At 36.4% G+C, this 144179-nt stretch overlaps 4 protein-coding genes and 1 long non-coding RNA gene across 6 annotated transcripts; 3 read left to right on the forward strand and 2 right to left on the reverse strand.

The window, feature by feature from the left end:
• Positions 1-460: 460 nt before the first annotated feature.
• LOC134795512 (glycoprotein 3-alpha-L-fucosyltransferase A-like) lies at positions 461-42030 on the reverse strand. Of its 2 annotated transcripts, XM_063767386.1 has the most exons (9): positions 41713-42030; positions 24000-24078; positions 13702-13894; positions 13116-13282; positions 8271-8511; positions 6124-6321; positions 3076-3308; positions 2615-2786; positions 461-1728 (listed from the first exon to the last, which is right to left on the reverse strand). In XM_063767386.1, the coding sequence occupies exons 3-9, from the start codon at positions 13867-13869 to the stop codon at positions 1528-1530; spliced, it is 1380 nt and encodes a 459-aa protein (XP_063623456.1). In that variant the 5' UTR covers positions 13870-13894; positions 24000-24078; positions 41713-42030; the 3' UTR covers positions 461-1527. The 2 variants fall into 2 exon arrangements, with proteins under 2 accessions (XP_063623456.1, XP_063623466.1); XM_063767396.1 differs by lacking the exons at positions 24000-24078; positions 41713-42030 and adding an exon at positions 15641-15780.
• Positions 42031-49659: 7629 nt separating this feature from the next.
• LOC134790479 (peroxisomal biogenesis factor 3) lies at positions 49660-51881 on the reverse strand. Its single transcript, XM_063761287.1, has 2 exons — positions 51674-51881; positions 49660-51493 (listed from the first exon to the last, which is right to left on the reverse strand). Exon 2 carries the CDS (start codon positions 51255-51257, stop codon positions 50133-50135), a length of 1125 nt encoding a protein of 374 aa, XP_063617357.1. The 5' UTR covers positions 51258-51493; positions 51674-51881; the 3' UTR covers positions 49660-50132.
• An 865-nt stretch (positions 51882-52746) lies between these two features.
• LOC134790487 (proteasome assembly chaperone 2) lies at positions 52747-53616 on the forward strand. Its single transcript, XM_063761300.1, has one exon. The coding sequence runs from the start codon at positions 52847-52849 to the stop codon at positions 53588-53590; it is 744 nt and encodes a 247-aa protein (XP_063617370.1). The 5' UTR covers positions 52747-52846; the 3' UTR covers positions 53591-53616.
• Positions 53617-61707: 8091 nt separating this feature from the next.
• Positions 61708-63074, forward strand: LOC134796522 (uncharacterized). Its single transcript, XR_010144941.1, has 2 exons — positions 61708-61950; positions 62360-63074. It is a non-coding gene; the product is annotated as an uncharacterized LOC134796522 (long non-coding RNA).
• A 44436-nt stretch (positions 63075-107510) lies between these two features.
• LOC134790493 (uncharacterized) lies at positions 107511-117019 on the forward strand. Its single transcript, XM_063761312.1, has 3 exons — positions 107511-107630; positions 116070-116192; positions 116331-117019. Exons 1-3 carry the CDS (start codon positions 107552-107554, stop codon positions 116924-116926), a joined length of 798 nt encoding a protein of 265 aa, XP_063617382.1. The 5' UTR covers positions 107511-107551; the 3' UTR covers positions 116927-117019.
• Positions 117020-144179: the final 27160 nt, after the last annotated feature.

Genomic DNA, 144179 nt, shown 5'->3' on the forward strand with positions numbered 1-144179 from the left:
TCACGATATAATTTACAAGCGGAAGTCTCTTTCTATCAAGGAGTTAGAAAGAGACTTCCGCAAAAAGTTCTAATTACAATACTTATCGATATAGCATGTAACCTTTTATAATTTTATTAATCTTAAGTGGCAAATGATACACTTTCCTGACACTACAAACAACGTAGTACAGTTATTGCAATTCACGATGGAGAGTGGATTTATCAAAATTAGACCTTGTCATCATACCAATAAGAGTCTCGCCACTCGCCATCGTGAATTGCAAGAGCTATAATTCAAATTATTAGATACAGCGACGTGTATATTTTTAATAGTATAATGGAAACAATGACGGTAGCTTGCTTCCCTTGACAGGCATAGTGCATAAATTGACCACATACTATAAATTAATTAATTACACTAAAATTAATTACTGACCGAAAAAGTATGAATGAGGAAAGAAAGCCTGATATACTCGCTATATAATACCATTATAGTTAAATAAAAAAGAGGATGTTCTTCTCCGTAAATGTTTATTAACTAAGTGGTTTCCAAATCGTCTCTGCCTTATAAAGGGTTAAAGAAGTGAAATTAATTGCGGCTCAATTTATGTTGCTTAGAGTGCATATTATATTGTGCTGTTGTAATTTTCTATTAGGTACTTAGGTACTTTGTGCTATCTTAGTAGCTTCACCATAGATTATGGTAGGTATACTTATAATACAAAAATATAACAACAGTATAATAAAAATATTTAGGTAAAAATAAACAATAAACAAGCAATTTAATGGTAATTTGTGCAATATTGTACTGTACTTATTGCGGTAATTTAGTTTTGTGTTATATTGGACAGGCTATCGTTGGATATATTGTAAAGTGAGATTAACATGTTTATTTTCACTGTTAATATTTTCTTGATTTATTGTCTGTGTCGTCAGAAAAAAATGACTTTGGCCACACAGTGGGCGCCAATTTGCTGCGTGACCAATTATGACATTTGCGTGTCCACCTACATATGGTCTACATACTTATTTATGAGTAACAGTGAGGTCATACATATATAACTTAGCATAACTATTACTAGTAATGGACGTGTGAGCACAAATATGTCTTTATGATATTAGTAAGCGATGCATACTTTAACTCGATGCCTGCATCCGCGCCCTAGAAACATTAATACCATCAAAACTAAATTGACGAATCTGGTGAAAAACTATAACCAAATACATTGCACAAAGCGAGGCCTGCGGATAGACGTTTGAATCGATCAAAACCTAACATGCGCGTTACCCTTGAATTCATACGAGCGACTTTTCAATGCGCGTACAAAGAGAGCTAGGAGCGCGGAAATCTGCCATATCACAGAACAGTATGTGACATTCCGAAATACCGCCGGAACTCTCTCTTCGTACAAATGTAGATAAAGCGCTCGAGTAAAGACATCGGAGCGTCTTCTCAGACGACCTGATGTTTAACGGCCACTGGTCCATCGAAACAATCGCACGCCTCTTGAAACGTAGTCGCCCTAAACCCGGGTGGGGTGGCGGCCTAGCCCTTGTCCTGGGTGTCGGAGTACTCAGCCAGGGCGGCGGCGGCGGCGGCGGCGCGCCACTCGCCGCGCGTGCAGGCGCCGTCGCGCCACCACGCCTGCACGTCGCCGCGCTGCGCCGCGCGCTGCCGCCGCTCGCTCGCGTGCAGCATGGCGCACACGCGGCAGAAGAAGAACGTGTTGATGAACTCGCCCGTGCCCTGCAACGTACCGATCGACGCCGGTTAGTAAGACCAAACGGTTCCAGTACGGTTACCATCAGTTTGTCACTGACATAAACGCCGTCGAGAACGTAATTTACTTTCTATACATCTCGCTCGCACTCGCATATTAGTGCAAACGGGATGTATAGAAAGTAAATTACGTTCTCGACGGCGTTTATGTCAGTGACAAACTGATGGTAACCGTACTGATTGTGATAAAGAGGTAAAGTATAACGGGCCGATTCGAAACGATGGCATTTCGCTCGTACTTTTCCGTACATGTATTGGCGCGAGCGAAACGCACATTAACTAAATGACATCATTCTGATGTCAGTGTACGTTCGAATTGGCGTCTAAAGGCGGGATTCCACCAATGTGCGGCACAAGCATTTTTGTACTGAATATGCTTGTGCCGCACACGGTTAGATCAGGGCTCTCCAAACCCCGGCCCACGGGAGCCAGGCTCCAGGTGTTCACAGCCCTAACAGCAGCAACCAGATCCCCCCCCCGGCGCCGAAATGTTGTGTGCCGTGGCCCGCGCGAAAATTCTGAGGCGCAATATGGCCCTCAGGTAAAAAAGTTTGGAGACCCCTGGTTTAGCAGTCAAATTCAAAGCACGAAATTGTTTTAGACTGCACATCTTACTCAGTCACAGTACAGGTATCTTTGGTACTAAACTAAACTAACACGAATACCTACACCTACTGGAAATAATCAGAATTCCATACATATGGGTTCGCATGTTAATAGGTATTTTGAGGATGTACATACTTACTTATTTTTAAATATAATATAATAAACCTACGCACATTTTTGGCTACCTGTGTTATGCCGCGAGTTTGCCACGGTAACCCCGGGGGCAATCGGTATGTGACTGACTCACCTTCCACTTGAAGTAGGAGTTGTAGAGGGCATCATCTTTGTCGAGTCTGTCGAGATAGGCAGCGAGTTCCTGCGGCGACGCGAACTCTTCGACGTGCACGTACGAGTTGTGCGGCGCTGCTGCCGCGTACTCCGCCGGTCGGGCGCCCATCACAATCGGCAACACGTCGTGCCTGACAAGCAAAAGTAAACATGTTATAAACTGAGATACAGCGTTGGTGTCGTGAAAATTTATGTGTTTCACTCGGTGGCAAAATTTGTTTAACCCTCGTGCCTTGAAACCCTCTCAACGCTCAAGATTAAATTTTAGAATCTTTCGCTTGCTCGGGTATGAAATTATGAATATTAGCACGAGATGTTAAACAACTACTTTGCCCCCTTGTAAAACAAATAACTATGTTGTTTCCAATGCTGAGACAACACAAGTCTGTAAGACCCTGTTCTTTCGCTGACGAAACTTACTGCAATCCATTGACAAAGAACTTTTCAGTGATGTAATCGCGGCAGTTGGAGTTCTCGAAGGCGAGGTAGAACTTGTAGTCTCGGTCCAGCATCTCGAGGCAGTAGGGGTCGGCGCGCGGGCAGTGGTGCGAGCCGCACGCGCCGTAGATGTCCACGGCGATGTGCTTGGCCAGCTGCCGCGCGTACTGCAGCCGCCGGTTGCGCGCGTGGCAGTTCGACACGAACCAAGCAACCTGGGGCCAGATCGTACATACAACTATAACTCACTTCATTTAAGCTGCTGGGATAGTTCTAGCGGCTCTTATTATTCTTTAAGAACTTATCGAAAGAGATGCAAAAGTTACTCGCGAGCGGTTGTTTTGCCGACTCCTGCAATCGCTTAAGTACCTAATACATTTTAAAACCAAGCGCACCTAAATAAACAAACGATCATGCTTTGAAAAGTTATTAGTATCTCTACTCGTATCTATTGATAAAATAAACCCAATTTTAATTCAACAGACTATCTGAGCAATAAAGTGTATTAGGTACCTAGGCAATTATTGATGTCGTCGCTACCGTATCAAGCCATAGGTAGGTACATATCGCTGTCGTTATAGTAGTTTCGATGGCACAGCAATAGCTGGCCGGGCGAATAAGTGCTCACGACAAGCGATAAGGATTCGCTATGCTATGGCAAAATAGGTCTTTCTAAATCTACTTATGACCTGAATTTATTTCCCTATCTTACAACTTATCGTTCAAGAGTTACAGTTGTAGGTAAATGAAAATTGTTACGTAGTCTGTTCGAGAAACGGAAAACGGTGAAAAATAGAGATAAAATACTCCTAAAAATACGTGTGATACCTTATTAGATTCGTAATGATGTCTAGAAAAATGTATTCGAAGCGTGTATTAGCACACAAAAAATATCAAAGGTTATGAACAAAAAAAGGGGGGAAAAGTAGGTATTTTTTATTTCCCCAATATCTCAAAAAGTATTCATATTTAAGAAACGAAAATTAATATTATTAAAGAGGAGGATATTTCCAATAAAACATTCCATACTTGCAGAGCTGTATCTCCATTATTTATACTTTTTATTAAACGATGAACACAGCCCTCCGCGCCTCTTTTTCGGGAAACGCGCGCGGCGTGAAAAAGCGATTACGTAACATTAAATATGATTTTAAAGGTATTAAATATTAATTAAAAAAATTGAAAAAAATATGGTGTATTTAAAACATGTCAACAAATGTACTACTTATAGAAATTTATCTTAAAGTTATGTTTTCAACAAGTTAGGCAATTGTTAATTATCAAAATTATCTCGAACTTCCTTCTTTATTAAAAACGAAAACAAATGTATAAATAACTATCGTAAAATGTTGTCGCTTTCTAAAGCTCTTCTCATATACATGCTTAATAAGATCACGTTATAAAAGTTCTAAAAAAGTTAATAGTTTGCTTATAATGTTGTTTTAAGATTTTCAATTTTACCTTGATTTTTCGTTTTTTGACAAATTTCTATGTTATTCTAAAACTTATTTTAAGCAAAGTATTAACTTTATTAAAACTTTTATAATGTGATCTTATTAAGCATTTATATGAGAAGGGCTCTAGAAAGCGACAAAATTTTACGATAGTTATTTCTACATTTTTTCTTCGTTTTAAATAAAGAAGGAAGTTTGAGAAAATTTTGTTAATTAACAATTTCCTAACTTGTTGAAAAAATAATTACAAGATAAATTTCTACAAGTAGTACATTTGTTGACTTGTTTTAAATACACCATAATTTTTTTAAATTTTTCAATGTGTATTTAATACCTTTAAAATTATATTTCATGTTACGTACCCCCTATTTCACGCCGCGCGCGTTTCCCGATAATGAGGCGCGGAGGGCTGTGTTCAGCGTTTAATAAAAAGTATAAATAATGGAGATACAGCTCTGCAAGTATGGAATGTTTTATTGGAAATATCCTCCTCTTTAATAATATTAATTTTCGTTTCTTAAATATGAATACTTTTTTGAGATATTGGGGAAATAAAAAATATCTACTTTTTCCCCCTTTTTTTTGTTCATAACTTTTGATATTTTTTGTGTGCTAATACACGCTTCGAATACATTTTTCTAGACATCATTACGAATCTAATGAGGTATCACACGTATTTTTAGGGTTATTATCTCTATTTTTCACCGTTTTCCGTTTCTCGAACAGACTAACGGACTAAACCTAAGCGGGCAGGCGGACTTTTCTTTGGTCGACTTTTTTGAGAAACGACAAAAGGCATTCAATAATAACGCGCTGACTGGGTAGATAACTAAATTTTTTAGGGTTCCGTACCCAAAGGATAAAACGGGACCCTATTACTAAGACTCCGCTGTCCGTCCGTCCGTCCGTCTGTCACCAGGCTGTATCTCACGATCCGTGATAGCTTAGACAGTTGAAATTTTCACAGATGATGTATTTCTGTTGCCGCTATAACAACAAATACTAAAAACAGAATAAAATAAAGATTTAAGTGGGGCTCCCATACAACAAACGTGATTTTTGACCGAAGTTAAGCAACGTCGGGCGCGGGGTCAGTAGGTACTTGGATGGGTGACCGTTTTTTTTTTTTGCCGTTTTTTGCATTATGGTACGGAACCCTTCGTGCTCGAGTCTGACTCGCACTTGCCCGGTTTTTTAATATACATTAATACCTACTGTTTTCCTTTAAGTCGTGAAACATGATCTAGAATCGGGGTAATAAAGTTGACTATTTCAGGAGCCATTAAAATGTTACCTATCTCGACAGATCATCATTTTTTATACGTTACGATTCCTATTTGTTTTTTAGGTAAGCATTAACATGCCGAAGAGAGCGGTTGGAATAAATTATCATTAGCATAATCATACTTGTAACTAAGCATAGGAATAATGTAGGTTAATATCGGCCTACATTTCCATAAATAAACAGTATTCAAATGATATCTTTAGAAGAGAATGCCCCTCTCGTTTAAAGGAATCATTTGAATACAGACTCCCAGTATTCCTCATTGTCTGGGGGCAGTGCGTTTCAGTTTACCTTTTTAGTCTTATTAGCGGCATAGTTCCTCTCCATCTGGTTCTCGGTGATGCGCGGGTCGTGGTAGACCCAGCGCTCGTAGGGCGTGACGATGTCGGAGTCGCGACGGTACGTGGCCGTCCAGTTGAACACGCCCGTGGAGGCCGGCCGCAGCGACGCCGTGTGGTACGGGCACTCCAGGTAATACAGGATCCAGATCTGACAAGTAACACGAGGTAAATGTATAGATACATTTATAAATATATATATCACTCTAATAGGTCAATAGGTACCACAGAAATCTGTGATACTACCTACACATTTTCCCGAACATACAAGGAAACATTGACGTTTCGAGTTTAGTGCGTGGTGAATCGAGAAGTACCTACCTAATTATATTTCGTACAACATTATTCTTATTCGCGCACTTTTTTTTAGAAAAGTACTTACATAAAAAAAAAGTAAAAATTATTTATTTAAAAAAATATGGGTTACATATTATATCAGCTTAGGGGTCTCCGCACTAGGCTTTGCCTGTACCGCGGGGAACCAGGAACATTTTTTTAACAGAACTAGGTTACTTAATAGCTAATACAAAAAACTTACTTAAAAGTTTAAAACTAGTTGCACATATATATTGCAGAATATTATAACTAAACATTATCTAAAATATCTTCAGTCTCGGCATAATTTAGAGAGGTCAAGAATTTGAATAGGAGTTTCTTAGCTTCTATAGGGGAACTAGATTTAAGGTTACAGTATTTAAGTATGGTGTTATAGGTTGTTACTCTAATACGATCTCCGAACCGTTTTCCAAAAGCAGTGCGCACTTCGGGAATAGGTAAATTGAAGATGCGTTTTTTAATCAAGGAATTATAGGAAGGAATTGATTTAGACATTTTATGTGTTTGTAGACATATTTTGTGTAGGAATAGCTGTCGGACGGATAAAACTTGAGCTTGGGCATACAGATCTGAAGTTGGAAATCGAAAGGGTCTTTTGAGCATCACTTTTAAAACAGAGCGTTGAGACCTTTCGATTTCCAGCATACTAGTTTTAGATGCACTGCCCCAAACCGTAATACAATAATTGATCACTGATTGACAAAGTGCGATATAAATCGTTTTTAGTAAAGGAACGTCTGCAGAATTACGGAGTTTTTTAAAAATATATATCGACTTTCTGATTCCTTTAGAGAGATTGTGAATATGTTGTTTAAAGTTCAAATTGTCATCAACTAAAAGCCCAAGATATTTTATAACGTTGGTGTTCTGAATAGCATTACAGTTGCAGGGGATGTCAGTACATGAGTGAATTTTTATTATAGGATTGAAAGATGGTTTTGAAGAGGCAGTTTTGTGAAAGCAAAGGAATTTAGTTTTATTGCAGTTCAAGGTCAGAAGGTTGGCCTGAATGAAACCAATCTGATGCAATTTTCATGCCCTTTTCTGTAGTACTACAACATCCTTCCAAGAACTATCTTTAAAAAGTATCACTGTGTCGTCTGCATAACAAAGAATTTCTGAATTGGGAATTTTGAGATTAAGTAGGTAAGTCATTTATGTATATTGTGAAAAGAGTGGGTCCAAGTATACTTCCTTGCGGAACGCCGAATTTAATCTGTTCCGTAGAACTTTTAAAGGAGCCTATTTTGACAAGTTGCCTTCTGTCTGATAGGTAACTCTCAAACCACGATAGTGGGACTCCATGTATGCCGAGGTTTTGCAGTTTACGAATTAAAATTGGTTTCGAGACAGTATCAAAGGCTTAAGCCAGATCTATTATGTAGGTAGGTAGATATGCCTTTTCCTATTATGTAGGTTGATGTAGGTAAGCATAACTAGTTATTTCACTGGCGATCCTAACTCTTCCGGTATCTCTATTTAGTAATGTATTAACCTAATAAGTACTTTAAAATGCATCATGCATCGGGTGTTCAATGTGTTCTTAAGTAATTAGATCCGACGTGGGACATGCAACACCGTTTAGCAGATTTTGCTTCAAATTTTAGAAGCTGTTGACTCCATTGTTATTGGTAGGTATATGAAAACCCATGTCCAAAACAACATATTTTTTTCTCAATCTTTCAAAGTAAAGAAAGGATAAATAAGCACCCTGTGACGTACCACCCATGCACGCAAATCACAAACAAAAGAATGAGTGATCACCTGGTTAGGCGGGCGTTTGACGTTAAAAGGTGTGTGATGATCCTTGAAGAGGATGGCATCAGCGGAGCCCGCGTCGCGAGCGTCAGCCGACAGCGTGCAGCGGTCCACCGGGCACTTGTTGCGCAGGAACTCCGTGCGGCCGCTCGACACGCCCCACGCGCCCAGCCCGTTCGCGAGCAAGATCTTCTTTATCGGCACCTCCTCGTCTTTTGGTAACGTGTACATTAGCTGTTCGACCATCCTGAAAAGTATATGCTGAGCCGTGACTAAAAAGGGACAAGTGTGTTTAGTACTTTACCATGGGTAATGAACATTATAAGTAGTATAGTAAGATTACAACGAGGATTTTAATTGATATTTTAAGTCAGGGGTTCTTAAAGTGTGGTAGGTACGTGAACTTCCAGGGTTTCGCCAGTAATTGTATAGGGGTTCGCGACACGTATCTATAACCAGATGTTTTTTTAGTCATGTGGTAGCAGTAATCTGAAAAACTTTTTAGGGGTAGATACACCGGGTAAAAAGTTTGGGAAACCCCGACATAATTAATTCTTAATGATAAGAGAGCGAAATTTTAAACAAATAGATTTGTTACGAAATCAGTTGATGTTACAAATATTAACAGCTGCCTGCAGAAGCGAATTTAGGTTAACCGGCATGGTTTGAGGAAAGAACTTAATTAATTGAGGAACACGGCAACGGTATCGATTACCTACATGAGCCACGTGTAACGAGTTAACGACCCATACTTAAATGTTAAAAATGGCTCTGAACGCTGACCGCACTTGCTGGGCTGACACTTTTATAAACTTGCTACACCCTGTCAGCAGGGTTCATGTTTCACAATATGTTAGTTTGTAGTACTTATGTTGTACATTAACGCAATAAAGAAATAAAGAAGATAGGTCAGCTTACAACTACCCTTTCCTAGTGTGTGCTAGTGTTCAGCAGTAACTTATATACTGCCGATCGTGCTTTAACTAGGCACTCACTGCTAGTAAGTAGCTATCTAGTTATAGTACCGTCGGGGTGTGTTTTTGACAGATACTTTTACTTCTCGCACTGACATAAATGAGTTTGTGGTTGCTTCTCGTGCCTATGAATACATTCCTACTAATCACAACCAGTCTATACTCGTAATTTAGTTACGTAGATAAACTCCCTTTTGTAATTAGGCGCCGATAACGAATTAATGAGAAAAACTGATTAATTATTAAAACGGTGTGTGTATGTAGCGGAAATACATAATGCATTAATGCATTCACTGCTAATCTACGGTCGTAGCGCTATGTCGTACCTAATCGATAATTTAGGATGATATTACATGACATATAGATTTCTTCATCCTTTTCTACAGTAAGATAAGCGTCGTGTCATAAAAAAGTAGAGGTAGATATGTACTTACATTAAAGTAGAGGTTGGTCTATATTAATTCGCATAACGTAATACTCCTAATTCAAATTGGCATAACGTATGTTACGCATAATTTCTAAATCGCATAACATTTTTCCGCATAACTGAGTACGCATAATTGTAATGCGCATAACGTAAATTGTCATAACGATGACTTGGGATAAATATAATAAGCATAAAGTTACTTTGCATAATTATTAAATGGTATAAATATAAAAGGCAAATTAATAAAAATGTAGACAGAGCGGCTCGAATTAAGGTTCAGTAGGTTCAGAGAACGAAGTTTTAAGTTAATGTAGCGTTAGATCACAAATATCACAATACGGTTGCCAAAAAAATTATTAGCATACTTGCGGCCTTTCTCTAGGGACTTCAGCGATTCTAATCCTGAGTTTTTACCTTTTGCTCGATAAAAAAATCACTATAATAGGTCTAAAATGCACTTTAAAAAAATATGCACAAAAAAATCAAATTTATAAAAACTTTTTTTAATTATTTCTAAATACTAAAAAAACCTAAAATTATTTAAATAAAAGAAGAACACGAACTTACTACGCCTTAATAATGTACTACAGCAAAAAGATTATTATTTGTTACAAAAGTTTCGCTTCGTTTCGCTCGATCCTGCAACCTAACCGAGTTGGTTTTGCCTTGATCCATCTAATTCTCTTGCTTTATTAAATTATGCTAATTCATTTTATGCAAAATAAAGTTATAGTTAATAATGTTATGCATATTTAAATTATGCGGATTCATTATTATGCGCAATAAGTGATATGCTTTTTTAATATTATGCCTGTTTAATGTTATGCACAATTATGTTATGCCAAAACTGTTATGCGAATTCATATTATGACAATTAATATTAGGCGTATTAAGGGGCACCCAGTAGAGGCAGATACATTAATTTAAACTGTTGGGTTATTCCCACTAGTTACCACCAAGTTCTTACCAGTGGTAACTACTGGGATTTTTTTTCCCACCTTTTACCACTGGTAACTACTGGGAAAAAAAATCCCACTAGTTACCACCAACTCGGCTTGGTGGTAACTACTGGGAATTTTTTTTCCCAGTAGTTACCACCAAAATATTGTTAGAATTCTATTCAATGCTGTAATAAATAATTATGTGTCAGTTAGTGATTCAGTAATCTGCTTTAAAAGTGATCAAAAATATTAAAACAGTTCTACCGGTATAAGTGTGAAAAATAGAATAGTATCATTCTAGTTAAGTAGAAATTAACTTATTATCCGGATTATATTTATCTTATTAACTGTAAATTGAATTACATATTTATACAAACGAACAAACAAATCTGTCAAACACCGACAGAACTGATTTCGTTTTATTATTTACAGCTGCTTATTTGGTTCTTTTATAACACGACGCAGAGCTGGAATATGTAGTTATTCATTTATAATTTGTAGTCAGGCTAAATAAGTACCTACAGGGCATGGTTGTTATTAAAACCGCTTAGGGCGCGCTTCGGATGGGCTGACTGCTCGGACTAACCAGCATAAGCTCGCATTCCAATTACGCTCGGGTAGTACATCGCTCGGTCATGTTACGCTGGTTGGCTCGATTGCTTAAACACCCACGCTAGCGGGATGGTAATGGTAATAACACTCTACCAGAGGGGCATCAGGTAAGTACTATTTGTACACTTCTTTTTATGTATTTAACTTTTATTCTTTTGGAAAATATGTTTATAGGAAGAACTAGTGGTGGCAAATATGTAATAATAATATCCAAGCTATTTAATTAAGGTTCCCTCTGCACCGCAACTCTCATCACATCTTGGTTAATCCTAATGTTGGCATAAGACAATGACAAAAACTACCACGATCCGTGATAGGTAAACATAATTATCAAATTATGTCAACCAATACCATTCTTATCGGTCATCGGGGCTGGCAGTTATGCCGAACAAAGAATATTTCGGAAGTGTCGGACACGGCGGTTAAGAACAAAAGGGTGCGCGGTGTGCGCCACACTCGGTTCGGCCTTTTTGCACTCGTGGTATTTATTAAAAACAACACAAAATATATTTAGGAACTAAACGATTGTTTTGCAATTACAAGTCATAGGTACCGATATTAAGAAAACTTAAAAATATCTATACCATAAGTAATTGCAAAATCACATTCACATTCCCAACTCTACCAGGTTTTATAGCCGTTCGCATTCGTACGCCATCGCCATCAGAATCAGATAAAGTACAGTATAATTATTATTTTACTCTTTTTCTGATTTTAGCCTGGCGCCTTCTTGCCCCTTCGTCGTACTCAATTTAAGGTTGTTTTATGTCAATTTAATTACACTTTTGTTTGCTTACACGTTCATCCAATAAACACATTTTCCAAAAGAATAAAAGATAATACATAAAAAGAAGTGTACAAATAGTACTTACCTGATGCCCCTCTGTAGAGGTTTATTACCATCCTGCTAGCGTGGGTGTTTAAGCAATCGAGCCAACCAGCGTAACATGACCGAGCGATGTACTACCCGAGCGTAATTGGAATGCGAGCTTATGCTGGTTAGCCCGAGCAGTCAGCCCATCCGAAGCGCGCCCTAAGCGGTTTTAATAACAACCATGCCCTGTAGGTACTTATTTAGCCCGACTACAAATTATAAATGAATAACTACATATTCCAGCTCTGCGTCGTGTTATAAAAGAACCAAATAAGCAGCTGTAAATAATAAAACGAAATCAGTTCTGTCGGTGTTTGACAGATTTGTTTGTTCGTTTGTATAAATATGTAATTCAATTTACAGTTAATAAGATAAATATAATCCGGATAATAAGTTAATTTCTACTTAACTAGAATGATACTCTTCTATTTTAGTTTTCACACTTATACCGGTAAAACTGTTTTAATATTTTTGATCACTTTTAAAGCAGATTACTGAATCACTAACTGACACATAATTATTTATTACAGCACGCTACATTTATACTATACTATTTATACTGTTTTTATTAGTATTGAATTCTAACAATATTTTGGTGGTAAGTACTGGGAAAAAAAATTCCCACCTTTTACCAGTGGTAACTACTGGGAATAAAAATTCCCAAGCGGAGTTGGTGGTAACTAGTGGGATTTTTTTTTCCCAGTAGTTACCAGTGGTAAAAGGTGGGAAAAAAATTCCCAGTAGTTACCACTGGTAAGAACTTGGTGGTAACTAGTGGGAATAACCCAAACTGTTAAGTGACTTTACTAGTTTTTATATCGTCGATTAGCCAAGTCGAAATTCAAATTAAGTTGTTTTCGAGTGTAGGTATGCAGGTAAGTACCTATGTTTAATACTTTGGCATGCGTTTCAGGCTATAGGTAAGTACATTTCAACGTATGAGACGTTGAGCGGGTCGGTCTACCACGGTCGCCGCACCGCTCGCCCCCTCCCTATAATGAACCACGGCGCTGCGCTACTTGCCTGTCTTCGCCCGGCGCATCCTCGGGGAACAGCTTAGTGTTGTGCGCGTCGGTCTGCCACGGCCGCTGCTCGCCACCCTTCATGAACCACGGCCGGTGCGCCACGTCTGAGACGTCGTCCGCATCCGCGCTATTTTCCTCACTTTCCGCGATGTCATTCAACGCGTTCTGAAATGAACAGGAATGAATGTACATATTAGTACAAGCAGGCGTGGCTCACTCCGCGATTTCGTCGCTTTGCTACAGGTAGCTAAAAGTACATCCGTTCCACACCAATTTTGGTGGCTAGCCATAAGCCGCGCGACGCGCGTGGCGCTGTCGCCACCTAGCGGCCATATCTCTGATCGTAACGCGTTTCGTTAGAGAGTACGCGTTTTGTTTTGTTGTGAGTCTTCTGTACCTAGTATTATTTATTCTGTGGTACAAGTAAGGAAGCTATAGCTAGATTTATTTTATGCTCATCGAAAATATATGCCAGTGAGTTGAGTATGAACGAGAGCGATTTTAACGGTGAGAGCCTCATATCGGAGGCCTAAACGTTGTTCAATCAAACACTTGCGTCGCGCCCTTATTCAGCAAATGTTTACCTGGAGATGTGTTTCCTCGCGCAACGGCGACGACTGAGCGGGAGCGGAGTGCAGGCGAGTAGGTGTGATGGGCGGCGGTCGCGGCAAAAGCATCAGCGCCAGCGCCGTCAACGCCAGCGGCAGCAGGAGCGCCACACGCCGCAGCGCCCGCGACACTCGCGCCCACATTGTGCCCGCTGCTTTAACCGCCACTCTACGAAACGTAACAAAAAACATAATGAAAAAAAAAATATGAAAAAAATATTTATTCAGTTTAAGAATTACTTATACAGTTGTAAGTGTTGGCGCCTCTTTTTAAGTAACAAATACCTGTGTTAAGAGGCACCGCTCTTCCTTAGTTGGTAATTGAACAACAATATATGTATATTTTTAAATTAACATAGAAATTAAATTAAATAAAATTAACGCACCGAGAATAACAAAAATAATTACTTAGAAGTAAGTTTAATTTAACCTAATGAGAATATGGACTTGCAAGTCCAAATGAGTGTGCGGTGTGTGTGTGTGTGTGTGTGTGTGTGTGTGTGTGTGTGTGTGTGTGTGTGTGTGTGTGTGTGTGTGTTTGTGTGTGTTTACAGTCCTAAAACATTTTGGATTAAGTTTTCTGTATCATAATAACTCTTACATTTAAGCCATATAATAGGTTCATATATAGGCGGCGTAGAAAGTATGTAAGTAGGTAATAGGCACGGCACCTAAGTGTTTATGTGTAGGCGAAAAATACTATTTTTTTCGACTTGTCAACTGTAATGGTTAAATTAAAACTTCGTATACCAAACTGAAATCGCATACTTTTCACTATGGGCTCCTGACTTAACTATATAATGTCCATAAGTAATAAACGCTGTAGTCATCTATAATGAAATTGACCAATCACGTGCCGCTGCGGTCAAGAGGACGAAACATAAAGAATAATTACTCAAATTAACTCGGCAAGCTTCGTGGCCTTAACACGGTAGGTACTAGACTAAAAAGCTCTCCATTATATCACGATCGTATACAATACTATTGCCATAGGCTTGCGTTTAACGTTTGATCGTGATCACCAAATCCGCCTAAAGCAGTAGATTACTGCTGCGGTTTATGGACTATAATAGAGAGCATTTACCTAGTGGCTAGGTAGGTACCCAGACACTAGGTAAATGCTCTTACATATCTATGTAGGTACATAGATATGGTCAAAAGGCTTAAGTTCGCCAATCAAGGAGTTGGAGGAGGAGGGGGAGGAGGCATTTTGTACATCTATAGTTTGTCAAAGGACTGTCTCATTTCAATCATAAACAAAGAGAATCATACTACATATGTTTGTCTTACACTAGTACTAGCACCCAAAATAAAGGGATGGGTATAGTTTTCCTGGTTCTTACTGACTGACAAATTGGTTTGACCAACTATACGCTCAGCTTCGCATACGTAGTACTTAGTTAAGTTAAAATGCAATAATAAATGGGAGCATGGTGACAGGTCCTACGCTAGGTCCATGGGACTAGTAAGGTTAGACAGTCAGACTTAATTAGGTACCTAAGTAGCTACTTATTATTAGATATCTGGTAAGCCCCCATTCGCACGTGAGCTTTTTCAACGCGCGTTAAAAAAGCGCTTGAATCCGTCCACACGCTTAATTCGATTTACCTAGCGACCAACGCTTAAAGTCGAAAATCCAACAACGCTTGATAAAAAGCGCCACCGCCATCGTGTGAACAAATACACATGTTTCCATTTGTGTCATTCAAACGCTTTTTTAACGCGCGTCGAAAAAGCTCCCGTGCGTATGGGGGCTACGAGCACGCGGGGATGTCTTTTAATAGGTACTTTACTAGTACTACTGTCTTGCTATTAGGAAAAAGGCTACTGTAAGAAACTTTTAGGCACTAAAAGAAAACCACAATTAACAGGGTTTAAGTATCTTTAAATATCTACCTGAAGACAGAATAATTACCTATGTAACAAATTTGGTTCCAGTGACGTTGAAACAATGTTAGTAGTTTTTTCATAATTAGATATCGTAAACTCGTAATCGCGATGCTAAAATAATATTAAAAACAATATGTAAAATTAATTATAAAACATAACTGATAAATTATTATCAAAAATCACAATTGACAGGCCATTATTGTCAACGTCAAAGTTGTTCGTACCAGCATGTTTCGTAACAACCTATGTCAATTCGTAAACGTACCTATAAGGACACCAAAAAATCTTGTGTATAAAAGACAAGGCAAGTTTTAGATATAACTAGAGAGGCGGAGTGGGCGGGCGGAGCTAATAGACCTGGAAAAAGATAGGTATACTTGTCCAATTTATAAAGTCAATTAAGCGGGTGCCCCTTAATACGCCTAACATTAATTGTCATAATATGAATTCGCATAATAGATTTGGCATAACATTGAACAGGCATAATATTAATAAAGCATAACACTTATTGCGCATAATAATGAATCCGCATATTTTAAATATGCATAACATTATTAACTATAACTTTATTTTGCATAAAATGAATTAGCATAATTTAATAAAGCAAGAGAATTAGATGGATCAAGGCAAAACCAACTCGGTTAGGTTGCAGGATCGAGCGAAACGAAGCGAAGCTTTTGTAACAAATAATTATCTTTATGCTGTAAAACATTATTAGGGCGTAGTAAATTTGTGTTCTTCTTTTTATTTAATAATTTTAGGTTTTTTTTTTAGGTTTTAGAAATTAAAAAATTAATAAATTTTGTGCATTTTTTTTAAAGTGCATTTTAGTGATTTTTTTTTATCGACCAAAAGTCAAAAACTCAGGATTTGAATCGCTGAAGTCCCTAGAGAAAGGCCGCAAGATTGCTAATTAAATTCCCTCCGGTCGACTTTGGCCACTTCCTAATTTGTCTCTTTCCAAACTTGTCCACTTCCTAACCTGTCTCTTTCTTAACATGTCAACTTCCAAACTTGACTTTTTCCTAACTTGTCCACTTCCTAACTAGTCTCTTTCCTAACTTGTCCACTGTATAATCGTTCCTAACTTGTCCACTGCCTAACTTGTCCACTTCCTATCAGATTTTATATTTTCCGAGTGCAATGACTGTCACTTACAGAAAGACAGACAGACGGTTATGACGATAAGGATATATATGTCGTAGTCAGATCGTATAATCCGCCGTATTACATTACGGCTAGCCGTTTTCAAAAACAGGGGCGTTTTGAAATGCGGCGGTTCGACGATTAGCCGGCTTGTCATTGCGACACGTTCTTCAATAAGGCGGCCTACGTTTAGCCGCATCGTACTACTATTTTAGATTGTAGAGTGACCAGTTCTTTCGGTCGCCTACGTAACCGGAGTTTGACAAATGTTTGCAATTTAATTTATTTTTACCATGGTCCCACCGCACTACATGTGTTTCTTTTCCAAAACATTTCCTTCACAACTTAAATAGACGGAGCCCCGCAAGCGGGGCTCCTATTTCTGGGCCGTTTGCCCCTCGGGCATCTGAAGCTACCTAACGAACCTAACCTACTTACCTACCTACGCTTTTTTCCCCAAAGTGTAATGTTTTCACAGACGTCTCACTAAATCAATAGGTAGGTAGGTTAGGTTCGTTAGGTAGCTTCAGATGCCCGAAGGGCAAACCGCTCAGAAATAGGAGCCCCGCGAAGCGGGGCTCCGTCTAGTTAAGTTGCGAAGGAAATGTTTTTTGTAAAGAAACAGTCCGACGAACTTCAGATTTGATGGACACCCCAGCGTTTGTCAGGCAGCGCCACGAGTGTTAAAAATGGGAACTAAAAACTGTCAAAGCGGCGGCTAATGACTCGCTGTATTACATTACGGCTAGCCGTGTTGAAGAACGTATGGCGTCGAATACATTCCGGCGGATTCTCATTCAGCCGCATTCAATCCGGCTAATCGTTAAACCGCCGCATTTCAAAACGCCCCTGTTTTTGAAAACGGCTAGCCGTAATGTAATACGGCGGATTATACGATCCGACTGCGACATATATATAAGGTTCTACGAGTATTTTAACCATTTCGGCTCCTAAAAATCGTGTAACTTACATTGGGACTTGAAACTAAGTCCTGCATGGATGTCAGTGTGTTGTCAGAAACATATTTATGAATTAGAAAAGTATAATTTTGCCTTTTATCAAATCACATAATTTTTTTCAGATATTTTGCGTATTAAGTTATCCAAATAACGGGTACAAATAAGAAATCCCTATCACCGTTATGAACCCTGGCAGGGTTGACACACTCTTTATTTCATTTACGCGAGCGGAGCTGCGGGCCCGTCTAGTTACTAATATTTCTTTTGACAAAAATATTTTGATATAATATTAAATAAATATTTGCCGATTTCGTTGAAGAAATGTGACGTCACACCAGGGGGGAGGGGTTTGCCAAATGTGACCAAGTGTGACAAGGAGGGGGGGAGGGGTAAAAAAACCTAGAAATTCGTGTGACGTAATTAATGGATGACCCCTAAGTAAGAAGTTAAACAGTCCCCGTACCCTCAGGGCGGTGACAAATAAGCATACAGTCCTTCTGTTGGCAAGCAGTCACTGTACACTATAGGGAGCTGACTATCAAGGAAAAGGATGTTGTAGGAATGAACAAATTGGGAAGTTTGCGATTCTGGAAATGGACATGTTAGGAAATTACGAATAGGAAAGTGATAATTTAGGAAGTAGTCAACTTCGGAATCTATAAAGTGACAACTTAGGAAAAGGACGATGTTGGAGTGGACGAATTAGGAAGTGGACAAGTTTGGAAAGAGACAAATTTGGAAGTGGCCAAAGTCGACCGGAGGGATTAAATTTACGGCAACCGTATTGTGATATTTGTGATCTAAAATAGCGCTACTTTTACTTAAAACTTCGTTCTCTGAACCTTCATTCGTGCTGCTCTGTCTACATTTTTATTAATTTGCCTTTTATATTTATACCATTTAATAATTATGCAAAGTAACTTTATGCTTATTATATTTATCCCAAGTTATCGTTATGACAATTTATGTTATGCGCATTAACATTATGCGGAATAATGTTATGCGATTTAAAAATTGTGCGTAACATACGTTATGCCAATTTGAATTAGGAGTATTACGTTATGCGAATTAATATAGACCCCAATTAAGCCCATACTTCCGTTATAGTCGTATGTCTTTAAAATGTCGGGAACCACTTGAGAGATTACCTGCCGATGAATGGCATTGTTATCTTTTGTTAGACCAAACCTGTGCAAAATGTAATGCAATAACAACAATAAGATTCTAAACAGATAACATCTTTACCGCTTGAGGAATAGAGTTAAATTACAATAGTAGGTGCTCGATATAGCACCTTTTGGAAATTAAACATAAAAACATAAACAAACACCCTGGGCGACCACGGCTACGAATTCCAAAAGGGCCTATATCGAGTACGAGCTATTGTAATTTTAACTCTATTCTTCAAACGGTAAAGTTGTTATCTGTATGGAATCTGTTGTAAAAATTAGGTATTTGTAAAATAAAGTAAGAAAGAGATGTTCATGACAAGAGTGTTTTATTCGAAGTAAGGTAACTAGGCAAATTTAAAATACATATATATCAAAAATAGAAAATAGAAGACTTAACAGTTGTCTGCACAAAAGAGGTCAACTACAACATCCGCCCTTAATCGAAGTTGTGCCAGACAAACACAAAACAAAAACTTAAGTCTCTATTCCTAAGTTAAGTATACACCGTTTATGTACTATAGGTCCTAGTGGCTTCGTTAGTACATCGGCAGGCATATCACTACTTTTGATGTATTCTAATTTAACAACATTATTTGAGACCTTTTCCCTAATAAAGTGAAATCTGGTATCTATATGTTTCGTCCTGTTGTGGTGTACAGGATTTCGAACGAGGCTGATGGCACTCTGACTGTCAGAAGCTAAATGAACTATATGCAATTTACCTGTTATCTCATAGATAAACCGTTGTAAGTAGCATGCTTCCTTCATGGCAGACGCTAGTGCCATATATTCCGATTCGGCTGAAGATAAAGCCACTGTAGGCTGCTTCTTGGACTCCCAGGATACTGGACCTCCACTTAACTTGAAGGTGTATCCAGTGTACGACCTTCTGTCAATCGGACAATTTGCCCAGTTCGCGTCACTAAAGCCTTTTAAAGGTTTCCCACTCTTCCTGTAAACCAAGGAGTAATTTAAAGTACCCTTCAGGTACTGCCGAACCCTTTTCGCAACATTCCAGTGTTCCTTAGTAAAACACGTATTAAACTGGCTTAAATAGCTCGTAGCGTAATAAGCGATATCGGGTCGTGAGTTTACCGTAAGATACATGAGGCATCCTATTAAGTTCTGCTACGGCTAAGACTCACCTTCTTGACCATCAGTTCTTCTTTCCATATTCTTTTTAACTAGAGGAGTATCCACAGTCTTACAATCCTTCATGTTAAATTTTTCCAATATAGAAAGAATATAACTTCGCTGATTTAATTTAATACACTCGGAATCGCAATCAATTTGTAAACCTAAATAACATTTTAATATTCCGAGATCTTTCAAAGAAAAATCTTTCGACAAATTCCTTTTGACAGTGTCAAACGTCGAATCAGATTTAAAGAAGACTATTATGTCATCGACAAAAATACCCAATATCACGAGTTCCTTAGCAAAAAGTTTTGTATATACGCAAGGCTCGGAAGGAGATCCTGTAAAACCTATTTTTAAAAGCGTTTCATTTAACTTTTTGTTCCATGCTCGCGGTGCCTGTTTAAGGCCGTAAAGGGATTTCTTCAGCAAACAAACTTTGTTTTCTTTGCCCTTTTCGATGAAACCAAGAGGTTGCTCCATGAAAACTTCTTCTTCTAAATCTCCGTTTAGGAACGCGGTATCAACGTCCAAGTGCTTCATTCTTAACCCCATCTCTGCAGCTAATGCAAATAAAGTGCGGAGGGAAGAATGGCGAATCACAGGTGCAAACGTCTCATCGTAGTCTACTCCCTCGACTTGATGAAAGCCTTTCACGACGAGTACTTACTTACTTTATACTTGGTTATATTACCGTACGCGTCCTTTTTAATTTTGTATACCCATTTACATGGTATGACCTTTTTATTAGGCTTATCTACTAGGTCCCATGTGTGGAGTTTTTTCAGTGAACTATACTCATCAGCCATAGCATGCTTCCACTTATCTGCATCATCGGCATGAGTAGCTTCATGATATGTCGTAGGTTCTCTAGAATCAACCGTAGACACGTTGTAAGTTAGGAAATCTGGTGGTTTCCTATCTCTTGAGGGGTATCTCGGCTCAGGATGAGATTCCTCTTCCACACTTGCTGGCTCTTCATCCGCACTAGGTAGCCGTGGTTCACTGAAGGGCTCTCGCTCTTCCATAGACACTAAATCTTCGGCACTTTCTAGATTTATCGGCGAAGGCGGCGGTGCAGGGTCATTGCTCTCGTCACAGTCATAAAATTGACAATCTTGACAGTTTTCAGACTCGGTCTCTCTCTTATCATCGAACAATAAAATAGAGTCTGACTGTACCTCAGGTTCTGGTGACCTCTGCTTCAGCTCTGTAAAACAATTCTCAAAAAAGGTTGCATCTCTGGACATATACATTTTTCGTGGGTTAGCAGGATCCCTAAAAATATAAGTACCTGGATTTTCTGAATAACCGACGAAAATCGCTTCCTGTGCCTTGACATCTAATTTCCTTCTGTGACTCGAGGGTATATGGACAAGTGCTCTACATCCGAACACTTTCAGGTGACTAAGATCACCTCTACGACCATACCACCTGTCACACGGAATTTGTCCACCTAAGGCTCGATGAGGAGACCTATTCTTTAAGTATACGGCAACTTGAAATGCGTCTTCCCAGAATGCTTTTGACAGTGAGCTTTCAGCTAGCAACGTCCGCGCCTTCTCTGTAACCGAACGATGTGTGCGCTCCGCGACTCCAACCTGTTGAGGGCTGTAAGGCGTCGTCGTTTGATGCTCGATACCTTTCGAAGCAAGATAATCAACAAACTCTTTATTTACAAACTCTTTACCTCCGTCAGTCCTAACCGCTTTTATTTTCTTGTCTAATTGATTTTCAACAAAAGTTTGAAACAGACAGAATTTATTTTTTACTTCTGTTTTGGAAGAAATGAAATAAGCAAACACCTTTCGTGTATAATCGTCTACTATCGTTAACATATACCTATTTCCTTGAAAAGAGGTTGTAGACACCGGTGACACCGGTCCCATGAGATCCATATGGACAGCTCTAACGGGGAAGTAGCCCTATTAAACGCTACCTTCTTGAAAGGTTTCCTCGCTTGTTTACCTTCCACGCAAGCGATGCAACTATTTTGATCTACCACTGAATACTTTACGCCTACCTCGTGATTCTTCAGTTGGTTCATGCCTATGCGACACAAATGTCCTAGCCTCTTATACCAAAGTTGATAACTATCCTGACAGTCAGAGTGCACATCCTGTGTCATATAATTATCTGCCACATTCTCGGGAACATTGACAGTACCGTCTAAAACGTACAGTCCACCACAGGGCGAGGCATGAGCAACAGATTCACCTGTAAAACGAAAATTATCAGATTTATAAAAATTACATCCATTAATATCAAAAACACATATAAAACCCTTTTCAACAGTTTTGTATACAGACAACAAATTAGCCTTTAAATCTGGTACAAAATCAACATCACTGATCTTGTTGACCACGTTTTCGGGTGTGTTTATTGATATGTTTCCAATTCCGCAGCACTTAATCTGTTCTCCGTTTGCGACAGTAACGGTACCTTGATTCTGTATCGTAAGACTTTGAAACCAATCTCGTCTAGAAGTCATGTGTCTAGTACAGCCCGAATCTACATAAATGATATCCTTACTTGAGCTGCCAGAAGTATTAAGAGCTGTATGTGTAAATGTCGTATTGTTGACAGTTACCTCATTGGCTTTCTCCTTCTTGCCTCTCATCGGACAGTCTGGTCGCTTATGTCCAGGCATCTAGCAGTCGTAACAAACCAGATCCTTCTTCTTTGACTTTGGCTTCCTTTTCGCATGAAAAACCGATTCTAATGGTGTAGCCGCATCCTTGGACATTTCATTCAGCAGTTTTGTCTTAACTAACTAAGTTTTGTCTTAACTAAGTCACATCGACATTACAGTTTTCTAAAGCCATAATGAGAGGTTCGTATTTTGGAGTGAGACCTCCCAAAAGTATCGCAGCAATAGACTTATCCTCTAAGACTACATCTATATCCGCCAGATCCTGTGCGGTTGACATAACTGCGTTAATGTACAGTTCCATATTCGAAAAGTCTGACAGACTTAACCTGTACAATTTTTGCTCTAAAGAAAGTCTTCGTCCCATTTCCTTATCCTCAAAAGCTTTCTGCAAAGATTTCCATGCGTCGGCTGTGGTTTTCGCACATCTAACATGAATGATTGCCGCACCATCTATTTTCAAACATATCTTTGCCAGGGCTTTCGAATCTTTTCGTACCTTTGTAGAGGCAGGGGTCGTGTCTCCTTCAGGGTAGCCACCGATTGTCTCCCACAGATCCTCGTGCAATAGGTAATTGCGCATCTTAAATTTCCACGCAGGGTATCCATCTTTGCTCCTCAGGCAAAACGATGGAATAGATGAGCTTGAATGGGAATTCGAAACACTCGAAACGTCTCCCGATTCGTGTGACATTTTTACGATTTTTATTATTTTCATCAATCACAGAATCACTACAACTCAATATTTTACGAAATACAAATTACACTAAACTTTGCATTATAAATTATAGCATTCGTGCTGATAACGTTTTGTAAAAATTAGGTATTTGTAAAATAAAGTAAGAAAGAGATGTTCATGACAAGAGTGTTTTATTCGAAGTAAGGTAACTAGGCAAATTTAACAAAAGAGGTCAACTACAACAGAATCTTTTGTTGTTATTGCCTTTCACTTTGCACAGGCAATAAGCAGTTTGGTTTACAAAAGGTAACAAATGCCATTCATCGGCAGGTAATCTCTCAAGTGGATTCCGACATTTTAAAACCATACGACTATACATATGCTAATACATTGCACACCGCGCACCGTAAATTAATTTTAAAACCGCCACGCACCTACGCAGGCATTTCTGTTCCTCTCTGAAGTCTCTGACCGTCACCGATGAACAGCTGCAAGGCTCCCGGATTAGATATAAAGGATATAAAGGACATATTAAAGATAGTCTGGCAGAATCCCTAATAGAAGTAATAGAGGGGTTTCGTTGCTCTATAAATGATTTAACCTTTTTTCGGAGCTAATCTCTTGGTTATTTTATAACTAACCTCTACACTGCAGTCTGCCATGCCTATAGATGTGGTATCCGCCCCCTTGCGTCCATTATCGCCATGACCCTTGTGACATCTGGAAGCAAATTATTAGATAGTAGGTAATAATAGCCTTTATTAAAAAATAAATATTATATTCCCTAATAAGGACACATTAGCTAATTTACCAGCTATCCACTTCTGCAATAAAGCTAAAAATATTTTTTAATACACACGTATGTATTTCACGGTTTCAATTCGCGTCTGGATGTAGGGGTTTCTTTAAAATCTGTGAATGCACTTTTTCTAGTCCCTAAAATAGATCTTGTGGTACATCTGATCTATGTCTTGTTTGTAATTAACTGGTTTGGTTTGACGTAAAGAAATGTATTTTCATTCTTTCTTTCTTAAGACCAAAATATACTTAGCACTGTTTTTGTTAAGCGCAACCTTGATTATGATTACCTAAAGTATTTGGATAAAAGTGTCTACAACTGAAACCACATGCGATATATATTTAAGTATAATGAATTTGCATGACAATGATAGTTATGATTATGATGATAATGACTGAAGTAGGTCGGCCCATAAAAGGCAGGTATTATCGGAGGGTGTATGAACTTGACTCGCCTGGTTAAGACTCAGATGCTAAATGACGGTACCGCTTGTCGTCTGCGCACATATGTTAAAAACCCAGATACAAGTACCTAAGTAATTGCATGACAATACTCTCGTTACAATAAAATATACGTCGTCACTCGTCGTGTCTATATGTATTCATTAGTAACAAGTGCTGTTAATTTCCGATACAATGGAATATATATTTTATGTATGTAGGGTTACTAGGGAAATCAAATTGTAAGTACCAAGCTACCAAGTAAGTACCTACCTAAAAGTTATAGTACTACGTAGTACCTACTTTGATGACGTGGACCGTGGGTCAAACAGATCACTGTGTTATGTCTTTCCTGTAGACATACACAAGAGTTAAGGGCTATAAAGGTTAATTTTCTTATTTAACCCTTATCCACGTGAAAAGGTCCTCCTTTTATTTAGAGAACTATGATAAAATCATTACTTACATGCCCACAAGCTGTTAACTATTGCCCACAGGAGAGAAAAATGTACTGTTCGCGATAACACACTAGTTTTCTCTCCTGTGGGCAATAGCAAGTAATGATATTATCATAGTTCTCTAAATAAAAGGAGGACCTTTTCACGTGGATAAGGGTTAAATAAGAAAATTAACCTTTATAGCCCTTAACTCTTGTGTATGTCTACAGGAAAGACATAACACAGTGATCTGTTTGACCCGGGTAAGTCTAGTGTAATATTGGTCAACGGTCGTATTTATTTAAGACAAACCTAGTAGCAATATATTATACCTAACTTCACTCAATCGTCATTGTTTTTTTGGTAGAACGTGCGGCTCTCGTGATTCATTCTCGTGAACCTTTTGCTCGGCTCTTAATATAATACAAACAGTTGCGCCAAACAACAACAATCTTGCACTACAAAACTGCAAACAAACAACTATTAATCCTCAAGAAATTTATATAGCGAGTGATCTATTTAATTGCCCTTTATAGAGATAGAGGTTTTTCAATGAAAGCATGACCAGTAATATGTGATCATTGTCAAGGGGGCGCTGTTATTCTCATTGTATAGGGTGACAGTTCAGTATAGTATGAAAAAAATAGTTCCAGTGAAATTACGCAACATGGCGCGTGATCATATATGCCTGGTCAGGCTTTATCTATATATGTAATGGCTCCTCTACACGATGGGCCAACGCCGGCCACTCCAAGGGACGCATTTATGCGTTAGAGCACAGTATAATAAAGAGTACAGTCGCCATCAGATATATCGGAGCGGCCAAGTAGCTCAAAAATATCTGAACACGCACTCTAACGCCTTGACAATAGAGGCGTGTTCAGATATTTGTGAGCACCTTGGCCGCTCCGATATATCTGATGGTGACTGTACTAACGTACAGTATGGACACTCCCTGCCTCCCGTTGAAACTGCCGCCCACCCGCTCTCGGTTACCTCACAGTTACCGGCTGGCAAGGATGCGACGACGCGGTGCGCAAAGCGGAGGCCATGTAAGATATTCAAATATTAAACAAATATTTACAAAACCAATCAGATCACACTGAAAACAACACAATATCTATATGAACAAAAAAATCATGTTTTCAACTTACGTAATATTTTGGTGGCCTGAATTTCCTTACAAAATTTTTGTTACTTCTTCGTTTATATTTTCATATCTTCGTTCATATTCAAAATAGGAAACTATTGTATAAATCCAGCTTAGATACCCACCTTACAGCATAATGAGATTCTTATTTCTTCCTAATTCGCGCAATGAGTTTTGAGTCATCGAACTTGACAACAAAATGGCGGGAACCCTAGCACGTCTTATCTCACTCACACAAGCATGGTACGCGTTCACCTACACGAGCTTAGACTGTGTGCGTAGGAACGCGTTTGTTTCATACATTTGATCGCCAGTGTCCGAGGTGTGGTTAGAGGGAGCAAGTGATATTGCTATCTGTTTCTACCGCATGGCTGCGTCCCTTGGAGTGGCCAGCGCTGGCCCATCGTGTAGAGGAGCCATAACATATAGTATAGGTTGGTGTAGGTAGGTAAGCTAATTGTATAGTATACGTATATGTATGTAGGTAGTTTAGTATCACTGCTATATCTAGCAACTATCAAACGGTAGAGATATCATTTTAAAGACAAGCGGATGTTTATGTTTCACGAATTGGTAATCATTTTTTAGGGTTCCGTAGTCCCGTGTTTCGCTATGTCCGTCTGTCTGTCTGCCGGTCCGAGGCTTTGATCCGTGATCATTAATGCTAGAGTGGCTAGAAAGCTGCAATTTAGCATGGCCATATGAATCAATCAATCCGACAAAGTGGTAATATATTAATCTGCCAAAAAAAAAATTTAGGGTTCTTCCCCGACACGTAAAGTGGGGATGTAATATTTTTTCGCTTCAACCCTATGATGTGGGATATGGGGTGTCGTTGGATAGGTGATAGGTCTATCAAAACGAAAATGGGTCTTTAACATTTTTTTGGTAAAGTGAACATATATTTACTAAAAAAAACCGGTCAAGTGCGAGTCGGACTCGCATTCCAAAGGGGTCCGTACATTAATCAATTTTTAACAATGTATTTTTTATGTGGAATGTGAATCAAATGTCTAAAAAATCCGTAGGGGTCGGATCAACAACTTAGTCATTAAGTCCGACTCACGCTTGACTGCACATTTCTAATAAGTTTTCTTGTCATCTTTAGGTAAAGAACTATTTTGTGTATTTTTTTTCAAAATTTTAGATCCAGTAATTTCGGAGATAAAGAGGGGACAGACAGTGGTTTTTTTACTTTTGAGGGCCCCTTTAAATTTAATACCCATGTCAGAACAACGCTACATTCAGCATAAAACTACTTTGTATGTAAAAAAAAAAATTGAAAAAATCAAATGCAATTTTTTAAAAATATTTACCTTTAAAAATATTTGATGTGACGTAGCGGAGACCTATGTCCTGCGTTGAATAAAAAGTAAATAATGGAGATACAGTTCAGTAAGTACTTTTTTAGGGTTTCTACCCAAAGGGTAAAAACGAGACCTTATTACTAAGACTCCATTGTCCGTCTGTCTGTCTAGCTGTCACCAGGCTGTATCTCATGAACCGTGATGGCTAGACAATTGAAATTTTCACAGATGATGTATTTTTGTTGCCGTTATAACTACAAATACGTACTAAAAACAGAATAAAATAAATACTGAAGTGGGCCTCTCATACAACAAACGTGATATTTTTTCGTAATAATGGTACGGAGTGCGAGTCCAACTCGCACTTGGCCGGTTTTTATTGAAAATTTCCTCCTCTTTAATAATATTATTTTTAGATTTCTTAAATATTAATAGTTTTTGAGCTATTAGCGAAATATCTTCTTTTTTTTGCGCCTTTTTTTGGCTATAACATTTTTTAATTTTTTTGTATGTTAATAAATGCTTCGAAAACCTACATTTTTCCATACATCATTCCGAACCAAATGAGCTGTTACACATATTTTTAGGAGTAGTATCTTTATTTTTCACCATTTTGAACCTGTCGACTAGACTACCTAAACATACTCACTCATAAAACGACCCATTTTGTGGCGTACATGCTTAGGTTATATAATAATACTCAATAACTTATTAGTACCTACATATATAAAGTTATTTTCCTGTTGTGAACTGTGGTTCTAAATGTTCTTTTGTCGTGGTAACGGTACCTAAATGATTTTAATCTTGTCTGAGCCGATTATAACTGGTATTTCTTTTGAGGTACGGAACCCTGTGTGTGTAACAACACTACACTCCAGTGTGAAGTGTTGTTATTTTTTACTTAAAAAAAACGGAATTTTTACAACATCCGAAACTTTAAAAAACGCGATTACTCAAAATTTTACTAAAGTGACTAGACATGTTTTTACCGTGTATCCTTCATAGGCCACCAAACGAAGGAATTACAAGGGAAATAATTCGTGTACAAGCAAATTTTGGCATGGTTGTAGGGAATGGTGTATTAAACAAGATACTAAAAGTACCGGGGGATGGGGGTGAAGATAACGGGTAGGGGGGGTTTTAAGGTCCCTTTTTGTAGTTTTTCGTAAATAACTCTTAAACGGTGCGGTGGTCCGTAGCAAAAAATGTTCCATTACATAAGTAATCTACATAAAATGTTGTACAAAAAAGATTCAGTAGGTAATACCTACTCTTTTTCGCTAGGATCAATATTTCAAAATATTTTTGGTAGCACGGAGATAATAAGACCTAATTTAAAAAAACCGGGCAAGTGCGAGTCGGACTCGCGCACGAAGGGTTCCGTACCATAATGCAAAAAAAAAACAAAAAAAAAGCAAAAAAAAAAACGGTCACCCATCCAAATACTGACCACTCCCGACGTTGCTTAACTTTGGTCAAAAATCACGTTTGTTGTATGGGAGCCCCATTTAAATCTTTATTTTATTCTGTTTTTAGTATTTGTTGTTATAGCGGCAACAGAAATACATCATCTGTGAAAATTTCAACTGTCTAGCTATCACGGTTCGTGAGATACAGCCTGGTGACAGACGGACGGACGGACGGACGGACGGACAGCGAAGTCTTAGTAATAGGGTCCCGTTTTACCCTTTGGGTACGGAACCCTAAAAAGGTTAAAAAAATATATTTTCAATTAGGTACCTACTAAGAATTAAGAAATGACGGTTATTATCATCGTGTAGCTGTAGGATAACAATTTTTAATATCAGTCAATAAACGATAAAAGCACTAATCTGGAGTCAGGTAATAGGTAAATATGCAATGTATGTCATACTTTACAGTGTTGTAAATTTTATTGACCTATCATTTCACACCATCACACCACTATTCAGGTAATGTCGTAATACCTCTTTATTAACTAATCATAACAGATTTGCACATGTCGAATAAGGCCCCAGTTCCACATTAATGCTTGTCGATATTTTCAAAACGTTATTGTATTCTACTGTTCTGTTAGACGCCTGATACCTAGTATATTTTGTTTAATTAATATAGATAGGTATATACCTACATATCCGTAATATGCATTTCCAGATATAGGTATTAAATATGGTTCGCCTGTATTATAATATATATATGGAGTTTGTAAATTACCGCCCTGCGGGCTCAGCACGGTTCCATTTTTATCGACTATCACTATGCGCGTCCCTTTCGCACTTACATACTTGTTAGAACGTGACAGGCATGGTGACAAGGGATAAAAACGCGACCGTGCTAAGCCGCCTGAAATTAAGTATGAAGTAGCGACAAACCAATTTGTAATAATTCAACAACCGTAGGTAACAACTTAATAAATTATTACACACCTGGATATACATTTTATGAATCATGGTCATTCAACAATAGGTAAACCGTTTGTGTTGTAAGCAATTTAGTAAAATTCCATATTTAATTTTCAAAATAATACATTAAGAGTAATTTTAACCTAGTATTATGTCATGTATTTAGGACATATTTAGGTGATCGAGCAGATAGGGCGGGGCGTAGGTATAGGTACTTATTGAAAATGTCTCTGCCCTTTTGCAATAAGCCCCTTCTCTTTACAAAGTATAGGTAGGTAAGAAGCCCACGATGCTGAAAGTAGGTGTAAGTAGGTACTCGATGTTTTACGCGCCGTGCTTGGGACCTTTAAAACTTTGAAAGGAAACAAGTTTAAAAAGTACGTACATCACATATGATGTACATATAAGCTCATTTTTCCTAGTTGAAACTAGGTACCTAGTTTTTAGGGTTCCGTACCCAAAGGGTAAAACGGGACCCTATTATTAGGGTTCCGTACCCAAAGGGTAAAACGGGACCCTATTACTAAGACTTTTAGGGTTCCGTACCCAAAGGGTAAAACGGGACCCTATTACTAAGACTTCGCTGTCCGTCCGTCCGTCCGTCCGTCCGTCCGTCCGTCCGTCCGTCTATCTGTCACCAGGCTGTATCTCACGAACCGTGATAGCTAGACAGTTGAAATTTTCACAGATGATGTATTTCTGTTGCCGCTATAACAACAAATACTAAAAACAGAATAAAATAAAGATTTAAGTGGGGCTCCCATACAGCAAACGTAATTTTTGACCAAAGTTAAGCAACGTCGGGCGTGGCCAGTACTTGGATGGGTGACCGTTTTCTTTTTGCATTTTTTTCCGTTTTTTTTTTTTGCATTATGGTACGGAACCCTTCGTGCGCGAGTCCGACTCGCACTTGCCCGGTTTTTATTCGTAACGTTTTGGTGAGAAGTTGAGAACGCGTTGTCCCTTATAACCTTTAAATCCGTTAGTCTTTAAACGGCTTTTCGCAGTTCCTCAATCAAATATAATAAAGTAGCATTATCGCCATATCAAAAATTGCAATTGCACAATAATTACGAACGAAGTTTTATAGAAGAAGTTTTCTGTGAGACCTATGTAGCTATCGTTAAAGTTGTTTACGATTATGTACAAATGCCATAAACCTTTTAGAAACAATGTCTCGCGTTTGGAAGTTTATTCGCAAACGTATCATCTGTTTTACAAAACATCAGTGTAGATCCGTTGAAAAAAATGCAAACAAAGTAGGAGTTTAAGAACTAAGATCTATTACCACATAGGTATCTTAGTTAATTTTGTACTAAATCGGCAACTTTGCTGTTGAAATAATCGAGATTTTTAATTATTTGTTATGTAAATGAAAGGAACGAAAAATCCGCCGCTTCGAGCAAGATTCGAACTCGTGACCTTTTGAACCACCAGCCCAGTCGCTCTAACCCTTCTGACCTCTGACCTACGTTACGTGCATACATATTCTAGGTAAATACACAAAATTGATGGAAAAATTCACCGGGGTCGATTAGGCTCAGTTGGTTACAGCTTCCGAATTAAAAATAAATTATCAGTCTCGGCACGGCACTTGTACGGGTCAGTCGCTTTTTTGCCTATTGTCTGTTATCAAGTGCATCGTCGAGCGATAAGGAAATCATAGTGTGCAGGTGCCGGTTCTATGTACCGGCCGGCCGGCGGGCTAGTGTTTGTTGTTTACGACTAACTACAAAGTAAGAAAAGATGGGCGATGGAAATGCGAATGAAATGCCTTTACCGATGTCACGTAACAATTCTTTAGATGAGGCGGAAATGTTAGAACCAGAACAATACCAAAATAATGAGTTAAGAGAATTAGAGGTAAACGGGGAAGTAGATACTACCTCTTGGCCACCGAAACGGGGTTATGATGAGAATCAGTGGGAGATAGTTGGCGATAAGAAAGGAAAAAAAGTTAAGACATGTAGGTACCGAAACAATAGAAGTAAAATTTATCTCTTCTTCGGAAAAACTGCCAAAGCAGTTTGCTCTTGCAAAATTATTTAAAGAAAATAACATGACGGATTTTCAAAAGATTGAATAATTGAACCCATACAGGGTGTCCCATAAGATAAGTGACACGTCACAGTGACACTGGAGGTAGACCAGGCCAAGAGGACCCAAACCAACTTAATATGACCCCAGTAAAAGTGGCACGGTTTTCGAGTTATTGCCAAATTAAGGTTTTCCATGAATTTTCACAGTTTTTAACATTGTTAGTGCCAGTGTGCACTCGGAAAGGTCTCGAAGTTATTTTTTTTATGAGTACCGGCATCATGAATAGTTAATTAAGATAACCGAATAGGTATTTTATCGATAAACAATGTAAAATGCAAAAAAGTACTGGTTTAATCTTGAGTTAAATTCATAGCGAAACATTAATTTTGACTTTGACCACTTGTCGTGAAAAAAAAATACTAGAAAAGTAATGAGCAAATAACGTCAAGCTATTGAGCATGTTATGCAGATTCAAAAATGGTATGACACATGTACCTTCGTGCAATAAAATAGGAATTAGTATCATCTTTCGAAAGCCTCATAAAAAATAAGTTAAAACTAGGAAAATGCAATCCGTTTCTACTTAGTAAAAATAATGATTTGTTAAGATATCTAATTCTGGATACAGAAATAAAAAAACGCCTATTCAGTATTTGCCAAATGCCTAAAAGAAAGAGATGGAAAATGGTTATCTCCCTTTTTAAGGATATCATTGATTTGATAAAGGTTCAAAGAAAATAAAATACTGCAGGTTGAAGTATAATCAATTTATTAAAATAATTTTATTTTACAATAGGTGCTCGAATTGTTTTACCCCGGCTCGTACGCACACTTGGCACCGTCTTGTAAAACTTCAAGTTAATTTTCTTAAATAAATTTCGGATATGTGCTGCCTAACATGCCGCCGTAGTTCCTCTTGGGACGTTATTGGCTTGGAGTAAAATTTATCTTTTAAGTATCCCCAATAAAAAAAATCTAATAGGTTTAGGTCCGGGAAACGTTAGGCCATGCCACTGATCGGCCGATCCATTTTCTTGGAGCTGGAATTACAGCAAGATGGCTGCCCAGAACACTACGCTCGCGATGTCCGCGACCACCTCACACAATTCCCATTAGATTTTTTTCATTGGGGATGCTTAAAAGATAAACTTTACTCCAAGCCAATAAGGTCCCAAGAGGAACTACGGCGGCGTATGTTTGAGGCAGCACGAAACATATCCGTAATTTATTTAAGGAAATTAACTTGAAGTTTTACAAGACGTGGCCAAGCGCATACAAGCCGGGGTAATACAATTCGAGCACATACTTATTGTAAAATAAAATTATTTTAATAAATTGATTAAACTTCAACCTGCAGTATTTTATTTTCTTTGAACCTTTATCAACTCAATGATATTCTTAAAAAGGGAAATAACCATTTTCCATCTCTTTCTTTTAGGCATTCGGCAAATACTGAATAGGCGTTTTTTTTTATTTCTGTATCCAGAATTAGATATCTTAACATAAATCGTTATTTTTACTAAGTAGTAACGGATTGCAGATTTCCTAGTTTTAACTTATTTTTTTATGAGGCTTTCGAAAGATGATAATAATTCCTATTTTATTGCAGGAAGGTACATGTGTCATACCATTTTTGAATCTGCATAACATGCTCAATAGCTTGACGTTATTAGCTCATTACTTACCTAGTAATTTTTTTTCACGACAGGTGGTCAAAGTCGAAATTAATGTTTCGCTGTAAATTTAATTCAAGATTAAACCAGTACTTTTTTGCATTTTACATAGTTTATCGATAAAATATCTATTCTGTTATCTTAGTTAGCTATTCATGATACCGTACACATAAAAAAAAAATAACTTCGAGACCTTTCCGAGTGCACACAGGCACTAACAATGTTAAAAACGGTCAAAATTCATGAAAAACCTTCATTTGGCAATAACTCAAAAACCGTGCCACTTTTACTGGGGTCACGTTAAGTTGGTTTTGGTCCTCTTTGCCTGGTCTACCTCCTGTGTCACTGTGCCGTGTTACTTATGGGACACCCTGTATAAAATCCGTGTAGAAATGTCAATCGAAATAAATATTGACAAACTGGAAAACTGCAAATTAGCAAAAGAGAAGGCCTGGCGTATTCAGAGACCGATGGAGAAGTCTCTTTCCCACGGAGTTATACGGGACGTGGACATGGAGTTGACCGATGAAGAAGTGTGCAAGACTTCATAATTATAGCCAACGTTGAAGAAATTGAAATAGAATGATTGAGATTCACTGATTTACATGACATTTAATGAAGTATACAATAAATTTCGAAAAATAACATCTGATCTCTAAGGGTTCTACTGTAAAAGTAGATAAGTGTATAGATATAATTAATTATGTAATAATACTAACCGACGACTGCTTCACAGTGTGTTATATAAAATCCCTCATTTTGTCTCATTCAGTTTTTATTTGAAAAATGCATAGTTCTAATTGTTAATAAGTCTCACAAGAACTCAATTTCAAATTTCAAACACAATCTTGTATTGTTGATGAATAAATATGATATGAATATGATATGACTCCGGCTTGCCAAAACTTTCTAGTTGACTCGGGTATAGGGCGAGAAAATTTAAAAATAATTAATTGTCATAAAACTAAGCGGCCCATTTTATTTTTGGTAATAATACACAAGTATTGTAAATATATGATACGCCCTTGGTGGTCGAGTACGACTCGCACTTGACTGGTTTTTTAACCGACTTCCAAATCTCAAAGAAGGAGGTTATCAATTCGGTTGTGTTTTTTTTTTATTTTTTTTTTTTATGTTTGTTACTCCATATCTCCGTCACTACTGGACCGATTTTGAAAATTCTTTTTTTGATTGTATGTATATGCATACAGATTGGTCACGTTTTTGTCAAAACCCAGTTCTGATGATGGGATCCATGAGGAATTGAGGGAACTCCTCAAATCTTAAAGGCATACCTATAGTGATTTTTGGGTTTTTATCAACAAATCAAGCATATACATTCAGAAAAGTGACATTTGATGAAGTGGAACTGCTGATGATGATCAGAACGGAACTCTTCAACGACGCATAGTTCACGTTTGGCGATTTGTCCTCTTAGTTATGTTTGTTAAGCAAGTTAAGTTTTTAAGCCACATTTTTGTCAAGCTCGGGTTCTGATGAAGGGATCCATGAGGAATCGAGGGAACTCCTCAAATCTTAAAGGCATGCGTATAGAGATTTTTGTATTTACATCAGAAAATCAAGCATTTTCATTAAAAACTGTCGCATTTGATGAAGTGGAACTGCTGATGATGATCAGAACAGAACTCTTCAACGACGCATAGTTCACGTTTGGCGATTTTTCCTCTTCGTTATGTTTGTTAAGCAAATTAAGTTTTTAAGCCACATTTTTGTCAAGCTCGAGTTCTGATGATGGGATCCATAAGGAATCGAGGGAACTCCTCAAATATTAAAGGCATACGTATAGATTTTTTTGTATTTTCATCATAAAATCAAGCATTTACATTAAAAACTGTGGCATTTGATGAAGTGGAACTGCTGATGATGATCAGAACAGAACTCTTCAACGATGCATAGTACACGTTTGGTGGTTTGGAATTTCGATTTTGACTTGCACTGGGACCCGGACTCGGACCCAGAACCGGACTCATACCCGGACCCGGACCTGGACTCGGACCCGGATTCGGACCCAGACTCGGACCCGGACTCGGTCCCGGACTCGGACTCGGACCCGGACTCGGACCCGGACTCGGACCTGGACTCGGACCCGGACTCGGATCCGGATTCGGTTCGGACCCGGACTGGACCCGGACTCGGACCCAGACTCGGACCCGGACCTAGACCCAGAAAACCACTATGATACCTTAACTATAAATAAACCACTATGATTACCTACCATAAAATGTAGGTATAAAGTATGATGATGCCAATCTTTCTAGCCCCTCCCGCTCAAACCCCCGTACACGGCACCGCATGCGCCATTAAGTGGGTTAGGTTAGGTTTTAACTGCGATCCTCACAGAACCGAACAAGGGTTAGGTTAGGTTAGAACTGCGAGCCTTACAGAAACGAAATGCTACTTGAAAAGTGGGTTTGATTAGGTTCGAACTGCGATCCTCACAGAACCGAACTGCTATCAGAGAAGTGGGTTAGGTTAGGCTAGAACTACGACCCTTACAGAAGCGAAATGCTAGTAGACAAGTGGGTGGTTTTACCTCCTTTTCTATTTAGTGCACAATCTACAATAATCTTTCACCGGCCCCCATAGAAGTCGGTTTTGTTTTCTTAAAAATTATTAATTATTATAAAGACATATTGTATTGTGGCTTTTGTTATACCTACATATTATATTTTAATATAACGTAATAGGTAGGTACTTTATACAATCAAAGTATTATTTTTTATAAGTAATCGCAGTTCTAACCTAGCCAACTTTTTTCTAGATATTAATTCGTGTGGGGTCACAGTTTTAACCTAACCTAACATAACCCACTTTTCTGGGAATGTAACTAGTTAGAACAAATACGTTTTAGAGTACCTACCTAATATGTAATCATTATGGCAGTGTATATCAGATGAAGTGTAATAAATATACCATGTAACCATTATACCAACAATATCATTATGTATGTTAGGTAATATAGTAGTATGTCTTTTATTATGTTATTCAAAATGACGAAATATCGAACTATAATACACTCTAATACACTCTATAATACACTGTATATGAAAGGTAATAAGGTATAAAAATGTAGTAAACCCCGCAGACCCAACGATATATCAAATCACAAAATACAATTAGGTCCGGCAACGAATGCTCAAAAAAAGTTGTAGTAGTAGGAGATCCCACATATATGGTCGACCTTCACCAATCTGTCTGACGGATGAAACTATGAAAATATGAAAGAAAATATGTTCCAGAACATAAATAAATAGGGTTGCCTAAAGAAATATGATCAAGGCTATTTTTAATAATTTAAAAAAAAAATTTTTTCAGCAAATTTGACCGATTTGTCTGACGAACGAAATAAGTTTCAATGGAAAGTATACAACTTGTACAACATAAATCAACTAGGTTGCCTATCTTTTTCCGGTCACTATTATATGGTTGCCGTGTTTAAAGAGGTGATTTTATATCGATAATAGCACCCATCTGTCTGACGCTTGAATTATACATAAAAATAATGGTAATTTTATTGCAAAAACAATAGTATAGGGTTGCCTGCGAAAATCCGGTCACAAATAAGGGTTGCCAGGCTTTAAATTAAAATAAGAAGGGAAGACTTTTAGCGATAACTCATAAACGGCTTGACTAATCAAGTTCGTTCTAATTTAATTTGATTGAGTTATTTAAGCACTATTTTTATGATTTTTTCCATATTTTTTGGACAGATGGTTCAAAAGTTAGAAGGAAAAACCTTTTTTTTTCTTTCTAAACGATTATTTCCGAAATGGTTCACTTTATCAAAAAATGTTTTCTAAAAAACCGTATTTATTTCAAAAGACCTATCCAACGACATGTCACACTCTAGGGTTGAAGCGAAAAAAATGGTCACATACTTTTTTCTTTTTTTTCGTTTGATACCTATGTTGTAAGATATCATTTGATATAAGTTTTAAAATAAATAGGGTTCTTCAAAAAAACATTTTTTGATAAAGTGAATATTTTAGGAAATAATCGCCTCGAAAGAAACAAAATGTACGTGAGGATTTTTTTACGTGTTAACCCTATGGTGTGGGATGTTGTTGGAAAGGTCTTTCAAAATGAATAGGGGTTTTACTAGAACATTTATTGATAAAGTGAATATTTTCGGAAATAATCGCTTTGAAAGCAACAAAATGTGTGTGACAATTTTTTTATCGTTTCAAACTTATAGTGTGGGGTGTCATTGGATAGGCGTTTCAAAATAAATAGGGGTCTTTAAACAACATTTCTTGATAAAGTGAATCATTTCGGAAATAATCGTTTAGAAAAAAAAAAAAAAAGGTTTTTCCTTTTAACTTTTGAACCATCTGTCCAAAACATATGGAAAAAAATCATAAGAATAGTACTTAAAAACTCAATCATATAAAATTAAAACAAACTTGATCAGTTAAGCCGTTTATGAGTTATCGCTAAAAGTCTTCCCTTCTTATTTTAATTAAAAGACTGGCAACCCTTATTTGTGCCTGGATTTTCGCAGGCAACCCTATACCATTGTATTTGCAATAAAATTACCATCATTTTGATGTATAATTCAAGCGTCAGACAGATGAGTGCAATTATCGATATAAAATCACCTCTTTAAACACGGCAACCACATAATAGTAACCGGAAAAAGATAGGCAACCTAGTTGATTTATGTTGTACAAGTTGTATACTTTCCATTGAAACTTATTTCGTTCGTCAGACAAATCGGTGAAATTTGCCAAAAATTTTTTTTCAAATATTTATTAAAAATAGGCTTGATTATATTTCTTTAGGCAACCCTATTTATTTATGTTCTGCATATTTTCTTTCATATTTTCATAGTTTCATCCGTCAGACCGATTGATGAAGGTCGACCATATGTGGGATCTCCTACTATAAATGAAATGCAAGGAACACATATATTGACTCCGTAACTTTGTATGGACCAAATTTCAAGGAAATCGGTTCAGCGGTTTAAGCGTCAAGAGGAGTTTAAAAAAAGTACATATTTTTTTAAATTTTGTTTTTACTTCGGAATGGTGTCAATGTGATACCATAAATGGATTGAGCACCCCCGGTTTATATAAAAACGATACATACCAAACACGGCCTAGCAGTTTTACTATGGTTTTACTGATATAGAAGTCAAGAAAAAATTTGGGCCTCAAATAAACTTTCAAGAGAGGATATCCCGAAAACTATTCAAGATATCGTAAAACTTGACAAACTAAACTTGTAACAAATTTAATCAGCTTTCGGTTTGTCTAAGGAGTCATGTCTAGAGCATGCAGTACCGGTCCCGGTACCAGGAATTTCATTTCCCGGTTCTGGGCATGGCCGGAACCGGGATTCCCGGTTCTTCCCGGTTCTCAAGGCACCTTATGATAATTTGTAAGAAATTTTTTATGTTAGCGTACAATCTTTATAAATGACTTATTTTCATATAAATAATTGCGGAAGTATTAATAAATTACTTACTTTATTAATAAAACCACACTTTAATTGGCGTTCCAACCTATTTTACGAAATTTATGTAACCGGCATAAAAGTAAGGTAAACGTACTAGTGCTCGACATGCCCAATAGATGACACCTTGCTCTCATCTCTGTTGACAATGACTTAAGTTTCAAGATGATATGTAAGTACTGGGACCACGTCGAGTACCAGTATGTTGACCTTACTGAGCGATGTTTCAGATAAAAACAAAATTGAAATAGAAAAGTGGGTGAATTTTTACAATTTACCATTATCCGTAATATCGATTGAAAATATTGGAATACCTACTTTACTAGGTTAGTTTGTCGGATTATTTGGGTCCCCCGTTTCATATCACCATTATTAAATGTTATTTAATGTCCCGAGCTAAAGTACTAAATCATTACTACTATTGAAATGGGAATAAATAGTCATTTGATGAGAACCGGGAAGTACCGGTACCGGGTATTCAGTACCGGTTATTTTGACACTATAAAATTCCCGGGTATTCCCGGGAATTTGAGAACCGGGAATTCCCGGGAGCATGCCCTAGTCATGTCGCTAAGACGCAAAGTTTCCAAGATATAAGTGAAAAACCGAAAGATGGGAACTTCTTACCCCCTCTCCCCTCCGGCTCAAAGGCTACGGCTGGGGACTTTGGATATGTTCAAGTCTAAACAAAACTACGACGGCAAAAATTGTGTTCCTATTATTTCCCTCTATACTTCTTATTGCTTGGCCTAAATGTTTAGTAAATAAGATAAGTGTTAAAACAAATACCTATGTCTCTTTTCGTCTGCAGTTTGTTTATTTCAGTAAGGAATTTGAAAACACTGAAAACAATCTGTATTCGAGAAGTAAGTACAATTCAATGGAAAACAAATTTAAGTACCTACCTACTCATGTTTGATAATGATAAGTGGGCTCCGAATAGAAAAAATCGATTACGTTGCGTCACGCTCATATGGCAAAGCCTAGCCTGGCAACGTATACAGTGCACATTGATGCACTCTCCTATTTAATGAAATACCCAAATTGCTGCAATAGTAGTAGATAACTGTTTTAACTGTTTATTATAAGCATAAAAACACAAACTTTTTTCCCCCAGTGTATATTAATTTAGGATATGCTACGATAAAGTTGGCACTGCCGGTATGCACCTTCTCTGCCATACGAAACGTGTTTGTTTTGTGTCATTTGCACTATAGGTATATGCATTAGATACAATATTATGTTTAGCTTTTTATATAGGTAGGTGTATAAAGGCCAATGAGAAATATGTACCAAATTTATGTGTTTTTTTGTGATTGGCCGACTATAAGTGGCAGTGAGCTTAATGAATAGGTATAAGAGCGTTTCTTTTATTTTTTGCCATTTTTACATATTGAGACTTTTTTTTCCACTTTTGTGTTATTTCTAGTCAGGATCGCGAGCCCTTTTCATCCTTTATACCTAGGAGTAAAAAAGTGTCCTAAAATGTCCATACATTTTTCAAACTTTCCTTTTTGTTACCGCCATTTAAAGTATATGGGGAAATGGTAACACAATAGGAAAAAAACTCTGGGACATTTTTTTTATCCTATTATGATCGAAATAGCTCGTGATTCTGAGTAGAAATAACACAAAAGTGGCAAAAAAGGTAACAATTTATAAAAATGGCAAAAAATATAAGAAACGCTCATAAAGTATAATAATGACCTTGTTGATTTATAATGACATTTAAGCACACCTAAAATGGCCTATAATATCTGGAAAAGGCAAAAAAGTAAACAAATAGGTATGATAGACTACTATTTACCTATTGTACCTAATAAGTATAACAACGATTTATTATGGATAGTCGTTGATAGTTACTTAATTAATAATATAATTACTTAAGTACCTACTAAGTAATCATGGAATAAAATAATAAACCGCAGCAAAGCAAGTGAAGTGCAGGGTAGGTAGCTATTCAGTTTTCCAAGATGTAATAACTAGGTAGGTACTCTCCTAATGTACTAGCTACCTATAACTACACTAATCCAAGGATGGTTTTTAAGTAATTTTAACCCTTTCATTACGGAAAAATATCTTGGTATTGGTCTACTCTCTACTGTCTTCACGACTATTTACATTTTGTAGAATTTGGAAAGAGAATAGTGTCTACATCATTTATTTATAGGGCTTAATGAAGTAGGTATTCATTATTTCAAAATCTGTGGAATAAGCTAAGCATGAACATATCACAGCATCATATTGCATCAATAGACTTGCATGTTTTTGGCATGCAAAATCTATGCAAATTGAAATCCTTAAGTACTAATCAAAAATATTTAGGTAGACACATGGTTTTGGAAATAACGTTGCGGTAGGAATATCCTACTCCGATGTTTTTTCATGCTTCCACGGACCTCAAAGAGCTGTCATATTTTGACACAAGTTACATAATGATTTAAAAAAAGTGCATACCTATCTACCCACCAACCGTACAAAACATGTGAAGCACGTTATTTGTGTAGGTTTTGGTCTTCTGTATAGATGGGTACCGAATTCTAGTAAGTCTACTTACATGTTTATTGAATATTTATCAAAATTGTTTCAGTGATTGATTGAATGATTTTTAATCAAAACAAGCACAGCCATGCTGATTATTTATTTACTTACATGATTGTACGCTTCTGCTATTTCAGCCACTGATAATGTAAATTGTATTAGATCGGCGCTCTGGGTTCTGGCTTCTTTAGTGATTATTTCTGTAAAATATTGTTCACAAACAAAATGTGCGGCACTGTTGAGGGTCCGGGTATCACCCGTAGAGGTTTATCACGTTTGCGCGTCGATAAGGATACGGCGGCGCGCGCTCGTGCCGAGTTCGGTCGGACTATTGGTTGGTTGAAGGTGCGACAGCTCGGGCCGCGCGGCGACTACGTCGGCAGGGCTGCGCGCGCAGGCTGCCGCACCACGGCCTCGGCCGCCGCCTGCAATGACGGCACCACACGCACGCTCAAACACTTTTTCACACCACCTATTCGGAAAAGAGCTTTTTCTTCCCTGCTAGGAGGGATCAAAGTAGCACTTTTCCTCCCTGCTAGGAGGGATCAAAGTAACACTTTTCTGTTCTAGCACACTATTTTTACATTTTTTTGCACATATTTTTTTTAGCTTAAATAATCTGTTTAAGCATCAGATTGTGTCAACACTAAGATTTTTTTATTTTCCTCATAGTTGATGTGAAAAGCAGTATGAGTCACACGGTATCAAAATGATTTCCTCTTGGGCGTTAACACTTGAATCCCTCATTACGCTCAGGATTCTACTTTAGAATCCCTCACTACGTTCGGGATTCTATTGTTGAATCCATCGCTTCATTCAGGATTCAATATACGCTCTTGACGGAAATATATCATTTTGATCCCTTGTAACACAAACTACTATTTCGCCGCCTTGCTGACTGGAAAGCTAAGAAAGCATCATAATAAACTTGGTCGCATAGTCTCTCTAACCACATTAATAACGTCCGTGTCCCTTAACATTTTCTTAACTGACTAAAATGACATTAATTTACTATTTTCGTTTAGTCGAAAATTTATCCGACGATATTATACTTAATCAATTTTTGACTACTTAAATAAATAAGTTACTTATTTCGCTTTTACTGAACCACACCCCGGACACTGGCGGTCAAATGTATGAAACAAACGCGTTCCTACGCACACAGTCTAAGCTCGTGTGGGTAAACGCGTACCATGCTTGTGTAAGTGAGATAAGACGGGCTAGGGTTCCCGCCATTTTGTTGTCAAGTTCGATGACCTCAATGACTCAAAACTCATTGCGCGAATTAGGAAGAAATAAGAATCGTATTATGTTGTAAGGTGGGTATCTAAGCTCGATTTATACAATATTTTCCTATTTTGAATCAGTATAAACGAAGTAACAAAATTTTTGTAAGGAAATTCAGGCCACCAAAATATTACGTAAGTTGAAAACATGATTTTTTGTTCATATAGATATTGTGATGTTTTCAGTGTGATCTGATAGGTTTAGGTCTAAAACAGATAGGGTAAAAGAAATACTAAACATAAGTACCTATTGTAAGTTGGTATTCTACTAAAACATAAAACACTTTAAAAATAACTGGGTATGTACTTGCCTTGATTCATCCAATGGGAATCTGTAGAACATTCTTTTAGTTTTGTCGTTTATAGAGCTTAAATAACCGTACACAGCACAACACACGCCCATTGCAAAAAGATTTGTAAATTTGTTTAATATTTTACGTGGCCTCCGCTCTGCGCACCGCGTCGTCGCGTCCTTGCCAGCCGGTAACTGAGAGGTAACCGAGAGCGGGTGGGCGGCACTTTCAACGGGAGGCAGTAGAGATGGGTAGTGAGTAAATACTCACGGGTAAATACCGAGTAAATACTCAGTATTTACTCAATTTACCCGTATTTACTCGTTTATACCCAAATTGGTGGGTATAAACTATTTAGAGTGCTGAAAGGGGCATACAAATTTGAAATATAGGTGTATTTTGTAAGCTGCTACTGGATTAAGTACTCAAAATTGTAAGAAATATATTTTTAAAAGGGGCACTCCATACATGTAACTAATTGTCACAAAAAAAATATTCAGAAACCACCAACGTGTTGCACATCATTAAATGGGTCTTTAAAAATAACTGGAATGTTTCTAAGAACATTTTTGGATAAATTGAATATTTTTGGGAGAAAACCGTTTCGAAAGGCCAAAATAATGTTTATCTCTCTATAACTTTAGAACCAAAGTTCAGAAAAATTATGAAAACATATCGAGAGATAAGCCGCATAATAGTGTACAAAAAACAACATTTGGAACATCATCGGTTGAGCCATTTTTGAGTTATCTTTAAAAAACCCTTAATAAAAGGTCGTAAGTGCCGCGTAAATACGCACTTTTGCGCGACATGCAGTTATCTATAACATCGATAGAATTTAAGTACCATTGTTTTTAAAGTAAATACCTTCTTATCCAAAACAAAATTGTTAACTATGCATTATCACAATTTGCCTCTAACTGAGAATTACCTTATTTTCCAAAATTAAGCGTCCTCTATGCTTTCTATTTTATAGATATTGTTAATACACGTTAGCACTCTTCAATAAAAGACAATTTAGTTCTTAAATCTCACTTTTTGAATATTTTATAAGCAATCGTTTTTACCCACCTAAATGAGTAAATACGGGTATTTATCGGGTACTTTGAGTAAATACCGAGTAAATACTCAGTATTTACTCACCCCTACCCATCTCTAGGAGGCAGGGAGTGTCCATACTGTACGTTAGTACTCTTTATTATACTGTGACTGAACTGTGACCCGGTGGGCAAAGTTATGTTAAAGGCAAGGCAAAGTTTTGTACCTACTTTTACGGTAGGTACCTATAATTCAACATTAATCCTCGTGATATTGCTGGACGGCGCCCATTTGTCGATGGAGTTGTGTATTTGCGTAATAAAGATAAATAGCTCCGTTTATCAAAGTTTAGATATCCGGCCGCATATCAATGCACACGGAATAAGCTAATCGCGCTGAAAATTTCACTCAACCGCCGAACGTGGGGTATCTTAATTCTATTCTGATTTTGAATTATAATAGTAGTTTGTGTTACAAGGGATCAAAATGATATATTTCCGTCAAGGGCGTACATTGAATCCTGAGCGTAATGAGGGATTCAAGTGTTAACGCCCAAGACGAAATAATATTGATACCGTGTGACACATACTGCTTTTCACATCAACTACGAGGAAAATAAAAAAATCTTATTGTTGACAAAATCTGATGCTTAAACAGATTATTTAAGTTAAAAAAATAATGTGCAAAAAAATGTAAAAATAGTGTGCTAGAACAGAAAAGTGTTACTTTGATCCCTCCTAGCAGGGAAGAAAAGTGCCACTTTGATCCCTCCTAGCAGGGAAGAAAAAGCCCTTTTTCAAATTGGTGATGTGAAAATGTTATTTGGCAGAAAATACGAGTGTTTTTCCAGGCGTCTTAACAAGCGAAATAAGCGGTCGGTAGTGTAAACATTCTATGATCACATGAGATGAACGGTTTCCTTCAATAAATCATTTTTAAGTAAGTAGTATTTTATTTTTATCGTTTGAATGATGTAGGAATGTTTCCGAGCTGTCACTCACGCGCGAAATGGGATCCGACGTCCAACTAATGAAAACAAAAACATCACATAAACAAAGCATGTCCAACGCTACAAAAGAACGGAATGACACAATAAATTGTAGGTAGCTCCTTCTTATAATTATATCTGTTTCTAGCAGATGCATCCTTAGCGAAAATAATTTAAGAGAGACGGGTCGTCAGAATAGCAAATCAGCATAGGTAAGTTAGGTACTCATCTATCTCATCAATTTCATTAACCCGGCTAAATGTCTCGTAATTAGGTTAAAAAGCCAGTTTTTGTAATAAATATATCACGTTGGTATCCACTGACTTAATATTAGAAATAGACACACAGAGCGGAACAAAAATGTCAACAAAATGTGGATCAGAATGACATTAGCTGCAAATTTGCATTGATGATAAAAACGCTTACGTAAATTTTGAGTCAAGATAAATGTTTTGTACGGAAAAGAACTTACTGTCGTAAGCATTAAGTGTCAAATTTGTAAACATTATTACCAACACTGTTAAAACTTTAAGTCCGATGGCACTAAACGTAACTTCACCTTTGTATTTACGTCAAACAACGTCAAACGAGAATAATGAACGAATGGAGTCCCTTTGGTACATTTTAATAGGTATTACTGAACAGAAAAACCGAAGTAATAAATGAAACAAATTTAATTTGATCGGGAGTTCAAATAAAATTAATTCATGGTAACAACCCGTGTAAGTTATCATAAAATAAATTTATAAATTTATTATATTTTCCTTGAAATAAATTCTACTTATTAAATAACTGTGTATTTTAGATCTACATAATACTCTTCGCACTTTCGTTCTTTGCAATATAGTGCACGGGGACATTCAGGTCGCTACTGGTACTGATTGGTTATGGTCTTTATCAAAAAAATCCTGTGGTTGTCACTGTGTTCAGACAGGTTTAACATTTACAGTTAGTCGATGTAAGCCCTTATTGGTCGTGTATATGTCGGAAACAGGGAAATGCGCCGAACACACAAGTGCCGTTTTGCCTTGTTTAAAACTGCATCACCCCTATCTCTTGCTATAATAGCAGTCCACTCTGCACGTCGCATAGGTTTTCTTGGAAATCTTGAATTTAAACATAATATGTGACGTTCCACGGGAAAAGGTACCTTATGAGGGTTTCTAGTTTCGGAGATATGAAATGTTTTGTAAAGAGGTGAAAAAATGCTCAATTTTTTTTTATTGTGTGATCTGAAACCTTAATGCGTAACGTTTGTTTACCTGTTTTTATTTTTGTTATAAGTTAGTTATAAGCCTAGTAATGTCGTCTCAGAGTTTAGTAGAAAAGGTACCTTATGGAAAAAAGATTGAAAATTCCCAAAAAAACTAGTCAATACGGGAAAAGAAGTTTGGTAGAGAACTGTATTAGCATTCTGCAAAACTAATTTGATAATTTCAGTTCTGGTTGGGGCGCCTCGCAAATATTATAACCGTACATAGACCGACATCACAAATCCAAGTAGCCTGCTATTATACCAAAGTTACTCTCGTCAAGTCTTTCTTAACTAGAATAATCTTCATTTGGTTTGGTCGCATGCAGTAAATCAGCCATTGGTTTGCTGAAAAATGCCAATACCCGACGCATTACCTTATGGAATATCTGAGGTCATTGAACCTCAATGCCGCTTATCTTCAATAGCAACCGAAATATATTATTGATAAGAAATAGACGATTTATACCATCTTAACCCCAAAATATTATTAGTTTATCCTAACTGTTCCATCATCATCATGCCTCATCATGTAACTTAATCACAAGGTACCTTTTCATTACATACAAATTATTGGTCTTTTTTAAGATTATTATGACGAAGAACTAATTAAATTTGGGGCAGTTTAATGTAAATTAATATTTTCTATTCATAAAAGATAAACTGTAATATGATTGATATTTTGTAGTGATGTATTATTAGATTTATTTCCATAAGGTACCTTTTCGTAAATGTATGGAGCAAATACTGTTATTGTTATGTAAGTTTAAAGTGGCATAAGGGGTTAAATATAGTATTTAGTTGGGGTTTTAGGATTTATTTCATTTGAATGACAGAATTTCTTTCATATGTGCTCAGAAAAATTGATTGTGTGTCACATTAAAAGTAAAAATATTCAATTTTGTGATTTTATATGAAAAAGTCAGAAAATACATTTTCACCTCTAAATCGGTATTGTTTTTTGCTTAAACTGTCTGTCAGTGTCGTTTTCTAATAGATAAAATTTAAATCTTGAGAGCTCATTGCAATCAATCGTGAAAATGAAATAAAACTTTATTTTCAAGAGATTGGTTAGTATACACATAAATCAGTCGATATCAAAAGTTTCTATTTGCATTACAGAACAAGTCGCAATATTTTTTTAATCTCACATATATAAGGTATTATTATTTGTAGTCAACTATGTAACTTACTTCAGGAACATAGTTTTTTAGGCGGCTAAACTTAAAACTTCTCTATCGTAAAGTTGCTAATTTCACAACATTATTTTCAAAAAATCATATCTCTGTAACTACGCAACCTAGAAGGTTGATCTTTTGTGTTATCGATAGCTTATTTATTGTAGATTACTGGGGTATGCATAACTCCATACCCGCCATAAGGTACCTTTGACCGTGGGACGTCACATATTATATCTTACGAATTCCATATAAAAATAAAAAAGTATTGGCCTCACATCGACTCATTAGATTTTTGTTCCTTCACATCCCTTCTTTGGTACTAACAAAATAATTTATTCAAAATCATGAAATTACCACCAGATTACATAAATTATGTAATGCTATCCAAAGAACTAACCGAAAGAAATACATTCCATGCTTTTTCCTCGTTTTATCATTGTTGTTTTTGCATATTTTTACGACCATTTTACGACATTGTTGACAACTTCATATTTGAGCGGTCCATACAAGACTAAACGAAAAAGTAACGCGTGATCTGTTTTAACGTTACTTTTGCGGGGCCATTTTTTGCGGCTGATTGGGTATCCAGGTCTTATTCTATATCAATGTTGGTATCAAATATAAGGCTGATGTAAGAGTCACTGCCGCCCATGAACGCCTGCAGTTCCAGGTGTGTTACATGCGCGTTGCCGACTCTTTAAAAACCAATTCACATGGTATAATAATATACTCCGCCTGGTACTCTATTCCGAGATTCGCGTATGACCTAACTGACACGGGCCTACGTCATCATGCTGTTTACAGGTTCTCAAACTTTAAAATGTGGGAGAATTTTAACCAACGGTGAAAATTATTTTAACGGCATTAATTTTAAGTTATTCATGTAGAAACATAGTAAAATTAACACGCGTTCGACAAGGATGACGGTCAGGGCATGAAGTTATCTAGATCCGAATTGTCAAATGTGACAGAGCTATCCTGTGTTGTCAGTAGTGTAAACAGAATTACCCGAACGTCTGAAATTTTTGTCGTGAATCGGAAGATATTGCTAACGAATAATTAAAAATGACGTGTTATTGTAAAATTTAAGATAAAATACATATAAATGAAAATTATAAAATTATAAAGAAATATTTTAACTTATTAACCATAGGTATAATTGTACCCATGTAACATGTTATGTTGAAATAAAGTGGCAATGTTATTGTGACGTAGGCCCGTGTCACTCTGGGAATAGAAGACCATGACCAATACACTCATTTTTAGGGTTCCGTAGCCAAAATGGCAAAAACGGAAGAGAAGTCTATGGGAAGTCAACTCTTCGCGCCTACATTCAACGTGTTGCACATCATTCTATAGGCCTATGCGGTATTGCTATCTCCTTCTGCAGCATAGCTGTGTCATTTCAATGAGGATAAACTCGCAAAGTATAACACAGATGGCGTTGCAGTAGTTTAAAAGAAAAGCAAGTCTTTAGATATACCACAGAATAAATAATGTTGGTCAAGCAGATCTTGTCAGTAGAAAAAGGCGGCAAATTTGAAATATGTAGGCGCGAAGGGATATCGTCTCTAGAAAATTTGAATTTCGCGCCTTTTTCTACTGACAAGATTTGCTTGACCATCTATAGTACTACGTGATATACCTAATATATTCATAAAACCACAGACTAGACCTTTTTTGGTGCCATTATAACCATTTTAATAATCTGTGGGTTTTTAACCTCATTAGCCTAAGTTGGCGCATATCTGTATCAGGCCATAGTCTAATAAAACATGGTCTTCCATTCCCAGAGTGACACGGGCCTACGTCACAACAACATGGCCGCTATATATAGCGCTATCGCATATTATCATATAGCGCTGTCGCATGATGACGTAGGCCCGTGTCAGTTAGGTGACCTAGAAAAGACGGGAATGGAGTACCAGGCGGAGTATATTATTATACCATGTATCAGGCATTAAAACTAGGTAAGCTAAAAGAACTCTGCCACCATAAAAAGGACTAGTAATAGAAGAAGAATTGTTCCAATTGTATGTTTATTTCCCCCTTATCATTACAGATATACAAATATCTTATCCATTAATCAGTAGGTATGTAGATATTAGTCATGGTCAAAATCAAGTGATATATTGAATGAAATAAATATTGTTCTAAGTAAGTAGCAGTCAATAAATTATACATTATTAAAACTAGATTCTAAAGTATGAAAAAATCATTCTTTGACATTTAGTGGTGAAAAACCATTTGAATGTGTCATTCTTAGGTAAACACTACCACGTCAATATGACACTACTGGCATTGAATATGGAATTAATTTAAAAAAAGTCCATAATAATGACAATATGCAAAAAGATACCTGTGATTTGTGAAAACATCACATTATAATATCTATGAGAGAACCATTTAGCCACTATTACTACAATAACTTTAAAAAACAAACCCGGAAACCCAACTATATCCGATTCCATATTTAGCACAGCATGAAATTATTTAGGAACTACTGAATACTTCATAAATATTTGCACCCAACAATTTTAACTTGTCGTTAAGGGTTAACTGTTGAGTTAATAAATCTGGAATGTTAGTATTACCCTTGCATGTGTTCTTAGTGATCAGTTCATTGATCAGTGGTAAAATTTTAACAAAATGCAATTCTACTTTATTTACATCTATGAATGGACTGGGACTTGTACCCAGCCTTAGAGCTCCATTTGTGACCACATGACCCTCTCCCACTTCCAAATGGTTCTTAGTAATTGGAGCTGACCTGGTTGCAAACAAATTTGCCACTTCATCAATAACAGATGAAAAACTTCTTCCTATTGAGGACATAGCTATTGAGGTGACCTCATCACTTTCCAATACATCCATAGTTTCTTTTACTATTGTATCCAGTTTTGCTTCATTAGTAGTAGCAGTGTGCCCCACTAAATAGTGCACCATTTTCTTTACTGGATCTCCATGTACTGTATCAGTACATAAAATAGTTTGTATGGACCAGAACATTTGTTCTACTTCTTGTAATGTTATTTTCTTTTTCAATGACACTGGCTCTACAACCCGTTTGACTGCTTGTTCAATTTGCTTTACAAAGTCTTCAATGCCTTGGCTGACAAAATGATGGCATAAAGATAAGTATTTAGCTTGTAGATCACTGTCAATAAGGGGTTCCTCCTCACTTACAGAGTCTCTATATAGATATCCTCCAATTATATTGAGTTGAATTCTCAATGTCACTTGCAGTATGGTCAATGCATACACAATGACACAGATTCTAGTGAAAATCATTATTTTCATTTGTTCCCACAAAGCCAATTTGTTTTCTGGGTTCTCCTGCAACTCTTGAACAATTTTTTCAGTGTCTACAGAACTCAATATATTATCCGTGACAATTTTAGACAAAGATAGAATTGTCTGATTACAAGTCCGTTCAGTGCTTTCAAAGTGCTGCTTTTTGCGAGTCATCTCAAAAAACTTTTTTGCTTCTCTTTCTTGCCATTCCCGCAATTTTTTTTGAGCGTAACTTGTTAATAAGTACAGTCCACCGAATACTGCACCAGTTACAATAAACTTCCTCCTGTGTCGGTGCAAAAAGTTTCTTACACTGGAGAACATGTTTAGTTCTGTTTAGTCCTTAAGTACCACAAATAGACAGTCAGTTGCTAGAACTCTAGCGGGGCGTCCGAACGGTATTTAGTAGTGTTCATTAAACGTTTCGTAATGAATGTGGTTGCGTCAATAAAGCGCTCAACGCAGTTCATAATGCAAACTTCCGTTTTAGAATCCATGCGCGTCGAGGGCCGCCCCATGCAGGAGTCCCAGCATGTGTCGGTAAGACCGTGAACCAACACCTGAAACATATCAAAGGTATAATTATGGCGAGTCCGCATTTGACTTTGGCTTAAAATATAAAACGTGTAAAGCACAAACAAATCTACACTAAGTCGCTTAAAAGTATTACGTGAGAGTCATATCATATCTACTCAAGCAATGAAGAAAGAACAATAAGGAAATCGTTTTACATGACTAACCTGGAAACGTTGTTTTTGCGTTTCGGCGTTAATGAAGTCTTCTATCTGCGGATCTATACTTTTGTTTTCTGTCATATCAGTTAAAATTATTAATTTAGAAGGTTTGCTTACTATTTTTTTTATGTTTTAAAGCCTAAAGTAATAAACAAGAACAAACCACATTCAGAAGTAAAATATTCATTATCATTTGCATAAATCAAAGATCAGTCAGAGCAGAGGGCTGTCAATAATAAAATGTACAACAGACTAAACTGAGTATTTATCGCTTTTATTAGGCTTCTTACACACGTTACATGTAAAGCGCTTATTGCACGACGATGACGACAACAAGGCTTTCGTAGTATAGCCCAATCCCCACTCGTGTGCGAATCGCGGCGCGAAGCCGCGAACGCGAGTGTGGAGTCGAGTTCGCAGATCTGCGAAATCGATCTCTCTCTACCATATAAAATCTTCGCTGGTCTCAGGTGTTGTAAAGGTGGTGAAATAATGAGTGGACTGTAGTATTAATGCTGGTTTACTTTCTAAATTACAGAAATTGATTTAGTTGGTTAAACCAATTTGTGAATCAGTAACAACCAGGAAAACTATACACATCCTTTTCTTTTGGGTGCTAGTACTAGTGTAAGACAAAGATAGTATGATTCTCTCTGTCTATGATTGAAATGAGACATGAGACAGTCCTTTGACAAACTATACATGTGTATCCATTTGTGTCTTAGAGGATATAACCAACGGAGACGCCATGTCTAAAATTTTCGGTACAAAATAGTCTGCCGTTTTTTGCGGGGGAGGGGCACATCAAACATCAAATCTATAGGTACGTCATGTCAGATAAACGTCAGTCCATACAAATGGTTGACATGTGGTTGACTATTGGCCGCCTATTTTCGACAGAGGGGAACGCCTGTTAATGGCGGCTCCATTGTTAATTACTCCGAGATTTGTGTCATTCAAACGCTTTTTAAACGCGAGTTGTAAAAGCGCTCGTGCTTTGAGGCTTTAGTAATAGATTTTTTTATTACCATGTAGCAACACCATAGTATACGTCAAATAAAACGTCAACTGTCAAAACAAAAAATTTGTCGATGACATGCGGATTTCCAAGTTTCAAAATTTGTAATATTTTAAATCGAATTTTAAAGTTTTTTAAGTAAACCGGTCTGTGAAACAACAATGGTTCAAATCAACCTTTGGAAGTTCTTCGATGCTGGTGATTTGAAGGGGTTCACATTGATAATTCCGAGCGTTGCAGTGGGAAATGTTGGGCAGCTCGCCTGTGACTTGCTAATTTCGTCTTTAAATATGAAGAAAATTGCATCGGTTTACAGCTCAGCTCTTATTCCGGTGGCCGGTTATGATCCGTACGACTTGAAATCAAGCAAACTTTCAAGCAGTTGTGAAGCATACAAATGTGGAGAAAGACAATTGGTTATTCTGCAGCTGAGAGCACCTCTTGTATTTGAATACGCACAAAATTTCCTAGAGGATGTTGTAAACCAATTCAAAGCAAAACAAATTAAGGATATTATTGTGCTCACCAGCAGTTTTGCCCATGAAAGGAAGCATATAATGACATCTCCATTTAGATACTTGGCAAGTGAGACTTCACCATATGAAGATTGCATGAAATCTTTGAATTGGTTGGTGCATGAGTCATTGGAAGGCGGCATTAAGATATACGGAGGTGGCTTTGCGACTCAAATATTTCAAATTTGTAAAGAGCATGATGTGCCCTCTCTAATAATATACAAATACTGTTCGGAAGGAGACAATATTCCTGATGCCTATGAAATGGTTCATTATTTAAATAATCTTCTGCAGTTTTATAGTGAAGGATCAGATTTGATGTCTGAGTTAATACAGCCTGTGTCATGGAAGCTTCTGTTTGGCCGACCGCCACCAAGAGATATTTACTAGTAAAATATATTTTGTTTTCCACTGCATTTAATTGTTTATGGTTTTACCCTCAGTCTATCATTCACCTATAGATGGGCGTTTTCAGAAATAAATATTGAAAACCCGATTCTCAGATCCCGGTGTTTTTGGGTTCTTTCAACTCAGAATCACTAGCATATTCAATTCTGATGATAAAATAAAATGTCCCAAAAATTTGTATGAAAATTGTACAGTCACCTGCAATAATATGTTACACAACGAAGGCCGCAAAAATATCTGACACGATCTTATTTGTAGAGCTATAAGAGCGTGTCACATATTTTTGCGGCCTTCAAAGAGTAACATATTATTGCAGGTGACTGTACATTCCACTATGTCACGCACATACAAGTGAAAAATGTTTTCATACTAAAACGTGACGTAATGGAATGGACATTTTGGGACATCTTTTTTTAATGGTGGGATGGAGAATGCTGTCGATTCTGAGTAGAATGAGCCCAAGAACGTCCAGATGTGAAAGAATCAGGTTTTCAATATTTATTTCTGAAAACGCCCAGATTCAAATAAATGCTTTTATTGAACAACATTGATGTATGAGCTAAACAAATAGAATTAACAAAACTCTGCAATGATTTTAATAGCACACATAGTGCAAGTGTTATTTTAAACATCAAAATCTATGAAAATATGATGAGTAAATATCACGTGCACTGCGTATGCTATCAAAATTATTGCAGACTGTTCTTGGTCTAACTCTATAGGGGCCCACTGATTAACAGTCCGCCGAACGGTATCGGCCTGTCAGTTGTTCAGAACTGTCAAAATTTTGTTCTAACTGACAGGCCGATACCGTCCGGCGGACTGTTAATCAGTGAGCCCCTTTAAAGACTATTATGACATGTTTAACCTTTTCGACGCTGTGTCAAACACCAAAGCCAAAGCTGTCACTCAGACGCCACATCACTCAAAACTGAAATTAAACTTTATGCATATGCACATAGGTCTATGTTGCTCTGTGGTCTGTGACGGATTAATCCGTCGTTGGCATTGAAAAGATTAATAACAATAATAACGTCTTTTAGCCTCCTAAGGCCCAGCCGTACAAATGAAAAATCCAAAATTACTAAATTAATTAAAAATACTAAAATTTGAACCTATGTTGTAGGAAATAGAGTTGATTTTGCGTTGTTGGAAAATTTTACAAAACAAAGGATAAGGGACTCTGTTCTAATTGAATAGGATTCAAATTTCATCGAACTGAAGAGGTGCTATAGGTAGGACCTTAATTGGGCCTTAGGAGGGTATTCCATGAGTAAATATAGCCGGTCAGCGAAGTTTGTCAGTAGAAAAAGGCGCGATATTCTAATTTTCTTCGCGCCCACATTTTTTTAATTTGCCTCTTTTTTCTACTGACGGAGATGACTTGACAGGGTATATAATAATTATGTAATTCACTTAAACTTCCGACGTACACTTCAGGCTATAAATTAGTAAAATGTCAGCTATTTTTCTATCCAGCACAAAGTATTTTTTCAGCTTACAGCGACTTCGATAAGCGACACTGAAAATTACTAACGTGAGAAAATAAAGTGTATATGTTAGCAGGGATTGCGGTCGAAGCCCACCCACGCTGTTATTGACATCACTTTCTGAGCACAGGAGTCGGTTACGACTAAGTCAACCCGTATAGTTAGGGCCTCGATATTCATAACAATTATGTTCAATCAGAGATCATACTTATACCTACTCACCCAAGTCACCCACGCTCGGTAAGAAATGATCAAAAGAAGCCAGCGAGCACTAAAGTGTTATAAATCGCCTGTTATCGCCTTTGAGCAATAACCGCTTTATAGCACTATAAAGACAACCTAACGTAAAGTATATCGAAAAGTGTAGGAGGAAAATCTTTTTCATAAACGCGGTTTGTGCTATGAAACGGTAACGTCAAAAGAAATCGTTATTTTATGACAGGAAAAATATATTCTTGCAGCGGCCGTAACTTTCATATCTTTGCGATAAATATCCAACATATGTAAGCAAGCAGTACCGACAGTAGTACCACTTCAATATTGGCCGATATATGGAACAACGCGCCAAAAGTATCTGTCACCCCCACCCTGGAATACCAAAAGTATCTGACAAGGGTGTATACTTTTCCGAATAGAGATAAATCTCTACAGTTCTCGTTTAAAAGTTTCAATTTCAGTCTAATTGTTCTACACATAGAATAGAGTCATACCTAATATATCTTGTTATGCTGTTAGAGAACGGTGGATACTTTAGACGCGTATAGTCTGATCCGCTACTTGATGCTGAGCTCCAATTCGGGTTTGTCACTGTCTGACTCGTCTAACACGACTAAATGCCTCAACACATAGGTTAAGTACTTATTGAAAAAAAAAACTTGAATAGCATCTCGTCTCGTGTACTGCTCAGTGTAGAGTAGGTACCATAGTTACCCGTCCGTCACAATAGGCTGCCTTGAAGGGGGCTTTAATGCCTTTAATACCTATATAGTAACTATTATGTACAGTCAGCAAAGCTATTAGCTAAATACAGTGGCGTAGCTAGAGGATGTGGCGCCCGGTGCAGGCACCAAATTTGCGCCCCCCCCCCCCTTCACTTTTTTACTTATTAAAGTTTACTTTTAATTTAGACAAATACAGTGTATATATGTTGTTTTAGTACATCGGTGGCTAACAAGCTTACGACCCACCTGATGGTAAGCGGTCACTGCATCCTATGGATGTCTACACTCCAGGGGTGTAACATGCGCGTTGCCGACCATTTTAAAACTTATACACATCGTTTTTGGAGATCTCCATACAGTAGCCTCTCGAGAAAAGGGAATTTATTCAACTTATTGTGGAATGAGCTCCCTTTTCTCGATGAATTTCCTCCCGCCCGCTACTGGCTTCCTCCAAATTCCTCTTAAACCGCACAGTGCGCGCCGACCATTTAGGTTCTAGGGTGTGAGGATAAACACTCTGCCTACGGCGAGCGGTGCAGTGATGGCAAGCTGTCATCATTGGCAACTAGGCAGCATGTCAAGCAATTCTTCAGACAACAGCTCATTGTACCTACGAGCGGTAGAGAACACAGGACAAGGAGGCAGTCTCCTTACACTTAAAGGTGCGCAGCCTACCCAGCAAGGTGGCTACGAAATTATTGGACGTCACTGATGGAAATGTCAACACCGAGGTTCCCAATACTCTCTGACATGGGAAGGGTTGTGCCTTGAAAATGGGGTTTTATCAGCGGTAAACGCGCAAAATTGAGTCTTAGTGGGATTGAATTGGACTAAATTGTCCCGATCCCACACCGAAACTCTGTATAGAATGCTCTCGATACCTGACACAGGTTTTTCACGACATTCTAGTATCACAGAACGAGGGATGTTGGCACGGCATGTGTTATAAAGGTTGGTCCAAACCTTGACGTCCAAAAATTTTTTTTTAGATTCCTCACGCTGTGGGCTATCAGAATATGTATGTTAGCCGACTTTTTCGTAGTTTTCGAGTTATGATTTTTATTACTTTTAACTTTTGTTAAGAAATTCCGTGGTGAAGCAATTAATTTATTTAAAAAAAACTATTGAACTTTTTTGAATGTTTCTCTTTGTAACATAATCCTTGACAAACGGCGCAGTTGTTAAAAAAATCAGCATCCTCACTTGGCTGAGTTGGGAAAAAAATACAAAGTTTTACGTTCAAGCATGTCAAGCTTAGATGTTGCCCTTAAATTACCTAAATAAATAAAAAATACAAGCGATTTCAAGGACTTTTGGTTATTTTAGAAACTGCTAGACCCTAAGTTTTTTAAAAGGTCAAAAAAGTGATACTTAATAACTTAGTCATAATTTGTCAGAGTCGGCGGTCAAAGGAACTGAGGTGGAAAGCTTCCAAATTAGTAATTCATTAAAAAAATCCTCTTTTGTTATTTCTACTATTATTTTATGGGGTCACTTCCCCATCGCTATTTCATGTTATCAGTACAAATACCGCGAACAATTATTAGAAGGCATAAAAGCAAAGCAAACCTTCACCCCGGAATTTCTTAACAAAATTAAAGAAATCATAACTCGAAAACTACGAAAAATCGGCTAACATACCTACATGGGGTATATTCTGATAACATAGTGATAACCCACGACGAGAGGATTCTAAAAAGAATTTTTGCACGTCAAGGTTTGGACTACCCTGTATACAGGTTGGCTAAAAAATAACTACATTCCCGTTGCCAGGGAGGTTTTGGGATTATACTGAGCAACTTTTACAATGGGACCAACCCCTAAGTCGCGAAAAAAAAATTTGGCTGTTTCATACATTTTGGCTGGTCCATTTTCTATGGGAGGGTAAACTTTTTTTCGCGATTTCAGGGTTGGACCCGCAGTAAAAGTTGCTCAGTATAATCCCACAACCTCCTTGGCAACGGGAATGTAGTTATTTTTTAGCCACTCTGTATAGGAATCCCCAGTACTGTCGTCCGCATATCGATGAATGTTGTCGATAGACAACATGTCACAGATATGCAGCAGCAGCTATTGGAGTAGGTTCCGTCTACTACGGCTCATATGCGCCTGCCGGACAAAGGGCTAGCGATGCATATGCATAGGTAGTCTCTTGGACAGTCCATAAGATGGTAACTTCGACAGGAGACCCCTAACGGAAAAGACGCGCTAACACGGGACACAACTCTGAAGCATTCGGCCCGCTCGCCTTATAAAACGAAAACATAGCAACTCCCGCCGATTATCCCTCTGCTTGATAGAAGTTTCTAGCATAGAGTATTCGCACTGCGGGATGGTGGGCGGTAGGGCGCTATCGTCGTCTTTCAAGGTCGAGTTCGAGGCAAAAAGAGTACCTAAAAGATCGGCTTTCTCTTTTGCGCTGGGGGCCAGATTACCATCCGCATTTCACACTTCACAGTGGTGGTCAATACAACTGACAAAAGTTTCCCTGCTGCCTTTGGCAAGGCGAAGAGGTAGTCTTTTGCCCATTTTGGCGCCCCCCCCTTGGACGGCGCCCGGGGCACGTGCCCCCTCCAACCCCCCCCCCTAGTTACGCCACTGGCTAAATAGTTTAATAAGCAAAAGGAAGTTCCTTCGCATGCATACAGTGCTTTGTAGGTACGTCTTTTTACAAAGAAGAGAAGGGAAGACTTTTGTGATAACTCAAATATGGCTTAACCGATCATGTAAGTACGTTATAGTTTTCATTAAAAGTCTTTATTAAGCTTTACAATTTAATAATATTTTTTAGGCCCATGATTTGATGATTCTAGCACTACTGATCACGGAGCAAAGCGGACGGACAGACAGACGGTAATGGCGTAAGGTTAGGAAACGAAACCCTAAAAAACTTATCTTGAAATAAATAATAATTCATAAAAGAATTAAAACTGTTCGAATATGCTATTTACATAAATGACATTATGGATAAATGACTACTATATTTATTTGGTAAGCACGCGGTATAATCGCTAAAGAGCTGTCTCTCCCAGACAACCTTTGGCTAATAACTATTACCCTATTTATAAGTAGGTACTAATGTATATCCGAAATATTTTTTCGTTATAAGGAATGCAATGAAATGTTTTCAGGCAACCTGATTGAGCGTGGTGCCCTCAGCGTCCCTGCCTTAATTGAATTTTACCCTTCGAAATTGTAAATTGTTTTACGTCCACCTCCACGAAACAAAGGCACCATAAAAGGAACGTGCTTTGCGCAAATAAAATTGATAAAGCCTTAGACAAAACCGCCAGAGTCTGAATCGAAGACAATAACGATATTGGGTTTCGGATCCGACTGCAGAGCAAGGCGGGTATTGTGTAGCAAAGTTGACGTCGACACGTTCGTAGCACAAGGTGTAGCTTTTCGCGTAGCACTTGTAATTTTAAACAAGGCTTATGGTTGGCACTAGATACATAGGTACATATATAAGATGAACACAACCTTATTGTCTAGGCAAAAAAGATTTAATCTAACCGAAATGTACATGTAGGTATACTAGCTATACTAGCGATCCAAACCGGCTTCGCACGGGTTAAAAAATTATACAACTAAACCTTCTTCAAGAATTACTCTATTTAGTGGTGAAAACCGCATGAAAATCCGTTCAGTAGTTTTAGAGTTTATCGCGAACATACAAAACAAAAACAGACGCCGCCGGGGCATTTTGTTTTATAGGTGTTAGTGAAATGCAAGCGAGATACACACAGTTGAAATGGCTAAAGTTTCCGTCATCGTCAGTATCCGTATCGGTCGCGACAATTAATGCCTATTGATTTGGATGTTATTTAAGTACCTGCCTATAATTTCCATTTGTGTGAATGTGCTCGTTACCCTAAAAATAACGAAACGAACAAAAAAGTGGGTCCGCTTCAATAAAGATAATCATCCGATACCGTAAATTGGGGTGAGTAGGGATTGCGAGGAGAGTGGGCTTATGAATGGGGAGAGAAGCGATGACAGAGGGTGAGATGGTTTTTAAAGGCTACTGCTACCTAAATAATGTAATCCTATTACAAATGGAGCTATAGTAATATTCATAATAAAAAAAATGTATTCAACAACGTTCCAAAATCACCTTTTGTATGAAACCTCATCTCACCCCAACTACGAGGGACTACGGGGTGAGGAGGGATTTTGTGTTTATCGTTAAAATTATGAAATGGAACTACCTAAATTCATAAAAAAACTAAAATACAAACGGCCGGAACATTTATTAATAAAATTAAGTTTGCATAAAATGTAAAAAGTTTATGGCAAATATTTCATTTTTGGTACAAGCTTTTATCGCTGACTGTACTTTTCTTACGACAGACAACTAATACTCATCTAGACAATTCTAAAAACCCCTAGCACAATTAGGTTGCGTTTGTTTCATCAAAGAGTTCCTATGGCCACCTCCTGTCTCCATCATCAGATCAGCTCGATAGTACCATAATATTGCATTGTCATCCGATTTATACATGCATGCAAAATTTCAGCTCAATCGGAAACCGGGAAGTGGATCAAATTTAACTTGCAAGATTTGATTACAGACAACCAGGTGAAACTAAAAAAAAAACAACGGGTTGCACTCCGGGAGTGCCAGCAGAAGTGAAAACTTAACGACATTGTAACTCAAAATATTTATAACAGCGCCATCTAGTGCAAAATGTCTGCAGCACTATGTATAATTGAGGTTAACGCCATCTAGCGTTGTTTCGTCGCATTACTTGAAACCCCTAAGCACATCACTGTGAGTATTACAGTTATATTAATACCTAATACCAGTTTGAGGGAAACTCACTAGATGGCATTTAAATCAAAAAGAAAAACACAATGACATTGTCCGTCACACGTGACGTCACGCAAGCGCCCTAGCTGCGCCGCCTAAACGAAACAGCAGGCTCAGGCATACATTTTCGCCGCGCGGTAGAAAGAGAGGGTTACGTCTTACGTCTTACGCTGTCTCGAGTTTAACATTTTTTCCCCACCTCAAAAAGTGCACAGCGCCGCTAAAGAAGTTTCCACTTCAAAAAGCTTGTAAAATAAAATGTTATCCAGGTTTGAATGTCAGTTTTGTCCCTACTCACCCCATTTTTGCGGTACATGGCTAAAAGCTTCATTGCCTTCATTGGCATACAAAAGGGTCGTCTGTTTACGGATTCCCGACCGGGCATAGTCATTTTTAAAACAAAGGGGCCGGTTAAAAATGTCCGCTTATCTCCGCGGGCGAGCAATCTCGCGTCGAATCAATTAAAGGACCACCCTGGCTCAGTGAGCCGCTCGGAAACATCCACGCCTTTTATTTATAAAGCCGGCGCTATGTCATTAATTTGCATCCAAGCGCGTACTGAAATATAAGGTTTATGTCAACAATATTGAAAGTCAAAGAGTACCTATAATCTCAACGGCTTTTTTTTTTTTTTTTTTTTTTTTTTTATGGCATCGCGCTCCTGGCGCATTCAGCCAGACGAGTAAAGCAGGGAAACGGAATTAAAGGATTACATTATAACGGGTAAGACGGAATTTTGGAAAAGGATCAGGAAAAGGTAAATTATAGGCAGTTAGAGTTTAATGTTATGACGTGAAATAAATGAATACAATGATTTAAATATATATGGAGAAGAATCATTAATATACAGGAGTGTTGTAATAGATGTGGGAAACGGAACTTTAAAATCTGACAGCTGTCTTAATAGTATAGAACGATCATAAAGGTTACATGCAAAGAATATATGGTTAAGATCAGCGGGATCAGCTCCACAAGTACATGCAGAACTGGCCACGCGATTTAGTAATTTGAGGTGTTCCGGTGTACATACGTGACCCAATCTCATTCGAATTAACATACTAGTTGCAGGTTTTGGCAGAGAGATTTTAGCAAACCAAGGTTTGGCAGGAATTGATTTTTGAATGCTTCGATAATGTAACGCAGCAGCACCTGCACCAGATGTCCATAAATTCCTCCATTCCTTTCGTAGGTATAATTTAGGCAGTGCCAACAGGTCTTCAGACACATTCTTAAACGGAAACATGTCCCCACAACTAATGGCATCTCGAGCTAAATCATCCACCCTTTCATTACCTTTAATCCCTCTGTGTCCAGGGATCCAGGCAATGGAAACCGAATACCCTTTAATGTGACATTTTAACAATAGGCTACGGATTTGATAAATAATTGGGTTATTAGATTTAGATTTGAAAGGAAATTTACATATTGCCTGTAGTGAACTTAGGGAATCTGAGAAAATAATTGTTTTTTTGAGATGCATTATAATGATGAACTCTATTGCTTTCAGGATTCCAAAGCACTCACCACTGTACACAGAGGATTCTGGTGGCAACTTTATTTTTTGGTAAATATTAGATTGGGTGTGGAGAACACCAACGCCAACACAACCATTCTCTGACGTCTTAGAAGCATCTGTGTACATATGATGAGCACCCAGGCCATCTGTTCCAATGAATCCCAGGAATTGTTGATTTTGTTCAACATCATTCTTGGAGACTCCAATATCGAGGAGAACTGGAGGAATAAGTGTCAGAGAATCATATTCATATTGGAAAATGGGAAGTGTTGAAGAGCTAACAGTGGGAGCTGATATAGATTTAAGTTTTTGAAAGCTTTTTACTAAACAAGGAGGACTTTTGTGTTTCCAATAGTTGGAAGTAGTTATTTGAAGCACAAGGTTAGACAGGATAATCCAGAGTTGGTGATTAGAGAATTGGGAACAACGGAAAATAAATCTATCACTAAGATATTGGCGTCGTAAATGAAGTGGAGGCTCAACACACTCAACTTGCATGGCATTGATAGGGCTTGAATTCATGGCCCCACAAATCAATCTGAGTGCTTTGGATTGAATACGATCTAGTTTTTGGAAGCCAGCTACATATCCTGGCTCTAACAAAAATGTCCCATAATCTAAAATACTTCTTATCAAGGCATTATACATGAGTTTCATGCAAAAAGGATGTGAACCCCACCAAACTCCTGAAACGCACCTGAGGATATTAATATTTTTTTCACATTTAGAAACTATGTAATCACAATGTGGAAGACCCGTTAATTTATTATCTAAAATAACACCTAGGAATTTGGTTTTATCTTTAATGGAAATGGAGCAGTTATTAAATTGCACATTGATCGGAGGAGGAAACATTTTTCTAGTAAACAAAACTACAACACTTTTATGCACTGAAAGTTCCAGACCATTTGAATCTAACCATAACTTCAATAAGCCCAAAGAAGAAGTGACTGATCTACTGGCTTGTTCAATAGAAAGGTTTGGCGAATATAATAATAAATCATCAGCATATTGCAAGACTCTAACCGTGTCATTTAAGGATGATTCTAAATCAAATGTGTAGATATTATATAGCAAAGGACTTAATACGGATCCTTGGGGAAGACCTCTCCACACTAAACGGGAAATCCTATTGTTGTCATCTATGAGAAGGCTAATGGACCTTTCTGATAAAAGGTTTATTATGAAATTGGTTAACATTACTGGTATAGCTAATTTGTGAAGTTTTGCTTGTAACACTGAGACTAAGACATTATCATAAGCGGCGCTTATGTCAAGAAAAGCAGCTACTATAGACTCATTTCTAGAAAATGACAATCGAATATCTGAAATTAAAATACCCAAGCTATCATAAGTAGACCTACCTTTTCGGAAGCCAAATTGACTATGAGAAAGTAATTGGTTTTTTTCTACAAAATATTCTAGTCTGTTTTTAACTAAATGTTCTGCTACTTTAACAAATACTGAGGAAAGGGCAATTGGACGATAAGAAGAAACATCTGACACTGGTTTGAACGGCTTTAAAATAGGAATAACTATTTGAGATCTCCAAGAATCAGGAATTTTACCAGACTGGATAACAGAATTTATTATATTTAGATAATAAGAAAGAATACCATCACTAGCATTTGCTAAAAAGGAATAAGGAACTCCATCTTCCCCAGGTGAAGTATCTTTTAAACCACTTAATACAGCTTTTAACTCCTCCATTTTAAAAGGCTCATTTAAAGTATTATAATAGCATGAGTCAAATGAAAAGGCAGCAGGGTGAAATACATATTCTTCGGGGACGGAAGCAGGTGCTAATCTATCCATAAACTGTGTAGCAAGGTTAGGAGGAAGGATCTGTCTAGAGGACTCATTGAAAGCATGTCTAAATCTTTTAATATTATTCCATACTATGGATGGTTTTACGCTAGGACTAAGAGACAAACAAAATCGCTTCCAGCCTTCGAACTTTTTCTTTCGCAACAATTTTTTTGTCTCACGAGCAACTTGCATGAATGTCTCAAAATTTTCATTTGTCATAAAATGACAATATTTTCTTTCAGCCTCCTTACGGTTTCTGATAGCTTGTGTGCAATCATCATCCCACCAAGGCGGAGAAGGTATTTTACCTGATGCACTGTTTTTAACCGGAAAAATTTCATCAGCTGCTTCAGTCATTATCTGAGCTAATGCAACTGAACAACTAACTACATTACTATCATCTATGGACGGTAAACACAACAATTTCTCCTCTACACGGGTTTTGAAAAGTTTCCAATCAACATTACTTAAATTATACTTAAGCCTAGGGCTAGGTTTCGGAGATGGCGGAATAGAAGATGGAAATGTAATAATGATAGGGTAGTGATCACTCCCATATGTTGATTCCAGAGTATGCCAAGTGAGAGAAGCCGCAAGATCGACTGAACAAATTGATAAATCAATAGCGCTAATTGACTCTGTTGGAGCTGTTCGACGGGTTGGAGAACCATTGTTTAAAACACAAAGATTGTGTTGGTCTATGATATGAATGAGGCGATCTCCATTATAATTAGACGATGAACTACCCCAAACCTGGTGATGTGAGTTAAAATCTCCTAAAATTAAGACGGGCCTAGGAAGAGAAGAAATTATTTGTTCAAGCTCAACAAAAATAATTAAAACCAAAATATTACTTTGCTAATCCGCGAAAAGATAACGTGCTAGTCAATCAGTGCTAACCCGTTATACTTACTTGCGTATTTTTACATGCAATTAATATTCCCACCCTCCCACCGCAAAAATAAATACGCAAATAAATATAACAAACCACCACCAAAAGAATAAACCTTGACACGTGTTTCGCCTCTCTACGAGGCATCCTCAGGAGTTGTTGACGGTCTGACGCCCGGCAACGGAAAAACGGAAACGGAATTCACTATTTCAACAAAAATAGATGATGAGGGATGAGGAATATATACAGAAATAATACAGATGTTATTTACAATGGCAGCAACAATTGAAAAATCATCGCTATGGGATGGAAGATGAAAAGGTGAACATGATATGGAATTCCTGACAAGTAGAGCTACTCCGCCCCATCCGCCAGGAGTGCCAGGTCGCGAAGGACGGTCCTCTCTGAGACATGAATATCCCGTGACTCTAAGAAGAGCCCCAGGCTTGAGCCATGTCTCAGAGAGGGCAAAAACAAATGGTTGAAATTTGTTTAATAAATGAATTAAATCTTGTTTTTTATTTATTACACTTCTGCAGTTCCACTGTATAATTTTGGCCATTATTTTTAATAGTTGAGACAAGTTCTTCAAGCATGGGGGCAACGTGGGACGGTATTCTTACATTAGGCTGAGATAAATGATCAATTAACGCTTGTATTTCCTCAGCTACTGAAACATTATCTTTAGGAGACTCTTGCTGTAGTGCACAGCCATTTTGAGGAGATGGAATGATATATTCTTTAACTAAAGCATTGTGAGCTGCTGCATCATACCCTGTTGTTATAAGTTTTTTAACTGTACGTGGTTTCAAAAAAGTTGTCTTTTTATAACTGTGTGACTGCATGATTGTACCCGGGGCTGGGTTATTGACACTGCGATGTACATTTGGCTGAGACTGTGGCTGTTGGGGTGATTGTGTCAGAAGGACATCGGCAAATGATTTTGAAGCAGCTGGATGTAATTTAACAGCCTCACCATAAGAAATACAATTGTTAGCCATAGTTACTTTAATATCCTTCTGTCTCTTGTGTTCCGGGCAAGCCCTGTTCGTGGCGAAATGGAAACCATTGCAAAGGCAGCAAACGGCATCGTCCTCCTCCACTGAACAGGTATGACCGGAATGCAATTGACCACACTTAAAGCACTTGGGTTTAGATCTGCAATTAGTTTTCGTATGACCAAATTTAGTACAGTTGAAGCACTGGATTGTGGGAAAGATATACAGTTCGACAGGCAGTGAGTTGTAGCATGAGAATACCCGTTTTGGTAAAACTTGACCATCAAAAGTTAGGACAACTGTCTCAGAGGGTTGCCACGAAACGGCACCATTAACTGTAACTCTATGATTCAAACGCCGAACTTTAAGCACTTTTCCACACCCAGTGGGCACGGAAATGTTGGACACTATTTCCTCCTCGGACCACTGTGATGGAATACCACGGACTAGGCCCATGCGCGTTACTGTAAATGATGGTATGTATGCTGTTAAATTTTCGTTGTCAAGTTGAGGATTGGTTACAAACAAATTAGCATCGATATGATTTGCAAAAGCCATGGAAATTCTTGTCCTACCAATACGTTTCACGCTGCCATTTATAATATTTTTGAAGCCGTTTTTTACTAAGAACCTACCAAAAGACACCGGGTGCAGAGACGAGTTTGGATCAGTTTGTTTTAATTGAACATGCACCGTAAACGGTGCAACATCAGCTGTTGAAAATAAATTTCTGCCAACTTTTGTTGTTTGAATATCAGAAACTACTTTATTTGTGTCAGTATTTGTTATAGAATGAGCTTGGGTCTTTTGTACAATTTCACACTCGCAAACATATTCCCCACCAGCATTTCGCTTTCTCTTTTTGTTACAATCTTTACACCTCTTATTTTTATATACTTTTCTTTTTAAATCATTTTTATTATTTACAGATGTATCAGTATCCATGCTAGACTCTATTTCAATATTTATACCAACCTGGAGGTTTTCTCCTCCAGGGTCGGGAGGATCATCCTCCCCCATTGTAAAGAATTACAAAAGACTTACCTAATATGAGTGAATGTCACAATATATACAGAAAACAAAAATATTTACATGTAATACTATCTAAAATATATACAAATTACCAATTCCTTGATCTTAAATTGAATTAAATGTACGAGAAACCAAAACACACAACCGCCACGTTTCACGTTTCCCGCGCTTTTCCTCAACGGCTTTCATGATAAGCAAAGTTTCTTAAGGGGCCCACTGATTACCAGTTCGCCGGACGATATCGGCCTGTCAGTTGTTCGGAGCTGTCAAATTTTGCGTTTAAGTAACTGACAGGCTGATATCTTCCGGCGAACTGGTAATCTGTGGGCCCCTTTAGATTAGATTAGAATATTCATGGCAAGTATTGATTTTCTTGTGCATACTTACCTTACTTAAAAAGTATGAAATGGAACCTAATCGTACCATTTTTGAACTAGAAGTAAGAACAAAACCTTTTATTATAATTAATTATCTACAAAATTTAAATTGGTAGGTCCAAGTTTAACGATCATTGACTGCAAAATGTACTAGACAAAATACATAACAGAAAGTTGAACGTTTCAAGTTTAGTACATATTTGATTTTCGTTACAAAGCCCTCCGTGGTACACCAAAATCAACATGTACCTAAGTAATCTGATTAAAGCATTGCACTCGATTAATCTCTGATTTGCGGTAGAAAGGTTCCTATTTTAAAATGACATTCGTAAATATAGTCACCATGAACCATAGAATTAGATGACAAAGAACAACTGTCAATCTTCAAAAGTGTGACCAAAAATGAAATGCAAGTGTGTGCGTAAATTGCCTATGTGAGATCAAAAATAGTGATGTCATGTTACAACATATCAATAATCTGTCGATGTTTGATTGCTTTATCGACTACTTTTTCAAATCTGTTATTTTAAACGTTAAAATTCTACGACATTATGACGTAGGTATAAATAACACTTGCACTGCATGTGCTATCTAAATCGTTGCAGACTTATCTTAATGTAGGTAACTCTTACTGTGTTGGAAAGTGAAGTTTAAATTTACCGCTAAACATGAGCACCTTCAAAAAGGTATAACAATCGTTATTATTTGAAGTCGGTTATAAAAGCTAATATCTTAATGATGTCTTGTGAAGAAATAATTACATAGCTATTAATATACCGACAAGTTATCGATACTGTCATATCATGGTATAATAATATACTCCGCCTGGTACTCTATTCCGAGATTCGCGTATGACCTAACTGACACGGGCCTACGTCATCATGCTGTTTACAGGTTCTCAAACTTTAAAATGTGGGAGAATTTTAACCAACGGTGAAAATTATTTTAACGGCATTAAATTTAAGTTATTCATGTAGAAACATAGTAAAATAAAACAAATCTAAGGTATTAAATTAAACTGTATTTATCTATACAAGACAAACGTTTGAAAAACTAATTCACAGTTACACATTAATTACCAAGCTTACGACGTGAAAAGTTTGGAAAACACTGCGACTGCTGACACTGAGCGAGAAGGAAATAACAATTAACACGCGTTCGACAAGGATGACGGTCAGGTCATGAAGTTATCTAGATCCGAATTGTCAAATGTGACAGCGCTATCCTGTGTTGCCAGTAATGTAAACAGAATTACCCGAACGTCTGAAATTTCTTTCGTGAATCGGAAGATATTGCTAACGAATAATTAAAAATGACGTGTTATTGTAAAATTTAAGATAAAATACATATAAATGAAAATTATAAAGAAATATTTTAACTTATTAACCATAGGTATAATGTACCCATGTAACATGTTATGTTGAAATAAAGTGGCAATGTTATTGTGACGTAGGCTCGTGTCACTCTGGGAATAGAAGACCATGTTTTATTAGACCATGCTGTCATATGAACATTTTGTCAAGCCCTAGCGTAAAGTAACAGGTCGTCGCTGTGCCTACAAAAGTCGCTATGTGATTTTTGTCGATTTTTAGGTTTTGATGCCATTTTGAACCTTATTTCCATACGCATATGCTCCAAAAACAGCGTTGAGCTTATTCCAATATTTAAGGATTTAACAAATGTAGGTATGTGATGCCTATACAATGAATGCTCTTCCTATAATCGCTAACTGGAATAAATCACATAACTACATTAGCTTATTTGAACAGCAATTACAGACGTGCGCTCGCTATGTCATTCTTGACACATAGCGATATTTTCTACAAGTTTATTGAAAAATGATTAGATGCGCTTGCGCCCGATATGTAGTTTCTCGCACATAGCGATAATTTTTGTACTGGTTGGAGTCGAGGCTATGTTTCCAGGCCGTGCGTTTTACGACACATGGCGGAATTTTCTTATAACAATCCAGTATCCAGTCTACCGTAATTACGTTATAGGTAAGTACTTTTACTTACCCTCAAGTTGTATACTAAACACGTTAACATGTTCATTTTAAAGTGTATCATGATTCATTTGGCACTAAAAAGTCATCAAGCAAAATAAATTACGTGTGTGTACAAATAATTGAGTTTTGTGAGTTTTCGTTACAAGTTGTTGGCAGTTTTAAAGGTAATAAGTGAATGGAAAATTACATAAAAGATAGAAATATGTATTGGCTATTGTATATTTCATGATTTAAGTAGGTACTGCGGAATGGAGTATCGAGACAAACCATTCTGGTTTAACGATGCTTTTGGATCAAAATATTATGTAAAAGTGATTTATATCTAATAAAAAAAAAGTATAAAGTTAGCGCAATGTACTTTATAACATGAACATGTAGTGCGTTTATGCATTACTTAAAGATATTTTTTTTATATTACATTATAGGACATTCTTACACAGATTGACTAAGTCCAACAGTAAGCTCAAGAAGGCTTGTGTTGTTGGTACTCAGACAACGATATATATAATATATAAATACTTAAATACATAGAAAACAACCATGACCAAGCCATGACTCAGGAACAAAATATCTGTGTCATCACACACAAATAAATGCCCTTACTGGGATTCGAACCCAGGTCCATCGGCTTCACAGGCAAGGTCGCTATCTTAAAGACAATTGTTTATTTTCAACTCGGCTAAAACTCAGTTAGGCAATATCGTGTCGTGTTTAATATTGTAAATTTATAGATAATAAATGAAAAAAAAGTAGTAAACATCAGACCAATACATTATTATATTATTCATGTCTTTTCAAATGAAAATTATAAATAACTAGTACCAGATAATAAATAGTACCAGAATATATGTAGAAGAGTCGTTTGAATCCTTTATTCGTATGCTGTTGGGAGAAAGAAGTTTAAAGAAATATTAGAAGACAACAAAATTTCAATTTATAAGCCACGTAAATACCACAGTCACCCTTGTGTTGCCTACAAGCAAGGAAATATTCATATGTAGTAATATCTAGTTATAATAAAAAAAAATACGTAAACTATTCATTCATGATAAAATTTCCATTATATCGTCTTAAATTTTTTTTTCTGTTTTATTGAACACCCACATCATTTTATTAAATAACCATGTGACGATAAAGCACACAAATTGTATAAGGTCCTTAATAATTAAATCTAGCCATGTACAGGTTAAGACACTTAGAGGTTTTTACGAATCAAACAGAAATCGCTATGTAACATATTTTAGAAAAAAAATTTTTTTCACGCTATTGAAACTAAACTATCATTTCAGATAATTCCGTAATATATGTAAAAGTGCAAATACTTTTGTCATAAAAATATTGATTTGTATATGTTTAATAATTATCGAAATAAACAGTTTTTTGTGTCTCCTGTAAAGTAGGTTAAAAACACATGGCGACTTTTGCACGCACAGCGACGAGGTTATGTTTTTACACAAAATATTTTAAATTATAGTGTAATATGATAAAATATTAGCACACAAAGGAAGAAAAACTTATAATGAACTGGATAAACTGGCTTCTTACACTTTTTACGCTGTTAATTTGACAAAATATCGTTAAGAAAATTTCGCTCGGAATATCATAAATCCTCTGAAATTAGTATTTGCTTGGATTATTTGGCCCTGTGACACTGCAAGACACCATCTTCACTGAATTACTTTATTTAATACTTTTCGTCCTAATCCGTGTATATTTTTCAATTTGAAAATTACCGTGATACGCTCTTGGCCGTCGTCAAACTCAAAAGTGGTTACGTTTTCTCATTGGTAGTCTGACTCTTTCGCACTCATGGGATGTTCATATACGTGATGGCTTCCCTTTCGCACACTTAAAGGCCCCAGTACACAATGGGCCATTGCCGGCCACTCTAAGGGACACAGCCATGCGGTAGAATGAGATAGCAATATCACTTGCTCCCTCTAACGCATAAATGCGTCCCTTGGAATGGCCGGCGATGGCCCATTGTGTACTGGGGCTTTAAGATGTCTGTCAAGCGCGAGCGCGGATTCTATGTCTGAGCGGCTACCGCAAAAACCGAAATTCGCAAATTGCGGGGATCTTCGGGGACAGAGAAAAATGCCCGCAATTTGCGAACTTCGATTTTCGCGGTTATAGCCCATACGACGTCAATATCCTAACAACCCGATCATATTGGACTGCATAGATCATTACTCGAAACTCATCAAGTCCGCGACGCTACGAGCCCGTCAAAATCACATCGAAACCAGACTGGCAGAAGCCATAAATCCTCCAAAAGAATTGTGGAGGATTATAAATGAGGAGATAGGTAAAAAGTCAAACTCTCAGACGGTCTGCATAAAAAAACAAAATGATGATGTGTATATGTCTAATGAAGAGATTCCGGATGAATTCAACTCACATTTTTTGAACATTGCTAAAAAACATGCGGTAAACAGTGATGAGCTACTGTCCAAACAGTACGTCAGTAGGCACTTGCGCAGAACTGATGATAAACCGTCATTCACACTTCCTGTTGTTACGCTTGAGCTTTTGGATAAAACTATAAAGTCAATGTTAAAGACCAGTACCACTGTAGATGTATATGACATGTCTTTAAATCTATCTATATATATAAATGCAAGTGTCCTGACTGACTGACTGACTGACTGACTGATTCATCAACGCAGAGCCGAAACTACAAAAGATAGAAAGTTGAAATTTGCACAATAGATTACATTTATAAAGTGTACAAGAGATAAGAAGCCATTTTGAGAAATTCAACCGCTAAGGGGGTTAAAAAGGGGATTAAAGTTTGTATGGGGTTAAAGTTTTATTTTAAGCTAGGAATTTGAAACTTCGTAAAAAGATATATTAATAAAATACAAGAAAACTAATTTCAGCGTTTTTGAAAATTCACCCCCTAAGGTGGTGAAAAAGGGGTTGAAAGTTTGTATGGATATCAAACATTTTTTAGAGTGCGGGACTTGAATCTTTGTATTTAAGGATATTATTAGAAGACAGGAAAAGTAAGCTCAGCGTTTTGTAAAATTCATCCCCTAACAGGGTTAAAAAGGGGTTGAAAGTTTGAATCCATTACAAATGCTTAGAAACTTCTTAGAAAGGCGTAATAGCTGATTACAAAAAAAAGTAATAGCAAAGTTTTTGAACATTCAACCCCTAAGGGGGTTAAAAAGGGGATGAAAGTTCGTCTTGGGGTGCAAATTTTATTTTTAGCTAGGATTCTGAAACTTTGCAAAAAGGTATTAAATTAAATTACAAGAAAACTAATTTCAGCGTTTTTGAAAATTCATCCCCTAACGTGGTGAAAAGGGAGTTGAAAGTTTGTATGAATATCAAACATTTTTTTTCAAGCTTTCAAGGTAGGAACTTCAAACTTGGTAAAAGGGCATTAACATTATATTAAAAGTTTGTATTATAAAGTTTGCATCGATGAAAATTATAGGTACTCAATATGTAAAATGTTCAAGATAAGAGTCCACGCGGACGAAGTCGCGGGCAACAGCTAGTATCATAATAAGTATATGGCCTATTATATCTGACATATTAGTAGTTTTAGTTAATGACATGTTTCAAACTGGAATATATCCGAATGTACTAAAAAATACACGTGTATGTCCGGTGTATAAAGGAAAGGGTGACAAGAGTGATGTAAACAATTACAGGCCCATAACTATCGTACCTACCGTCTCAAAACTTGTGGAGTCCATCTTATCATCTTCTCTAATGACTTATTTAGAACAGAATGCTTTACTCACCGAAAATCAGTACGCCTACAGACAAAAACGCTCCACTACTACGGCAGCACACAAAATCGTCGACTGCATTTTGACTGGTCTAGACGATAGGTACAAGATGGCAGCCATACTGTGCGATTTGTCTAAGGCTTTTGACATCATTAGCCATAAGTTGCTATTAAATAAATTAAGTCTGTATGGCATAAATGGTTCTGCACACACATTGTTTGCATCATTCTTGTCTGACCGTCAGCAAGTGGTAAAAATGTCACTCAATGGCAAAAAACATGTTTCAGACACTGGTTATGTCAATTTGGGCATTCCTCAAGGCCCATATAACCATTCCAGTCGCAGAATCACAAAGTGGTAACTAAATGTCAGATGTGTCGTAACAGAGTCCACACAATGTGTCTAGAATTGTTTCGAAACAAAGTGTCGTCGCCGTGTCTACACTTTTCCGTAACAAGGTGTCGACACATTTATGTGCACTTTGCGTGCGGTTTGCGACTAAATCTGACAGCAAATTTGTGACAGCAAATGTCAATATAAAATACCTCTTGAAAACCAAGGTTTGTCAAACTACTATTAGTGTCTCGTGTGCTCGTAATTCTAGTGGGTCAATTTCACCAAACGAGCATTTTTGTCTAATTCCCATGGAATTTTGAAATACCAACATTACACAAAACAAAATATTCTGATAATTTGATAAAAAATATAAGAAACATAAATTTTCTTGTGGGGTAAAAATATTCATAAAACTATAAAAGTTATTTCAATTTAAAATTTTGGTCAGGGCACGGGAATTAGTGTGTCCATGGAAATTAGATTTTACTAGCACGGAAATTAGAACATGGCATAGGAATTGTTTTCTTAACTTATTTTGGTAGTTAAAACTATTATTTATGTATATTTTAATCTACAATAATATACTGCAACCATACTGAAGCGGCATCGAACATATATATTACCTTCTTTAATTTTAGTTTCGGACGACAAATCTACGAAAGTATGATACACTAAAAACTACGTATTTGACTAATCGTTTCCTTTATTTTAATGGCAACTAATCTCTATTTCTTAGTAAAATGTACATAATTTCAAAACAATACATTGAGTAGTTGCGTAAACTTGTCCGCCTTACATACAAAACTTTTCATTAAAAAGTGTCATTATGTATCTGCATGTAGATAGGTACAAGGTGTATAATCTGGTATATGGCCTTATAGGAAATGATACTAAGAAATAAATAGTGGCACAGTGAGAAGAAGTTATTGTGTTAGTTAATCTGAAGAAATGCCTTCATAAATTCATAACACAAAAAATTGTTTGACCACATATGAGGAAAGGTGGGGTAAACTATCTCCATGCCAAATATCATCAATATGATATTGGTTCAGCGGTTTAAGCGTTACGAGATAACAGACAGACAGACAGACAGAGATACTTTCGCATTTATAATATATTAAGAATAGGATATATTTAATTATTCTTGTATTAGAAAAGCTAATTTATAACAACTAATCTATTAAACGAGCAATTCTTGTATATATTTCGGGGATCTCGGAAACGGCTCTAACGATTTCGATGAAATTTGATCATATATGAGGGTTTCCTGGGGTGATAAATCGATCTAGCCAGGTGTTATCTCTGGGAAAACGCGCATTTTTGGGTTTTTAAATCAAATCAAATCAAAATCAAATATCATTTATTATCAGGCAACTAAGGCCCATAGATACATACCTTATAAACTAACATACATACATATAATATATTTTAGGTAGGTATATGTTTTCCGAGCAAAGCTCGGTCTCCCAGATATTTAAACTTTATACGGCATACGCTGTCAGCTGTCAAATTTACAAAAAAGAACATTGCAAATTTGATTCATTTTGTTTCATGTAACCTTAGGTACAGTTATTATAATATGTAATAATTCCAAAAATAGTTTTATGTTTATATAATATTTTAATGTTATAATATGATCAATGAATAAGGTAAGGTGGGACAAGACTAACAGTACGAGGATTCCATACAAGTGATAGTCTTACCCCGGTGTCGTCTTAGCCCACCTTACCTTACGTATTAAAATTGCCCGGGTTATTCGGGTCCACCCTGTATGTAAGTACTATAGTACCTACTTATACTAAAAAATCGTTCACAGATTTTTGTGCATTCTTTAAGATTTCCTTAAATGTAAAATAGAAAGATATACGTCATATTATTATTACATATAATATATATTCAATGCCAATATATATATATAATAATAATATGACGTAAACATTGCCAATTAACTCACAGTGCCCCCAATAAAATATTTGTTAACAATATATGTAATACTTTCTAATTCCCGTGCCACTTAATCAGCTGTTTTAGGTAAATATTCCATGGGAATTAGGGCACGGAAATTAGAATTCGTAATAAAAAAAATCGCCAAAAATTTAAATCGTGTTTGACCAAACTGTTATGTTATCGCTAACATAAAGATACATAAAGGGCTCCTAAATATGCCAATTGTTATTGAAAAGCTATGTGGGAAATAAAATTTATAAGGGGCATCGAAATTAGAAAAAAATTGTCGCCCACCCGGATTCCGAAATATTTAAGCGATTTGCTCGAACACGCCGCGGCTTAACATACATCCGCTTGCTTTATGAGACAGCCGAATACTGCCAGTACAGGTGAGGCGGGACACGAGGCGGTTCAAATACAGACGTCGGCTGTCAGAGCCCTTTGAGTTTTGCCGACGAAATTGTACTCGCGCGCTCGGACAAAATTTAAACATCGATCACGAGTTATTTACCACAATGAAGTTAATAGTGTATGTGCTCAGTGATAGTAAATATCATCTAGTTTAAGTATTTGACACTAAATTAGTGATACTAATGTAGAATTTTTCGTAGGATTTTTCATTATGCTCAAAAGTAGATTCCGGACAGGGCACGGGAGTAGTAATTTGAGCCTTTAGGTATTTTTAAGTGTACTCTAAAAACCAATTAATCAGTGAATTCATATGGAACTCGGTGTGAAAGTGTGACTTCTTTATGTAAAAAAAAAATGGTAAGTATTATCTGATGCTAACCCGCGATTTTCATCACGGACAGAATAAAAATCGTGTTCAGAAATTGACCCTAGTAAGTCATCATGGGCAATGCAAATGATAATAATCGACCGAAACCATATAAACACCCAACACCCGTCAACCTTTTACAGAAAAGTTTTTAAAGAAATTCAATAAGCTACTTAGGTCAGGCAACGAATGCTCCAAAAGTTGTAGAGGGAAATGCTCGGAACACAATTTTTGACTCCGTAACTCGGTTTGACAAGTTAGGAGGTGAACATATCAAAAGTCCCCGGCCGTAGCCCTTGAGCGGGGGGGAGAGAGGGGGCTTTGAAGGTCCCATTTTCCCGTTTTTCGATTATATCTCGGAAACTATGCATCTCAGCGACATGGCCACTTATACAAAATGAAAGTTAATTTAATTTGTTACAAGTTTATTCAGTCAATTTTTTCGATATGTTGAATAGTTTTTGAGATATCCGCTTTTGAAAGTTTATTTAGGGCTCTCAATTTTATCTTGATATATCTATATCAGTGAAGGTGCTAGGCCGTGTTTGGTATCGTTTTCGTATAAATCTGGGGTGCTGAATCCATTTAAGATATCACATTGACACCATTCCACAAAATAAAAATAAATCTTTTTAGGGTTCCGTACCTCAAAAGGAAAAAACGGAACCCTTATAGGATCACTCGTGCGTCTGTATGTATGTCCGTCTGAATACACAAAAAAGTTCTTTACCTATAGATGACAGGAAAACCTATTAGAAATGTGCAGTCAAGCGCGAGTCGGACTTAATGTACGGAACCCTTAATACGCGAGTCCGACTCGCACTTGGCCGGTTTTTTTGAAACTCTTCTTGACGCTTAACCGCTGAACCGATTTCGTTGAAATTTGGTATAGAAATAGTTTGCGTCCCGGAACAGGACATAGGATAGATCTTATAACCAAAATCATCTTTTGAAGGTGTGAAAAGTGGCGTGGAAATTTGTACGGGAAATTAATAACCGCTGAACCGATTTATATGAAATTTGGGATGGTCTACATCTTTGATTTAGTTAAAAATGATGAAAAAACATGACTTCAAACCTAAACTTAAACAGTATTAACTTCAAGAAGTCAATTCTGAATTCCCCCCTACACCTCATTTCACACCTTTACAGGATGATTTTTGAGATAACTTATTATATCCTGTCTCGGGACTCAAAATATATGTGTACCAAACTGTTCAGCAGTTTAAGCGTGAAGAGGAGTTTAAAAGAAAGTATTTTAATAAGTTTATATGTTTTTACTTCGGAATGGTGTCAATGTGATACCTTAACTAAATTTGGTACTGCGAATTTATACGAAAACGATACCAAACATGGCCTCGTAGCTTTACTGTTGTAGAAGTCAAAATAAAATTGAGAGCCCTAAATTCTTATTACTTGGCCAAACTTGTGTAGAAGGAAAAGGTAAAATAAAAGTCTTCGGTAGGAATATAAGACACAAATATATATTTTTTTGCGTTACTATTTCATTCATCAAATATAAACATACCTTGATTATACTATTCTAGTGAGATCCTCATAGATAAACAAAAACATTTACTTAAAAAATTACAAGGTCGAAATGTCACGGAACTTGTGAGAGTAATATGTGAAAAATATATACTTTTATGACAAAAAAAATCTGGATACAATTTAAGAATCACCCAATTGCGTCGAGGAATCATCTGTATTTTTGCTTGTTTCATTACCTCCTCGCTTCTTTTTTGTCCTTTGTATTCTGTAGCAATTTGTTAGATCTGAAAATAAAGATAACTTGCGTCGTCACGGATGTCGATTTATAGGTTTTAGGGAGTGCAGAATTCGAAAACGATGATCATTTTATAATCCAAGATGGCGGTATTTTGTCATAAAAGTGGAATCCAAAATAGTCATCATTTTCGAAATCTGCGCCCCCTAAAACCTATAAAATGACATCCATGACGACTTTTATGACATAGTGCATGGCCGCCATCTTGGAATCCAAAATAGTCATCATTTTCGAAATCTGCGCCCCCTAAAACCTATAAAACGATATCCATGACGACTTTTATGACATAGTGCATTGCCGCCATTTTTAAATTGAAAATGTTATCAATTTCGAAATCTGCGCCCCCCAAAACCTATAAAACGACACCCATGACGACTTTTATGACATAGTGCATGGCCGCCATTTTGGATTCCAAAATGGTCATCATTTTCGAAAGCGGGGCCCCCTAAAACCTATAAAACGACATACATGACGACTTTTATGACATAGTGCATGGCCGCCATCTTGGAATCCAAAATGGTCATCATTTTCGAAATCTGCGCCCCCTAAAACCTATAAAACGACACCCATGACGACTTTTATGACATAGTGCATGGCCGCCATTTTGGAATCCAAAATGGTTATCATTTTCTAAATCTGCGCCCCCCAAAACCTATAAAACGACACCCATGACGACTTTTATGACATAGTGCATGGCCGCCATTTTGGATTTCAAAATGGTCATCATTTTCTAAATCGGGGCCCCCTAAAACCTATAAAACGACATCCATGACGACTTTTATGACATAGTGCATGGCCGCCATCTTGGAATCCAAAATGGTTATCGTTTTCGAAATCTGCGCCCCCTAAAACCTATAAAACGACACCCATGACGACTTTTATGGCATAGTGCATGGCCGCCATTTTGGATTCCAAAATGGTCATCATTTTCAAAATTGGGGCCCCCTAAAACGGATAAAACGACATCCATGACGACTTTTATGACACAGTGCATGGCCGCCATTTCGGATTCCAAAATGGTCATTATTTTCGAAATCGGCACTCCCTAAAACCTATATATCGACACCCATCTCGACTTTTATGACAAAGTGTTTTGCTACCATCTGCATGCAAGACATTTCTATTATTTTTACGTACAAAAATGGCTCCCTGTCAACTTTCAATCGAGATTTGATCGATAATTTATTCGATTAATATTCAGATTAATTCAATTTCAATCTATGTTAGGTCGACTAAACTAAACGCGATTAAAATTTGAGAATTAACTTTTTTTATTCCATTAATTAGTCGAATAAACAGTTAATCGATTAATACCCATCTCTGACCACGGCATTTTTACACTTTGAGAATATCTGAAAACAAATCAACACAAGGAGCCATTTTGCAAATCCAGTAACATACCAGTAACTTTGTTATTACTTTTGACAGCGCGTGTCATGTGTCAACACAGAGTCGACACAAAGTCGAAACATTGCAACTACTTTGTGACTGCAATATTTCTCAGCCTTAAACCATATTTATACATCATAATTAACAAGTTTCGTAGTATGTAAAGCGTTATTTCTGTTATTTAAGTATAGTATACGCATCGAAGTACTAAAAATGCTTCAAATAATATAGTTATGAACACAGGCACTGAGAAGTAAACAATTTCATTTCCGGCTAAACTAAAACAATGTGGTGGCGCGTTGATTATATTACACTTAGTTTATCAAATCACTCGAGCAGTTTAATTCCCCATAATAATTTAAGTCATATTGTAATATAAATGCAAACAATATATAATTACGTCTTGTAATCCGTTTTAGAGATGGCGTATTAATGTCACTTATTTTTATTTAAGTATTTTTCCATCTGACAGTTTCCATTTGACAGGAACAAAATGAACGAATGAACGAATGATTTTGGCATAAAGTAGTCGCAAACCCGAAACAATGTGTGCACACGGCGACCACACTTTATGTCACTTTGTGTCATGTGTCGACCCTTCCCCATTTCTGGTAACTGTGTCGACACGGCGACGACTCTGCGACTGGAATTGTGACCGAAACAGACGGTGTCGACACAAGATGTGTCAACACCGCGTCGTAACGGCGACTGGAAATGGTTGTATGGGGGGTCAGCAGCCGGTAATACGCTGTTTTTATTATTTGTGAACGACCTACCCTCTGCCATCACAAATAGGCTATCTGTGTTATTTGCAGACGACACAACTGTTGTCGCGAGGGCAAAAACACATGCGCAGTTAGCCGACGAAATACATGTGGCTTGTGACCAGCTACAAAAATGGTTTTCATCAAATGGCCTACTCTTAAATATAGCGAAATCCAATGTGATGATGTTCTCGGGTCGCAGTACCGCAGTGCCTCCATGTATTAGTAACAGTCCAATGCCATTATGTAATGAAACAAAATTTCTGGGTTTCATACTCGACTCGAATCTTAACTGGAAGTGCCATGTCGATCAGCTTTGTAATAGGTTGAGCAGTTCTATATTTGCTTTAAAAAAACTACAACCTCTGATATCAAGGAAGTCACTTAAAGCCGTGTATTTTTCGCACTTTCACTCCTTGATGTCATACGGTACACTGATTTGGGGAAATTCCACAGATGCCACAAGAGTATTAATCCTCCAAAAGCGGGCGATCCGTTTACTGACTGGAGTTAAGCCAATGCACCACTGTAAGGAACTTTTTAAAAATAATGGCATAATGACGCATTATTCACTATACATGTTTCAAGTTCTGATGTTCGTGAGAAAAAACTTGTCTATGTTCAAACGTGTCGAAGTCATCGGCAAACAAATCAGATCGACTGGGAAGACTGCGAACAGTGCCGCGTCGCATGGCACTTTCATGTAAGAATTTAATGGGCCCAACTTATTACGAACGTCTACCCGTCGAATTAAGAACTGAAATATCTGATGAAGCATTTGAACGTCAACTGAGGAACTTTTTATTGAATAACCCATTATATACAGTGGACGAATACATGGAATTAAAATTGAAATAACTATTTGACATTATACTTAGCTTATGTAAAATTGATTGACATTCGTTCTGAACTTATTTCCTATGATTACCGCTCTTAGTTTTAGTATGACGATCATTATGAGATATTAGACATGTATTTTGTTATTTATTGAGTTTTTTTCAATTTGACGATAGTTCTCAAATTTCTTTTTAAATTATAAATTTGTAATTTGATTATCATTGTTGACATTGTATAATTACCTACGTTTGCATGCTAAATTATTGACGATCATAAATAATCATAATGTAAATTCATATAGATTAGCGTAAGAATAATTTATACTGTAATTTATCATTATGAAATAAATAAACTAAACTAAACTAAACTATATCTTAAAATAAAAGAATTTTCATGTAGGTACTTAGGTACTTATTTTAGGTACGATTTTAACTTAACACATTCAGCGCCAAGAACCCGACTGTCGGGAACACTTGTGACTAGTCGTATGCCTATTGCTTAGTATTAACCACCTTTTTCATTGAAACACAGAAAATAAAAGGAAATACCTTGTAAAACTAAAGACCTCTTCAGTCGCATATTTCATTCATGATTCCATCGAATATTCTAACAGTTGAAACTTGAAGCAATTCCATGGTAATCCATAATAGGTATCACGTGTCTTTCTTTTTTTTTATCTTTATTTTAACTTAGAAATAAACCCTCAGGAAATAATCAACAACAAATTAGTATTGATGTTGACAATAAAACTGTCATCAGTTGACATCAGTGACAGCTCGACGTTCCGTTACGCTGATGCTCTAGTACAATTTCGAAACATAAAATCTAAAAATTCATAAGATAAATAAAAATATTAAAATAATTAATTCTCTAAATTCCGGGTGTCTTAAATAATATATTAGATACTAATAAACATAAAAAACTTCAATACAGGAACGTTTTTCAGAAGTAAACTAAAAATATCTCAAAGTAAAATAATGCTTACAAATTCGTACGTGATGAGTTTTCGAACGTTCCCTTTTATCATAATTTAGTCTACTCCAACTGACTACTCGACTATTGCCTATGAATGTGTGCGTAGATGTCATTGAAAATAGCTCCGTCTTTATCTAAACTGCGTGAGTAAAAAGGACATGATTTATATTCTGAAGTAAGCAATAGTGAACCTTAATATTTAAGACATATGGTTTAGTAAACAACCTGGAACTTATGATCTTTCTTCTTGAATCAAACCTTGTTACACGCCACGAGGTTAATGACATCTTCCTCAGTTCCTCAGTTCCTCAGGTCAGTTAGTAAAAGGTATAAAAGGCCGGTGCGGAGCGTTGGGAGGGGCATTCATTCTTCGACCGGGCTAGCAGTGACTCTGGTTTTCGGGTGTAACGTAGTGTGGGGAAGTGAAGTTTCTCCACGACTTTTTCTGTGTTTGTTTTTACTTGGAATTATCCTAGTGAATTTAAACTTAGAATTTGTGTCTGTGCTTGGTTTTGCGGGGATTTTAATCGTCGTAACGCTAAGTTTAGACTGTTGTGGAGATTCTTTACTGCCATGTGTGGGTTTTTAGTTATTGTGAAGTTTTCTCTACGCTGTGTGTTCTAAGTGCCGTCATGTTATGCAGGGACAATGTCAATGCATAGCCGGGGCTAGGAATAGTGTCTGTGTTTGGTTTTGCGGGAAGAAATTCTCGTAACGTTAAATATAGATGACAGTGTTTAAGGGAATTTCACTTTTCTGTTGAGTTAGTTTAATTTAGTGATAACTTAGTTATTTTAGTGTTTTTCTATGGGGTATTTTTGCTATTTTAAAAGCCAGATCATTGTTTGGACTGACAGTTTGTCCAGCTAAACATTCACTCCGCCTAACGGTGCCAAAGGATTGGATGGTTAGGAGTCTATTGCTCCAAGTTTGAGAGGACTTGGCGTCTCTTTTATATCAACATAAGAGACGAATTATCTCACTAGTCTCAAGGCCCAGCTGTTTAGATGGATGTGGGGACGTCACGTGCGCGTCATCCGGAGTAATCTGGGCCCACTGAAGTCGACAGTAATTGAGACTAGGTCTCCTATTAAATTTATTTATATATTTCGGTGCTCCGGTTCATGCTAGTGCTGGTTGCGGGGACAGACTTCTGTCGTGATTGATATTACACTTAGTCTTTGTTGTGGCAGAGTTTCCCTCGTGATTAGTGCGTGTGTGTGCTAGGGTACTGATCCACTTATATACACGGAATAGGGCGACTTATTCTTATCCACCATGCCCGCGGGCGATAAGGAGGGAGTCAAATACACTGGCCTATAGGTTGCCTTATCGGTCTCGCCTGCCGAACTTTACAGCCTCTCGTAGGGACTACACTTGCGTATATTACAAAGCATTAGGTCGATGGTAAGAACGAACTATGCTTTGAATATACTAGATTAGGGACAAAGGGTAGGATTAGGGTAGAATCACACACTTGTTTGATGTCTATTAACGTTCTTTTTTAGTTAGGGTCTATAAATTTGAAATGGTTGATATATATTTATCTTTAAGGGTTTTAAAATATGGTTTCTTAATCCTAAAATATGTGTGTTTAAAAGGTAAAGAGTTTAACTGCCTAAATCTTTCTAATTTCTAATTTATATGGGGAAAGAACTAATGTTTCTATAAAATTTTATTTCTATTTTTCATTTCTGGTTGTCTGGTGTAGGGACGAGGTACTGAGTAATATAATCAGGTAATACATACAACAACATACAACATAATCTCTTAATTATCAATCTGGATTTAGGAACGCAGACTATTCTGGGATTGAAGAACGGTTTGCTTTAGGGAACCTTTGTCAGGCAAGAGCAGTACAAAGCATACATTGAGTGAATACTCAATTTCGGCTTCGATTAAATATAATAGTTAACAAATAAACTCGGTGCTTCGTTTATACATCTAGAAAACCAGGAATTCTGTCTAGATTATCAGTTTTGGGGAATGGGATTAAGGGATTAGCATCCCTAGCTTTTGAATATAAAAAAGATAAGTAATTATGATGATTGATGGATACTTTGACACTTCTTTTCATCATCATCTAGGTGCGCTTAAGTTACGAAGTGTTGGTCATAGCCCTTCTGGCTAAACTGGTAGGGTAGGTGTTCCGATTAATACTTGCAAATCGGACTAAGAGCTTCCAGACCTGCATCGGGCGTACGGAGCAGCACGTGTGATTAAATCACACATCGTTTAGAAGATGATAGTTAATTATAATTAACCTTGATATGCTAGGGTGTAAAAGAGCTTATCTCAGGAGTGCTGCTTCTATGTTATCCCGGAAGCTTAATAGGTGTGGCAGGATTTTACCAACAACATTTTTATATATTTATATCATCATATATGCTGTAATACTTAAATACATCATAGTAAATTTACACCATCATTTACGTTGCACTAATAAATTCTGAATAATTTTCTATTTCTCTGAATAATTTTCTTTAGGTTATTTCTTACTTCCATAAATAATTATATTTATTACCATAAATATCTGTTCTCAAAATCTAGGTAATAATAAATAAAGTCAGAGTCCAAAATTTAGCTGATACTCATTAAAGAATTTGAGGTTACCGCGGTTCACTTCAAGGGGTCCTAACCACTAGCTAGACGATCACATGGCCATATTTTAAGGGTAAATCTAAAGGGGATGTTATATTAAGGTAGGTTAGGTAGATAAATAAGGGGGGAGTTACATTTTGGTGAAACCGTGACGCAGGATGTAGTTTACCTGGGTTACTACGGTTCTTCAAGGTATATGTATGTAAAAGTAGCCTTCCAGGCTACATTTTGCTGGCGTGAAATGGAATGGGTACACTTGATTTTGGACTCTGTTTTTATTATGGTTTAAATAAAAGTCATAAAGCATTCATTTTATTATTCAATAGTTATTATGTACACGTAGAAAGGTCTTATATAAAAGTCATGAAACATTAAGTTTATTATTCAATAGTTACTATGTACGCAAAGAAAAATTATTACTATTCCACTGTAGTAAGGGTTATCTATCCGCAGACGAAAAGAACGTAATTATATCAGTCGGCTTATTTATTAAAACACTAACTATGTACAATTACTGATAACTTGTGCGTAGCTGCTGAGACCTCAGCAGGGGTATGCACTTATGCAGCCAACCAAGCATTAATCTTCTCCTAACATTGACACATCGTTGGCGCGTTCTATCTCGGAGGTGGCGCCATCTCTTGACGAGTTTTGTACTACATTTTTTTACTCGTTCTCTGCGCGCCGTAATTAGGGATTTACTTTCATATTCCTCAGCTTAAGATGTTTGTCATCACTACTAATGATCCATCTTCTTGCGTCTTTGATATCTGAAAAATAAAGTTACAAAATTAAACCCTATGTAGTATAACATTAGCACTTATTAACGCTTATTTTAAGCGAAAACAATCAGTCTTATTTATCTCCTGTCATACATTTATTAAGAAATTAGCTTCATTGCAGGTACCAATAATAAATAAATAAATATTCCAGAGACAATCTTTCACATATCAATTTGGCCTGGGGCTAGGCAAAACTTGTACTGCTGGTACTAGGCGGCGCAGTACATACTTGTATAGATAAATACATACTTAGATTAACAAATAATGTCCATGACTTGGAAACTCATATTCGTGGTAGACGGCCTTTGCCAGGCAGCATTTGTAGGCAGGGTTACTATAATTTGGGTTAGGAGGCTGTTACCATAGTCTAGAGATAAGATTAGTTTACCTAAGTTAGCCTAGGATGTGGTCAGATAAGATATCTAGTTGTGTAAGAACATGTACTTTAGTCGATAAATCATGGGGGCGTGAAATTGTTCATTTCACGTAGGCTTACTTGTAATATTACAGAACCGGGGGCGTATTACAAATATATACATTAGTTAATTGTTCATTTACACGCAGGAATACTAAGGCATAGGGGGCGTATTTCACTACTTTCTTATGCTCCCGTCTTAAAAGCCGGCAACGCACTTACAACCTCTCTGGCTTTACGAGGAAACGGCAATCATTCATCACCGGGTATATGTCTGTTAGTTTGCCATCTATATCATAAAAAAAAAATAGCTAGGTACTCGTGTGTGATAGATAACATTGGAGTTCCATCTTTGTTACATGCTTTGTTTACTGATAAGCTGTCACTATAATAAACTAGTTAAGTTACAGATTGCATAATATGTATGTACGGTCCTGGATAGGCCTGTCGATCATAGAGTAAGAGTAAGAAACAGATATTACAGATAATTCTGTTAGGTTTTATTTGCTTCACGTGTGGGTCCGAATGACAACCACACATGCCAGTAATAAGCTTAAATTTCATTAATGTACGAAAACATCATACATTTGCTACTGTAGGATAAGAAAAATGAGCATATATGTATGCATGAGCTTGGATTTGAATAGGAAATCGTATGTTAAGACTATTTTTAGACCAATTTATAGATATTTAGGTTAAGAAAAGAGTAATAGTACATGCTGCAATCACTATTGGAGCATAAGTAGAACATACACATTTGTATGAAAGTTTATCTACATATTTTTCAGTACGGAACCCTAAGAGTCACAACATTTATCGAGAACAGCGCTGAGATATGTATAGTTTACTGGTTATAGTTATTACTATTATCTATAAGAGCTCCTGCGAGCTGCCTTGTGTACCTTATTGTCATTATTTAAGCCGCTCAAATAATTTCATGAAAATCAATTGAGAAATGCAACGCGCCAATTAGCCGGACGAACAGCGTGCATACAAAGACATATTTGTAGTATGAAGGTAGCCTGTTAACTTATGATTACAGTACAGTTCTGCTGACGGTACTTTTCAATCGTATTCTGATTGCTATTAAGTAATAATATACAATAATTGGTTAAGCTAACACGCTAGTACCTAACATTTCTTTCTTGTATCCATTGAAGACTAGAGCGACCTTAGCAGCAAATTCTTGAGATACGGCCATCAAACAGGAGTGTTGAAGTATTGAAGTCAGAGGTTCTTGGTAGCCTGGAATAAATTAGGCAGGTATTAGGAAACCTTAGAGAAAAGAGTTGAATAAGTACAATAATAGTAGTAAAATATCAACAGTCATTCATTAGAGGGGGCGCATCATTATTTTATTGTCAAATACACTCATAGGAAATATTAGGTTTCACAAAAGTAGACTAGACAGTACTTAAATTCTTCAAAATCCAAAAAAGTTTGAGAATCTTTGCCATACAGGGCACATTTCCATAAAGTGAGGTCACAAATAAGCTAGATTAAGTTACTTAGTCAACAAAATCATAATAGGATGTAAGGTTAATGGCAGTTTTCATATCTCCGATCTTTCATCCGGAACCTCTTCGCTCATTATTTTGAAATATTAGAGTCAGACATAAGTTAAGAGTTTTTATAGCTTATGATAAGTTTGGTATTTATATAATGAAATAAAATACCTGTCATGACTGGAGACAGGCTATAGATGTACATTGAAGGCAGGCATATTGTCACTGCGGAGCGATGCCATTTCTCCGGGAACTCTGAAATTGATAAAGTATAAAAGTTAGCTAAAGTAGGGTATATTTAAGAGAACCTATTCATAAGTCTCATTAAAAGTGTTTATTATTTAGTACAAGTAGGGTCTTTACAGTCAAGATAAAAATAAAATCAATTTTTATTTTATTTTTGAGAGCGATGAAAAATTTGAAGTTTGTTTTTCTAGGTACATATGTATATGTTAAAGTAGCTTTTTAGTAGCATGGGTGTTATACTTACTAGGGGACTGTTGAAAGGCTCGGAAGAACCCATGAGGGCATCAATGGAAATTTGCTCCGCTCACTGACAACTAGGTATTGGGTTTCGGTTGCTGAAAAATAACAGCATAAATTGTAAGATGTATTGCAAAAAGAGGAATATTTATGACAGGTCTAGGGTTAGGCCCACAAATTGTATTAAATTTACCGGAAGACTGCGGGATCCTTTTGTAAAGAAAATACATATTTATTAACAAATTTTCATTACCACGCAAGAAATCCTGTTATTTTTAGTTGACATTATCATATAATTATGATTTTTATAATATGTTGCACTTCCAAATTTAGGAAGCTAGTATATCCGAAAGAAATTGACCCGGGTCATCTTTTTAGAGCGACAACATTTTTCAAATTCCATAAGCAGTATGGTCAAACCAGTGAGTAAATGTCTAATAGTAGAAATATCATACTTACGTTTCACAGTTGTTTTGATTCATCGAAAATAGCAAGGGAGTCTTCACAACAAAATTTCAACTTCTTTTCTTTCGATAACGATATATGTATACCGGGGTTCATTCTAATAAAGTTGTCAGCTTGCTGAAAAATCAAATATACTTTGTAAATCTTATTGCAGCAGAAAACAAACATGTAGTGAAGAACAGATATTACATTAGACAGACAGCATAAAATCAAAAATCAACATGTCATTCATTTAATACTGATTTTTACTTTGATCACTTTCAAGTTTTGCAGAAAAAATGTGTTTTGTTGCTGAACAAAGAATAAAAATAAGGCAACTCACATAAAAACATTACAAGCGTAATGATACGAAATTAGGGAAACCTTAATGTTTGTCTGTATTCGATAAGACCAAATAGAAAGCAGATTTATTGATAGATAGGTCAATTTGTGATCAATTACTTTTCACTAGTTGATATTCTAATAAGCGAAACAGTTTTTGAATAGGAGCTACTTGTTTAATGAAGGAAAAAGAATAAAATCTTACCTTGCTCAAAGCAACAGTTTCCACATTTAAGTCCATTCCATTCACACTATCGACAGCTAGACTCATTACACATCCTTTGTACTAGATAGTTCAAACACTAGGTCATAGTTATGGGCACTAGGTTCACAGGAAAAATAGAAGACGCAAGCTGAGAAAAGGTCAGCCATGCGGCGACGAAACAGAACTTTCACTTCATTCGTTTTATAGTAAATTCTTCAAGGGGCTATATTTTGGAAACCATTAGGGCATTCTTGGAGGCAATCCTTACTCGCTACATCGGGTAAAGCTTGCGTCGTGGTATTTTACTGTAGGAAATCATTGTGAAACAAACGCAATGGCTTGTATTCAAAATGGCGTTTTAATGTTTTGAGCGATTGTCAGATGTTTAGGTATTTAATCAAAATGTCACCGGAAACTGAGGTAATTTTAATTATTAACATCACGATTAGTTTACTTGTATTAAGGATAAATTAATTCATCATCATCATCATCATCTCAGCCATAAGACGTCCACTGCTGAACATAGGCCAATTAATTACGTTTCAAAAATAAGCATAATCTGAAATGACAGCAGTTATAATTTGCCAAAGATAAAATTTCGTTTCACTCATGTTTCACTGTTGAACGTTTATAATTCAGTCTCGAATAGTTATTCAAAACCACTTAGTTATTCACGCCATCTATCGGAATTGTTACTTAAGAAGTCGTACTAAGAACCCGACCAAATAGAGTGGGTTGTGCTTGGTATGTTGCCGGGAGTATTAGAATGTGTTTTTGATTTTGTCGCATTGCATGGACGCACGCGCACCCGTTTACACTCTCGTTCCGTGTCTCGTTTCGCGGCTCGTCTCGCCGCTTGTCTTGTACGCGATTGTAAAATGGTTATTAGTATTTTGTCTATGCGTAAAAACTTGTTCACACGAACGATTTCGTTTAATATTGATAATAATTGCAAAAATCAATAGATAGCGATGGTAATGGTAGCCCATCACTAGGTGACAGAACGGGACAGTCTTACGTATCTTTCAGTAGGAGTGGCAGCGAAAGCGCTATTATTGGTTGTCCTTGTTACGGTCTCGTGTAGTTGCGTATGATTTGTCCCTCACGGACGCGCGAGTATAGCACGTCTATAGGATTCTACCATCTATGACGGAAGATCATAGAATCGGAAGATAATGGATGACAATCGTAATGGTGTTGCTACTTACAAAAACAATTATTGAAGAGTTATAGTTAAATTTATTCGCATTTCTATAGGATCCTATTCTAATCGTAAAATGAGACTGTAGATGGTTTAATAATGGAAATCTTTATGTGAGATAAATGAAAATCATTGTGACGTTTAGTTTAAGTGCATATCAACAAACCGGGGCCATGTTGTCTGGTCAAAACGTGTTAAAATAAAATATTGCGGTTTCGTAAACGAAACAACTTTGGTTTGGACGGAAATATTTATGTTATTAAGAAGTGATAAAATAGAATGGACAGTGTTTAGAGCGAAAATAAATATAGATACTAACCCGGAAAAGGTCCATAATTGAGTGCAAATGTGTATTTGAGCGAGAAATGGTTAGTTTTACGTGCATTTTGCGGACGCAAGTAACGAGTGCATTTTGAAAACAAATAACAAAAATCATGTAGTTTTCTGTAGTAAATCTATATTGAAATAGTAGAATAGTGTAGTGGGTGAAATTAGTGACGTGATAAAGTGGTGAAAATAGTATTCATCTGCAAGAAACGTGCGTTTAACAAATAAACACGTGAGCAGGGGTGCGAAACTCCTGACTTCGGTCAAACTCGGCTCCGCTCGGCTCAGCATTGCTCCGAGCAATTATTAGGGTTGGCACCACTTGACTTCCTTTTGCGTGCACGACCACAGATAAGATAATCACTTGATTTTTGACAACCCTAAATATCCGAAAGGGATAGTGCCATATACTAGAAAGGGACAGCATGATTCGACCCTGAACCGCTGTCAAACTTCGTTTTTGTAGGAAGTTTCCTTTCTGTACGGTAGTACTATTAATTATTCTGTGACGTGAGTAGAAATTTTGGCAAGCCTAGAACAATTGTTGAATATGTTAGTATATAAAACGCATATAGCTTGTTTACATTATATGCAATAATACTAAATTGACGTTCAGATCTTTCAAGCGTTTCAATATGAATATAATCACATGCTTTCTTGATTTTTCTAAATGGAATTCGGTTAGTAACACATTTTCAATGGATTCCATAATAATGTGTTCGTAGGTATATACATAGGTACTTGCATTATTTTACATGGTTTTCATGTGATAAATAAAATTCTTTGTTAGTCATTTAGTGCGAAAAACACTTGAAAAATAAAACAAAACAATAAAACACTTTGTTATGAAAGCCATTGTTAAATTTGTCGTCACTTGTAACTCTCCCGTGGTCTAGTGGATATCAAGGTGGGCAAATGTATGAAGATTACTTGAACGTGGAGTGGGTTCGAATCTCGGCGAGCAAATAAGTTTTTTTTGTTTAGTTTTTTTTAAATAATTGGTTTTAGTTTATTAAACAGGTTTGCAAGGTTATTAATATATTTAGGATCCCTTTAGAACTTTATTTTATTTATTTTAGTCCTGTGGTCTGTTTGCTTACAAAATTCTTGAAAAACGATTCATAAATAAAATTTATTTTGGATATGTATCTACGAGTAGCATTATAAAATAAACTGGAGTTATGAATAAACTTATGTTCAGTAGGCTATTTTTTTAAATTATTTACACAAACGAATTGTTGCATAATGTTTAGATAAATACTTACCTACTTACTCTTTACATCAAAGATAGATTCATTACCTACCTAACCCTTCCAATGCAGTTGTATTTGTATTAGGAGCACCTGGGTACTTGGTTCTTAAAATACCTAGATGTTCACTCACGTATTTTTAATCACTCGCGCGGCATGTTTACATCTCACAATAGTAATTTGAATATCATGGCTAATAATATTATGATTCGGATTTTTTTATAGGTACGTTATGGAACCTGTTTTCTGAAATAAATGATTTTTATTTTATTTTATTTTATTTTTATTTATAAATCAAACGGTGTGTGTTTTATAGTGTAAATAGACTGGTAAAAATGCATTAAAACGGATAATAATTTTATAAAATTTTAAAAAATTATATAAGTATGTTTTGCAGCATTTATGTTACTATACTTTATGATTCGTTACTACTATAATTTTTGATTTATCATCATCATCATTATAAATGTCTTATAAATTTTATTTTTATTTATGAGCATGTTTGCATTATTTTGGCTGGTAGAGTCAATCATTATGGTTTTAAATGTATTAATCGCATAATCGCTTTAGGTCAGTTTTTTATATATTCGTGGCTGTGCGTGGGTTTTGGAGTAGTGAGATTAAGGTCGTTTAAAGGCTATAAAATGTACGGTTATGAGCAATAGTTAGACGTTACAAGCAGCCGTGTGAACTGCCATGGTTTGGCAGCGGAATGGTTAAGCGCGTTTCAAGTTCGACTCTTTTTTGTCTGTATACTTCCGCGGTGGTTTATTGCATAGTAGGTTTTCGATGCCGCGCGTTGAACAACAGTAAGTGAGCGAAAGATAGGGATTATAGAGAAATTAATCGCGGAGCGTTATCATAAAATCTAACAACAAAAGTGCAGATTTTTCTTTATGTGCGTATCATTTGATTCTAATACTTAGTGTCAAAATACTTTTAACTAGTAATTATTAAATAAATAAATCAACATAAAATAATATATATTAATTGGAAAATTGAGAGATATTAAAATCATCTGGGAATCATCTAGAAATGTTGGGCTAGTATGGGGTTAGGACAAAATGAGTAAGTTTTTTTTTCAAATGAATATGTGGCTATAAATATAAATTCTTATTTTGATTACTAATCGACGCGTTGGCTGTCTGTAGAAATCAGTGTGAAAGTGTAACAGAGGAGGAATGAAAACGTGTGTGCATTGAGTGTTTATAGTTATGACTTTGTGGTGATTTATGAAAGAGATGTATGATATGAGATGACGGATGCTAAGTGGACGTATGTACTTTTATTGGAAAGATTGGATTGATACAGATAGACAAAAGCTGGAGGGTAATCAAACTAGATGTGTCGGTATTTGCAGGGGAACAAACTGGGGAGGGACGGGGATACACAACTAGCCAGAAAAATCTTATCGGTAGGTTAAAATTTCGACCCATTCACAAGGGTAGGTTTTTATGGCTAGTACTACACAAGGTAATAAGACCCTTACGAAACTCACACACTCATATTGGGTGAGATATATCTGACACTCGACATATTTTAAGGGCCGTGAGCGTCTAAAAGGACGAGGCTCTTTTCAAGAGGTTAATTAGATACAATTATATATATTATGTTGCTTTCAATATGAGGTACAATAATAATAAGCAAATATTTTGTTTATTTTGGCTTTTTTTTTGAAACAAAAATATCTTTATCATACCATATTGGGGTATTTACTTATGTCAATTTTAAGTTTGTTTATATATAAAAAAAAAATACACATCCAAACAAACTTAAAGGTCGGTATATTTTATTCAAGTATGAGACACGCGCCAAGAAAACGTGGTTGAGGGTGATAAGGCAATGAAATTGGTTCGAATTTTGGCGATGGAACTTGAAAGCTTCGTACTTATAAAAATTAAAGGTCTCTTCGTTTCGCTTGGGAGTTTTTGCTGTCTCATCAGATGCTCTTCTACGGAAGTGTACGGCGCAATTCGGGTAGAGACAAGAGTAATACTCGACGCGGCCGGGTTGAGCTGGCAAGGACGGGTTAACTAGTAGCCTATTAGATTCACAACCTAATATCTTTGGTGGAGCGAGGTGACTGGGGAAAAAGTTATCATGGTTAATTGACGGAATTCTGATGAACTAATTTCAGAGCTGAGTCATTAGCGGTCACTTAGTATTGAGACACACACTACACGTTTAGAAAAGGGGGGATATGTGACGTTCCACGGGAAAAGGTACCTTATGAGGGTTTCTAGTTTCGGATATATGAAATGTTTTGTAAAGAGGTGAAAAAATGCTCAATTTTTTTTTATTGTGTGATCTGAAACCTTAATGCGTAACGTTTATTTACCTGTTTTTATTTTTGTTATAAGTTAGTTATAAGCCTAGTAATGTCGTCTCAGAGTTTAGTAGAAAAGGTACCTTATGGAAAAAAGATTGAAAATTCCCAAAAAAACTAGTCAATACGGGAAAAGAAGTTTGGTAGAGAACTGTATTAGCATTCTGCAAAACTAATTTGATAATTTCAGTTCTGGTTGGGGCGCCTCGCAAATATTATAACCGTACATAGACCGACATCACAAATCCAAGTAGCCTGCTATTATACCAAAGTTACTCTCGTCAAGTCTTTCTTAACTAGAATAATCTTCATTTGGTTTGGTCGCATGCAGTAAATCAGCCATTGGTTTGCTGAAAAATGCCAATACCCGACGCATTACCTTATGGAATATCTGAGGTCAATGAACCTCAATGCCGCTTATCTTCAATAGCAACCGAAATATATTATTGATAAGAAATAGACGATTTATACCATCTTAACCCCAAAATATTATTAGTTTATCCTAACTGTTCCATCATCATCATGCCTCATCATGTAACTTAATCACAAGGTACCTTTTCATTACATACAAATTATTGGTCTTTTTTAAGATTATTATGACGAAGAACTAATTAGATTTGGGGCAGTTTAATGTAAATTAATATTTTCTATTCATAAAAGATAAACTGTAATATGATTGATATTTTGTAGTGATGTATTATTAGATTTATTTCCATAAGGTACCTTTTCGTAAATGTATGGAGCAAATACTGTTATTGTTATGTAAGTTTAAAGTGGCATAAGGGGTTAAATATAGTATTTAGTTGGGGTTTTAGGATTTATTTCATTTGAATGACAGAATTTCTTTCATATGTGCTCAGAAAAATTGATTGTGTGTCACATTAAAAGTAAAAATATTCAATTTTGTGATTTTATATGAAAAAGTCAGAAAATACATTTTCACCTCTAAATCGGTATTGTTTTTTGCTTAAACTGTCTGTCAGTGTCGTTTTATAATAGATAGAATTTAAATCTTGAGAGCTCATTGCAATCAATCGTGAAAATGAAATAAAACTTTATTTTCAAGAGATTGGCTAGTATACACATAAATCAGTCGATATCAAAAGTTTCTATTTGCATTACAGAACAAGTCGCAATATTTTTTTAATCTCACATATATAAGGTATTATTATTTGTAGTCAACTATGTAACTTACTTCAGGAACATAGTTTTTTAGGCGGCTAAACTTAAAACTTCTCTATCGTAAAGTTGCTAATTTCACAACATTATTTTCAAAAAATCATATCTCTGTAACTACGCAACCTAGAAGGTTGATCTTTTGTGTTATCGATAGCTTATTTATTGTAGATTACTGGGGTATGCATAACTCCATACCTGCCATAAGGTACCTTTGACCGTGGGACGTCACATATATCCGACTAATCTAGAGTAGATTGAAGTTTTTTACAAATTACTGTAGTAATTCATAAAACACTTAAATCGGGGGCGAACTGTGACTAGTCGTATGCCTATTGCTTAGTATTAACCACCTTTTTCATTGAAACACAGAAAATAAAAGGAAATACCTTGTAAAACTAAAGACCTCTTCAGTCGCATATTTCATTCATGATTCCATCGAATATTCTAACAGTTGAAACTTGAAGCAATTCCATGGTAATCCATAATAGGTATCACGTGTCTTTCTTTTTTTTTATCTTTATTTTAACTTAGAAATAAACCCTCAGGAAATAATCAACAACAAATTAGTATTGATGTTGACAATAAAACTGTCATCAGTTGACATCAGTGACAGCTCGACGTTCCGTTACGCTGATGCTCTAGTACAATTTCGAAACATAAAATCTAAAAATTCATAAGATAAATAAAAATATTAAAATAATTAATTCTCTAAATTCCGGGTGTCTTAAATAATATATTAGATACTAATAAACATAAAAAACTTCAATACAGGAACGTTTTTCAGAAGTAAACTAAAAATATCTCAAAGTAAAATAATGCTTACAAATTCGTACGTGATGAGTTTTCGAACGTTCCCTTTTATCATAATTTAGTCTACTCCAACTGACTACTCGACTATTGCCTATGAATGTGTGCGTAGATGTCATTGAAAATAGCTCCGTCTTTATCTAAACTGCGTGAGTAAAAAGGACATGATTTATATTCTGAAGTAAGCAATAGTGAACCTTAATATTTAAGACATATGGTTTAGTAAACAACCTGGAACTTATGATCTTTCTTCTTGAATCAAACCTTGTTACACGCCACGAGGTTAATGACATCTTCCTCAGTTCCTCAGTTCCTCAGGTCAGTTAGTAAAAGGTATAAAAGGCCGGTGCGGAGCGTTGGGAGGGGCATTCATTCTTCGACCGGGCTAGCAGTGACTCTGGTTTTCGGGTGTAACGTAGTGTGGGGAAGTGAAGTTTCTCCACGACTTTTTCTGTGTTTGTTTTTACTTGGAATTATCCTAGTGAATTTAAACTTAGAATTTGTGTCTGTGCTTGGTTTTGCGGGGATTTTAATCGTCGTAACGCTAAGTTTAGACTGTTGTGGAGATTCTTTACTGCCATGTGTGGGTTTTTAGTTATTGTGAAGTTTTCTCTACGCTGTGTGTTCTAAGTGCCGTCATGTTATGCAGGGACAATGTCAATGCATAGCCGGGGCTAGGAATAGTGTCTGTGTTTGGTTTTGCGGGAAGAAATTCTCGTAACGTTAAATATAGATGACAGTGTTTAAGGGAATTTCACTTTTCTGTTGAGTTAGTTTAATTTAGTGATAACTTAGTTATTTTAGTGTTTTTCTATGGGGTATTTTTGCTATTTTAAAAGCCAGATCATTGTTTGGACTGACAGTTTGTCCAGCTAAACATTCACTCCGCCTAACGGTGCCAAAGGATTGGATGGTTAGGAGTCTATTGCTCCAAGTTTGAGAGGACTTGGCGTCTCTTTTATATCAACATAAGAGACGAATTATCTCACTAGTCTCAAGGCCCAGCTGTTTAGATGGATGTGGGGACGTCACGTGCGCGTCATCCGGAGTAATCTGGGCCCACTGAAGTCGACAGTAATTGAGACTAGGTCTCCTATTAAATTTATTTATATATTTCGGTGCTCCGGTTCATGCTAGTGCTGGTTGCGGGGACAGACTTCTGTCGTGATTGATATTACACTTAGTCTTTGTTGTGGCAGAGTTTCCCTCGTGATTAGTGCGTGTGTGTGCTAGGGTACTGATCCACTTATATACACGGAATAGGGCGACTTATTCTTATCCACCATGCCCGCGGGCGATAAGGAGGGAGTCAAATACACTGGCCTATAGGTTGCCTTATCGGTCTCGCCTGCCGAACTTTACAGCCTCTCGTAGGGACTACACTTGCGTATATTACAAAGCATTAGGTCGATGGTAAGAACGAACTATGCTTTGAATATACTAGATTAGGGACAAAGGGTAGGATTAGGGTAGAATCACACACTTGTTTGATGTCTATTAACGTTCTTTTTTAGTTAGGGTCTATAAATTTGAAATGGTTGATATATATTTATCTTTAAGGGTTTTAAAATATGGTTTCTTAATCCTAAAATATGTGTGTTTAAAAGGTAAAGAGTTTAACTGCCTAAATCTTTCTAATTTCTAATTTATATGGGGAAAGAACTAATGTTTCTATAAAATTTTATTTCTATTTTTCATTTCTGGTTGTCTGGTGTAGGGACGAGGTACTGAGTAATATAATCAGGTAATACATACAACAACATACAACATAATCTCTTAATTATCAATCTGGATTTAGGAACGCAGACTATTCTGGGATTGAAGAACGGTTTGCTTTAGGGAACCTTTGTCAGGCAAGAGCAGTACAAAGCATACATTGAGTGAATACTCAATTTCGGCTTCGATTAAATATAATAGTTAACAAATAAACTCGGTGCTTCGTTTATACATCTAGAAAACCAGGAATTCTGTCTAGATTATCATTTTTGGGGAATGGGATTAAGGGATTAGCATCCCTAGCTTTTGAATATAAAAAAGATAAGTAATTATGATGATTGATGGATACTTTGACACTTCTTTTCATCATCATCTAGGTGCGCTTAAGTTACGAAGTGTTGGTCATAGCCCTTCTGGCTAAACTGGTAGGGTAGGTGTTCCGATTAATACTTGCAAATCGGACTAAGAGCTTCCAGACCTGCATCGGGCGTACGGAGCAGCACGTGTGATTAAATCACACATCGTTTAGAAGATGATAGTTAATTATAATTAACCTTGATATGCTAGGGTGTAAAAGAGCTTATCTCAGGAGTGCTGCTTCTATGTTATCCCGGAAGCTTAATAGGTGTGGCAGGATTTTACCAACAACATTTTTATATATTTATATCATCATATATGCTGTAATACTTAAATACATCATAGTAAATTTACACCATCATTTACGTTGCACTAATAAATTCTGAATAATTTTCTATTTCTCTGAATAATTTTCTTTAGGTTATTTCTTACTTCCATAAATAATTATATTTATTACCATAAATATCTGTTCTCAAAATCTAGGTAATAATAAATAAAGTCAGAGTCCAAAATTTAGCTGATACTCATTAAAGAATTTGAGGTTACCGCGGTTCACTTCAAGGGGTCCTAACCACTAGCTAGACGATCACATGGCCATATTTTAAGGGTAAATCTAAAGGGGATGTTATATTAAGGTAGGTTAGGTAGATAAATAAGGGGGGAGTTACACACTGTTCGTAGCGACTATGCGCTCCATACTGCAAAGACGTGGCTACGCGCTACGAGCGTAACCCGTAGCACTTAGTGGCAATGAATGTGTTAAGATAATATGATTTATAATTGACCCCGAACTAGCCTATCCTACCCTCATCTTACCCTACTACTCTACTCTATAACCAATCTATTTTGACAACCAAAGCTACCTCATAATGTACGGAGCCATACAGCGCCATCCATCTCGATAACTGTCAAATTCGAAGCACGAAATTGCCTTAGACTTTCCTCATCTTGCACAAATCTTTGGTATTACCTCCGTACCATGCCTCTTGTTACGCATTTCTGGTGAAAAATGTTCGACAAGATGAGGAACATTACAGCTGTCAGGCCAACGCACCGGTAGCAGCAATCCTGCGAATTCAAAGCGTTCAATCGCATGAAAAATATGAGCAATTTGTTAAGAAATCACTCGATAACCTCCCTTAAAACTCTGTCGCACTTTCCACGATTTACATAAGTATAGGTATGCTAGCTTTATGCTAGGCACGTACGTACTCGCGTAGAGTAATGCAGGATTTCACGTACCTAACCAATAAATAAATACAGCATTAAAAATGCATTTCCGAGTAATAGCATCTTTTACCTTAACAAGTAACAACGATATATGTATTTTAACAAACGATCGATACTACTTTTTGTCATAATTATTTGGTTTCGGCAAGTGAGGAAACGATTACCTATTAATTATGATAAGTTTTTATTACAGTGCATTTTGAGCAACATTTACTACAGTAATGCACCGCAGATAAAATAATATGCACGTCCTATTCTCAATCACATAGGAAGAGATAGCACGTGCAGTGTTCGTTCAGTGGGGATTTGGAATTTCGACATAAAGTAACGAGACTGCCTGCGGCGAAAAGCTCTTGCTCGTCTGCCGGACCAGTGTACCTATTGGCTGGAACCCTCTGCCGAACCTTTATTTCCCCCAACTTTTAATTGAAACGATGAACAGGTTTTGGCATTCTGGTTCGAAACATTCATCGATAAATTTTGTTTGATACCTATATATCAAAGTCACTCGGAAAAGTTTTGCCGTTGACAACCATTGTTCAGGAAATATTTGATAAATTGAAACAAAACGGATTGAATGTAACATCGCTGTTGCCTTCATCGTCACTACCGATTGCTAACAAAATTCAACTGAACTTTAGATGTGAATAAGATTGTTGATTCAATAAATGTGTCATAAACCTCAAGAAACACTGTTCGATTTTGTTGCCCCAGTTTCATGTTTGTGACGGCTTTGTAGTTGGTAGTTGTTCTTTTAGTAGGGTAATAAAACATAGGCCGGCTTTACGCGAATTCGTACGCGGGCGTCACTGGAATGGCGCGGGTAAAATGTTTATGAGAGTAATCGGCCCGCATTTTCTCCTTTTATTCATTATAATTCAGTCTTATGTTTGATGTAGTATAGCAAGACCTAGGCGTTTTACAAATTACTGTTAATTCCAAAGGTCTTTTCACTTATGTTAAACCTTGTTAACAAAAACAGATATCAGTGCGATTAGGTACATATTACTAAATACACTAACAAATTTTTTGTGGTCACTACTGAGGAAATGTTTATCTTAGTGTTAACAACTGCGAATAATAATGGCTGCTATTTAACTGATCACCAGATTTAGTAAAATTTAATACCAAAAAAATCTATTTTACCACCCTAAAATCATGAATGATCACCAAAATTATAACACCATTTTAATGTGAAATGATTACCAATTTTATTACATTTTACTATCCTTTTAAAGGAAATGACACCAAAATAATCATTATTAACCCAAAAATAGTCAATGATTACCAAATTTCAATCCCCATTTTAATGTGAAATGCTAACCAAATTTTTACATCTTGCTATCCTATTAAAGAAAATGACACCAAAATAATCATTGTAAACCCAAAAATAGTAAATGACCACCAAAATTAGAACTCCATTTTAATGTAAAATGATAACCAAATTTTTAAATTTTGCTATCCTATTAAAGCAAATGGCTCCAAAATAATCATTGTAAACGCAAAAATAGTAAATGATCACAAAATTGTAACCACATTTTAATTAAAAATGTGCAATCATTTAATATATCGTTATCCTATTAAATTAATTAATCCACTTCGTCACCTTTTTCTAGTAGCATTTTATTTCTGTAACAGTCGCAGTTCTAACCTAACCTAACCCACTTTTCTAGTAGCATTTTGTTTCTGTAAGGGTCGCAGTTCAAACCTAACCTAACCCACTTTTCTAGTAGCATTTCTTTTCTGCAAGGGTCGCAGTTCAAACCTAACCTAACCCACTTTTCTAGTAGCATTTCGTTTCTGTATGGGTCGCAGTTCAAACCTAACCTAACCCACTTTTCTAGTAGCATTTCTTTTCTGTAAGGGTCGCAGTTCAAACCTAACCTAACCCACTTTTCTAGTAGCGTTTCGTATCTGTATGGGTAGCAGTTGAAACTTAACCTAACCTACTTTTCTAGTACCATTTCGTTTCTGTAAGGGTCGCAGTGCTAACCTAACCTAACCCACTTAACTGATAGCAGTTTAACTTACTTTTCTAGTAGCATAACGAAATGCTACTAGAAAAGTAGATTAGGTTAGGTAGGTATGCGGTGCGGGCTACGGGGGGTTGAGCGGGAGGGGCTAGTAATTTTGGCATCAGTTTACTTTATTTGGTAATATGTATAAATTTTTTGGTAATCATAGTGGTTTATTTAGGTGAAAATATCGCATTAAGTTGGTCTTCAAGATTTGGTGATCATTAATGATTTTTGGTGATCATTCAATATATTTGGTATTTGAATACAATTTGAAGTGCAGTCGTAATTAAAGTGGTGGTACTTTTGTATTTTTAGGCCTTATTTTTTTGGTGTTCAGTAATTTTTTTTGGTAAGCATGATTTTTTTATTTAGGGTACCAAAGTATTTTTTGGTGGTCATTATATTTGTAGCCAATAATAATTTCCGCTAGCTACCACCAAAGCGAGTTGGTGGTAACCGGTAACTACTGGGAAATTTTATGAATTTTAAAAGGTTCACGTATACGTTTTTGATAGATCCCGTATAATAAACAATATTAAAAAATCAATAGGTATACATATGTGAATCCACTATATAATCAATCATTATTTAGGATATAAATTTGAGGTTTCATTTCAAGTATTGTCTATATTTTATCTGAGCTCTTATTAAACGCTCGAGGTTGACGCCTCATCTTGCACCAAGAGGCTGGAACTCGTCCAAGAGTCGTAAAGTGAACAGATTTTGTACACATCCCAAAATGATCTTCACAAATTGCATTTAAGATTATCTTCAACTACACGTGAGATAGGTATTTAAGTAAGTTAGGTATTTGATTTTATTTCTCCTATAATCAATTTGAAACCTCGTAGATTTGAGGGAGACTATTTCGGGCCGTGATGACAGACATTTGCGCAGCTGTGGGGTAGATACTCGTAGGTACTCTAGGGGGTAGTATATAAATTGTGTGTCAGATTTCACGAAAATAAGTCACCACTCACCAGTACTTGAGATATCGTTTAACAAACACATGGAAACACGAGAGTACACACTTGCTTAACACTAACAGGCCAATTCGAACGTACACTGACATTAAAATGGTATATAAATGATGTCATTTAGTTATCGTGCATTTCGCTTGTACTTGTCCGTACATGAATTGGCGCGAGCAAGACGCATGATAGCTAAATGAAATCATTTAGATATGATTTTTATGTCAGTGTACGTTAAATTTTACCTCTAAGTCCGGTTTTCGCTCGGCCGTTAGCTGCTAAATATGTAGGATCCTACTAAAAAAATTAAGTGAAAACTCCGATCAGAAGATTCGTTTCTTCGTTCTATGATTATTATTTATACATATTAGGGTTTAATTTACGAGATAATCTAGTCTCCTTTTCCTTTAGGTATCCACCTACCTCCCTTCTAACAATGGAAACAATCTGTACGTAACAAGAAAACTTTTAATTGTTGGTAGAAAAACACGGCAAAAGGTATAAATATTTTTTTTATGAAATGTATTAACTATTTACGTACATATACCTAGAATATGGGACGGCCTCCTCGCCTAATCGGTAGTGGCTGCTTACGAAGCAGGAGGTCCCGGGTCATTATTTGTGTTTAAATATCACAAATATTTGTCCCTGAGCTAGGTATGGATATAATCAAAGTTAGGTTGAAATAGAATCACATTGTGTAGGTGGTATACGTATATGAATACTGGGTTTGGCGAAACTTCACCGTTCATCCCAATTATTGTAACGAACGAAATTTCCACCGCAGAGCTCACATGCAGGCGGAAACTTTTCAGGATAAAATATTCACATTTTACATCTGCGATTCTAGACTTTTTTGTGGAAAGTTAGTATGCGGTGTTGGTCGAAGGAACCATCAGTCTGGCCTCTGCGTAATCAAAGACGATCGGCGCTAATGAAGGCCATTATCTGGCCCAGATATTTCCATTGCTCACCGAGCACTGGCCTCAGGCGTACCGGTAAAAATGTGACTTCTATATTTATACCAATTATAAGAAGTTGAAGATCACTCTTATATTGGTCGATTAGAAGGTGAGTGTCAGGTGAGGGGATGGTGGATGGTGATCCGCGCCGACGGGTCGGGGCTCGGCGGCTCGGCCCGCCGGCTCGGCGCTCGCGGCTCGGCGGCACCGGCTCGCGGAAATTGCCAATTAATGTGTCCGGGCACCTGCCACGTCACGCCACGCCTCGCTCGGTCTTGCTCCGCGTCTCACGTCACTTCCCAATAAATACACGTGATTTATTCATTGATTGCACCCTTGTGCACGCCATACTTTAATGTCATGTGCTGAAACGTCTTGTGTCATTCCAGCCTTTTACTCGTATTATTCGTAATCATTCGTAGCGGTAACGTAAGATATATCGCGTCAATCAGCAATGGATATGACTCACTCCACACGAATAGGTCCAGGTTCTGAAGATACATGAACATGTCCTATAATATTATAATATATATCCACATACTTTTATAATTGTGCTATTATAGTGTGATAGGTATTGATTGAGTGAAGTTTAATCACACACAAATGTCCAGATAGCATGTTGGAGATAATTAGGACAATGCAAGTCCATTTCAAATAAATATCCATGTATTTATGATAATTCCTTCAATTCTATATGTATATGCCACCTATGATTTAATTAAACATACACAGGTACGACTATTCATTTAGTTATAATGCTATTGAGAATGAGTTGTATGGCTAGTGAAGCCCGATCCCGATGAAACTGTAAATCTTAATTATGACAATGTGTATACCGGTGGGACCACTTTCAGGTACACGCATAACGGGGACGGATCGCGTATTACACGCTCGCTACAAATTAACAGCAATAACCAGAACAATGCAGGTGGAATGAATAAGCGAGAATAAAACACAAAGCACAATCATTACTCCGCATAAATGCCAGGTGAGTGAGCGAGGTTCTTAAATAATAGAGTTAAAGCGTTTCACTGGACAAGTTACATTTCCTTTTAGCATTATTTCGTTTTGTTATTTATTGAGAGTCAGCCAGCATTACACTCGATACATTATTGATATTCGTCCGATGAGTCGTTAACAAAAGCCTCCGTGGTACAGCGAGGGGTGATGCGCGAATCTGCGGGCTCAGTCCGCTACGAGCCGTAGCCGCGGAGCTACGAGCGTGCTACGCCGTAGTAGGTCGTCGTGTAAACACGTGCGTGATAGCGGATTCGCGAATTATTTAATGAGGCAATAGAAACATTGTGCAAGGTGTATAGTATATGTACACAGTGCATAATTAGTGCATATAATTATGGTGTATTATAGGAAAAAACAAAATCAGTCATTTGGGGTTTTTATACAATTGGCAATTTCAAGTTCAGTCAGTTTCAGTTCGTCTTGTTTACGATACTAACTTCATACCTACCAATAATACTTACGCTAAGTCAAATCAGTGGCAAGTGTATTTCCGAACAATATATAAAACTTAATGCATTTCGCAAATGGAAACTGCACCTTTGCTAATGGATTAATCTCCCTACCAGGGCTACTCGCCGACTACTTAACAAAAGAACAATCATTTGTTTCACTTAGACAGTAAACTATTCAAGTTCAGATTTAATTAAAAGAATAGAAGATCTAAATAATTTTATGATAATAAAACAAACGACATATAGTACCTAATATGTAGTACTTTATGGCCTCGTCAACCTAGTAAAATTATTTTGTGGAAGGTGCACCTGTACAGTATTCTATGTTTAATGCGTTTGTCAATTGGAAAATACCAACATAAGCATGAACAAACATGAGTTAGCTTCATTTCTAAGAGGAAAAATATTCGAAGGTTCATAATGTTACTCAGAGCCCGCGAGAGGTTACATCGGCTTATGTTGTCCTAAAAGGTGTTCAGCCCGTGTCCGCTTTTGTTATAATACTTGTAATATTTTCGTAACAAGTCGTTTTACACTGACAAATATTTACCAACAAAATTTGTTTTAGGTAATCAGCAATACCTACATATTTTATAAAAAAAAAATTGGTTGGTAAATACCTATATACCGCACTCTCTTATTGTCTACAGTTCTACACTGTTGCGTTTGCATGTATTTAGTATTAGCCTAAATGAAAAATCACGTTAATCATAATTATCATAACATTAACATACTACACCCAAAAGAAAAAAAAACAGTGTTCATTGCTCTCTAGCGTAATAGAAAAAGTCTAAAAGTGTTTGTATAGTATGTATATAGTGCGAAAAGTAGGAAATTCGCAACGAGTGGCGAAAAATTAAAATACGACCGAAGGGAGGGTTTTAAATCGACACGAGTTGCGAATTATCTTTTCGCCCGTGTATTGTACAACGTTTACAGTACGTATGGCCCTTTAAATTTTCGACATACGCACGTATAGTGTTAGTTACCGCACTAGGGCGGTAAAGTAGCACCATATGTACTGTAAAAACTGTTATCTACTTAACTTTATACATACCTCCATGGTATAAAGAAAATAAGTAAACCCATTGGAACCCCGGGAAAAATATCCCTTATTACGTTGTAATTTTCTACAGTCTCGCCAGAATGATCACGGCCACGATAAAAATCTTATTGAAGGAAAATGGATCATTGTTTGCACCTTTAAAAATAACACAATATTAATCACTCTTAGGGTTCTGTAAAACGCCATAATACTTAGTATATTTTATTGCAAGAGTGCAAAATGTGTCATTATGTATGGTCTGAAATTTTGCAACCTAATCCCAAAATTTGGTACTGGCCAATTTTAAATGAGATACAGATGTATTACATGTATTTAAACGGGTCGTTATGGAGCGAAACGTGAGTGAAAACGTTAACAACGTGAGTGACCCGATTTAATATATTATTGGCACGGACACTAGTTGGTACGAAAACGAATGCAAACTGACTTTCCAACCCAGAGGGAAATGGGCCTCACTCGAATTCATTCTGGTTTAAATTAAATTTTATCAAACATGCAATGAAATATTGATGTTTGATGATGTAGTTTACTTTTAGTTTTTTCTATAAATATAACTTGGGTTTCGTGGATTTTTTATTTTATTTATTTCATTGCATGTTTGAGAAAAGCACTATACATACCTCGGCGGGAAATGGGGTTGCCCGCGCTCAGACCTATCCGGCCTCGCTTCGCTCGGCCGTCTATATGTCTTCGGCCGGCAACCCCTTTCGTCCCGGCCTCTGTAGTAATGTACTATAAAGTCTGCAACTTAATACCTAACTCCAACGTGCCATTATAATCGCCATTTTGTGAGGCATTATATTCGTATAACGTTTAGATTGCGGTGCTAATGATTATAATGAATACCTACAAATACTTATATTTATATTATGTAGTCAAACCTGTAATACGTATATTTTTCAATTAACTAAAAAAAAATCTCACTTCTCATACCTACACGTAAAGTTCGTCTTTACGATTTTACTTTATGTAACGGCTTAAAAAGGCTTTTTATACTTTAGTACATAAAGTAAACCTATTAAGAATCTTGTTAACTTAGCGATAGAGTCCAAAACCTGCCATACAACCACCAGGCTCCAATTTCACCACGGTGACAGGTGCGACAATTGTAAAACATCACTGTTGCTGACGTCACAGGCATCCATGGGCTACGGTTACCGCTTACCATCGGGCGGGCCGTATTCCTGTTTGCCACCATCATTGTTTTATTAAAAAAAACTTTATTATATCGGAAAAAAACAGATATTTCTCTTGCTAAGTTTATGACAATTGTCACAAGAAACACTACAATTGTCACGAAATTCCGACATATACCTCATTACCTGTCAAGAATTACCTACAATTCTTCTAAATCTTGACAATTGTCAGAAACTTCGCAAAAGAAATATCTGTTTTTTTCCGATATAATAAAGTTTTTTTAAATAATACAATGATGGTGGCAAACAGGAATACGGCCCGTCCGATGGTAAGCGGTAACCGTAGCCCATGGATGCCTGTGACGTCAGCAACAGTGATTTTACAATTGTCGCACCTGTCACCGTGGTGAAATTGGGGCCAGGCAGTGTGCTACCAGCTGTGCGTCTTCGCCCTAACAGGCGATATGTCACGAATCTAAATACCATAATAATATACATTTCGTAATATTTCTGTATATATGTATCTCGTAAATAAAATGAAAAGCAGAGTAGCTACTACAAAACACTAACATAAATAGGTACCCTTTTATCCACGTCCCAAATCGATACAAGATAAAATTCTATTATTATTTTATCTAGTAACCAAGACGTCCGAAGTTAACTAGTCAAGTGCTTGGATAAAGTGAACTTTGTGAGAACATAAGACAAGTAATAATGTATACATCAATGTGTTTTATGAGCATCGTCGCCATTCTCATGATCGACGTGAGAACTGGGGCTCTTCTACAGAAAGGTGAGTAGGTACTTATTCTTTATTTTTATCATTTAGAAGAGAATAAATTTATTGAAGTTTGGTATTTAGGACAGGACGAGCTGTGATAGTAGAGTTGGACTTCATTCATTCAACGTTACTCACTGTAGTTTGATGAGTTTAACTTGCTTTAGGCTGGTACGTGTACCTATACTACTCATACTTATGGCGGAACCTTACTAAAATGAGGTTTGCAAACGTTGTCTGCGATTGCCCTATCAAGTTTACGGTCTGTTGTTAATGTAAAGTATCTAAAGACCGTATCGTTAAGTATAGGGACAGATAAAACCTGGTCTAACTGTTGGCATGTGTATTATTAACAAGCTTTTATTAGGTCGACCTGTATGTAACTATGTAATGGAATCTAAGGTAACTAATTTAACCATCTTCCAAGGATCGTAGCGTCATGAAAATTGGCAGCTGTATGTATTTCTGATGACAATACAATAATATGGAACTGTCGAACTGATCTGATGATGGAGACAGGAGGTGGCCATAGGAACTCTGTGATGAAACAACGCAACCTAATTGTGTTAGGGGTTTTTAGAATTGTCTCGATGAGTATTAGTTGTCTGTCGTAAGAAAAGTACAGTTAGCGATAAAAGCTTGTACCAAAAATGAAATTTTTGCCAAAAACATATTGTGTGATATTGTCTTGTTCGCAAACGGCAAATTTTCTTGTAGTACATATTTGTCAACAGTCGTTATTATTACTCGAGAGGATTGGGTAAATTTCGTCCAAACCATATGCTTTACGTCGAGCTCTCAGGACGAAATGTGTACCTTATTAAAGCACTAATTAAACACATGTGTAATTTTGAAATAAGAATATAATACCAAAAAAACGGCCAAGTAATGTTGTCCCCATACTTAACGATACAGTCTTTATATCTAAAGCATATTTATTTTGAAATTTATTATTAAAGCGTGCGAGTTAATCGAATCCCTAGCTTACGTTTGTGAGATATTTTGCATTTCTTTAAGGAAAAAAATCAACATAACGGTACCGAACCCGGGTAAACGTATAATAGGAGCTTATAGAAAGTGTGCTCAGGCCTTCTTTTCATAGAATCCATATTAGTTTCGTAGCAGGGTCACAGCCGATGAATAAATGGATTACACGTCCTTTTTAGAATCCTTTGTGGTTGTTAACGTTTAAAAAGATATCATATTGCTTTGAACGGTCAAACTGTTGGAATCGGTGTATTTGTTGCAGATTAGGAGCCCATAAGCAGACACTCGTGTCGTGTTAAACTAAACAGAATGCTTTGATATTTCTGGTTAATGAGAATATTAAGTTATTTATTTTTAGTTTCAACGGTCACAAGCCACTTTCTAACTATACGAATATTTTGTATTGTTTTTACCACGCGATTAATCCCATCATTTTAGTAGGTAATTTACGTTAACAGAGATATGCCTACTAGTAGCTAGCCTACGAGTAAGTATATGGTAGGTGAGTAGAATTGGATTGGAATTTATTCATTCATGCCACGTCCATACGCCCGAAAAATACGTTCTGGCCTTATAAGAGTAATTATACACTACCCGTATCTATGAGCAATTAAGGTCAGCGGTAAGGTCCCGGGGAAAATCAAACGGACGCAATCAGAACTGGGAAAAGAAGCGTGCGAGATAGATATCCGCCCTAAGATATCAGTACCTAATCCGTAAATAAGCTTTATTGCTATTAGGCCAAGCAATAAGAAGGTATAGAGGGAAATGCTAGGAACACAATTTTTGACCCCGTAACTTTGTTTGGACTAGTTAGGAGGTGAACATATCAAAAGTCCCCGGCCGTAGCCCCGGTGCTGGGGGGTAGAGGGGGGAAAGAAGGTCTCATTTTTCGTTTTTCAGTTATATCTTGGAAACTTTGCGTCTTAGCGACATGATTATTAAGACAAACTAAAAGCTGATAAAATTTGTTACAAGTTTTATTCAATCAAGTTTTTCGATATCTTGAATAGTTTTTGAGATATCCGCTCTTGAAAGTTTATTTAGTTTATTAAATCGTGCGCGGATATTTTAACTCACCCACTGACATGGCTTATAAATCAATCATTTTCGGAAGGAATTTTTCCTGATGTTCTTAAAACCTCAGTAGTAAAACCTATTCATAAAAAAGGTGACAAACAAGACATAAATAACTATAGGCCCATTGCGCTTCTCTCGACAGTAGCAAAAATATTTGAAACAGCAATGATAAAACGACTCTACTCTTATTATGAAAAATTTAAAATACTGCATGATAACCAAGATGGATTTAGAGAAAACCGTTCTACTACTTTGGCTATTTACAAATATGTTCAGGGTATTATAAATGAAATAAACAATAAAAAATACGCTGTGGGACTCCTGCTCGACATGAGCAAAGCTTACGATAGAGTTAGATACGACATTTTATTAGATAAATTGTACAGCACCGGAATCAGAGGAGTGGCTCATAAATGGTTCAAGTCCTACCTTAGCAACCGCGTTCAATTAGTCCAAATAGAACATACAGACTTCGAAACTGGCCGCATACAAAATTACAGATCCGATATAGTCACCCAGACGGGCTCGATCCCCCAAGGTAGTGTCTTGGGATGTATTTTATTCTTAATCTATATAAATGACTTACCAAATGCAATAGAAGACCAATGCGCTCTCTTCGCAGATGACGTTTCGGTGTTATTCTCGTGTTCTGATAAAAATGAAGCTGAAAATAAACTGACTATAACAATGGAAAAAATTGAAAGCTGGTTGGATATACATAATCTTCAACTAAATCTAGAAAAAACCAAAATAATCCAATTTAAACCCCACCAAAAATCAGCATTACCAATCACTTTTAATTACAATAATACAACATTAGAATCTGTTAATTCAGCTACCGTACTGGGTATCGATCTAGACACTAACATGAACTGGAAATCACACATCCAGAGACTGTCAAAAAAGCTGTCCTCCTTTTTATACGCACTACAACACATCAAACGGGCGACAGACTTCCAAACTGCCCTCTCTGTATACTATGCATACGCGTATTCAAGAATAACTTACGGTCTCGTTTTATGGGGGAATAGCACTGACATGGATAAGATCTTCATTCTCCAAAAGAGATGTGTTAGAATATTAACAAATACTGATCAAATGGAGTCGTGCAGACCTCTCTTTAAGAAACTCCAAATACTTACTCTACCGTCAATGTACATCCTCGAGTCAAGTAAATTTGTTAGGAAACATACAGAGTTGTTTACTCCGACAGCACCAAAAATCAAAAGGAACAATCGAAACTTAAATAAACTTCAATTACCCCTCTCAACACTAAAAATAGTCGCATCCAGCCCTCACTACATGCTAATTAAAATATACAACCACCTACCGAACTCCCTAAAAAATATTCAAAAACAGCCGATATTTAATAAACACTTAAAAACATTCTTAGTCGACAAATGTTACTACAATGTGAATGATTTTTTTAACGATAAACACGATTAATAATGTTAATCTATATGCATGTTAGTCTTAAGTATTGCTGTGCCCTTGCAGGGTGTCACATGTAAACTCACCCAGCTCCACCTAATAATGTGTAATGTGATTTGCAATAAACATTTTTGAATTTTGAATTTTGAATTTATTTAGGGCTTTCAATTTTATCTTGATATCTACATTCGTGAAGCTGCTAGGCCGTGTTTGGTATCATTTTCGTATAAATCGGGGGTGCTGAATTCATTTTTGGTATCACATTGACACCATTCCTAAGAAAAAACATATAAACTTTAAACAAATACATTTTTTTTAAAATCCTCCTCACGCTTAAACCGCTGAACCGATTTAATTGAAACTTGGTATACAGATATTTTGAGTCTCAAGACAGGACATAAGATACTTTTTATCTCAATAATCATCCTTTAAAGTTGTGAAATGGAGTATGGGGGGAATTCAACTTCGTCGACGAAACTGTATTCCTGAGGTTAATACTGCTTAAGGTAAGGTTTGAAGTCATGTTTGGTATCATTTTCAACTAAATCACAGATGTATACCATCCTAAATTTCATCTAAACCGGTTCAGCGGTTTTTGATTCCCCATACAAATTTCCACCCCACTTTTCATACCCTCAAAAGATGCTTTTGGTTATAAAAACTATCCTATGTCCCGTGTCGAGACTAAAACTATTTCTATACCAAATTTCAACGAAATTGGTTCAGCGGTTTAAGCGTGAAGAGGGATTTAAAAAAAAATTTTTTTTTAAATTTTGTTTTTTTTCGGAATAGTGTCAATGTGATACCATAAATGAATTCAGCACCCCCGATTTATACGAAAATGATACCAAACACGGCCTAGCAGCTTCACTGATTTAGATATCAAGATAAAATTGAAAGACCTAAATAAACTTTCAAGAGCGGATATCTCAAAAACTATTCAAGATATCGAAAAACTTGACTGAATAAAACTTGTAACAAATTCTATCAGCTTTTAGTTTGTCTTAGTAGTCATGTCGCTAAGACGCAAAGTTTCCAAGATATAACTGAAAAACCGAAAAATGAGACCTTCTTTCCCCCCCTCTACCCCCCAGCACCGGGGCTACGGCCGGGGACTTTTGATATGTTCACCTCCTAACTAGTCCAAACAAAGTTACGGAGTCAAAAATTGTGTTCCTAGCATTTCCCTCTACAACGTTTTTTGAGCATTCATTTCCTGACCTATATACGATATGGACAGGTAGGTTGTGTAATGTAGTGATATTATTTCAAAACACTTTGTGTAAAGTAATGAGTAGACTAGAGGTTATTTAAAATAAAATCCAGTAAATAGTGAGTTGCTTTCTTCAAACAGTGTGTTAATAATAATATACAAAGAAGTAATCATATTTGGTAGGTAGACCAGACAAAATAAATAAGTACAGCAGTAAAATTAAATGAAAGTTGTTGTATGTTCAATTTAGGTTTTTTTATTAAGTTCTCAGTCGTAGAAAAGGTTTTCGATGTCTTGCATCTAGGTTCAAATTATTATTCATGCCACTCGCCTTTTTTGACCTCTAAAAGCGTGTTTATAAAAAAGTAAACGCAAAAGATGTTGACTTATACATTTCTAGTTATTGCGTAATATAGAAAAATAATAGTACTTCATTCAGAAGTTGTAGGTGTTATACATACCTACTATTATTATTATATATTACGCAATAACTAGAAATGTATTTAAGTCAACATCCTTTGCGTCTACTTTTTTTACGCGCGGAAAAGGATGTCCAGAGGGCCTTCTACCAACATCGAAAATCGTTATCTGCCTCCATTGCTCCAATATGCAAGAACGATAGATAGGCAGATAACGAATTTCGATTTTTAGGCGGCAGGCCCTCTGAATAAGGCTTCAGTAATATAATGTTGCTCAATACAGTTTTTCAACATGGTCTATTTAAAAAATATACTTACGTATGAAAATCAATCCAAATCGAATATTTGAAGTGACTTCAAACTTGTGTAATATCGTTGAAGTTTTATTATTACAAAAGTTCGAAATTTGAATTTCCCTAAGCGGCGACAAAATGTAGCCGAATATTATTCGCAAGAAATGTGATTTCTTACCAGGGACCCGAGCAGAGCACCTCCGCAAACACACGTCACGAGTGTTTGAGTTCCTTAATTGAAATGGGGTTGGGATACTCGTATAAATCAAGAGGCGTTAGATTTGAATTAGTGTATATAATTCGTGATTGAACTAAAGTAGATTACTGCAGAGATTAATGTACGGGAATCATACGACCACGTTCACAATAAGTGAACTTTATCACACTTTATAATGAACTAGCGACCGGCCCCGGCTTCGCACGGGTGAACCTTAACAAATTATACACCTAAACATTACTCAAGAACGACTCTATTGATAGGTGAAAACCGCATGAAAATTCGTTCAGTCGTTTTTGAGTTTACAGTAAGACAAACAGACGCGGCGGGGGCACTGTGTTTTATTAAGTGTATCTAGAGATAATAATATGGTTTTCAGTTGACATACCTTTTCTTACAAAAACAACCCCCCCGATCGTGCCCAAATGAGAAAATTCATTCAAGATTTTCTTAACAAAATGATTCTAAATTAATGAATGCTCATATTGCTCATTCTGGCTCAACCTTTATGTTATAAGGTTTAGAAGGCGAGTTTTCCTTTTGTATAGAGTTACTTTGAAGTTATGCTTTGATGCCGAGGTCACTGAACATGTCGAATTAACACAACGTAGGTTTTGTGATGAAGCACGAACTGTTTGAACTAATATGACTTTCAGTGTTCACCAAGAGCTTAAATAAAGAATTGTCCATGACATATCTGGCATTCCAACGGGAGTAGGTATAATGGATGCAATAGCGCGATGCAATGCTCGCAACGCAATGGTTGCTTTGTTAAACCTATAACAAATTAATACAAATTGGTTGCTAAATTAATATTTGCTATTAACAGATTTCCATTCATAACATCACCTAATTGTGGTTAACTAAGATACGCATGTACAAATGTATCTGCCTATCTATGAGTAACATGTCCGAATCAATATTGAAGATAAATACACATCTGAGCCTGGAACGGCCGGAACATCCCTGCGTAAATGAATAAACAACGATAAAGCAAATATGCCCAGCATCGGACAAACGTTGTACCTAGCTAATAAAAAAAAAATTACTTAAAAGTGGAATTAATAGTGTTCTCACAATCACAACACAAGATGAAGAGATACTATATAGTTCGGTACTTTTATGCAGAGCTCTAGTTTTTTAAATTTTGTTACAAATAAAATAAATGTGATCAAAGCACACAAGTAGAGATCCGATTATAAACGGTGATGCATAAATAAAGTTGTTTGCGCCGTTAAACTCACAACAGCCACTCATCACGACAAACTCGCGCGTTGCGGTCGGCCTCTCCAAGTTCGCAAGTTCTACCTCCGCTCCGCTCCGCTCGCGTGCTGCGTACCAACAGTAACACTGCTTCTGGTGTATGTAGGTACAAACTATCCAATATTTCACCAAGTAGGAACTATAAACCCTTTACCGACAGAGTGGATTTTTACACAATCTCTGTTCTCTATTTCTAGGTATTTTCACGTACTTTCTTCTTTTGTCATAGATCTTGTCAATCGCACTCCTTAACAAAACTTCCGAGGTAAAAACTGCCCATTATACCTAAATGGATGTATGTGTAAATCCGTTAAGGAAGGATTGAAACTTGAAATTGAAATATAGTTCAAATGTTGTACAGCTAAACTAAGATATTTTTTTTTATTCAAGGAGTGACATTCTTAGGGGTTAAAAAATCAGGTTGAATGTTTTTAACACCTTCTCGGACAAAGTTGCGAGCGGTGCTAGAAACCGCTCGCAACTAATGGAGCTAATGGATCAGTACTAGTAGCTTCTTATACATATACCTACATAACTTACAAGTATTTCATAGGTAAATCACCTACTATTTCTTGATTAAAAATTATATTAATCGAACATACACATAACATTTGTCGTCATATTGCAACTAGGTATGCAGATTTATTCGTTTGTCGACAGAGGCAATTGGCCAAATTTACCGGTTCAATGTAGATTGCAATGCGCTTGTGCATAATTAATTATTCGTGTAATATGATCGGTGTTAATTAAAATTGTATAAGTAATGATTAGTTACATCCTTACATCGATACAAAGTACATTTATTGTGTAAGAAATAAGTTGACACCTTAAAATTTGAAAACATTATTTATTTTGTTTTATACTTAAGTACCGTAAAGTCGGGTTACTTTGACCCAATGTAGGGTAACTTTGACCCACATGAAAACCTTATTTAAAAGGGTCTAATAAAAAACATAAAAACGTCAAAGGTTAGCTAAAACCAACCTCATGGCATATTTCCATACGGTATTTACTTTTCAGACCTTGGATCAGCTATGGACTTATAATAATTGATGTGTATAATTAAATTAGCAACAAGCTTACAGTGCGACATATTAACTTAAATATTTCCATATACTAAATTGTAGCAGTAAAATGTTTAAGCATTTTACGTCAAAAATGTGACAATTACGTAGGAAGTGCGTACGCACTACGCACCCTCATTTATTTTCTGCTATTTTATGCCGCACTGTAGTTTGGGGCTAGTTTGATCTGTCTAAGATTGTCTTAAAGAGTTAAGAGGAAAGGGGACGAAGTCACGTGACCAGACGTAGTTTCCCCATTTTCCTCTCTGGGTAAAATATTTTTACATAGAGGTATTAACTCTAGCTGATCATTTGACGTTTTATTTTTCTGTTATAATAATCACAAAATCGTATTGTGTAAAAATATTTTCGATAAAATCTATTTCCAGGGAGGAAGATCGGGACTACGTTTGTATGGAGAAGCGGTCGTCAGCTATAGTCTTAATTATTGCACTTGCCCTGATGTAAAATGTGGTTTTGTCGACAGATACAGGGCCACGGCAATGTTACCAGTGCCTGCACAATCAGAGCGCCTGCCAGCCGGAGCGGCGACTGCAAGCGTCCTGTCCCGCGCGCGGGCTTCATTGCGCCACCGTCGCCAAGGCACCAGGTTAGGGGGCTGTGTATTAAAAAAAACACTAATGAACATAGTTTGTTCTTATCAGGATATGATCCCCTAAAATGCAAAAATTACGTACGATGTCTAAGGTTCATTGTCTCCCATTACAAACTACTTCCTTGTCCTCAGATTTTACGTCTAGATTGACCTGCGCCGCAAGTGCCGCTCACCCGTGCATCCTGATCCAGTCCCAGCAGACCCTCCAGCTAACTTGCACGTGTGCTGGCCACCGCTGCAACTCGCCCTTTACTGCTCAACTGAGGAACAAGCTCCTTAATTTTACCTTAACCATGAGCAACGTTAATAAGACAAGCCTCAATCTTACAAATATGTTTTTAAAATCTTTTAGCAACGTTTCCTTGAGCAAACTGTATGAAACAATTACAGTAAAATCAACCAAAGAAAAGCGAAATAATACGCAGTTACCTGTTTATACAACATCTACAATAAAACCAAGCCTGGTTGGTAGTTTGAATGATATTAACGGTCCGAGAGCGGAAGCTTTGAAACATGAGGCTACTGAACCCTCTGACGATGAAGAAGATGAAAGCGAGGGCAGCGGGTCTTACGAAGAGAGCCGGTTGAGGCGCCCGGCCTCCGCTCCTGCTGCGCCAAGCTCCTACCTGCCCGCTAACGAAAACAAGGCTCCACCTTTACTTATAAATTTTATTTTAATACCGTCAATTATGTTAGTTATGCCGGAGATGATGCAAAACATTATTTAAAATTTGGCGTAGTAAGGTATCATCAGTTTGGTTGGTAAAGTCGGAAATTTGGTCCAAAGATTGCAATATATGTTAAGTAGGTATAGTTTTTTTTTTTAAATTGCACCTTTTTGCGAATTGCGAGTTCACAGTTAGGGGCAATTTATATGTAGTTAATTTAACAGCCTGGTTTATTAAGGTCAGATTATTTCTGATTTTTGTATGTGCCTGTTCCTTTTTGTATATAAAGCCCTGTTATTTCTTGTTTTTTGTATTTGAATTTATGACTGCGCATAAATATCAAACAGATACTCACTTTAAATTAAATCAAAACTACGTTTATATGAAACAGTAAGATACAAGTTCCAAAATCCCGTTTTACTCAGGAACTTAATAGGTACTTACTTATTTGACAAATAAAACATAAATAGCTCGCTGTTAGTCGCTAAGAGCACTTCAGATTTATTTGAGCATGAAATAGTTAACGTCTATAAAAAATGTGAGAGCTAAAAGCATTTTGTATCAAATACGTTTTACATCTCGGACGAGTATTGGGCGTCAGTTTGTCCGAACACTCCGAACCGAGGAATCGATAATATATGAATGCACCAGATGCAAGTTATAGTAAAAATTCAAGTTAATGTCTATAAGGCATAGTACAATATGCACATTGACAGTATAGGTAACATCCGAGTTTAAGAAGGTGTACAGAATTACATATTTAGGTAATAAATTGAGATATACTTACCTGAAATTAGTATTAAGTAAGTAGTGTGGTTGACTCTGAAAATGTTTTTATGGAATTGCCCGTCTAATTAGGCCCCAAAAGAGTCGTGTTCAATGTTCATAAACCTAATTAAGACTGGTGCACAGTATCTGCCAAACGCTTTAGACTTTAGATCATAGTTTAAACGTACTTATTTGGTAAAGTTGCAAGTATTTAGATAAGACCTATTTGCACTTTAATGTACAGTGAGCTGTGAAATTGCATGGAAAAATTATGAATGAATCCATTGATAAAGTTGCCATGCACTTTTGCGGCTGACGGTACATCATCATAATGTCATGTAATGATACATATTTACACACCTACGCATTATGTATACACCTTAATTAATTAACTGCAATAATGTTGTTACTTATAAATGACATGTAAGGAGCGCTCTCAATCATACTTATCTATTTCGAAATGCTATGATGTTTATGTAACTTATGTACGAATTATATGGAAATTGTATTTGCAAATCTACTAGTAAGTAGTATAAGTAATCTGACTTCACGTATTGACGTCTTTGAAGATCCATAGCTATATACTTATGGCCAAATTTCTTACAGACTGCAGTAATACTATACCAAAACCAACTGCCGCTGAGGTCAGCTTTGTTTGACTTACGAAGACAACAAATTATGATATTAATTCTGTATCTAACAAACAAATGACATACATACAATTGTGGTTAATAGTATATTACGATACAATGTGCGAATTACCTTTTCGCACGTATATTGTACAACGTTTTACAGTACATATGGCCCTTAAATTTTTTGACATAGGCACGTATTGCCCTTAATCCCGCCCTAGGGTAGGGGCTAAAATAGCAACATATGTATGTAAAATATTTTTTATTTTTCTAGATTGTCCATGAAGTTTATTCTTTAAGTTTTCGTCCTTACGTCTCGAGCTTCAGTACCTGTAGTAAAATAGTATTATGAATAGGAAGGAATTAGGTTTAGTATAAAAAGTAAAACTGCGCATTTTGTAAATTTTAACTAGAAAGTATGAGACAATGTGGTTAAATTATTTCTACATCGAGATATTCTACTATAATTAGGTCTTCTAGTATATACTATACATCTTCGCCATTTATTGTTGTAGATTAGGGTCAATTAAACCACTCATTCAATTTACCATTCATTTATTATTTGATCTTAATACTATGTTGTGGTTTGGAAGTTTTGCGATTAAAATTCATACAGAATAACATCCGTGTTAGTTATTGTGACCTTCTCTTTAGTTTACAACTGCCTCGATGTATACTCTATTATATTTCAATACTCTTATCATACTTCAGTAGGGAGCTTCCTGCACAAAATAATATTTTTTTAATCACAATAAGCTAGCTTCAACATTTAAATAAAGGGTTTCTCTGAAGGAAAACCACAAATGGTTATAGTCTCCAAAATTGGAATGTTTGGTTTCCACTGCCACCGTGGCCCGAGCCAGCGTGGGCGGGCACTATGGCCCCAACTCTATAATATGAGAGCCCATCATCGGATGAGGGTATAATATATTTATTTTCTTTATACCGTATCTGACTATTAATGGAACACATTCAGGTGGCATGATGATGATGATGATAATTAGATTCAAAACTGTTGAAGTGATGAGTGTTAAAATCACCCCGTTTTGATTTTGGAGTTTATAAATGATTAAATGTAAAGATTATCCATTTAGAATTATGGTGAAAAAGCATCTTATTTATTAATTTAATTTTAATGTTACTTATTTTAATTTAAATGTTTGTGTCTGGACCTGGACTGAAATAAAGAATATTCATTCATTCATTTATATCTTAGTTCTTAGTGCATATGTACAGTACCGGCCAATAATATTATATCACCTCCATGTTTTTACGGTACAGCTTTTTTTATACTTCTAAGTGATTTCCATCTCACTACTTTAGGTAGTTTAGTAGGTAGTAGTCCTTTGTGCGAGCGAGTTTTTTTATATAGTCTGCTTAATTTTTTATTAGAGCTTTTTTAGTAATTATATGCTGTCTCCTATTGTAATTCACAGTATTTCATTGCAGTATTCATCATATAGGTCATCAGTATCATCATTTGTATAAAATGACTAGTAAAATATGCAATCTACAAACTAACTTATATTATATTGTTTACTCTATAGATGGTCATACAAAAAAACACAAAGGTGATATATTATTGCCCGGTACTGTATAGGTACCTATGCAGGTAGCTATATTCAGAGTTGTTGCCCGCCGCCACGTAACGGACATCCGAACACGCTCAAGGCACTTCTTCCATCAGTAACGACCGCTTTATTGCTGTGCCGCGATGGACTACCCTTTTTCCCTCAATTTCCTATACTCTACTCGTCCATTATCAATAAAACGTTATATTGTTCTAAATGTACCTCCTACAGAAACAAACACGTAAGTAGGTATACATATTACATATACCTAACCAAGGTAGAGTTCTGCTTTATAGTACACAGATGGTAAGCAAATTAATTTTGTTTTTGAGAGTGGGCCTTAAAACTTCCTAACCATAATCGAAAACAAGAAAAGTATAGTCAGCGTTTTTTGAAAATTCTATTCCTGGGGGGGTTAAAAGGGCTTGAAAGATTGTATCGAGAATTTTATTTCTTTTACTGAGACACTTGAAACTTTGTAGAAAAACATCGTGACAAGCGTTATCAAGATAAATATCTTGACAACACAGCTAGTAACCTATACCTATATAAGGTACGTACCTATTATAGTCCGTGGCGCTCACGACAAATAAATGCGATATACGGCAATTGATGATGATGGAATTTCCTTTTGCAGAATTGCTCCTTTTGACTCACAGATTGATTTAGGAAGGGGAGTCAACCGAATTTTTGATGCAAAATTTTGACTGAAGGGGGGGTGCCCCCTGAAATTTGCAAAAAAATAAGTTTAGCTATGTGCTCAAGTTTGGTATAATTTTCGGGTAAATCAAGAATGATAAATTCATTTCTGATATTTAATTTATGCGGTTTCATATAAAAATAAAATAAAAAAAAATAATTGCCATTTTATTTTTTTTTCCGAATAAATGCCTAAATTTTTCTTATTTTTATATATACACAAAAATTAAAATTTTTATGAAAAAGCTCTACTATTTCTCGTTATAAAAAGTATACACATGGCATATTTATTTCTAAAAATGTAGAGAGAAAAAAATGAAATGCAGTTCTACTTTCGACCACCAGCTCACTGAATAGTATACAAAGATATGAGTTACAGCTATGAGAATTACGGCGTTTGATGATGATGAGATATCCTTTAGCATAGTGAGTCCTTAGAACCCTTAGATCATTTTAGGAACGGGAGCCACCTTGATTTTTGGTGCGGTGTGGATGAAAGGGTGGGGATGATTTGTCCCATAAAATCATAAATTCATGAAAGCATTTTAGTAGTAGTAGTATTAATTTGTATTTTGAAGATTTAATTACTCGAAAATGTCACCAAACTTATTGCAGAAACCTAAACAGGTGCTTGTATAAATTTATGATTGTATGGGACAAATCACCCCACCTTTCATCCCAACAGTACCAAAAATCAAGGTGGCTCTCCTTTTTAAAATGATCTAAGGGTTCTAAGAACTCACTATGTATAGTATAAAAACTTTTTACAAAAAAAATGAAACCGACTTCAAAAAGGATGAAATAAAATATTATCCTTTTTTATGTCTATGCGTTACCAACTGATATGTTTGAAGTCGGTGCCAAGCCAAATTTTGAAGCATACCATGACTTTGGTGTGATTCAATAATGATTTACCTACGTTGGATTGCCTTACACGACGACAATGAACGTACTTTCTGTAGGTACAGTCGACGTTAATAATATGTTTACACTTTTCGCCTTATTACAAAGGAGTAAGGTGCAAAAGTGTAAACATATCATTGACGACTGGACCTAAGAACACACCTCAGAACACACGACCAAACCTTCTTGGCACAGTCCGTACCATGTTTGTCGGCACATTAGTGTAAATATAAATGCATTTTTATGCCGTCGTATTTTTTAAATAGCATTTCTTACTAATGCTCGAACAGTCTATACGCAAATGTGGGATTGGGACTGAGTTATTTCCCGTCCCTTATCCAGAGGACTAAATTTCAAAATATAAAACAATTCAAGGAATTTACCTTCTTGCCAAATTTCACCTAAAGCGGTTCAGTTGTTTAGCCATGAAAAGGCGACAAAGAGGCAGACAAAATTCTTTACACATTTATAATAGTTATTAGTACAGTTCTAATGGGATTTATAGCCATAAAGCTGATTATTTTTGACTGGTATTGTTACTACTTGGCTTGGCACCGACTTCAAACATATCAGTTGGTAACGCATAGACATAAAAAAGGATAATATTTTATTTCATCCTTTTTGAAGTCGGTTTCATTTTTTTTGTAAAAAGTTTTTATTTTACCATTTTTAGTTTAAACGCATTGTTAAGAGCGCGACGCGTGAATGAAAAACAATATCATGTTTTACACTAAATTCGTGTACCTATTACTTTAGTAAATATGTAATCAGGAATTTTCTCGAGTCCGTCTGGGAAATTATAATTCCTGTCAACTAAATCCATCCGCCCGCCCCGCCACTGACCCAATCCCTCAGCCCCCCGATCACTCAACCTCACAGCACATCAACCCCTGATCCAGGAACCCCTCGATCCTGAACCAGCAACCCTTCAACCGCCATCCCCGACCCCTTAATCCCTGACCCCTTAACTCCTAACCCTAACCCCCGATCAGTAGCCTTACCAGCTTACCACGAGTTTGACATTGATATATTCGCTAGCATGTGTGTAACTTACTTCCTATACATCTCGCTCGTACTAACCTTAGTGTGAGCGAGATGCATAAAAAGTTACATTTAGATGCATAAGACGTTAGCGAATATGTCATTGTCAAACTCGTGGTAAGGCTACAGTTACAGTACATCAAATTGGTGGTTTTCGGAAGCAAATGCTCGAGTTACTTTAGAAAACCCCGAAATCACTTAACACGTGCCTTTAAAAATTGAGGAGTTCCCTCAATTCCTCATGGATTTCATCATCAGACCAGAACCAAAAATAATACGGAAACACCTTGGAGGTAACTTCTTCCAAACAAAAAAAGAATTACTCAAATCGGATCACAGGTGCCGGAGTAATCGCTGAACATACTTACATTTAAAGAAATCATCATCATTATCATCAAAATAATCATCATCATCAGGTCTACTTCTTCAAATTGGTGGTTTTCGGGAGAAAATGCTCGAGTTGCTTAAGAAAACGCCCAAAACACCATGCATGTGCCTTTAAAAATTGAGGAGTTCCCTCAATTCCTCATGGATCCCATCATCAGAACAGAACCAAATTAAAATGGGACCAACTCGGAGGTAGCTCATTTCAAACAAAAAAAGAATTACTCAAATCGGACTACGGATGTCGGAGTAATCGGTGAACGTACATAGAAAAAAAAAATAGCCACAACCGAATACAGAACCTCCTCCTTCTATGAAATTGAAGTCGGTTAAAAAAGGGATCTCATTATCATCAAACGCCGTAAATCGCTTAGCTGTAGCTCACATCGTTGTATCTTGTTCAATGTGTGGTCGAAAGTAGGTCTACATTTCTGTTTTTTGTTCACATTAATGTCAAATAAATATGCCATATGTATACTTTTTATAACGAGGAATAGTAGGGCTTTTGTGTGCATATTATAATAAGAAAAATATAGGCTTTTATTCGAAAAAAAAAATAGCAAATTTTTATTTTTCATTTTTTGTTAAATTATTTATATGAAATCGTATAAATTAAATATCAGAAACGAATTTTGCATCCTTGAGTTATACGAAAATGATACCAAACTTGACCACATAGCACCACTTTAATTTTTACAAATTTTGGGGGGCAGTACCCTTAAGTCAAAATTTTGCATCATAAATTCGATTGGCTCCCCTTCTCAAATCAATCTGTGAGTCAAAAGGAGCAACCCTGCAAAAGGAAATTCCATCATCATCATTTGCCGTATATGATTAAGTGAACACCAGGGACTATTATTACTGACTAAAGTAAAGACCGTATTTGCGTAAGTGAAACAGATTCAAAATGTCTGTAAAATTTAGTAAGTATACAAAAGAACACTCTTACTCAGCAGTAACTCAATTTAAAATTAGATTCGATATTTGCGTCTGGTCCGATTCCCTCGGCAGCCGATCACGCTGCTTCGCGGGAGTTTTATTTTGCAGTTAATTTCTTGATTTCATTAAATATCACCCAGGGTTAGAGCATATTGCAGAGTTGCTACCAACGTTTAGTTTATTACTTTTATAACATTCCGCTTCGCTATGTCGAAAATGTTTCGTGTGTTTAAACACTTTTTTATTTATTTTGTCAACGAGAAGTGTACAGCCATCGCTAAACCGGCTCAAAGGAGCCCATTTAACTCCATGATTAATAACTTCGTTTTGTATTATCTGCTCCACTTGTTCGAATATGCCCGGTTGTAAAGTAATTAAACCAAATATGCCGCTGAAAACAAAGGATTAATTAAAGTACAAAAGATGGAAGTAGGTAAGTGCAGTAAGGCCGGTAACTTGTTAGAGAAGGGAAGCAAGTGCAATGAAGTGAAGTAATTATGATGGTTAATGGTCGAACTTTGTGCTCTTATTCTCGTGAATCGATTTTATTTACGTGGAAGAGTAATGAAAACGGATCACTTTATTCGGAAATATTATATTAGAGTGAACTGTTTTCATTAGATACCCATCTACTCTTGAGTGGAGGCGAGGGTGGCCTAAGGGGGTAAGGTAACCTACGGGGAAGGTCTAATTGTTTCAGTTTTTGTTTGATTGTACAAGCGAATTTCATTCCATACGACAGAAGAATTATCGAACTTCAATATTTATAAGATAAATTTTTTGTGTCGTTTTGTACCTATTAATTATTTATAATAAAGACTTCCCAAAAACCCGCTTTCCCCTACCTCCTGGCGAATGCAAACGAGGAGAATTTAGTAATACAACTAATTTTGAGACTTTAGTTGTGTATGTGTCATAAAAATTGTATAGGTATTTTGCAACGAGGTGAGTAAGTAAAATATTGCTAACGAGGGTGTTTATTCACGACAGCCGCAGGCTGGAGAGAAAGGGAAATGAAAGGAGATCTTCTTTTGGAGTTAAATAGTATCTGTAAGAGTTTTCGAATTTTCCTATGACACATTCTTTTCGTAGTGTAAACAAATTCATATAAGTAGGTACCTACCCATTAAGATCAATGATTGAATATATATATCAATTATATATCTACTAGTACTTATTACCCAGTTGAGATGCCTAACCGGGACTGCTTACAAATAAAAAACATGATTGTTACATGTTTTGTTACAGACTTACAGGTTCTCGCGGCCGGACCGGACGGTGCGGACAACGCGGTGGCAACTTCCTTCACCGCATCGCTGAGCACTTTATCTCCTCCTTCGCGCTACTGTTTGCGCACGCTTTGCGGCTCCTTATTGTTGCTGGGAGCGAGATTTGGTTGGGATTAATATTTAGGGCAGCAGATAAAAGAAAGTTATTTCAAAGCCTTTTTTTGGGGTATCTCTCTATCAGATTTATAAATAGGTATGCGACTATGCATATGCACACAATCCTTTAGCAAAATTAGCTTTTGTACACAAATAATGTATGGATATAACTGCGAAAAAACCGGCCAAGAGCATGTCGGGCGATGCTCAGTGTAGGGTTCCATAGCTACCATCCTCTCGCAATGGGCTTAAATTAGTAAAAAGTAATCATGTACCTACATCAAGTAAAAGCAAAAGGGAGTTCCATAATGTCAATATCCAGAGTGGAAAATGGGGACTAGTTACGTTTGTATGGAGAAACGGCCGTCCCCTTTCCTCTTAACTAATCATGTTTGTTTTAGTTTTCAGACACGAGTAATTACTTACAATATAATTAGTTACTTGTTACGTAAAAAAAGTGTAGCATAAACCCGGTAAAACTACTAACTCAGCTAGGTAGGTATAGTATGAAGCGTAAATAAACTCGCATGATCAGTCACTCCCTCTCAATTATTAGTTCTTAATTCTTAGACATATTATGTAGGTAGGTATATGTATTATAGTATATGTATAACAAGTAGTGATGTGTGTAGTAACAGAATCAGCTTGATTTCTTACACAGTATGGGAGAGCAATAAAATCATTACAACTTGTAAAAAGGTTTTATACCCCTCGGCATCGGTAGCTCTAAAGTGTAAGCGATTGATCTTATACCTACCTAATACCCTTGCAAACGAGCTTCCATTCTGGTGTTAAAAAGCTTTCATTTGATATTAAATAGTAGATACGGGGCTTTTCCACAGTCTTTTGCTGTATTATCCTATTTTTATGTCAATTTACTACGCATTCATAATATATTAGGTATTAGATACTTAGGTACCTAACCTCTTGTCTGTGTATAAATGAAGGGTCCTGATCGAATTTTAAGTCATCTTATTGCAGTTTTTTTGGGAACGATTTTTTTTGCTCTAAACTGCACATATGAAAGTTTAATTTTCAATAGAGTCCAATAAATGGCATTCATATTTCATACCTAGTTGATTTGGAGGACTTAAATTCGCCACTTCCATGAATTTGTATTCTGGATCAACACTTGATTCATATTATATCAGAGTTGAACTTTGGCTACTTAATTTCAAGCCTGTAATACCTGAAACTCACCGGTACGGCCCTAGAGAGCAAAGTTTTCCTGGGCTTAATATGGATAAAGTGGATTGGGTATTGGCACCGATCGTTTTGATAAGTGGGATGGTTAATAGCGATAACTATTCCAATACCTTTGTATACTTAAATGTAACAATTTAGGTGGCTTGGATTTGGCTTCAATGTCTAACCATTCTATAAAAGATTTACTATTACATCGAAACTTGACGCAAAGATGTATAATGTCCGTTGGCTTTTCCATATATTTTACCGCGTAAATTGTGCGTCAACGTCTTTTGAGCAGCAGTGTGGCCGATCCTCAAAACTGAAGTGAAAATTGAAAGGAAAGATTTTGCGATAGCACGGCAATTTCCGAACTGGTTCGGCGCGCGGCGACGGTAATTGTTGAAATTCTGGAACCGTGTTCATTATGACAAAACCATTATCGGCTTATTCAGCAACTTTATATACTTATATATACAGTATAATAAAAAAAGTATGGGTCCTGCAGGGCTGCTGCCTTAAAACCTTAAGTTAGCTCCTTTTACTTAAAGGAAACATTATTTTATTCTCAAAAAGAGACGGCATTCAAAGATAATCAAACCGACTAAAAACACGCTGAAGCTTATGTAATATTTAATACCATGAGACCATGACTTATTGGTAGGTGCGACTTTTCAAACCCACAGTATCTAGGTATATATTGGTGTATGTACGTGTAGGCAATGTAAAAAGAATCTGCCTCGTTTCAGTTGCTAGCGATTCCGCGCTGCCCGGTTGGAGGCAAATTGAAACCGAATACAATCAAATAAAACCACCGTGGGCTCTGTTGAACTAATAAAGTACTTTTACATCCGATTCGCTTACGTTAAATCGTGTTAGCTGAAGTCCGTATTATTAGTTATTAGGTATATAAATATAGTAGGTACATTGTGCAACGAGGGAGGTAAGCGAAATATTCTTACCCGCGGGCCTCTTATATTCTTACATCAAAATAATTCTTACATATACCTACGATGACATTTCAAACATTTATCCGCCATATTGTCATTTTTTGATAGGTTCCCAAGTAGCATTGCAAGCTGTATATAAGCTGTATTAAAGTTTATTTGTATACTATAAGCAGTACAGTTAGGCTGTACAAAGGCTGTATAAGCGCTTATACAGCCCTTATAAGTAAAAAAAGGGCCCAAATTATACAGCCTTTGGCGTTATTAGAGCTGTAGAGTAGCTGTATAAGCAATACATAAGCTGCATAATAGCTGCATTACAGCTATATTTCGGTGTAACAGGAAACCTTAACACTACAGATAATCTCTTATAAGTACGATATAAGAATATAAGTTTTAAATTAGTTATAAGAAAGAATTACAAGAGAATAATAATCATTTAAGAAACTAAAATGTCTTAATCTTGTTCATTCGTAATATAGTAATGGCGACAATAAAGTGTTATAGTGGATGGTAAAAGTAAAAGTAAATATTATACAGGCCTTGAATGGAATTTTACATTATTGGTAAGTGCGGATTATTATTTATTGTGAACCTGTGTATCTTTTCTGGCAAAATATTTACGCGCCTGCAAAATAACAAAGAGAAACCATAAGGAAAATATCAAAAATCGGTAAAGTTACTGTTTGTTTTTAAGGTTAGAGTATCAAAAATATTTATAAATATTAATTCTAAGGCTAAACAATTTATTTTAGCTGGTAATCATAACACGGCGTTAGTCTGCTAAATATTTGCAAGTATTTCTTTAATTATATTTACAAATACGTTTTTTTATTTCTTGTAAAATGGCGACAATTTTTAAACAGCCTACAGGATAGTTGGAGAGCATTATAATCTTAGTAGCTGTGCTGTGTAATAAATAGAGTGTCTTTTACAGCTTTTGTAATTAAAACAGCTTTATAATAGAATATTTGTATTCGTTTGGCTGTATTTCGGTTCTCCGTACATAAGTTATAATTCTCTTTAGAGATCCGTATAACAAATAAAAAACCTGTACTGTAACTGTCATTCATTAAAAACATTCGTAAAAACTAAAAAACTAAAACTAGTGCCTACGTCAAATCATGGGATTAGTTGTCAAGCGGACCCCAGGCTCTCATGAGCCGTGGCGAAATGCCGGGATAACGCGAGGAAGAAGAAGACTGTAACTGTCATATATTCCTTTAGTTTTATAATACACTTATTTTCAGAAATCATTACACTACTATACTTATACGAGTGTAAAATTACGCCAAAAGATTGTTATAAGCGACTCTATCAGTAATACAGAAAAAAGCTGTACTATAGCTGCCATTTATTCATTTGGTTTTATAATACCCTTACAGACAGAAGTTATACAACTACTATTCTTATAGGAGAGTAAGATTACGCCATAAGAAATAGCTTTAAAACGGGGTTGACAGATACATTTGTACAGCTACAAGTGCCAAGTGATACTACAATACAGCCTGTATACAGCTTTTACGATAAAATTAGCTTGTAGTATTTCATAACACTTAATGTTTTAAAACGGAGTTGACAGATACTTTTGTACAGCTAAAAGTGCCAAGTGCAAGTACAATACAGCCTGTATACAGCTTTTACGATAGAATTAGCTTGTAGTCTCTCACAACACTTTTAGTTTTATAGTAGATTTTTTATATTCTGATAAAGCACCCCATGCTTCCGCAGAATCCTTTATAATGATTTTATACAGCTTGAGTTGTATAATGTCTGTAAAGTACCTTTTATACAGCTTAAATATTTTCTGACACTCTTATACGTCCCTTAAATCACTCTAAGTTCTTAATTGGCTGCTATATTGATGTTGCCGACACTTCCATGCTACTTGGGTTAGGCATCGACGGCACAGACAGACCTATTCGGCATTCAGCCACCATTGAAATTTGACTTTAGAAGTCTTTTTAACCGAACCCTGTCCCGTCCACTTTAGTGCTACCGCTACCGTATTAACTTTAATTAAACCCCATTCAACTACCTTTTGCAGACCTGTTGTATTAAATGTCTCGTTTCGGGTCAAAACCAAGCAGATTGCATTCAAATCCTTTAAGCCATTTTCGGTATATATACTCAATTTAATAAATTCATCTTTTATTCATAAGTTTACGTTTCCACTTTCATCTACCTCTAAAGTAGTAGGTAAAGATCAACAGTCCCACTTAATCACGCGCCATGTCCGAGCGGTCACAAGCAGTAAGATTCTATTTTCAGGGGTTAATTGTTAGTAAAAAAGCAGACTAGACTAAGTTCTTGTTCTTAATTAGTTTCTTCTGGACTGTAGCTATCTATATGTATCTACCTTAGTGTTCCATTAAATATTGTACGTCTCGTATTGTTGGTAGTTAGAGGAAAACAAAGTTTAAGGAACTATTGTTCATTTCGAGATAAACAGTACCGATAGAATGCCTACCCATATAACCATTCCAGTCGCAGAATCACAAAGTGGTAACTAAATGTCAGATGTGTCGTAACAGAGTCCACACAATGTGTCTAGAATTGTTTCGAAACAAAGTGTCGTCGCCGTGTCTACACTTTTCCGTAACAAGGTGTCGACACATTTGTGTGCACTTTGCGTGCGGTTTGCGACTAAATCTGACAGCAAATTTGTGACAGCAAATGTCAATATAAAATACCTCTTGAAAACCAAGGTTTGTCAAACTACTATTAGTGTCTCGTGTGCTCGTAATTCTAGTAAGTCATCATGGGCAATGCAAATGATAATAATCGACCGAAACCATATAAACACCCAACACCCGTCAACTTTTTACAGAAAAGTTTTTAAAGAAATTCAATAAGCTACTTAGGTCAGGCAACGAATGCTCCAAAAGTTGTAGAGGGAAATGCTCGGAACACAATTTTTGACTCCGTAACTCGGTTTGACAAGTTAGGAGGTGAACATATCAAAAGTCCCCGGCCGTAGCCCTTGAGCGGGGGGGAGAGAGGGGGCTTTGAAGGTCCCATTTTCCCGTTTTTCGATTATATCTCGGAAACTATGCATCTCAGCGACATGGCCACTTATACAAAATGAAAGTTAATTTAATTTGTTACAAGTTTATTCAGTCAATTTTTTCGATATGTTGAATAGTTTTTGAGATATCCGCTCTTGAAAGTTTATTTCGGGCTCTCAATTTTATCTTGATATATCTATATCAGTGAAGGTGCTAGGCCGTGTTTGGTATCGTTTTCGTATAAATCTGGGGTGCTGAATCCATTTAAGATATCACATTGACACCATTCCACAAAATAAAAATAAATCTTTTTAGGGTTCCGTACCTCAAAAGGAAAAAACGGAACCCTTATAGGATCACTCGTGCGTCTGTATGTATGTCCGTCTGAATACACAAAATAGTTCTTTACCTATAGATGACAGGAAAACCTATTAGAAATGTGCAGTCAAGCGCGAGTCGGACTTAATGTACGGAACCCTTAATACGCGAGTCCGACTCGCACTTGGCCGGTTTTTTTGAAACTCTTCTTGACGCTTAACCGCTGAACCGATTTCGTTGAAATTTGGTATAGAAATAGTTTGCGTCCCAGAACAGGACATAGGATAGATCTTATAACCAAAATCATCTTTTGAAGGTGTGAAAAGTGGCGTGGAAATTTGTACGGGAAATCAATAACCGCTGAACCGATTTATATGTGGGATGGTCTACATCTTTGATTTAGTTAAAAATGATGCAAAAACATGACTTCAAACCTAAACTTAAACAGTATTAACTTCAAGAAGTCAATTCTGAATTCCCCCCTACACCTCATTTCACACCTTTAAAGGATGATTTTTGAGATAACTTATTATATCCTGTCTCGGGACTCAAAATATATGTGTACCAAATTTAAATTAAAACTGTTCAGCAGTTTAAGCGTGAAGAGGAGTTTAAAAGAAAGTATTTTAATAAGTTTATATGTTTTTACTTCGGAATGGTGTCAATGTGATACCTTAACTAAATTTGGTACTGCGAATTTATACGAAAACGATACCAAACATGGCCTCATAGCTTTACTGTTGTAGAAGTCGAAATAAAATTGAGAGCCCTAAATTCTTATTACTTGGCCAAACTTGTGTAGAAGGAAAAGGTAAAATAAAAGTCTTCGGCAGGAATATAAGACACAAATATTTTTTTTTTTTGCGTTACTATTTCATTCATAAAATATAAACATACGTTGATTATACTATTCTAGTGAGATCCTCATAGATAAACAAAAACATTTACTTAAAAAATTACAAGGTCGAAATGTCACGGAACTTGTGAGAGTAATATGTGAAAAATAAAAACTTTTATGACAAAAAAAATCTGGACACAATTTAAGAATCACCCAATTGCGTCGAGGAATCATCTGTATTTTTGCTTGTTTCATTACCTCCTCGCTTCTTTTTTGTCCTTTGTATTCTGTAGCAATTTGTTAGATCTGAAAATAAAGATAACTTGCGTCGTCACGGATGTCGATTTATAGGTTTTAGGGAGTGCAGAATTCGAAAACGATGATCATTTTATAATCCAAGATGGCGGCTACGTATTTTGTCATAAAAGTGGAATCCAAAATAGTCATCATTTTCGAAATCTGCGCCCCCTAAAACCTATAAAACGATATCCATGACGACTTTTATGACATAGTGCATTGCCGCCATTTTGAAATTGAAAATGTTATCATTTTCGAAATCTGCGCCCCCTAAAACCTATAAAACGACATCCATGACGACATTTATGACATAGTGCATGGCCGCCATCTTGGAATCCAAAATAGTCATCATTTTCGAAATCTGCGCCCCCTAAAACCTATAAAACGATATCCATGACGACTTTTATGACATAGTGCATTGCCGCCATTTTTAAATTGAAAATGTTATCATTTTTGAAATCTGCGCCCCCCAAAACCTATAAAACGACACCCATGACGACTTTTATGACATAGTGCATGGCCGCCATTTTGGATTCCAAAATGGTCATCATTTTCGAAAGCGGGGCCCCCTAAAACCTATAAAACGACATACATGACGACTTTTATGACATAGTGCATGGCCGCCATCTTGGAATCCAAAATGGTCATCATTTTCGAAATCAGGGCCCCCTAAAACCTATAAAACGACACCCATGACGACTTTTATGACATAGTGCATGGCCGCCATTTTGGAATCCAAAATGGTCATCATTTTCGAAAGCGGGGCCCCCTAAAACCTATAAAACGACATACATGACGACTTTTATGACATAGTGCATGGCCGCCATCTTGGAATCCAAAATGGTCATCATTTTCGAAATCAGGGCCCCCTAAAACCTATAAAACGACACCCATGACGACTTTTATGGCATAGTGCATGGCCGCCATTTTGGATTCCAAAATGGTCATAATTTTCAAAATTGGGGCCCCCTAAAACGTATAAAACGACACCCATGACGACTTTTATGACACAGTGCATGGCCGCCATTTCGGATTCCAAAATGGTCATTATTTTCGAAATCGGCACTCCCTAAAACCTATATATCGACACCCATCTCGACTTTTATGACAAAGTGTTTTGCTACCATCTGCATGCAAGACATTTCTATTATTTTTACGTACAAAAATGGCCCCCTGTCAACTTTCAATCGAGATTTAATCGATAATTTATTCGATTAATATTCAGATTAATTCAATTTCAATCTATATTAGATCGACTAAACTAATCGCGATTAAAATTTGAGAATTAACTTTTTTTATTCCATTAATTAGTCGAATAAACAGTTAATCGATTAATGCCCATCTCTGACCACGGCATTTTTACACTTTGAGAATATCTGAAAACAAATCAACACAAGGAGCCATTTTGCAAATCCAGTAACATACCAGTAACTTTGTTATTACTTTTGACAGCGCGTGTCATGTGTCAACACAGAGTCGACACAAAGTCGAAACATTGCAACTACTTTGTGACTGCAATATTTCTCAGCCTTAAACCATATTTATACATCATAATTAACAAGTTTCGTAGTATGTAAAGCGTTATTTCTGTAATTTAAGTATAGTATACGCATCGAAGTACTAAAAATGCTTCAAATAATATAGTTATGAACACAGGCACTGAGAAGTAAACAATTTCATTTCCGGCTAAACTAAAACAATGTGGTGGCGCGTTGATTATATTACACTTAGTTTATCAAATCACTCGAGCAGTTAAATTCCCCATAATAATTTAAGTCATATTGTAATATAAATGCAAACAATATATAATTACGTCTTGTAATCCGTTTTAGAGATGGCGTATTAATGTCACTTATTTTTATTTAAGTATTTTTCCATCTGACAGTTTCCATTTGACAGGAACAAAATGAACGAATGAACGAATGATTTTGGCATAAAGTAGTCGCAAACCCGAAACAATGTGTGCACACGGCGACCACACTTTATGTCACTTTGTGTCATGTGTCGACCCTTCCCCATTTCTGGTAACTGTGTCGACACGGCGACGACTCTGCGACTGGAATTGTGACCGAAACAGACGGTGTCGACACAAGATGTGTCAACACCGCGTCGTAACGGCGACTGGAAATGGTTGTATGGGTACTTAACACAGTTATACATTGATGGTTCTATTACATAGAAATATATATACATTTAAAAGTGAGAACGTAATTAACAAATATTATTAGATTATGTTATGAATTAAAAAATCTTGTGTACTTTAAGGGGCCCACTGATTAACAGTCCGCCGCACGGTATCGGCCTGTCAGTTGTTCGGAACTGTTAAAATTTTGTTCTAACAGTGGGCCCCTTTACTGACCATGAACAAATTTTCACAGATCAAAGTAGGTAAGTTATTGCAGTCTATTACTTTACCTATATACCACAACCGCGGCTAAAATTTGTTCCGGGAATCTAGCATCCTCCGAATAGCTTAAAAAAGTTATATTCAGCTCGAAGGAAAAGATGTCAATTGAGCGACTAAAGGCCCAATGAATGAATAAAATATTATAGACCTTATTTGTGATTCGTCTCGCTCTCGTGTATTTCAGTGAAATACGCAAGGACCACTTTCTCGGAGCAAGACGCGAATAAATTGCACTCAATTTAGTCACACGATTCTGAGCTCTATTTGTTTAAATTAAGGTGTTGAATAGAAAAGTTCGTTGACAAATCTCTCGCTGTCTATGTACATATAGATCCAGCGAGAACTCCCAAGTTTTCTTTGTAAAGTTTGCGATCTCTTCTGATTAGGTTAGCTACGTGTACGTTCTGTGCAAAATGTTGGTGTATAATTGAAGTAGGTAGGTAAGGTACGCGTTTTATACATATTATAATAACATGAAGTTGGGGGAGATACTTGACACTCACGCAAGGTTGCACATTACGATTCAATGGTCAGCAATTAATCACTACTTTTGGCCGCTTGTCAACTCCACCGTCAGCAAGCAGCCGTGTGACCCGAGCCCTAGCCTGCAGTACAAGTCGCCTGCCCAGGGTGCAAGCGACTTGTACTGGCTGTTGGTGCTCCTGTCTATATAATAGGATCCTCAAAACGAATTAATCGACTACAAATTACATTAAATATATTTTTTTATCATTTAAATATGACAATGTATTTGGCACGCATTGTATTGACACTAATAAACAGTGATCGTACATTTTCCAGCATTTTTGGTGCAGAAAGTGTTGTTTAACGGAATTGGTATAAATAATTTCAACCCTAATGATTAATTAGCGTTTATTACATTGATATTAACTTTAATTTACCATTTCAGTTGAAATTATCTATACCAATTCCGTTAACACCACTCTGCTGCACCAAAAATGCTGGAAAATGTACGATCACTGCTAATAAGTATCTAAACAGTTTCAAATCATCATCGCATTATTGAAATTCGAATGCAACTTTTCGTTTTCAGGAAGCGCTTGCTGCTACTACCTATCTATGTAGGTAGATATCGTTCACCGCATTGCAGCTAACCTGAGCTTGACACTGAACCAATATTCGACGGTAGTTAGTATAATGCATTTTGTTTTATTTTATTTATTTACTTCATCGATCCTAACGATACAAGGAAGGGAGCGAAAGCCATAAATACCCAAGAATAAACCACATAATAGCAGGGCACCAATATGTATCCCACTTGCAACTTGCAAATGTAAATAGTATATCAAACATAAGCAAGTTGTAAGATATCATGTAATCTATAAGATGACATAAATTACAAATGGTATTAATATATTCTAGGAGAAAAAACCATAAACATATATGTGTACTACAGCTCTTCTCACAGGGAAACCACAAGCCACAACAAACAAGAAATATGGCATGCGACCTCGCGTACTTTACCTAAGTTATAAGTGGGTATGTAACTCGAGGCACAGCTTAGCTTGAAGCTTTTTTGGCGTCCAGCCATTGAGTAAACAGGCTTTGTACCGTGATAAATTATTTCGCTGATGTTGCATGCATGAGTCAAATAAACAGGCAAAAATAAGTGGCCTTAAGTTTTCCTGGTTCAGTATGTCGAAGTATAAAAGGAATCAACCAGAAAATTACGCCCTTAACATTCAGTTAAGTTAACAATTGGACATAATGAGAGACTTGTATATTTGCTGTGTGTGTATGACCCAAGGACGTTTGTTTATCTGAAACGTAAAAATTATATCATAATTTCATAATGGAGATATAAGATTGTAACATTCTACCGATGTAGCTAAGGCATTAGATACATAAAGGCTTATAAATATTTTTTATTTTAAATGTAACATAAGTAATTGTAGACCATAAGCAACATAACCTCTTAAGACGAAAGTGGAGGACCCGCGCGAAATCGCCTTTTCATACAAACGTAGTCCTCATTTTCCTCCCTGGATTTTAATATTATTGAAAATATTTTGACACAATTTGTTGTATATTAACGACAGGTAATTTTTACAATAATAAAAAATCGAAAAAGGTAAAACGTAGGAGTCATAATAATAATAATGTCAATATCCAGAGAGGAAAATGGGGACTACGTTTGTATGGAGGAGCGGTCGTCACCTTTCCTCTTAAATACCAGCGTCTTGAAACATTCAACGCCTTTCAGTTGTGGCACAAAAGCTGGGCTAAGCTTTAAAGTTGAATGACTATGTCGCAGGCGGAGAAAGGCATTTCAAAGGGATTATACCGAACAGCATGAATAGTGAGAAAGATTATAAGTTCTGAACGTGCATAACCTAAAAAAAGTGTTACACAAGTGGCTATTCTTAAGCGAGACTTTACACAGCGTCGGGCAAGTTTAAACTACATTTTAGACGCGACAAGATGTTTCGCCCTCGCCGCCGCGCCGCCGATGTTCAGAAACTTTTCGTTTCGTAAAATATGTATAGTTGTACATACGTAAAATATTTCTAGTATACAGCGTCAAATTCTAATCCAAAATAGGCAAAATATAAGTACTATTTAGTTTCCTGATTGTAGGTAATAAATGAAAGGAAATGTCTCTTATAGTATATTCACGTTTGCTCAGGTTGATATAGCCGATGATAATAAACAGGGGTAGGAAAGCCTCCCTGTCTTGTTTTTTAAGTTGATATAAAGGGATGATGGCAAAATATGAATTCGTGTAGTTGCCTTAGATTACTTGGCCACAATTTTTAATCTCTAGGGGGTCAGCTAATTGGAGATGCTCATGATGTGGTCGATGAGCTGCTCCTGATCCGCGGCTTTAAACATCCGGCAGCTTGTTTGAGCTCTGCTCCGCTACTGGCGGCAACCTAGATTAGGTCTTTAATAATGTTATTATTTATTTTGGATTGTTTTTGTATGTTTCTTCTGTATTTTACTAATAATATCTGGGCGATCGAGCTTTGCTCGGAAAACATATAAAAACTCAAAAATGCGCGTTTTCCCAGAGATAAGACCTAGATAGATCGATTTATCGCCCCCGAAAACCCCCATATAGCAAATTTCATCGAAATCGTTAGAGCCGTTTCGAGATCCCCGAAATATATATATAAATAAACAACAATTGCTCGTTTAAAGGTATTAGATAGATAGATATTTACTAATATATCCTTATTATATGTAAATCCCTAACCTAAAATAAATAAATATCTTAATACTCCATATAAAACATAATACCTACCTAACCTATACTTACATACTACTGCATTTGAGTCGGCAGGTACTTGTAATTTGTAGTAGGTAACGAGTATTTGACGAACAGTTAAAGTAGTAAAACATCACCCTGTATGGAACTTGTAAGGGGGAACAAATATGATTCCCGGCACCGCATCATCCAATCAACAGCTTAACGTGGCCCTGTAAATACATTACGTGTGATGTGTCGCATCCGCAGAAATCTGCCTCAAGGCACCTCGCGCCTCGGCTGGCGCCCCTCTGATTGCCTTTTTTATTGCCTCCCTCGCGTCTGCCCTTTGCTCCATTTATATCGTTCTCGATAATTTATAATCCACACATAGGTTTGTTTTCTTGTAATAATTGTTATGTTCGCAAACGTTTTTCTTTATTTGTTTGCAATAGGTAATAATATCGTTACTTCGGCAAGCAGGTTGGTTTTATTCAGTGAATTTATAATGATGGTAACAACTCTTGAGAAACGTACGTAGAATCCTACTTAGGTATCTAAATAATAATAATTATTATGTGGTAATGGTAATCATACTAACTAATCACATGTCGAGGACTTGAACATGAGTTAAATGATGCAACAGCTTTATCATATTGAATATGGATGCGTTTGCGTGTGTATTTTAAAGCATGGAGCTGAAGAAAGATAGGAGAATAAGCGCCACTTGCACCATTCCACCAGGGGTTAACCGGTTAAACCGCTAAACCAGTGTCAAATTGTACTAGTAACCGGGTAACTCCCGGTTTAATCGGTTAACCCCGGGTTAGTGAATGGTGCAAGTGGCCCTAAGTGTGATAAAATGGCGCTTAATCGAGCAAGTTGCAGGACAGGTGTAACATTTGTGCAATTTTCTCTCTCGGAAACAAAAGCATTGAGCAACTTGAAACAAACATGCATAGAAAAATTTACCACGGCCTTCGTTACCTAACGGCGGGAGCTCGGGCAGCGATCAACGAACCGGTAATAAAGACAGATACGACAAATTCCCAATCTTATTACAGCTTTAATTTAATCGTTTTAAGTAATAAAGGAACGCGATATTTCTAATGAAAAAGTTTTTGGTCGATTTAGAAAACAAACCTTTGTTACCTACATTATTTACTTATTAAATTGCAAAACTTACGTTGGTAGGTACCTAGTTAATGATTTAATAGGTTTTTCTCAAACATGCAATGAAATATTGATGTTATGTTCCTTATAATAGGCTGCGAAGTATGACGTTTCAGGTGCGGCTAGGACAAAAGGTCGTTAATGGAATTTCATACACATCTTGCAGGCCTAGGCCGGCAAAGTCCTCTTTTTTAATTTTCATTTCACACATATTTGTGACACAGCATCGTGGCATTCATCCATTAAAAAAAACTAGAGGCAGTATTTGCTTTATGGTTCGTAATGACACTCTGCCACTACGCCTATAAAAAAAAAACAAAAAACAATGTTTGCTATAATTTGCAGTTTTATTTGTATAAAATCAACATGAACTTAATAAATAATACATTCTATAATTTTATAATTTTAAATTATAAATTTAACTACACAAATAAAAACATTTAAAATATTTCATCTAAACGTTAGCGGTAAAAAGGTCTACTCAAACACGCGTAGTTATATTTTTTAAATTGTTATGGAGGTAAAGTTGAAAAATATTCATTCTGTTTTATTGGATTTATGGTGCGTTTGCGTTGTTGATTTTTTGACTTTAATATGAGTTCCGACGAAATAATGAAATTAATATTAATTGTAATCGTAGGCGTTGGAATTGGCTGCGTAAGCAGAATTGATTTTAATATCTTGCTGCCTCTGCCGCCAAGTCAAAGACGAAGTATGTACCTATATGGTTGCTTATGGCAATTTTATTATTTGAGAAACTAAGAAAAATGGCTTACAGTTTATTAGAAACAGTTTTGTGGCATATTTTAAATGGATGTAACTACAAATTCGTCAACGCTGTGGAAATTATACTTATTTACTCCGTGCATAAAGCAACGATGTATGTGAAACATGATATCAACATGAAAGACTATGTAAACTTATGTGACGAAAACGACAGTCAGATGGATACAAGGCGAAAAAATCAAAGATACATGAAAATATACGGGTAGTAAAAATACACGACTCGTGTAAAACATACGCGTGATAATGATATAGGTACGTGTTGGTTATAGTTTGGGTGTACTTTACTTTTAGTTTTTTTCTATAAATAAAACTTGGGTTTCGTGGATTTTTTATTTTATTTATTTCATTGCATGTTTGAGAAAAGCACTATACATACCTCGGCGGGAAATGGGGTTGCCCGCGCTCAGACCTATCCGACCTCGCTTCGCTCGGCCGTCTATATGTCTTCGGCCGGCAACCCCTTTCGTCCCGGCCTCTGTAGTAATGTACTATTACTGCTTTATAGATGGCTAGTCCAGGCAAACTTCGTATAATTTCGTGTTTTCTCCGAGTTTGTTTTAAATCCACTGAATGAATGTGAATCCACTTCTTGCTGTTAATTTGCTGCAATTTGTAGAATAGGTACCTACTTCTAAAAATCTTTAGCGATGTACCTTAATAAGGCCTACCTATGGTTGACCGGTAGAGAATAACTAGATAGGTATATTATTTTTAACTGATGATGTTACGGATTCGTATATTTATAATAATTTGTAGAGATCGAAGTTCAAATGCACTGTACCTATGTAAAAACAGTTAACAAAACTTTACCAATTTAAGATCTTTTCAAATAAATACATAAATAAAAAACTTCCGTTAATAATTTAGGATATCATAGTTTAGAAAGTTAACAAAAACCCAAGCAAGTCCCTTATCAATCGTAAGTTACGATATTAACGGCCGAAATATTTCTGATTCGACGCGAAAACGGATCGACCCTTGTTCTGATATATCGTGAGCATTTCCGAATACATTACCCTTTTTTGCGATCGCCCTTGTTCCCTCATCACGGGTGTGACAGACGAGGGATCGAAACAATCCCGCTGACTGCGCGCTCATTACGATCAAACGCCATACCCCAATACCATAGCTTGCAAACTAAAGAACATTTACAACAAAAAAAAACATACATTTTCAAGTTCAACCCAAATGATTTGTCTGTAGCAATAATATTTTTGAGGAAGCGAGATTTGTATTTTAGACAAAAATGTACTAGAAAAAATTCTAAAAGTTAAATATCAATAAAATAATTCTTCGTTGATGTGTAGGTACTCTGTGCTACATTAATACTCGAATTTATAAAGAATGCCCACTTCTTTAGGTAGATGGGTGTGTAATGCTTAATATAATTATAAAAAAACTATCATACATTTGTTATTAACGCCATTTGATATATTATTGTATGTTATAATGTAATTTTTATTATACGTTTCCTTTATTATATTGTGATTTCATCTAAACTGTCATTGATATAATGCCTAATGTAATATAATTTTCAATTAGTATATAGACATGTTTTATAATGACATTCATTATATTATATTTTTGTATAACGTAATACTTCATACAATTTTATCAAGTATATAATATTTTTTGTCATATTTCATTTACTGATAACGTAAAGTTTTACATAATTTTTATAACTAGTACGCAGGCCTACTGCTTTTGCTATATATTTTATTCTAGGGAAGTCACAGTTCTAACCTAACCTAACCAATTTTTTCACGGTTTTCGTTCTGCGGGGGCCGCAGTTCAAACCTAACCTAAACCACTTTTTTGCTAGAGTATTTTATTCTACAGAGGGTCAAAGTTCTAACCTAACCTAACCCTAACCTTTTGTTAGGTAGTTATTAGTTGGTGCGGAGTCGCAGTTCCAACCTAACCTAACCCATTTATGTCATGCAACTATTATGCCACACAAATAATTATGAGATGTCACTTGTTATAACAAATAATATGCTTTAGAGTATGTAATAATTATGACACTGTATATTAGACGAAGTGTAAATATACCTTATGACCATTATAGCAATAATAACATTATGTTTACCGTTAATTATGTATTACGATAGTATGCCATTTATTACGTTATTTAAAATAACGATATATCAAACTATAATATATGAAAAGTAGTTATAATAAATGTAATGCACCCTAGGTAGATACAAAAAAAATGTTAACTGTAGCAAAATCTACGACCACCTAACCCTCAACATCTAAACCACCGAGCTGGCGTTCGTAAAAGTTGAAATCAAGACTTGATATACTAAAACTTGGGAATGTCTTAAACTAGGTCGGCTAAGTCGAGAATGCTTTTCTCGAAAAATTACGTCTATTGTATCAAACAGATATTACACATATATATTATCTAAATACATTAGAATTTTCTCTGTCCAATATTTTTTATTATTATCAGTCTTATTTTCTTCAAATTATTATAATCAAAACTAAACATCTTAGTTTGAGTGTGGAATCAGATACCAGCCTCAGATATTGTGTAGATTTCGGGTACCTATACAAATATAGGTACTTAAATAAATTAGAAGTTTTTTAAGTATGCAAAAATCCGTTTTTATTTTTCAAAAAGTAGGTACTTAAGTACATTTTTTTCCAAGCTTGTAATTAAAGACGGCATGGTAATCAATTATCAATTAGATTTTTTAATAGTTATTTGTTTTACAAGGGGGCAAAGTTGTTGTTTAACCGCTCGTGCTAATATTCATACCCGAGCAAGCGAAAGATTCCAAAATTGAACCACGAACGTAGCGAGTGGTTCGAAAAATGGAATCTTAAGCGTTGCGAGGGTTTCAAACCACGAGGGTAAAACAAGATTTGCCCCCGAGTGAAACACAAAATTTTTCACCACACCAATCCGAAGCAAATATTAAATGTAAAATATCAAATAAAATCAAATCCAAATGAATGTTATTACATATTTATCATCCAAAATTGTCATTTAAAACTCAATTCTACAAGCAAACATAAGAAATCGACTCAAAATTTGCATTTGATTACTTTGCCTCACATGTGAATAAAATGCAACTTTGCTATCAGTTTTTGAAGTGCAAAGTAAGCCTTTCCGAGTTGGTGTGGTGAAAAATATAAATATTCACATCAATCATGCACTTTCAAATAACAAATATGGTACCATCAACGATATATTCATTTAAATTTTGTAATTTACATTAATTTCCAGTTGAAATACCTGATTTTTATCATATTTTTGATCTAATTAATAATTGATTAAGTACCATACCGTCTTTAGTTACGGGCTTGGCAAAAAATGTTGCCAAGCCTGTAACTAAAGACGGTATGGTAATCAATTATCAATTAGATTTTTTTATATGTAAATATTTACATCAATCATGCACTTTCAGATAACAAATATGGTACCATCAACGATATATTCACTTAAATTTTGTAATTTTTAGTTGAAATACCTGATTTTTATAATATTTTTGATAAAACAAATTTCCAAACTCAGAGCAAGCAATTAAAAAAGAAAAATAACGTGGTTTTAAGGGTTTTTAAGGTACAGTAGGTTTAGCCAGCAAAGTTTTTTGAAAAATACTAAAAATAGTAGCGCTTTTTTAGATCACATTACGGTTGCAAAAATCTAATTAACAATTTTGAGGCCTTCCTCTAATACGGTAGAATGGGGTGCCTTTCAAATGCAGGGCCGACTTTAAAATTCTAGTTTTTTAGCCATAACATATATTTATGCGAGATTTTTTACAGTAGGTGAATATGAATATATAGTAATCTAACTAGTTACAGGAACATTTTCAGTAAATAATGAATAATGGTAATTCTACGGCCGTTTTAAATCTATCAAAGTAACCCCAAATTTTCCAAAGTCACCCCGGTCTACGGTAACTTCATTGATTCAAAACCTGATTCCTTGACTTTTGCTCGATAGAAAAAAATCACGAACATAGGACTAAATCGCTCCTTAAAAATGTATACATATTGCACAAAAGCTAAAAATATGAAATATGCTTCTACAAATTCGCAATTTTATTTTTGATCGAACTCATCGATTACTTTTTTTGTTAAATCATACCAAAAATAAATTCCAAAAATATGATATCCGCTATCAAGGGCACGCACAGCCATCTCGCTCACGGTTACGCTCAGTGAGGGTGACAGAAAAACCTGAACCCACGGAGCCTTTAGTAATTTAAGTAGGGTAGTTTAGCCGGTTGTCGGCCAGTTAAGCAAAATGTCGAATTCAAATGTATTTTATGAACAATATATTCGACCAATCTTGGTCATTTTGTGATTTTTAGACTAAAAATATAATACACTTACCATGTTTGTATCAAAATCCGTTATTAATTACAACGTTTTGTTTATATAATTAAAAATATGAAAAAGTAGCAATTTAGCTGGTTCTCGGACACTTTTTTTGGTTCTCGGCCGCTTGTTAACTAGTTGTCGGCCGCTGTTATTTATGTTTTTAAATGACTCTTATTTCACTATCAATAGGAATTATTTTTGAATAAAACAACAAATATTCAATGGTACAATGTATTACATTAAGGAACGTTAATGGGAACTTTTATGGTACCTACATCTCGTAAAGAGTTTTCCAAAACATACTCAAAATATTAAAATAAGACATTTTGTAGCATAACTAGCAGCGTGCTAAGTCTGGAGGTTTTTATGGGTCGGTAACATCCTTGAAGTTACAGGCATCCATAGGCTACGGTAACTACTTATCACCAGTAATTTACCATTCTCTTTTCGGTGAAGGAAAATTTCGTGAAGAAATCGAATTAATTC

The sequence above is a fragment of the Cydia splendana genome, chromosome 1 (assembly GCF_910591565.1).
Source record: "Cydia splendana chromosome 1, ilCydSple1.2, whole genome shotgun sequence".
Classification (NCBI taxonomy): domain Eukaryota; kingdom Metazoa; phylum Arthropoda; class Insecta; order Lepidoptera; family Tortricidae; genus Cydia; species Cydia splendana.

What these genes read in the sequence shown, in the direction of transcription:
- LOC134790493 (XM_063761312.1), top strand. Translation starts at nt 107,552, where the DNA reads ATGTATACATCAATGTGTTTTATGAGCATCGTCGCCATTCTCATGATC. An exon ending in TGGGGCTCTTCTACAGAAAG is followed by an intron (nt 107,631 to 116,069) that starts GTGAGTAGGTAC and finishes TTTTGTCGACAG; the next exon opens with ATACAGGGCCACGGCAATGT. An exon ending in CACCGTCGCCAAGGCACCAG is followed by an intron (nt 116,193 to 116,330) that starts GTTAGGGGGCTG and finishes CCTTGTCCTCAG; the next exon opens with ATTTTACGTCTAGATTGACC.
- LOC134795512 (XM_063767386.1), bottom strand. Translation starts at nt 13,869, where the DNA reads ATGTGGGCGCGAGTGTCGCGGGCGCTGCGGCGTGTGGCGCTCCTGCTG. An exon ending in CCGCTAATAAGACTAAAAAG is followed by an intron (nt 3,309 to 6,123) that starts GTAAACTGAAAC and finishes ATCTGGCCCCAG; the next exon opens with GTTGCTTGGTTCGTGTCGAA. An exon ending in ACTCCTACTTCAAGTGGAAG is followed by an intron (nt 1,729 to 2,614) that starts GTGAGTCAGTCA and finishes GGTACGTTGCAG; the next exon opens with GGCACGGGCGAGTTCATCAA.
- LOC134790479 (XM_063761287.1), bottom strand. Translation starts at nt 51,257, where the DNA reads ATGTTCTCCAGTGTAAGAAACTTTTTGCACCGACACAGGAGGAAGTTT.
- LOC134790487 (XM_063761300.1), top strand. Translation starts at nt 52,847, where the DNA reads ATGGTTCAAATCAACCTTTGGAAGTTCTTCGATGCTGGTGATTTGAAG.